The 121,815-nt window shown below is 55.8% G+C and overlaps 10 protein-coding genes, 4 long non-coding RNA genes and 1 other non-coding gene across 33 annotated transcripts; 5 read left to right on the forward strand and 10 right to left on the reverse strand.

Moving 5' to 3' along the window:
* Positions 1 to 352: 352 nt before the first annotated feature.
* FAM50A (family with sequence similarity 50 member A) lies at positions 353 to 6,190 on the reverse strand. The gene is made up of 13 exons (XM_043897260.1): positions 6,001 to 6,190; positions 4,595 to 4,679; positions 4,397 to 4,496; positions 4,012 to 4,157; positions 2,498 to 2,574; positions 2,326 to 2,392; positions 2,122 to 2,183; positions 1,816 to 1,892; positions 1,484 to 1,538; positions 1,231 to 1,279; positions 1,070 to 1,140; positions 871 to 981; positions 353 to 759 (listed from the first exon to the last, which is right to left on the reverse strand). The coding sequence occupies exons 1-13, from the start codon at positions 6,109 to 6,111 to the stop codon at positions 751 to 753; spliced, it is 1,020 nt and encodes a 339-aa protein (XP_043753195.1). The 5' UTR covers positions 6,112 to 6,190; the 3' UTR covers positions 353 to 750.
* A 766-nt stretch (positions 6,191 to 6,956) lies between these two features.
* On the reverse strand, positions 6,957 to 12,991 carry GDI1 (GDP dissociation inhibitor 1). The gene is made up of 11 exons (XM_043895802.1): positions 12,677 to 12,991; positions 11,492 to 11,599; positions 11,234 to 11,333; positions 10,951 to 11,085; positions 10,285 to 10,483; positions 9,887 to 10,018; positions 9,232 to 9,331; positions 8,711 to 8,882; positions 8,263 to 8,407; positions 8,083 to 8,137; positions 6,957 to 7,992 (listed from the first exon to the last, which is right to left on the reverse strand). The coding sequence occupies exons 1-11, from the start codon at positions 12,719 to 12,721 to the stop codon at positions 7,840 to 7,842; spliced, it is 1,344 nt and encodes a 447-aa protein (XP_043751737.1). The 5' UTR covers positions 12,722 to 12,991; the 3' UTR covers positions 6,957 to 7,839.
* Positions 12,992 to 13,451: 460 nt separating this feature from the next.
* On the reverse strand, positions 13,452 to 21,275 carry ATP6AP1 (ATPase H+ transporting accessory protein 1). Of its 2 annotated transcripts, XM_043895800.1 has the most exons (10): positions 21,066 to 21,274; positions 20,720 to 20,846; positions 17,845 to 17,919; positions 17,389 to 17,582; positions 16,828 to 16,868; positions 16,006 to 16,091; positions 15,399 to 15,637; positions 14,878 to 14,925; positions 14,562 to 14,793; positions 13,452 to 14,337 (listed from the first exon to the last, which is right to left on the reverse strand). In XM_043895800.1, the coding sequence occupies exons 1-10, from the start codon at positions 21,215 to 21,217 to the stop codon at positions 14,128 to 14,130; spliced, it is 1,404 nt and encodes a 467-aa protein (XP_043751735.1). In that variant the 5' UTR covers positions 21,218 to 21,274; the 3' UTR covers positions 13,452 to 14,127. The 2 variants fall into 2 exon arrangements, with proteins under 2 accessions (XP_043751735.1, XP_043751736.1); XM_043895801.1 differs by lacking the exon at positions 17,845 to 17,919 and having other exon boundaries at positions 21,066 to 21,275.
* A 158-nt stretch (positions 21,276 to 21,433) lies between these two features.
* Positions 21,434 to 26,768, forward strand: LOC122690668. Its single transcript, XR_006340074.1, has 4 exons — positions 21,434 to 21,510; positions 21,880 to 22,079; positions 22,674 to 22,818; positions 25,716 to 26,768. It is a non-coding gene; the product is annotated as an uncharacterized LOC122690668 (long non-coding RNA).
* A 6,574-nt stretch (positions 26,769 to 33,342) lies between these two features.
* Positions 33,343 to 41,681, reverse strand: TAFAZZIN (tafazzin, phospholipid-lysophospholipid transacylase). 11 transcript variants are annotated; one of them, XM_043896815.1, is made up of 13 exons: positions 41,171 to 41,665; positions 40,885 to 41,013; positions 39,660 to 39,745; positions 39,325 to 39,410; positions 37,113 to 37,177; positions 36,549 to 36,683; positions 35,265 to 35,345; positions 35,116 to 35,157; positions 34,821 to 34,883; positions 34,608 to 34,660; positions 34,188 to 34,265; positions 33,977 to 34,075; positions 33,343 to 33,783 (listed from the first exon to the last, which is right to left on the reverse strand). In XM_043896815.1, the coding sequence occupies exons 1-12, from the start codon at positions 41,277 to 41,279 to the stop codon at positions 33,977 to 33,979; spliced, it is 1,026 nt and encodes a 341-aa protein (XP_043752750.1). In that variant the 5' UTR covers positions 41,280 to 41,665; the 3' UTR covers positions 33,343 to 33,783. The 11 variants fall into 11 exon arrangements, with proteins under 11 accessions (XP_043752750.1, XP_043752749.1, XP_043752747.1 ...); XM_043896814.1 differs by having other exon boundaries at positions 33,343 to 33,804; positions 41,171 to 41,664; XM_043896812.1 differs by lacking the exon at positions 34,608 to 34,660 and having other exon boundaries at positions 33,343 to 34,075; positions 41,171 to 41,245; positions 41,459 to 41,681.
* A 2,347-nt stretch (positions 41,682 to 44,028) lies between these two features.
* On the reverse strand, positions 44,029 to 44,792 carry LOC122689526. The gene is made up of 2 exons (XR_006339837.1): positions 44,302 to 44,792; positions 44,029 to 44,179 (listed from the first exon to the last, which is right to left on the reverse strand). It is a non-coding gene; the product is annotated as an uncharacterized LOC122689526 (long non-coding RNA).
* Positions 44,793 to 48,727: 3,935 nt separating this feature from the next.
* DNASE1L1 (deoxyribonuclease 1 like 1) lies at positions 48,728 to 53,102 on the forward strand (the record flags this gene model as incomplete). Its single annotated transcript, XM_043895826.1, has 7 exons — positions 48,728 to 48,904; positions 49,268 to 49,356; positions 49,441 to 49,527; positions 50,417 to 50,517; positions 50,680 to 50,792; positions 50,873 to 51,121; positions 51,209 to 53,102. Coding segments are annotated over 7 exons (963 nt in total), but the record flags the coding sequence as incomplete, so codon positions are not given.
* Positions 52,949 to 55,388, reverse strand: RPL10 (ribosomal protein L10). Of its 2 annotated transcripts, XM_043896040.1 has the most exons (6): positions 55,245 to 55,388; positions 54,467 to 54,525; positions 54,264 to 54,371; positions 53,930 to 54,068; positions 53,241 to 53,403; positions 52,949 to 53,156 (listed from the first exon to the last, which is right to left on the reverse strand). In XM_043896040.1, the coding sequence occupies exons 1-6, from the start codon at positions 55,265 to 55,267 to the stop codon at positions 53,004 to 53,006; spliced, it is 645 nt and encodes a 214-aa protein (XP_043751975.1). In that variant the 5' UTR covers positions 55,268 to 55,388; the 3' UTR covers positions 52,949 to 53,003. The 2 variants fall into 2 exon arrangements, with proteins under 2 accessions (XP_043751975.1, XP_043751977.1); XM_043896042.1 differs by lacking the exon at positions 52,949 to 53,156 and having other exon boundaries at positions 53,284 to 53,392.
* On the reverse strand, positions 53,449 to 53,583 carry LOC122691081. Its single transcript, XR_006340323.1, has one exon. It is a non-coding gene; the product is annotated as a small nucleolar RNA SNORA70 (small nucleolar RNA).
* On the forward strand, positions 55,337 to 63,610 carry LOC122689527. Of its 3 annotated transcripts, none has more exons than XR_006339838.1 (3): positions 55,337 to 56,293; positions 56,407 to 56,540; positions 60,822 to 60,880. It is a non-coding gene; the product is annotated as an uncharacterized LOC122689527 (long non-coding RNA). The 3 variants fall into 3 exon arrangements; XR_006339839.1 differs by lacking the exon at positions 60,822 to 60,880 and adding an exon at positions 63,367 to 63,610 and having other exon boundaries at positions 55,473 to 56,293; XR_006339840.1 differs by having other exon boundaries at positions 55,473 to 56,293; positions 56,407 to 56,523; positions 60,822 to 60,878.
* Positions 63,611 to 64,706: 1,096 nt separating this feature from the next.
* Positions 64,707 to 65,641, forward strand: LOC122689528 (60S acidic ribosomal protein P1-like). Its single transcript, XM_043896043.1, has one exon. It carries the CDS (start codon positions 65,209 to 65,211, stop codon positions 65,548 to 65,550), a length of 342 nt encoding a protein of 113 aa, XP_043751978.1. The 5' UTR covers positions 64,707 to 65,208; the 3' UTR covers positions 65,551 to 65,641.
* Positions 65,642 to 73,715: 8,074 nt separating this feature from the next.
* Positions 73,716 to 98,916, reverse strand: FLNA (filamin A). 5 transcript variants are annotated; one of them, XM_043895257.1, is made up of 49 exons: positions 98,770 to 98,894; positions 98,142 to 98,259; positions 95,353 to 95,761; positions 92,037 to 92,285; positions 91,851 to 91,948; positions 91,582 to 91,729; positions 91,018 to 91,136; positions 90,846 to 90,923; positions 90,582 to 90,744; positions 90,305 to 90,505; positions 89,652 to 89,789; positions 89,443 to 89,566; positions 89,190 to 89,326; positions 88,895 to 89,088; positions 88,700 to 88,813; positions 88,466 to 88,609; positions 87,475 to 87,598; positions 87,231 to 87,391; positions 87,053 to 87,143; positions 86,789 to 86,958; positions 86,413 to 86,530; positions 86,059 to 86,321; positions 85,238 to 85,835; positions 84,975 to 85,148; positions 84,726 to 84,888; positions 84,488 to 84,648; positions 84,229 to 84,399; positions 83,727 to 83,850; positions 83,479 to 83,635; positions 82,658 to 82,847; positions 82,478 to 82,501; positions 80,020 to 80,267; positions 79,819 to 79,914; positions 79,533 to 79,635; positions 79,304 to 79,444; positions 79,069 to 79,197; positions 78,713 to 78,886; positions 78,458 to 78,619; positions 78,160 to 78,363; positions 77,931 to 78,083; positions 77,692 to 77,814; positions 77,304 to 77,570; positions 77,029 to 77,166; positions 76,756 to 76,871; positions 76,096 to 76,228; positions 75,206 to 75,382; positions 74,818 to 75,036; positions 74,529 to 74,732; positions 73,716 to 74,197 (listed from the first exon to the last, which is right to left on the reverse strand). In XM_043895257.1, exons 3-49 carry the CDS (start codon positions 95,723 to 95,725, stop codon positions 74,010 to 74,012), a joined length of 7,944 nt encoding a protein of 2,647 aa, XP_043751192.1. In that variant the 5' UTR covers positions 95,726 to 95,761; positions 98,142 to 98,259; positions 98,770 to 98,894; the 3' UTR covers positions 73,716 to 74,009. The 5 variants fall into 5 exon arrangements, with proteins under 5 accessions (XP_043751192.1, XP_043751191.1, XP_043751193.1 ...); XM_043895256.1 differs by lacking the exon at positions 98,142 to 98,259 and having other exon boundaries at positions 98,770 to 98,916; XM_043895258.1 differs by lacking the exons at positions 82,478 to 82,501; positions 98,142 to 98,259 and having other exon boundaries at positions 98,770 to 98,916.
* A 4,312-nt stretch (positions 98,917 to 103,228) lies between these two features.
* EMD (emerin) lies at positions 103,229 to 105,589 on the forward strand. Its single transcript, XM_043897243.1, has 6 exons — positions 103,229 to 103,460; positions 103,559 to 103,666; positions 103,833 to 103,910; positions 104,113 to 104,246; positions 104,721 to 104,767; positions 104,850 to 105,589. Exons 1-6 carry the CDS (start codon positions 103,379 to 103,381, stop codon positions 105,184 to 105,186), a joined length of 786 nt encoding a protein of 261 aa, XP_043753178.1. The 5' UTR covers positions 103,229 to 103,378; the 3' UTR covers positions 105,187 to 105,589.
* A 9,839-nt stretch (positions 105,590 to 115,428) lies between these two features.
* Positions 115,429 to 117,395, reverse strand: LOC122689535 (60S acidic ribosomal protein P1-like). The gene has a single exon (XM_043896052.1). The coding sequence runs from the start codon at positions 115,894 to 115,896 to the stop codon at positions 115,555 to 115,557; it is 342 nt and encodes a 113-aa protein (XP_043751987.1). The 5' UTR covers positions 115,897 to 117,395; the 3' UTR covers positions 115,429 to 115,554.
* A 62-nt stretch (positions 117,396 to 117,457) lies between these two features.
* LOC122689611 lies at positions 117,458 to 119,559 on the reverse strand. The gene is made up of 3 exons (XR_006339859.1): positions 119,338 to 119,559; positions 118,575 to 118,657; positions 117,458 to 117,701 (listed from the first exon to the last, which is right to left on the reverse strand). It is a non-coding gene; the product is annotated as an uncharacterized LOC122689611 (long non-coding RNA).
* Between the last annotated feature and the right edge of the window lie 2,256 nt (positions 119,560 to 121,815).

Genomic DNA, 121,815 nt, shown 5'->3' on the forward strand with positions numbered 1-121,815 from the left:
CAGGGCACCCACAGTGGCCTTCCTGTGTCAGCACTGGGGAGAAATGCTGTGATGGGAACACAGGGCAGCTGGGAGCCACAGGACAGCTATGGCCTTTATGGAATGGGCCGCTGGGAGACACAAAGGAGACCGAGGGGCCTGGGTGGGCAGCCCAGGGAGGAATGGCCTTCCTACCCACATAGGGGCTGTGGTGGGGACAGGCTGGCTACAGGGACAGTTGGGCCTGCCTAGGCCCCCAGTGGATCACAAGTGCCCCCTCCTGCCTCCACAGATTCATGTTTCTACCCAATCTCCTTCCACCCTCAAATCCCTGAAAAACACACTCTTTCTTGCAAGACACAGAAAGCAGAGATACTGTATAATTCTGTTTATAGAAACTTCCAGAATAAGCAAATCCAAACAGACAGGAAATAGACTAATGGGTGTGAGGGGCTGGCTGCTAATGGACGTGGAGTCTCTTTCAGGAGTGATTCACAACACCGTGAATGTACGCAATACCCCTGTGTGGTGTACTTTCACATGATCACAACGGTGAATTTCATTGTAAGTGAATTTTAGCTTGATCAAAAAAAGTTTTTAGACAAAACACACATCGGGTGCTCCAAGTGTCATGAAAGAAAGGCAAGAAACAACAGCGCCAGGGCAGGGGCTGAGCAGGTCCGATCCCATCTTAGGAGCGGGGAGCCGGGCACCCGGGGTCCTGGGCCCAGAGGAGGGGACCGCGGGGAGCCGGGCCACACTGCCGCCACATCATCGGATCTGGTGTGGGACGAGGGGACAGAGGAGGAGAGGTGAGCAGAGTGGGGCTGGGTGGGCCTCCAGCCTGCCAGCCCGGCTGGGCTTCCACCCTGCACTCGAGGGCTTCCATACCGTGTACTTGTCCCACTTCTTCTCGGGGTCATAGGGCTCCCAGCGGCTGGCGGGGAAGATGTGCTTGTTTTTCTCGTACCAGCTCCGCAGCACCACCTTGCCTGCATGCGACTGAGGACGGGACGAGGCCCAGATGCTGCTGCTCAGGGCCGCTGGATGCCCGACCCCTCCTCCCCGCCCAGGTGGGCCCCAAGCATACCTCATCCTTCTCCACAGTGGCGTCACTGAGCAGCCGCACATCATCATGAACGTCAAAATTGAAGAGGGGCCCTGCAGGGACAAGGGTCCAGGCCTCCCTCTCAGCTGCCACCCTACAACAGGGGCAAGCTCGGGGAGGAGGGCGCAGCCAGGCGCACTCACCACTTTTCCCTCGAGCCTTGGTGACGATGAAGTCGTAGAAGCTGTGGTGCTACAAGCCGAGCACAGGAAAGTGACAGCAAGTGACTCATTTCGGTGTCTTGCAGCTACCTGCCTGCAAGCCCGGCTCCGACCCTGCTCACCTGAACCAAAGACCCCGAGCAGAAGGGGCCCCCTCGAACTCCCTGGGTGCACCAAAGCCTGAGACCCTCCCTACCACCCCACCTAGGGCTGCAAGGACACAGAAGGGACTAACGTGAGGTATGATTAAGTCCTCCTTGATGTACATGAGCTGCTCCACCCCTGCCGATCTGAGGAAGAAAAGACGAGGAAGCCGCTGGCCAAGGATACCAGACACCAGAGCCGGAGGCCTACGAGGCTAGCAGGCAGCCCAGGCCAGAAGGCGCTTCCTACCCCAGCTCCCCATGGGGAGAGGGATGGAAAACGGGGCCTGAACTCCTTTCTCGGGAGCGCAGTGCCCAGCATTCTGCAAGCAGGAGCTGCCACTTGGGGGTCCCAGGTGCCAGGCTGAGGCTGCAGAATCTGGTGCACACGCTCACATGTACTCACACGCCCACGCAGCCCCACCTGAGTTCGCTGAAGTCTTTGCGCAGGATCTCAAGTGCCTTCTGCAGGAATTGCTGCATTGTGTTGCCCTTCTTCATCTGTGTGAACAGGCATGCGGGAAACCAAGGGGTTGGGAAAGGAGGATGGAAGCCCAGAGAGGGGCCCTCGAGATGGCAGGCACCCCGGAACACTCACTGCCCTCTTCCCTGCTCCCCCCAGGCCACTCATGCCAAGGGGTCTGTGGGCTTTGTCAGGACTAAGTTTCTTCCCACTGGAAGGCTGGGCTCAAGAGCAAGGGAAATGGGGTGCAGGCCTCACATCGCCTACCTTGACTGTGCGCCGGTGCCCAGAGCCATCCCAGTAACTGAAGGTGATCTCAATCTCCTCACCTACAAGACAGACCTGCTGCTTGGCCTCCAGACCCCTGCCAGCTCCCTGGGGCTCAGGGCACTGCCCAGAGCAGCATTCATAGGAAAGCAGGCACGGCCCCTGCCCCAGGCTACACGCGCGTCCCACTCCAGGAGCTCTCACTCTTAATCTTCTCTTGCTTGGCTTCCCACTCTTGCCGTAGCTCCTCCCGGAGCCGATTCTCCTCCTCCTGGAAGAGAAATGGGCAAAGCAGGGAGGCCCAGGGCTGCTCAGGGGGCACACGTGGCCCCTGCTTCCTGACTGAAAGCCTCTGCCAGGGTCACGCCGCCTTTACCTCCCGGTCTCGGTCAGGCAAGAAACTTGTGTCCACATCTGGGTTCTTTCCCATTTTCCTCTTCTTTGTGGTGATCTCTGGAGCAAAAGAAGACACAAGAAGTCAACAGTATGATGGCCCTTGCCTCAGGAGGACAACTGTATCAACTCTATCAATTGTCAGAGGAAGGACGTCATGCCATGTCACATAACCTCTGGAAAAATCCACAGCACCGTCATGAAAGAACAAGAGTACAGAAGGCCAAGAATGTCTTCACAGGATTATGAAGATGGTTTTGACCTTGCGGACCTCTCCAAAGGGTCTCAGAAACCCTAGCATCATTAGATCATTCTTTGAGAACCGCCGACCTAGAAGATGAGCCCATACTCCAGGGCAAGGGTTCCAGAGCCTGGATAACTTACAAAAATTCCACACCGGGGACTTCCCTGGTGGTCCAGTGGCTACGACTCCATGCTCCCAATACAAGGGGCCTAGGTTCAACTCTGGTCAGGGAACTAGATTCCACATGCCACAACTAAGTTTGCATGGCACAGCTAAGAGTTCACAAGCTGCAACTACAGATCCCATAAGAGAGATCCAGTGTAGCCAAATAAATATTTTAAAACATTCTACACTGGCTACCGACGGCCAGGCCCCCAAAACAAAATCTCCAGGGGGAGGGGAAGCACCCACAAAGCCCCAATGACACAGTGAGGTTGAAAGCCTCCTTCTAGACCCGTGCTGTCCCAAAGGTAGCCTCTGCCACACAGATGCAGCTAACACCCAATACAACTGACCTGCCAATGGGAATGTTTTAGACACCAAATACTTAATGTTACTAAATAGTACAAAGACTATCCCGGGGTTTCCCCCAAGAAGCTGGCAGGCTCTTCGTTCTTTTTCCTGACAGCACTGGCTGCTCCCCTCAAAGCTGTCCCTGTGCCAACCCCTGCCTCGGTTCTACCATACGGATCCCAGACCATTAGGCTTTCTAACCACCCACTGGCTCCAGGCCTGCAGCTGCACCCTCCCTAGTCCTAAAATGTGTGCACTCCCGCCAGCTCCACTTCTGGGCACACTCATCTCTCAACTCTACATGCCTCCTGACTCCCCACATCTCTGGGTGCTAATGAAATTCCCCTCACCCTGAAGGCCCAACTCAAATCATCCCCTCTCCCCTGGCCCCAGTGAGCTGCTCTGTCCAATTAGCAGCCACTTAATGTCTGTGGTTGTGTCAATTTACACTGAAATTATTCAAACACAATTAACAGTTTGGTGCCCCAGTCACATGAGCCTGACACCCCGCCCAGGGACTGCACACCCGGTTCCCATTCAGTCTGCCACCAGAAAGCAAGCCCTCCACTGAGCTTTGCCACGGTGAAGACTTGGCTCTCTCTCTCCTGCCCCAACTTCTGAGGTTCAAGGCCCCAGATGTGGTGAGCAGTCAAGGTTGTTGGTGGATGTGCTTCTTCACTCAAGACCCAGTATCAAGGACAGAGCTCTGCCTGCTGAACCCATCCCCAGCCTGCCCTCACCTTCCCTTTCCAGCTCCTCCTCGTCCACAGCCACCTCCTCCTCCTCCTCGCCTGCCTCCTCTTCTTCCTCCAGGGTGAAGGACAAGCTGGAGATCTTCCGCTTGGCCTCCTTCTTGCGCTCCTTTTCTCGCAGCTTCTCCAGCTTCCTGCCAAGGCATGGGGGGCTACCATGCATGTCCCCACCCCTAAGGCCCATTTCCCGACCCAGAGCTACCTGTGTGCTCAGTGCAGGGCAGGTCCCAGGCAGTGCAGACCCAGAGTCCTACTGCCCTGGGTCCCTTCAAGTTCACCAGCAGGGCTCTGACCCCCCCACCCCCGGCTTCCATAAGCAGGAATGGCCTCACCCGCCCTCAAACATAAGCTCCATCTGGAGGGGAGGACCCACAGCTGCAGCTCCTTTGACTGCTCCTTCTTGGCGAGTTGCTTCTCCCGCTCCTTCACCAGCGCCTCCTGCTTAGCCTTCATGTCGTTCAGGGTCACAAGACCTGCGAGTTAAGGAGACAGGGGGGTGAAAGGCGGTCACGCAGAGCGAACCATGCAGCGGGCCTCAGGCCGGGAGTGGGGGCACGAATGCTTTGCGTACCCACAGTGCTGGACTTGAGCTCGGCCTCCACGGCATCGTAGTGCGCAGAGAACTTCTTGTCAATGTTGGACTTCATTATGTTCTCCTGTCCGGGAGGCAGAGCAGGGATGATGGCCACCTGCCACCCCACCGTGGAAGTGGGGACCTGGGTTCTCATCCCAAATGGGTCCTTAGACTATGATGTGGCTTTTTTTTTTTTTTTAAATTTTTTTATTGGTTGGAGGCTAATTACTTCACAACATTTCAGTGGGTTTTGTCATACATTGATATGAATCAGCCATAGATTTACACTTATTCCCCATCCCGATCCCCCCTCCCATCTCCCTCTCCACCCGATTCCTCTGGGTCTTCCCAGTGCACCAGGCCGGAGCACTTGTCTCATGCATCCCACCTGGGCTGGTGATCTGTTTCACCATAGATAGTATACATGCTGTTCTTTTATGATGTGGCTTTGGAAAAGACATGGCCCCTTTGCCTGATGGAGGGTCCCACGGGGCTGTGAGAGGCTCTTCCAAGTGCCCAGGCAGCCAAGTGGGGTGGTTTCCCTGCACTGTTCTGGTCCGTCCACATATCCTGCTCACTCAGTAGCCTGGATGCGTGGGTCCTACCTGCCTTTGGTGTTTTTCACACTCAGCTCTTGAGCTGAAGCTCTGGAGACCCAAGGCAAGGAATGACAAGAAAAAGTGGAGAGCAGCTGGGGGCCTAGACCCTCACTGAGCAGTGTGGCTCCCTCATGAGGCCCCCTCGCTCCAGGCCTGCCCCATTCCACTGCATACCACTGTATGGACCTCCACAGAGAGATGAACCTCTGTCTGGCCACACAGCAACAGCCGGGTTGGGGTTTGAGTGTAAACTGAGGCAGCAGTCGGGCCTCAGCGTGCAGCCACTTCTCGGCTGCCACAGGACCCAAGGCCCCCAAAGACCTAAGTGGGGTGGCCCATCGCCAGCGGCCACTCACAGAAGCCCTTAGTGACCCGCTAGCACCTAGGACCCTCCTGCCTGCCTGTTAGTTGAAACGGGTTCAGTGGCCGGCAGAGTGGTTGGGGCCCCGCCCTTCCTGATAGCCACTGAACCCAGGCAGAGGCCTGACTCTCGGGGCTGAGGGGTCAGAGAGACAGGAGGATGCTGTCTCAATCGCCCCAATTGCCACACATGGAACCATTTAATGTGGCTCCTTCCTGTTGCAGGCCCGTCACAATCTAGCTCGACTCAGCCTTCTGGGCCCATTTTACAGAGGAGCAGACTGTCGCCGGCCCGCTTCCGCCCCTTGTTGGAGATCGGCGAGCAACGTTCCCACCCCAACCCGCCGCCCGCACTCAGTCCCGTCGCCCAGGGTCGCGCGGGGTCCCGGGGAGTCAGGGCGGAGGTTCGAGCGCCTGCTCTGAGGGGCCCGGCCCGGCCCGCACCTCAGCAATCCTCTGCTTCATCTGCTCCATCTGCTCGCGCTGCTTCTCCCGTTTCTTCATGAGGTGCATGGCGCGGCCCGCCTCGCTGGCGGCACCCTTGTACTGAGCCATGGCGGCGGCGGCGGCGGCGGCGATGATGGACTGGCTGGGTCTCCGGAGCTGAAGCGGCTGTGGAGACAGCGGCTCGGTTCGCTGACGCCCGCGCCGTGACGTCAGTCACCAGGGGTCAAGTAGCCGCATCGCCCCGCCCTCCCAGACACGTGATCACCGGTAGCCCCGCCCCATAGTGGCCCAGCCCCGCCGGCCCTTAGAGGCTGGCCGATCCCGCTCTTCCTAGCTTCCTTATCAGTTTCGTAACAATAAGCCCCGGCCTGAGGCTGGGTCCCCAGTCCTACTTCCTTCTGTTGACCCCAAGGCTGCCCCCACCCCGGACCCTTCACTTCTTCAGTGTTTATCTCAGTCTAAGGGTAGATCCCCTCAGTCCCCTTGCTGCCTCCCTGTCTGAAGCCCCTCTGGTTACTTCTGCTTCCTTGATTTTGACTCCTCTCCCAGGACTGGGCCCCAGTCATGTTTCCCCAGGCCACGAGACTGGGTCTGAGTCCCCTCTGCCTCCTCCTCCTTCTTGGCCTGAAGGTAGGGGCCCTGTGCCTCTGCTTCCGCCACTTCAACCCTCACCCCAGGCCGGACCCGTCTCCCATTTCCCTCACGTTGACCCCCAAGGGTTGGAGTCCTGGTGTCAGTACTAGCTCAGTGTGTGGCCTTGGGCAAGGTGATGTCACCTGCTCCCTTCAGTTCAGGAGCTTTGCAATTCCCTGATGATGGAAGTCACCTTTTATAGCCATCAGGAACAAAGCTAAACGTGCAGTCCCAAGCCTGTGTAGGAGAGCAGGGCAGCCCTGGGAGCCCACGCCCTGGCCTGACAACAGCTTTGAGAAGAAAAAACTAAAGATCTAGGCTCAGATTTCAACACAGTTTTATTGGGAGAGTTTGTTTTCTGTGAAATACACTAGAGGATGGGGAAAGGGACACATTCACTTTGCAAGATAAGGATTTCCCACCACTAATGGGAAGGAATAGGGGCGGGCAGGGCACGGGGATTTGGATCCATTTTCCCACCTCCTTCTGCTTTGTTCACAAGTCTTTTCTCTCTCAGCCAGTACCAGTGGACACGAAGACAAGAAACAAAAACAAGATCAACCTCCAACGGGGCCACACCCAAGCCCTCTCCCTTCCCAAGCTGCGCCAGGGTTGCCAGGGTCAGGCGAGCCCGGCCAGGGTAGCTGTTCCACAGCCCTAGGGCACATCGCAAGGCTGCAGGGGACAGGGCTCCCTTCTCACACAGGGTGGGCCAAAGTTAATAAATTAGAATAAATTATGGGGGTGGACTAGGGAAGGGAATGTAACTTTGTGCTGGGAGGGCCCCTTCTTTCCAACACACTAGAGTTGGTGGGGGGAGGCAGGGGGCATCTCCAAAGGCCACTACAGTAGGGGGTAAGAGCAACGGGGGCAGAAGTCAGCTTTCCTCCATATTCTTCCCAAACAGAGCAGAAGAATTAGGGGTGGGGGGAAGATACACACACAAGGAGAGGAACCCCCTTTTCCCAGGATAAGGAAGGGCCAAGAAGGAGGATACTAACCAACCCGCCCCCCCCCGTCTCCCAAACCATCACTAAGGTTAAGGATTTGGTCAGTGAATCAATGAGGTGGGTGACAGGAATGTGGTAGGGGAAGCAGATGCTGGAAACGGGGACGCCCAGCCACACCCGTCTCCCCGGCCTTCAAGGAGAACAGACTCAGGTTGGGGGAGAGGGCACCAGGGGTTGGGCTAGGAGTCAGCCATCACTGGTCAGCTTCCCCAAAGACATCATTCTGTTTGCGCTTCATGTTCTCAAAGTCAAAGGCGGAGCCTGCCATGCGCTTGTAGATGTCTTTGATGTCATTGCAGGTTGTCTCAAAGTGTGTGGTGGCGTCGTAGGAGCAGGAACAGAACACCTGGAAACAGCCAGCACCCAGGGCCCAAGGTGAGCGGGACAGGGGCCCTGGGCCGGCAGCCAGGAGCCAGGGCTGGGACAGGCTGCTTACCTGGCTCTCAGAACCGTCATCGATGGGCTCATACAAGTCACTGATGGCCACAAACCTGAGGAGCAGATGGAGAAACTGAAACAGGTCTCAGGATCAGCTTTGCCCTCCCTGATGTCCACCCTCTGGCTCCCAGGCTCCCTTCCTCCCCCCAGCTCCAGCCCCAGCCCCCCAGCCCCTCACTTCTGGTCAATGGGCTCCAGCAGCTCCAGGGCCGGCTCAACCTCCTTTTCGGGATCTGTGGTCTCCACTGTGGTGCTGGCAATGGCAATGTACTTGCCCTGCGCGGCCACGTTGTGTGCATAGGAGATCATGCACACGTAGATGTCTGCCCACAAGAAGGCCTCCGTTAGCAGGGGCATGTGGGAGGCTCCTGGGGGCCAAGCTCAACTTGGGCCCTCCTGCCCCTGCCCAGCCCTGCAGAGCTGGCCACATCCCAGCAGCCACCCTTGTGGAGAGGAAGCGTCCCTTCCTAGGGCCTCAAGGCACAGGGACCGTGATGTGGATCCCTGCTCTTCCGTGGAAGGATTGGGCAGAGAGCCAGCCCATGGGCTGGTGGGGGAGGGTGGCAAGACAGGGCTACCCCGAAGAAGAGAACACACTGGAGGAAGTCGCATGGGGCTTGGCCTACCTGACTTCCTGTTGACCTGGTTCTGGGGGATGATGATTTGGCAGGAGTTGGCATCGTTGGTATTCTTGATCGGGTGGCTGAGGATGCAGATGATACGGATAACCTGGCCAGCCTTCCTCACGCGGTCGGGAACATAGCTGGGGTCACAGATCAGCTGCTTGCAGCGGGCCACCTGTGAAAGCACCAGAAAGCCTTGGCCCTAGGCAACCCCCCCTCGATGTCTGAGAGCCAGGACACCCAGGGAGGGCTGGCAGCTCTGGCAGGTGGGCCACTCCCCAGAGCTGTCACCATCACCCTGCCCACAGCATACATTCTCCTGCACCTTGGGAAGGTGGGCCCTCAACCACAGCTGTCTGCTGACAGCAGTGACTATCGTCTTCCTCTGGAGCCCCGGTCCCCAGGCTGAGGTGCCCAGCCGAGCTGCAGGAGCTCCAGCAGAGCTAGGGTGACCGGGAAGTGTGTCTCAAAGGACGGGCCAAGCTCCGCCCAGACCAGCGTGCCTGTGCAGCAGGAAGGCTCACCTCGCCCTCGGACTTCACACCCACCACCTTGCCATTCTCCATGATGATGTCGTCCACCGGTTTGTTCAGCATGTACGTCCCCCCGTAGATGGCACTCAATCTACAGTGGGGAGAGGGACCATGAGGGTGCCTCCTGGGAGACATGGGGACCAGCGCTACTGCACGCCCTGACCCCAGCAGTACAGGGCATGGAGAAGGTGGCCTCAGGCAGGCAGAGCTCAGGAGACCCGGGGGCTCTTTCAAGCTCTGTCACTGCCAGGACCTCAAGACTGAACCTGGAGGGGTCCCTCCTCTCTAGACTTAATGCCAGAAATTTCCAGCAAAGGGCTAGTGTGAGGGTGGCTCCTCAGGGAAACATCCCAGGGAACAGAATGAATGGCTTTGGAGAATCTGACCGGAGGTTTCGAGGTTTCAAGGCCACAGGCCCAGTCCTCATGCCATCTGACTCCAGCCAGGAGCCAAGCAAGGCCCATCTGTGGTCCTTCATCTCTGCACTTCAGTGCCCCCACTGGGCTGCTATCACCCGAGGATGGCAAGAAGTAAACTAAGTCCACAGTGGGAAAGTAACAAAACACAGTGGAGATGCCCAAGAGGGCCCTTTCCATTGTTGGCCTCAGCCTTCTCCACTGCCAACTGACAGAAGCCATGCCCTCACCTTGCAAAGCCTTGGGGCAGCTCGCCAAGGCCATAGAGTGGGTACAGATATGGGCTCTTGCCATACCGAGCCAGGGACTCGCTGTACAACTTGATGCGGTTGATGGTCTCAAGACATGGCTCGTCCAGGTAGCTGGGGGAAATAGGGTCAGAAGAGGCTCGAAGAGCAGAAGGCCCAGTGCACCCCCACCCCAGCATCAGGCCAGCCCTCCCACCCTTGCGGGCCTGGGAAAGGCCATGGGTCAAACGCAGGCAAGGGACAGAAAAGGCGACAGGTGAGTGAGCCCAGAGCTGAGTACAGGAGGTAGGCAGAGTGACCCAAGGGAGCAGCAGGCAGGAGTGGGGAGGGCAGGGTGTGGGCCAGCTGAGGGGTTGTCTGCCATGCCAGTTTCCCCTCACTCATCAGTGCGGTAGAGCGCCAGCGCATGGCCAGTGAAGTCAATGACATCCTGGCCCAAGTCGAACTTCCGGTAGACATCACGCATGCTGGTGTTCTGGGGATCGACGCCCTCAAAGGTCTTGGGGTCGTTCTCATCAAAGTTTGCCACGAACACCAGGAACTTGCGGAAGCGCCGTTTCTCAAACATGCCCATCAGGTCTGCGAGGGCCACATGCAAAGTACCACTGAGGTGTGGGCCATGAACCTCTCCACCTGCCAGGCAGGCAGAGCAAGCAGGCGCCCTAATTCCCAGCAGAGTTCTCTTGCCAACCACTGTGTGATTTTCAATTAACCCCTCTGTGCTTCTTGGCCTGTTTCCTCAACTTTACCAAGAGTGAGTCTGGCTGGACAGCCTCTGAGGGCCCTCCGGGCTCTGACACTTGGGGATGTTTCACTGATCAGGTGAAGCCCCTGTCAAAAGCTGAAATCTGTCCAGAACAACATATTCCCTTCGCACTCGGACTCCTCTCCTGGCAACCAGTGGGTGCACACAGGGGGATGACAGAGCAAGGGGCTTTTGGTACTGCACAAGAAACATGACCTGCAGCAAGGGCCACCCCGCTCTTGATAGCTGTCCCCGCTTTCCACCCACCCCTGATTCCCTGGTTCACAGGACCCACACTCACTGGAAGCCAAGGCTTCAGTCTCGGTAGATGGTACTTTGTAAATCTTGCCCCCCTTGTAGACAAAGCTGCCCTCCACCACCTTGAAGTCCAGGTAGCGTGTCACCTCTGTATACAGTAGCATCTTCACGAGCTGCCCTGCAGAGTGGCGTGAGCAAGGCAACAAGGTCAGTGTGGCTCCCTTCACAAGCTTGAGCTGGTCTGTCTGCCCCTGGTCTGCAGTCTGACCCTTTTCTGTTCGTCCCAATCATCCCGCCCCCCACAATACCTCCTTCATCTCCCTCACCATTGGCCATGAGGAATTTAGGGATCAAGTCAACGTTCCAGTCTCGGCCCCGGCCCATTGTTTCAGGGGGCCCCTCCAGCAACTGAAAACGCTTATACAGCTGTGGGCAGGGGAGGGGGAAGAGAGAGAGACTGAGAGATGCATCTCAAGGAACTCCCTCCCGCCCCCGCCCCCCACCCAGAAAACCTGGGGAGCTGCTTCATTCAGCCCCCCATGCAAGAGGTTAATGAGGGACAGGCCCGGGCCGGAGCAGCCTACCTCCTCCAAGGGGGTGATGGAGGAGCTCTCGCCCCCATAGTAGGGGTTCCGGTCCATGTGCAGCACCTTCTTCCCGTTCACAGACATGATACCCGACAGGATACATTCCTGAGCGAGGGGCAATGTTCACTGCACTCCCATCTGCCCACATTCCCACCAGCAGCCCTGACCATGTTCCCCACTCCAACCCTGAGGGGAGAGTCAACCTGAAGGGCCTCTGCCTCAACACACAGCTCCTTGCATCTGTGGCTGGTCGCTTTGCCTAAAATTGGGGCGGGGGGGAGGCGCTTCATTTAACCACGGTTTCGTTTTATAACCTTGCTAGGCAAAAAGGTGAACAAGGAAGAGGGTATCCAGTAGGCACATGGATGGTCTTCAAGCAACCAAGATGCCAAGAAAATCACCTATAGACTTAGAAGCCCACAAAAAGGCAGATAAAACACAGGAATCGCCTAGCTGGACAAGCAAAGGACCCGAAAGGGAAGTAAAGAAAGGCTTAGCATGGTGCCAAAATCCGAGGCCCCACCCTGGGCCGCTTTCCTCAAAGAGAAGCCCCTGACCCAGAGCCATCCCAGCCACAGTAGGGGCTTCCACACCCAACTGTGGGAGAGGCGTCTCTCAGGGAGGCAGTCCAACAGGGTTCGGGGGAGGGTAAACACCCTCACCAGTCACTGTCACCAGCCCAAGGACAAAGGCTGCAAATACGTCTCAGCCCCGAGGTCTCCATGGGAAACCGGGGTGGGGTAGCAGGAATGTGGTCACGGTCCTCACCGCGGCTCCTTCTGGAACATTCCCTGGGTCCTCGGGCCCCCTGAGAACCTGGGGAGGCAGGATGAAAGCCCACCCTGCCGAGCCCCACCCCAGCCCCGACCTGACCTGAGGTCCCTGTACCACGACATCCCCGCCAGAATCAGCGCAAAATGAGAGGGGATGTTAAGCTGGTCCTGGGTAGGGGCCGGGGGTCGGGCCCGGGGAATTGGTCAAGAGAGACATACAGAAAAGGGGCCGCTTCTTGGGAGACCGGCCATGACAGGGATGGAGGCCGCATCACGGGGGTTGGGCACGGGCTGTCTTTTCGGGGACCGAACAGCGCCGCGCCAGCACTGAGGGGAGGATGCGGCCGGGGGCTGCAGCATCCCAGGGATGAGGAGAGGCGGCGCCCTGGACGTTGGAAGCCGCACTTACGGTGAGTCCGGTCCCCAGTACGATCACGTCGTATTCCTCATCCATGGTCAGGCCTCGGTGTCAGCGCCCGTCGGCTCCTCCTCCTCCTCCGCCACAGCCGCCGCCGCCTCGGCCGCCGCCGCCGCCGCCGCAGCCGCCGCAGTGGACCAAAGATGGCGGCGCGCCGGCGCCTCTCGACCCCTCCGCCACGTCAAAGAGTCCCGGCCCCTCCCCTCCGCCGCCGCGCCGACCGGAGGCCCCTGCTGTCCCCGCTTGCCTCCCGGGGAGGGTTGCTTGGGCCCGGGCTCTAGCACTCGTGCCACTCGGCGGGCCGCGCCGCCTCGCCGAGGGCCTCGAAAAGAGGGCGGTGAGGCGGGGCGGGGCGGGGCGGGGCGGCCTGGCAGACGGTGCTGAGGCCCGCCAGGGATCCGTGCGCGAGAGCCGCGCGCGCCCCGCCTCGGGAAGCTTGGCGTGGCCCCGCCGGCTGGGCGCGCGCTGCTGCGGCAGCCTGAGGCGGGCCCCTGGGGACGTGGGGGCGACTATTGTCGTGGCCGTCTCCCCCGCCTCCCTCTCCCAGGTGCTGACGGCCCCCGCCCTCCCCTAGTCGCTGAGGCGGGGACGGGGACGGGGGGACCCAGTTTGCGAACGACCCTCTCGGCCTCCCCTGGGTCCCTGGAAAAGCAGCCCGCGGGACGGCCTCCATCTCTCCATCCTCGGGCCTCCTCTCTCGGCCGTCAGCCAAGCGCATCCTCCCTTCCTTGTGCCCAGCGCAGAAATGAGTGACAAGAGGCCCAAGCATGGCGACCCATCTTTATTTTATTCGGAAGGAAACCACGAGCACCCCGGGGCTCCTGCCGGGTTCTCCAGACAGGAACAGGCCCCAAACCCCGTGATCACACCCAGCCCACCTGCCATGGAGGTCCCTTCCTTCTTAGGCCAAAGGAATAAACCCCAGTGTACGGCTTATTGTTAGCACATCACCAAAAACTAAATCAATAACGCCAGCTAAGCGGGACAGACAAATAGTACTTCCACACTCCCCGCCCCCCCCCAACTCAGGTAATGGAACAGCTCCCGGCTGCTACAAGGAACCCCACAGAGCCTGGGAAGGGAGGGCTGGCTACACAAAAGCACTATCAACAGCAAGAAGCGAAGGTGGAGAAATGAGAATAAATAAGGAGAAGTGGGGGTGGATTTTGTAGAACTAACAGCCCCTACCTTTATAATGATCAAGCCTAGGAAATCTGTCTACTATCTATGCAGAAATATATACACCTTGTGGAGAGAGATGTGGTAGGGAGTGGGCAGTCCAGGGAAGACACTCAGCAGCTTGAACAGGTAGCCTGACAAGCTTAAGGGGAGCCAGGGAGTCGTGCGATGGCGTAGAGGGAGACTTCCTGCCCAGTGGGCCTCTGATGGGGAGGTGACAACCTGGACCCCAGCCACGCCCTCAACCCCCGGCAGGTGTGGAATCACACGATCTGGGTCAAAGCAATAGTGGGGCCCTTGTGGTCATCGAAGCGGTCCATGGTCTTGAGGCTGAGGATCATGTGCAGGCCGTAGGTGAAGATGAACAGCATGAACAGGGAGGTGAGCAACCCCATCCAGATACCCGGGGAGAAGAAGCCTGCACAGTCGCTAGCATAGGAGAACTGCTCGCCTGTCACGTTGAAGGCCTGGATCTGAGGGACAGAAAGCACTGAGCGGCCCCACCCAGAGAGGCCCAGTAAGGGCTGGGGGTTCCCCAGCTGGTGGGAAGAGAGCACCAAGGGGACAGAACTCTAAGCTACATTCCCAGGCCCAAACCTGAAAGAACCCGGAGACCCTTCGCAGGCCTCTGCTGCTCCCCAAACCCTCCTCCAGCCAGGGCTCCCCCACTCTCAGACAGTCCCTCCTCTCTTCCTACCTGGAAGTCCCGAAAAGTCATCTGCCAAAGAGAGGGCTGCGTGTCAGGCACAAGGAGGTTGCCATCCTTGTTTTCACTGCTGACATGCTCGCAGTGGAAGGAATAAATACTGGGCCCCGTGACCTGGGAGGCATTGAAATAGGCGACGGAGCCGTTGCTGTGGATTTCCAGGTTCTCCAAGGTAAACCAGTGCCGGGCAGACACCGGGTAGAAGCGGTTAGCCAGCGTGAACCTGGGGGGTTGTGCCGCAGGGGGGTCAGGCAGCTGGAGAGGCTGGAGCCACAGCAGCCCACCCGCACCTGCCTCTCAGACTCACTTGAATGTCACCATGGTCCCAAAGAGTGAGTCGTAGGTCAGCGCCAGCCTGTGGAGGAAGAGGAGTTTTCAGACTCTGGGATGGCCTTGAAAATACTTCTGAGCAAGGCCCTCAGGTCTCCTACTTGAGCTGCACCGGGTCCTCACACAGAGCCACCTGAAGAACCAGCACCCTCGACTGACATATAGGAGACCTGAGGCCTCATCCCTTTCCAAGTCAGGAACCAAGTAGCACACAGGTGCCCCATCTTGCGGAGGGCTCCTTCCTCTCAGTTCCCTGAACCCCCAGACTCCCTCTTGGGGTTGCTGAAGGTGCTCAGCTGGGCCGTGAGGCTGCCCAAGGGGGTGGCACCGGGATCCAGGGTGATTAGGAACCGTTAATAACCAAGGCCCCAGCTAAGGACGAGAAGGCGTGAGCAGGTAGAGCTCTGAGCAGCAGCCCCACCCCACACCACCACCTGCGTCCTCATGCTGAACACCCCCTAACACAGACCCAGGCAGGGGCACACACTTTGCCCTCACCTGGCAATGGACTCGTTCCAGGAGGAGCCAGTCAGGTTGAGGTCCTGGACCCCAAAGGTGCGGGAGGTCAGGTCCTCCCAATGCTCCCCGTATGCCACCGAGAAGTTTTGAGCCCAGAAGAGGATCCGGGGAGCAGTGTCATTGTAACTCACGGGGGCATTGATCGCAGGTGGTGCCACTGTTCTCTGCAACAGCTGGCGACCCAGCCCCCCAGTCACCATGGCTACATCGCGGGCCACCTGCAAACAAGAGCCCACAAAACGTTCTCTCAACAGCCCTGGGGGTGGGCCCTGAACCAGACAGCCTGCCCTTCCTCTCCCCACTGGGCACCATCTCCAGTCCCACCAGTGATGTTCATAGGCAAAAGCTTCCTCCGAGCAGCTTTCCCCTAAGCCTCTGTGACACTGCTAATCTTTGAAACTTTGGAACACTTGGACTTCATGTCCGAAGACACCAGCCTATAAGGCTGATGGGACGAGATGGCCAGTAGTTGCCTGACTTCGTGGCTCATCCATGCCCCCCACCCCTACACCTGCCCAGAGGAGGAACCAGCCCCCCTCCAGGCTCCCCAACCACACCTCCTGGAGCCCTGGGCATGGGCACGTACCCTAGAAGGGCGGACCGCCGTGAGTCCCGCCGTGTAGGGGATGTCTTCTGACTTGAGTGTGCTCAGCACCTGCCCAATGACCTCATCTGAGGGGCCAGGGGGAGAACAGAGATGCAGGTCAGAGGCAGCCCCTCAGAGCCACTGTACCCAGCAGAAGCCGGGAGGGGCAAGCTGTGCCCTTGTATGCCTCCTCTGGGTGCCTTCTCTGGATGGCACTCTGTGAGATCACCTTGTGGAGGTGGGCACCCCTAGACGTCTCCACTGTGAAGCCCTTCCCACCCTAGCAACCGGCATGTCCCCGGGTGGGACACTGAGCCCCTCCAAGAGCCAGCTCCCATAAACCCCCAGTAGCGTTTTCCATTTCAGCAGCCACTTCTCATCCCACCCATTTATGGCCTCCCCTGGGATACCATGGCCCCAGTCACCGCCTCCCCCAGGTGGACAGAGAAAAGACAGACTGCTACCAAAAACACCAAATCCACCATGGCCAGTTTCTGGTGACCTTTCTGGGAGGAAGAACTGTCCTCTCTAGTGTAAGGGAGACAAGTTCTCGGAACTGGTGTTTTAAACAGTTCTGGAGTGTTAAACCCCCAGACCTTAGGGTGCAGGCTGCCTGGGTGGAAGCTGGCTCCAGGCTGTGCGGAGGAGGCCCCTGGGCATCCAACGCTTGGGCTGAGGCCTGGGGACCTTGCCCAGCTGCCAGGGGCTCGGAGAAGTAGCCAGGGCCCCTGGGAGCACCAAGGGGCTGAGGAACCCAGGCCAGCTCCGTATGGCCAAGGGCTGGATAAAAATGGAAACTGCACCTTCCCCGACCCTGCTCACCATTGCCCGTGAGGACTTCCTTCGGTGCCATCAGACCCGAGCTAGGGAAGAGACAGAAAGTTCGAGCCGCCCAAATCCTGATGGCTCTCTGCCACCCGTTGGGCTGCCTCCTGAAGCCCCTCCAGGCCCTGTCATTCCCTGGTATAGCCCCGCCACCTAGCACACTCGAGCTGGGCCTCCAAGAGCCACACTCACCACCACCAGTCCTCCCTCCCGGGACCTCTGCTCATCTCGCGGCCCTGCCTGGAATCCCCTGCGCCTTCTCCCCCAGCTCCGGAGTCCCAATCACTTCCCTGCCACCTTTCCATGAACAGTCCCCGCTAGGCAGGCTGGTTCCCCACTAGCGAGGCCCACGCCTGGCTCATCTCAGGAGGCACTAGAGGCCTACCTCAATGTTGGGCACTGACTCCCAAGTCCCAACCCGGCTGGAGGGCCTTCCTGCCTCTTCTGTCCAGACAGACGCCCTCTGGGAAGGCCTCAGGGTGCTAAGTGGAGGATGGCTCGCCTGGACAGAGCTGTGCCCCCAGAGCTTGGGCCCTGAGGCTAGAGGCCCAGCCATACCTGGCTGTGTAGGGTAGGCGAATGAGCAGCAAGGCCGGGATGCTGGCGTTGAGCTTCAGTTCCCGGAGAGTGGCCAAGTCCACATGCAGGGGGCTGGCCCCGAGCTTTTCCTGCAGGTAAGTGGTCAGAGTGCTGATCGCGTACCAGTCAACGGCAGGAAGCACCAGAGAGGAGGGGGCCAGGTCCAGGGCATTCTGGGGACAGGTGAGAAATGGGCAGATGAGTTAGCAAGGGGCCACGGGACCAGGGCCAGCCACCCAGACCTTGGTGGCAAGGCACACCTACGCCGGGTCTCACTCCAGGTAAGAAACAAAACACGCCACACCCCTGGACCTGACACTCAACCTTTCCTTGTCGAGCCAAAGTCTCTGGTTCCTGAGGGGACAGTTCCTATTATGCTGGTGGAGGGGGGCACAGAGTGGCCTCCAGGGTCACCGGCTGAGTGTGGACTCTTACCTCCAGGTTAGAAAAGGCGCTGTCTTGCTTGTTTCCAAACACACCACCATATGCTGTGAAGTCCTCAATGCTCAGCTAGTAGAAGGGAGGGAAACAGCCTCAGAAGGTTGGACAGAAGTGGGGCCAGGGCAGGGGGAAGACACTGGCCCTGGGCATTTTTGCAGGGCCAGCAACATCTCATTTAGAGGCAGGTTTGATCTGGGGCATGAGGGTGTGTTTTAGGGGCAGGGGCGTGGAAGGTTCTCTTTCTTTACGCCAGTAACACTCCCAGCAGGGCGAGAAGACAAGGAAGGCGGTCATGGGGTTGAGAGAAAATGTGTGGGCAGCTGGCTCGTGATAACCTCAGGAGTAAGAGTCAGCAGCCTGCCTGGAGATAAGAGGAACTGCGACAAAAGAGGGAAGCTGCGGGGAGGGGGCTGGGGGCAGCCAAGAACACTGACTGCATGCCCCCGGGGCGGAAGGCCCAGAAAAAGAGAACCTACATGCCAGCTGCAACAGCTGGAGCTGCCTCTGTCCAGTCTGCACAGGACCCTTTGCAAAGGAGGGTGAGAAGTCCCCCCTCCCTGCCCCGGTTTTGGTGGAAGGGGACAGAGGTGAAGATCTCAGAACACACTGGACCGACCACTGAAGGCTTCTGAGCACTCTGGACCACAATCACCCTGACCCCCATCCTTCTAATCTCCACAACCTAGGGATGTCCTTCAACTTCCGCTCTCTGCCCCAACTCCCAGCTTCCTCTGGCTTTTCCCAGGGAGGCCCAGAGGTGATCTTAATCAGCTTCCCTGATGTCATCGTGTTTAGTATACACACCTGCCCAGCCTCCTTGCCCTTCTGGGCAGGAATCCTGAGCCTCTCTGGCGCCGAGGCTATCATTCCGAAAGCCTGTGTACACTCCCTGCTCGAAATCACCCAAGGCTTCCTGCCACATTTTAGAACTGCGACCAACCCCTTTCCCCCTCATCTCCAGGCTCCTCAACTGACCATCTCCTACGCCTTTCTCTCACTCACTGTACTCCAGCCACACCAGCTCTTCCACAGGTTCACCAGGAGTACTCCTCGCCCAGCCCTTTGCACCTGCTGTTACCTCTGCCAGGAATGCATACCTTCCTCCCCCAGCCACATGGCTCCATCTCTACCTCCGCTTAGATCTCTGCTTCAATACCACCTCCTCAGTGAGCGCTTGCCTACTCCATCTTTATCTTACACAGCATTGCCAGTCATTCTGTTCTCTGAGTCTGCTTCCTTCTTGTCTAAGGACTACAGTGCTGACCTTATGTCATACCAACTTAGCATTTACGTAAACCTCTCACCCTCGCAAGACTGTTAGCTTCTTTGGAGTAGGGGCTTGGGTGATTCTGCTTATTTCTATGTCCCCAGCACTTAATCAATACCTGGCACAGAGTAGGTAGTCTGTATTTGACAAACGAATGAATACCATCAGATGGGGGTGGGGGGGTACCAGCCAGATGTTTTACATGGACTATCAGAATTGCTCCTCGCCCTCTGATGTCAGTGGTATCTTTTTACAGATGTGGAAACTGGCATTTGCAGAGTATTTCACATGTCCAGTAAGCAGTAGAACTAGAACTGAGTTCCAGTCTGACTATGTTATTCACCACCTCTTGGAAGGACTACAGGCCAGCACAGCTACCACCCCCTGCCCACAGAGCAAGATCACAAAGGGAATGAGCCAAACGGGCCACCAATGAGGAACAGACAAGCAGAAGCTCAATAATCTCGCAAACACTAATCCTACACTGCCCTAGAATCTTCTTGTGGTCTGCATACCTGCTTTAGGGGCAGAAATGCCCAGATGGAAGGGTAAACAGTGTGCTGGGTATAAGCACAAAATCACAGTGGGGGAGGGGTGTCCAACACACTCAAGCTGGAATAACCTGGGGCTTGCAAGCCATGAACTTCAGCTGATCCTACAACCCTTAGCTCCTTAGGCAGTAAAACCAAGATAATGACATCAGTTCAGCTAGTATGAATGAAACACTCAGTAAGCAATCTATCATTCTTCCATTCTCTGTCTTACAATCATTACAGTCAGAATCACAACTCTGCCACCCATTAGCTATGTGACCTTGGGCAAGTCACTTGCCATCCTTGGGCTTCTCATCTGTAAACAGGGTTCATCATCCCTTCCATGTAGTAAGTCAGGCAAGAGTTTGGCACTCAATCAGCATCTGGCCTCTGACCCCTTATTTCCCCCAATCAAGTGGGTGCCATTTCTGGGCCCTCACCATTCCCGTGCTTGGCAGAGTGGCTCAGTGGAAGCGTGTTGTGCCCATAACCCAGAGGTAGATGGATGGAAACCATCCTTTGCTAGCTGTTCAGCTTCCCAGGTGGCGCTAGTGTTTAAAAAAAAAAAAACAACAACCCCGCCAGCCAGTGCAGGAGACATAGAGAGATGTGGGTTCGATCCCTGGGTGGGGAAGATCCTTTGGAGGAGGGCATGACAGCCCACTCCACTGTTCTTGACTAGGGGCATCCCTGGTGGCTCAGACTGTAAAGAATCTGCCTGCCAATGCAGGAGACCCAGGATTGATTCCTGGGTTGGGAAGATCCCCTGGAGGAGGGCATGGCAACCCACTCTCCAGTATTCTTGCCTAGAGAATCCCATGGACAGAGGAGCCTGGTGGGCTATTAGCCCATAGAGTCGCAAAGAGTAGGACACGACTGAAGTGACTTAGCAGGCACGCACCATTCCCTCTGAACGTTCTTCCGCAGGCCTTCCCAAGGAAGGAACCACACTTCCCTGCAGTTTGGACAAGGTCACTGCAGCTTCCCTCAGGGAATGGGCCTCAGTGTCCTGGGGCAGAGGGGGCTGTCTCCTGAATGAGGAAGGGAGAGAGGGTTGGGGGAGGCGCACCTTGTCCTGCAGGAACAGCAGCACATTTCGGGGTCCCAGCTCCAGGGCGGGGTCTAAGTAGGTGGAGAGCTGCATGTCGCTGGTGATATGGCCCTCGTGGGTGTCGGCCGCAGGAGTCCACAGGCCTCTGGCAGGGAATAGAGAGGTGCTTTCAAGCGGGGGCTTGAGATCCGAAGCCCGTGGGCTCCCAGCTTGATGCCTGGGGCCCAGAGCCAGCGCCCTTGCTACAGGCCACCGAACAAGGGACAGCCCCCCTGAGCCTCGCCGCCCCCCGCCAAGGACAGCCCCCGAGTCGAGCGAGGGCACCTCAACCGCCGCGGCGCGCAGCGCAGCCCGCCCCGCTCACCGGTCACTCGACCACAGCACCAGCGGCACCTGCTGCTCCGACGCCGCCGCCGCCGCCGCCATCAGCATCAGCGGCAGCCATGGCATCCGGCAGAGCGCTGGGGCCCGCCGCGTCCCCGCTCGCACCCGAGCCGCCGCTGTCGCCGCCATCATAACCTCTCGGCCTCCACTGCCAGGACCCACCGCGGCCGCCGCGGATCAGGTGACCGTCGCCCCCGCCCGAAGTCCGCCTTGAGCTGCCATTGGTCTGGGCGCAAGACGGCTCTCCAGGCTCTCAGACGATTGAACGATGTGGCTGTCACTCACAGCCGCTCCTTTTCGCTGGTTGGCTGTACGGGTCTCCGGGCGCGCACGCTCCAAATAGTTAAGGGGCGGGGCAGCGCTCCTCTGGTTCCCACAGCCCGCCTGCCAATCTGCGGATGCAGGCGGTTGCGACCCAGCATGAGGTACTGGGCGGGGTGGGACTCTGCCAGTCCCCGCACTCACGGCTTACCGTCTCCCTGTTTTAAAACTTCAGCATCAGGGTCTTTTCCAATGAGTCAGTTATTTGGCCACCTGATGCGAAGAACTGATTCCTTTGGAAAAGACCCTGATGCTGGGAAAGATTGAAGGCGGGAGGAGAAGGGGACGACAGAGGATGAGATGGTTGGATGGCATCACCGACTCGATGGACATGAATTTGAGTAAACTCCGAGAGTTGGTGATGGACAGGGAGGCCTGGCGTGCTGCAGTCCATGGGGTCGCAAAGAGTCGGACCTGACTGAGCGACTGAACTGAATGCTTAGAATAGCAAGAGTGCTTTCTTTTTCCCGCAGTTGGACCCTCCGTTATACAGGTAAGGAGAGAACAGGACGCCCAGGAGAGCGTCCAGAGAAACACCAGCACTTACTAGGGGCAGGGAGGATGATCCAGAAGAAAAATCGGAGAGTAGCATCAAGGAGGAGGGGAAAAACCCTGGGAAGTTTCAAGGACGCCATGAATAACAAAGTCAGTCTCGACTGCTGCCAGGAAGCAGGTAAGATGAGGACAGAAAACTTGCTTGTACTTCGCAACACCAGTTTGGTAAGAGCGATGTCATTGTGAGGAAGTGGAGACACAGCGTCGATTGTTCCTTTCTCAAAGTTTGCCTTCAAGAGAGGAGAGAGAAAGCTAGAGCCAGAAGATGTGAGACATCACCTCAAATGAATTGGGAGACTTTCATCTTTCTCTGTGCCTCTTTTTTTTCTCTTAATATATATATTTTGTGTGTGCTTACAAAAGCAGATACAAAACACTTACAGTGTTTCAGGTGCACAGCTCCCTGATTCTTATACACATATGTTACTTTTATAATAGACACAACTATTATTGTTAGGTTATTTTCCATTATAGATATTTCAGATAATTTTCCATTATTGGTATTCCATTAGAGATATTGACAAACTACTGACTATAGTTACCTATGGTATACAGTAAACCTTTGTTGCTTGTTGCACATCTATTTTTTTAATTAGAATCTAGAAATCAAAAAAAGAAGAAATCTAGCAATCTATTCATACTAAGTCAAAAAAGTGGAATCATAATGTCATGTTTTTTAGCTATATGCCTCTTTTTTTGCCATAACATGCAGCAGGTGGCATATTAGTTCCCCAACCAGGGATCAAACCCAAGTCCCCTGCATTGGAAGCATGGAGTCTTAACCGCTGGACCACTGAGGAAGTCCCTGTCTGTGCCATTTTTCATTTCTCATATTAACGACCATTGGAATCTAGTGGGTGAGTAAATGGGTGCTGTTTGTTGGTTTTTTTTTAACATTGATACATGTACTGGGTTGAAGAGTATCCCCCTAAAATTCATGCCTATCCAGAACTTGTAAATGTCACTTCATTTGGAAATTAGATCTTTGCAGATGTGATCCAAATAAGGTCATGCTGGAGTAGGGCGGGCCCTAAATCCAATGACTAGTATCCTCCTAAGAAGAGAGAAGTTTAGACACAGACACACAGTGAAGGCCAATCGATGGTAGAGACAGAGTTTTGCAGCCACAAACTGAGGAGCTCCTGGAACCACCAGAAACTGAGAGAAACAAGGAGAGATTCTTCCTTAGAGCTTTCAGAGGGAACACAGCCCTGTTGACACCTTTACTTTGGACTTCTAGCCTCCAGAACTGGGAGAGAATAAATTTCTGTTGGTTGAAGCCTGCCCGTTTGTGGTAATCTCTCTTTTTTTTTTTTGGTAATCTCTTATAGCAGCCCTGGGAGACTAAAACACTAGATGTTTGCAATTTTTCACAATAAAAAATATGGGGAGATGAAAGTTTGATCATGCCCATTGCCAACAAGGATGTTGGGAAATAGTCTCAACTACACGGTGGTGAAAATATCAATTAGTCGAACTGTTTTTCTTTTTTTTTTCTCTTTTCTTTTTTGTTTTTCTTTTCTTTTTTTTTTTCTTTTGTTATGTCGAACTGTTTTTAGAGGATAATTTGGTAGCATCTAACAAACTGAAACCTGCATGACCTTTAACTAAGTGATTTCCCTCTTAGGGATCCATTCAATAGAATTGGGCTTCCCTGGTGGCTCAGATGGTGAAGAGTCTGCCCGCAGTGCGGGAGACCTGGGTTCAATCCCTGGGTCGGGAAGATCCCCTGGAGAAGGAAATGGCAACCCACTCCAGTGTGTGTTCTTGCCTGGAAAATCCCATGGACAAAGGAGCCTTGCAGGCTACAGTCCATGGGATCACAAAGAGTCAGACATGACTGAGTGACTTCACTTTCACTTTCAATAGAAATACTCAGCCAACCGCACACAAGGAGAGCTTTTGCAGCACTGTTTGTGGTTACAAAGATGTGGGTACTTGGGGCTGGACATCGGGACACTGTCCAGCCACTGCTGCTGCCATCCCTGCCCCTCAAGTACCATCTCCTTGGCATAATTCAATCTATGTGACTCCCCCCCCCCCAGCCCCACAGAGCTGACAGACCACTGATCACCTCTACTCATCAACTGCTTAGGAGATTGTAATCATGGTTGTCACAAGTGTGGCTTCAACTACGACAGTGGCAGTTGAACTGAAGAAAGGAGGTGGGCTTGCCATTGTTGAGGAAGACAGAGACTGGAGGTGGCTCTTGGATCTGTCTGAGTTGGGGACTGGGAGACAAGGTCAGTTGAGGATAGTTAAGTTTGGGTTGTTTGTGGGGCCCCTTAGTGGTAACGTCTGAGTCAGCTGCAGGGAGAGCTTTGTGCTGGAGCTTGCTGTGTCCCCAGAAGCTGGGGAGAGGTTGGAAAGCTTAGGGCCGTGATCTGAGTTGTGTTTAAAAGGGCTAATCTGGCTATGGGAGCAGAACGGATGAGGTGGGGAGAGTGGCAGCAGAGACCAGCAAGAGGCCGCTGCCCTTGTCGACAGGAGGAAGGTGATGGGGCTGGACCAGTTGATGGAGAGGCAGAGGAAAAATCCAGAGAGACTGCAGAGGCCGCTGCCTCAGCATTAATGTGGGGCTGATGTTCAAGCAGGTGGCATGGTGGCAGGGGCCCTGGGAGCATCTGAAGTGAGAGATTAGAGCCAGGGTAGCCAGCGGATGGGGAAGGGAGAGACCAGAGTCCACGTGCTCGAGTCCTCCCCCCTCCTTGCTCTCGCTGTCTGCCCGGGGGCTCAATTGCATCCCCCTGGTCTGTCAATCCTGCTCAGCCTGGTGCCCCAAGGGAAAAAAAAGCAGGGACGCCCTCCCCCCAACAGGGCATCACAGCATCACTGAAGTCCAAGTTTCAAGGGAAAGATTTTCTCCAAGGTGTGACCTTGCTGGCCAGCAGTCTCCTGCTCCCTGTCATTACAGAGGCCCACAGATGCGTTTCTTCTTTGCTCAGTTCCCACAGGTCCCTGGAGTGGTAATCCTCTGGAAGCAGTGGCTACGGGCCGGGCACTGAGCCAGACTTAGACTCTGCCCTTCAAGTTCCCAATCTGATCTGTAGGAGACGTGACATCAGGGGTCCCAGCCCAGGGTGATGGATGTTCAAAAGGGAGACACACAGGGCTGGGAGGGAGGTGCACAGAGGGGCGCCCACCTGAGTCTGCCTTGACCACAAGGTGACATCTAAGCTGAGTCCTTCAATAAATATTGACAGAACCCATGAGTACCTTCTGTCTGTGGCTTCCTTTTTGGGAGTGAAAGCATTTATTCATGAAAACCCACCTGGGCCCTCACCATCCCTGTGTCTTCTTTTAATACAATATTGGACACATCCCAAAATCAGTGTAATATCTGTGTGCTGTGTAGATTACCTATGTTGCATAGACACACATCACCTTTACGTTACACACATCACATTTTTGCATGTGAAATAGACAATAAAAGGAGCCCCCTTCACCCATCCAAGACTTCACAGAGTGCTGCCAGGTCCTGGGCAAGAATCTTTCTCCCCGAATCCCTTTCTCCTGCCCCTCTCTTCCCCCAGGAAGTAATTGCTAGCCTAAATTTGCTGTTTATCATTCCTCTTTCTCTTAGAGGTTGACCACTTCAGGATGCCCCCCTAAACAGTCTTGTGCTCAGTCTGCTGATACTTGAGCTTGACGAAATGGCATCATCCTGCTCGTAGACCCACACAGGGGACATGGGGAGCATTGGAGCATCCTCATGGAGTAAAACTAACGCCTGCTTTTCCTCTTCCTTTGGCAGATGCTGGTGCTTCTTACTGTCCCTTGGTTTGCCAGGAGGCACTTAATGACCTACAGACGCAAGATGTCTCTGGGGCCATGGTCAACGGCCCTCTTGTTCACAATGATTCCGTCACCTTCCCTTTAGGAGCACCCTTCCTTGCCCATTGCCGGCCAGGAGACACACTGCAAGAGGCAGAGTCCAGGTATCAGGAAACCCACAGGCCCCCTGTGGGAATCTTTCAGCACCCTCACCGCAAGTGACTCAGCAATGGAACGTTGCTTGCAAAACCCTGAGCTCCATGCTGTGCCTGCTGTGAGAGAGGTGAAGGGGGTCACCGCCTCACCCCTGCAGCCCACGTCACCTGGAGTGCTCCCCAAAGTGGAGTCCACACCCTGAGCCCGCTCACCCAGGCATCACACAGCCCTACCAGGCTTGCCTTCCCCACACACTCCTTGTGTGACTGATAAAGAAAAGTTGCGAAATCCAGATGTCCAGCAGAGTGACTTAGCAAAGCAAACTTTGCCTTGGCATCGCCCAAGTCGAGAATTGAAATGTCTACATCCTCATCCCCTTCCCATCATTTCCTTCTCCCTTTCACCTGATTTTTGGGGTCATCTCTTGGCTTTTTATAACTTTACCAATTGTATCAGCCCATTTGGGGTGCTGGGACAAAGTGTCACAGATGGTAGCACTTACAAACAGCAGAAGTTTATTGCTCACCGAGGCTTGCCATCAGAGATCAAGGTACCATCAGCATGGGGGAGGGTCTTCTTCCCAGGCTGCAGACTTCTCATTGTATCCTCACTGGGTAGGAGGACTGAAGAAACTGGATGAGGACACTTTGATGAGGACACTCATCCCATCTTGAGGACTTCACCCTGATGAGCTCATGACCTGAGCACCTCTCCCAGGCCCCACCTCCTAATAAATACCATTAGGGCATTAGGTTTCAATATATGAGTTTGGACAAACATCCTGACCATTGAACCAGATAAGCAGGCATCTCTCAATACAATGGTTTTGTTTTGTCTGCTTTGGAACTTTGTATAAATGCAATTATTCAGTATTATATTTGTGTCTAGATTCTGTGCTCAAAATTGGGAGGTTAATGTGAGTCATTGCATAATAGCCACATGACTGCTGTTCCTCTGGACAGATATTCTGCCAGTCATTGAGCCCTTCTGTTGAGGGATATTTGAGTGTTTTCCCACTTTAGCTAGCACAGCTAGTGGTGCTGCAAACATATAGTTGCCTAGTGGCACACATGTGTGTGTATTTCCATAGGTGTATATGTGTGTGTGTGTGTGTGTGTGTGTGTGTGTATCCCAGGTCATAGAGTATATACACTGGGTTGAATGGGCTTCCCAGGTGGTGCTAGTGGTAAAGAACCCACCTGCCAGTGCAGGAGACGTAAGAGACACAAGTTCAATCCCTGGGTCCGGAAGATCCCCTGGAAAAAGAAATGGCAACCCACTCCAGTTTTCTTGCCTGGAGAATCCCATGAACAGACGAAGCCTGGAGGGCTACAATCCATAGGGTTGCAAAGAGTCTGATGCGACTGAAGCAACTTAGCATATACTGGGTTGAATAGTGTCCCCCCAAATTCATGTCCAGGCTTCCGTGATGGCTCAAACAGTAAAGAATCTGCCTGCAGTGTGGGAGACCCGGGTTCAATCCCTGGGTTGGGAAGATGCCCTGCAGAAGGGAATGGCAACCCACTCCAGTATTCTGGACTAGAAAATTCCATGGACGGAGGAGCCTGGCGGTCTATAGTCCATGGGGTTGCAAAGAGTTGGACATGACTGAGCAACTAACACTTCAGTTTATTGTGCTTTGTTAATGCAATTACAGGAAGTTCTTACAGTATATACATTTGCAGCTCTGCCATTGTGTTTCCTCTTCAATGAGATGCCTGCTCACATCAATCTTCCCATTTTTCTATGGATTGCTTATCTTTATCTTAGTGATTTATCCATGGGATCCTCCATGGATAAATAGTGGATGAAGTGAAGTGAAAGGCACTCAGTCATGTCCGACTCTTGGTGACCACTTGGACTATACAGTCCATGGAATTCTCCAGGCCAGAATACTGGAGTGGGTAAATAGTGATTTATTCGTGAGATTCTCCAGACCAGGATACTAGAGTGGATAACCTTTCCCTTCTCCAGCGGCTCTTCCCAACCCAGGGATCAAACCCAAGTCTCCTGCATTGCAGATGGATTCTTTACCACTGAGCCACCAAGGAAGCCCCTCTTTGCACTTTCTTCATGATGTCTTCTGATGAACAGACTGTCTTAATTTTACTGTAATAAAATGTACCATTTTCTTGATGGTTCATGTTTTTTTTGTGTGTGCTTAGTTACTCAGTCATGTCCGACTCTTTGTGACCCCATGGACTGTAGCCTGTGAGGCTCCTCTGTCCATGGCATATTTCCGGCAAGAATACTGGACTGGGTTGCCGTTTCCTCCTCTAGGGGATCTTCCCAACCCAGGGATCAAACCTGCATCTCCTGCATCTCTTGCATTGCAGGCAGATTCTTTACCACTGAGCCACCAGGGAATCCCTCATGTTTTTAATATCCTGTTTAAGAAGCCTTTCCCTGCCCCTAGATTATGGAAATATTTGCCTACATTATCTTCTAGAAGTTGTCTTTGTTTTCCATGTATTCATGTACGTTGTGGGGCTTCCCAGGTGGTATGAGTGATAAAGAACCCACATGCCAATGCAGGAGACGTAAGAGATGCAGGTTCAATCCTTGGGTTGAGAAGATTCCCTGGAGAAGGGCATGGCAACCCACTCCAGTATTCTCACGTGGAGAATTCCATGGACACAGGAGCCTGGAAGGCTACAGCCCATGGGGTCACAAAGAGTTGGACACGACGGAGTGACTAACCCTTTCACTTCCTTCATGTATGTTGTGAGGCAAGGATCAAGTGTCTTTAAGAGAGCTGCAATTGTCCCAGTATTGTTTGAGATGAATGTCCTTTACCCACTGTCTTGAAATGCCAATTTTGCTCTATATTAAGTGTCCTTACAGCTGTGGGTCAGTTTTTGGCTCCCTGTTCCATTCCACTAATCAATTTGTCTCTCGAGCACCACCCTGTCTTAATTATAACTTCACAATAAACTTTGATACCCAAAAAGGCAAATCCTCCCACCTTGTCCTTTTTCAAGAGGCTGTTCTTGGGCTATTGTGTGTCCATATCGATTTTAGAATCAATTCATTATATTGGCTAGATTATTTAAAGTTGTGGTAAAATGTACATAACAAAGTCTACCATTTTAGCCATTTTTTATTTAAATGTTTTATTGTGGTAAAATAGTCGTGACATAAAACTTTACCATTGTAACCATTTTTAACTGTCCAGATCTGGGGCATGAAGCACATTCACATTGTTCTACACCATTGCCTACATCCATTGCCAGAACATTCTCATCCACGCCAAACTAAAACTGTCTCCACTAAACACTATCTCTCTCTATTCCCTCCTCCCCCAGTCCCTGTCACCCATTCTACTTTTTGTCTCTATGAATTTGAGTACTCTAGGGATCTCATATGAATGGAATCATACTACATGTGGTCTTTTGTGTTTGGCATACTTCGCTTAGTGTAATGTTTTCAAGGTTCATCCACAATGCAGCCACAATGTCAGAATTTCCTTTCTTTTTATGGAGAATAATATTTCCTTGTATGACTCCGGTTTATTTACCCATTCATCTGTTGATGGACGCTTGAGTTTCCTTTTTGCTGTTGTGAGTAATGCTGTTATGAACATGGTTGTGCAACTGTCTGTGTGAACCCTGATTAGCTTGTGATTGGAATCACATTTAATATGTAGATCAATCTTTTTTTTTTTCATCTGTAGATCAATTCTGGAGAACTGGCATATTTACTATATCAAGTATTCCTATTCGTGAGCATGGGATCACTCTCCATTTACTTGGATCTTCTTTATTACCTTTCCATAAAATGTTATGATTTTTCTTATATAGATCTTTCACATCTTTTGTGAGATTCCTAGTTACCTTGTAACTTTTGTAAATGGAGTCTTAAACTACACTTTCTAACTTTTTGTTGCTGGTGTATGTATGTAAATACAACTGATTTTTATACATGTTGATCTTATAACTGGGAAACTTTGTAAAACCTTGTTTCCAAAAATTTGGGTATAAATTCTTTCAGGTATTCTTTCAGTTCCAGAAGCTAGAAGTGGTGCCAAAGCAGTTAGACAAATGAAATCAAAAGTAGAATACTTGTAAAGAAGGAAACAACACTGTCATTATTCTCTGCTATTAGGACTCTCCACATAGAAAAACCAAAAGCTGACTTTTACCTCATTTTGTTCCAAGTTTTCTGAGACTGAACATGAGACTTCCTTGGTGGTATGGTGGATAGGAATCCACCTGCCAATGCAGGCAACACAGGTTTGATGCCTGGTCTGGGAAGATCCCACATACAGAGGAGTAACTAGACCCATGTGACATAACTACTGAGCCACAACTCCTGAGCTCACGTACTGCAACTACTGAAGGCCATACATCGAGAACCTGTGCTCTACAACAAGAGAAAACACCACAGTGAGAAACTTGTGCACCACAACTAGAGAGTAACCACCTGCTCTGGCAGCAATGAAGACCCAGTGCAACCAAAATTTAAATTAATAATTAATTTAAAACACAACTACATGGAAAAATGGAACATTTATTTAGTGTATCAAACTGGAACTCTTCATGAAATAGTTGATGTCTGTCAAAATGAATATAAAACATATACATGAAAAAGAGATGTTACATTTGGACTTATGCAGATGCAAACTGGCTGACAGTCTGTTTTTTCCTACAAGTGAAAGTCGCTCAGTCATGTCTGACTCTTTGCAACCCCATGGACTATACAGTCCATGGGATTCTCCAGGCCAGACTACTGGAATGGGTAGCCTTTCCTTTTGCCAGGCGATCTTCCAGCCCAGGGATTGAACCCAGGTCTCTCAAGTTGCAGGTGGATTCTTTACCAGCTGAGCCACAAGGGTTTATGTTCTTTCTTTTTTTAGGGTTTACAAGGGTTTATGTTTTTTCCCATTGTTGTTGTTCAGTTGCTAAGTCGTGTCCAACTCTTTGCGACCCTATAGAACACAGCATGCCAGGCTTCCCTGTCCTTCACTATCTCCCGGAGTTTCTTAAAATTCGTATCCATTCAGTTGGTGGTACTAACCAACCATCTCATCTTCTGTCGCCCTCTTCTCCTACTGCCCTCAATTTTTCCCAGCATCAGGGTCTTTTCCAGAGTGTCGGTTTTTCGCATCAGGTGGCCAATGTATTGGAGTTTCAGCTTCAGCATCAGTCCTTTCAATGAGTATTCAGGGTTGATCTCCTTTAGGAATGACTGGCTTGATCTCCTCAAAGACCAGGGGACTCTGAAGAGTCTTCCCAGCTCCACAACTTGAAGGCATCAATTCTTCGGCGCTCAGCCTTCTTTATGGTCCAACTTTCACTAATGGCTAACCTCAGATATGCAGATGACACCACCCTTATGACAGAAAGTGAAGAACTACAGAAACTCTTGATGAAAGTGAACAAGGAGAGTGAGAAAGTTGGCTTGAAGCTCAACATTTAGAAAACTAAGATCATGGTATCTGGTCCCATCACTTCATGGCAAATAGATGGGGAAACAGTGGAAACAGTGGCTGACTTTATTTTGGGGGGCTCTAAAATCACTGCAGATGGTGACTGCAGCCATGAAATTAAAAGACGCTTACTCCTTGGAAGGAAAGTTATGACCAACCTAGACAGCATATTAAAAAGCAGAGACATTACTTTGTCCACAAAGGTCTGTCTAGTCAAGGCTATGGTTTCTCCAGTAGTCATGTATGGATGTGAGTGTTGGACTATAAAGAAAGCTGAGCACCACAGAATTGATGTTTTTGAACTGTGGTGTTGGAGAAGACTCTTGAGAGTCCCTTGGACTGCAGGGAGATCCAACCAGTCCATCCTAAAGCAGATCAGTCCTGGGTGTTCACTGGAAGGACTGATGTTGAAGCTGAAACTCCAATACTTTGGCCACCTGATGTGAAGAGCTCATTTGAAAAGACCCTGATGCTGGGAAAGATTGAGGGTAGGAGGAGAAGGGGACGACAGAGGATGAGATGGTTGGATGGCATTACCAACTCAATGGACATGAGTTTGAGCAAGCTCTGGGAGTTGGTGATGGACAGGGAGGACTGGCGTGCTGTAGTTCATGGGGTCACAAAGAGTCAGACACGACTGAGCGCCTGAACTGAACTTCACTAATGGCAGAAAGTGAGAGCAACTAAAGAGCCTATTCATGAAGGTGAATGAAAATGACAAAGCTGGCTTGAAACTCAACATTCAAAAAACTAAGATCATGGCATCTAGTCCCTTCACTTCATGGTAAATAGAAGGGGAAAAAGTGGAAGCAGTGACACTTTATTTTTGGGGGCTCCAAAATCACTGCAGGTGGTGACTGCAGCCATGAAATTAAAAGATCCTGCTCCTTGGAAGGAAAGCTATGACAGCATATTAAAAAGCAGAGACGTCACTTTGCCAACAAAGGTCTGTATAGTCAAATCTGTGGTTTTTCCAGTTGTCATACATAGATGTGAGAGTTGGACCACAAAGAAGGCTGAGCACTGAAGAACTGATGCTTTCGAACTGTGGTGCTGGAGAAGATTCTTGAAAGCCCCTTGGACTGCAAGATCAAGGACTTGATCCTAAAGGAAAAAAGTCAAGGAAAAGTAAAGGAAACAGTCATTCCTAAAGGAAAAGTAGGCAAGGAAAAAAAGGAAAGCCAAGGAAAATTAAAGGAAAAAGTAAAGTAAAGGAAAAAGTAAAGGAAACAGTCAATCCTAAAGAAAACCAACCGTGAATACTCATTGGGTGGACTGATGCTAAAGCTGAAGCTCCAATACTTTGGCCACCTGATGCAAAGAGCCAACTCTTTGGAAAAGACCCTGATGCTGGGGAAGATTGAGGACCAGAGAAGAGGGTGGCAGAGGGTGAGATGGTTGGATAGCATTACTGACTCAATGGACATGAATTTGAGCAAATTCTGGGAGACAGTGAAGGACAGGGAAGCCTGGTGTGCTGCGGTCCATGGGGTCAGAGAGTCAGACACAACTTAGCAACTGAACAACCACCTGTGACAAACTGGAGGCCTAAACAGAGCTGGCTTTTCTCTTGAGAGGATTTCCCTTCTGCCAGGAGTGCCACCACCCTGGATCCTCCTACCTTTTCTCCCACCCAGAGCCCCAAACTCAGTCAAGTTGTCCCACTTCCCACCTCCTATCACAGCACGTGTAGTTCACAGCGGCTCACTGGGAGCTTCGGAGACCACCTCTGCCTTGGGAACCAGCCCGAGGACGGAATTGCTACTTGCTTCTCCCTACCTTGCAAACTTTAGGTTTTGAATCAAGTCCATTAACCTCACGCTGCACCATTTGCAGAATGAGATGAAGCCCTACTCTTATCAGGCTGTGTGGGGATCACAGACAAGGATGGAAGTCTTCAGTGGCTGGTGCCCACTGAGAGCCCATCCGGTCAAGTGCTGTTGACATGCCCAGAGCTCTCAGGGGCCAGCCTTCTGGTCCAGAGGGTCACCTCCCAGCCCCACCCCAACAGAGAGGCCAGAGGTAAAAGAGCACAACACAAATCCTTTATTAATAGTTTATAAAACAACCAGGGGATTCAAGTGATGCCAGGGAGGCGGAAAGAACAGTGGGCCCCAGCGAGGCGCCAGGTCTCAGGCCCCGTTGGACGGGCTCCCCTTATAGAAAAGGGCAGCTCTTCCACCTGCAGCCCAGGGCGGGGCCCTGCCTGAGGCTCCCATGCCTGCAGGGAGCACAGGCAGAAGGAAGACATGGCTGATGGCTATCCCTGAGGAAGCAGTAAGATCAGGGCTCCTCCTTCCAGTCTCCAGCTCTGGGAGCAAACGGCTTATAGGCAAGAGAGCAGGGAGCCCCCTGCCTAAAGGTCTTTCCTCCCTGTGTGGCCAAGTGCCAGGAACAGCTGAGAGACTTCTTTCAGTGGCAGAACCAGAGGCGCTGGGATGCTCACCCACTCAGAGGGGGAATCCTGGAAGGGTTATGCACCAATCTGTCAAAAGGACCATATCTGAGCTCCGAGCATCAGTCCATCCCCCAGCCCAGCACCCAAAGGCAGCACTGAGAGAGCTGGGAGGGGTCCCAGAGCTGTGTCTGGCCCAGGCCTAGCCGCCCCTCCCCCCAGTCCAAAATGCAGCTGGACCCAGGTCTAGGCGGGATGGCACCTATCTGGCTTGCAGGTGGTTGTGGAGCTGCTCTGCCTGGCTCTTCAGGCGCTGGAATTCCTCTTGAATGAAGTCCGTCAGGGCTTTGCGCATCTCCACCTGAGGGCGAAGGACTGAGGCTGCCATGCAGTCCTCAGGGAGCTTCACCCAGGGTGCCTGGGGAAGCCAAGGGCACCAGGACAGGCGAGGACAGCCCCAGGGAGAAACTCACCGCTGACTTGTTCTCTGCCCGCAGCCGTTCGAGCACAGGCCGGGCACTGAAGGGCTTGCCGATCAGCACAGTGATTTTCTGCGGGGAGACCAGCCGCCAGTGGGTTGACAGGAACGGGGTGCCCACAACTCCAGTGCTAAGATGCTGAGTACCCCATTGGGTCCACCCTCCCGTTTTAAAACAGAGCGGTCGGGCTCAGTGACATCCAAGAGCCCTGCCAGTCCTGGAGTCCATGCCCAAATCGTCCCTATCCTGCCCCTGCCCTGGCTGTGGTGCCAGGAAACCACCGCCCCTCGTCTCTGCTTCACTCTGTTCCCTCTGCTTCAAGCCCAGCCCCTCCTGAATCTGGGCTTGGTGGTGCCGTGTGGGAGTCATGGGGCAGAGGGCAGACAGACAGACATGATTGGCGGCCCTACCTACCTGCCCAAAGCGGGGGAAGTAGGGTGGGCTGTTAGGAAGGACGTCGTTCATTCCTGCAGCACAGCAGACAGAGAGCCAGGATGCAGGTGTGGGGGGTGGAGCGGGGCAGTCCAGGAACCCTGCCTCAACCACCCGGAGGAGACCCACCCCACAAGACCACCATGCGAAGCCCCTCTCCCTGGGCTGCAGCAGTGGCCCGAGAGGGAGGCTCACCGACATGCCACAGGGGCAGGATGATTGGATTGAGATGACATTCAGCGATCAGGCGACCTATTCCTGCCCAGGGGGAGAGGCAGAAACATTGGCATGAGCAGCGTTTTGATGCCAGCCTGTGGACAGGGCCACTCCTGCCCTCCCCCCAACCCCGTTCAAAGTGGCTGCCCTGGGCCAGCTCCTCTGCCAGGCAGGCCTTGGTCTGGGCCCCTGTCCCCCTTCTGTGGCAATGATCACTGTCATCCACCCCATGTGCCCAGGTCCCACCCAGCCAGAAAGGACCAGTGGCTCTTACCCCACTTGAAGCGGAGGAACTCGGAGCTCATGTTCACTTTCCCTGTAGAGAGAGAGGATGGAGTTGTGGCTTAGGGGCCACTGGGAGGGGATAGGGGGCAGTCCCATCTAGATCCTCGAGTGGGTTGCGACCCTGCCAGCGCCACTGACCTTCTGGGAAGATGTGCACCCAGTCCCCGTGGTTGAGCTTCTCCAAAATGAAATCCATTCCCTTCTGGTAGACGCCGTCTCCTGCCAATGAGAAAGTCTCCTCCATCAGTCTTGGTTGTCCCAGGACCCCCCTCCTCTGCCTCACCCCCAGGGCCTGGTCCACGCGAACACCTCATATGGTAAAGTGTCTGCCTGCAATGCGAGAGACCTGGATTTGATCCCTGGGTCGGGAAGATCCCGGAGTCGGGAAGATCCCCTGGAGAAGGAAATGGCAACCCACTCCAGTACTCTTGCCTGGAAAATTCCATGGATGGAGGAGCTTGGCAGGCTACAGTCCATGGGATTGCAGAGTCAGCCACAACTGAGTGACTCCCCTTACTTCCTTACAACCCATCTATGACCCCACCTTCTGCCCGTCAGTCCCAGCACAGCTGCGGCCCCTGAGCAACTCCGGCTGTGGTCAGACACCTGCAGTGTGTGCCCTCTCAGACCCCCAAACTGATTACTGTCCTCCCTGCCCCCGCTTCCACAGTTGGGTTCTTGGAGCCTTGGGATGAGCTAGTCTGGGGGCAAGCCTCCCAGCGGCTGCCGCTGGTGCTGCGGGAGCAAAGCAAGGCTATTTGTGATCTCCAGTCTCACCGGGGCCCCAGGTTCTGCACAGCAAGCCTTTCCCCAGGGTCTCTTCCAGGCCAGTTCCCACAGGTACCCCTCAGGGGCCTCTGAGCCCCGCTTGAGTCCTCAGTCTCTGCTGTCCCTCCCTCCTGCTGGCCCCTTCATCGAAGGGTGCCCCTTGAAAACTTGAGTCGCCCTTTATAAAAAGAATCCACCTGCAATGCGGGAGACCTGGCTTCGATCCCTGGGCTGGGAAGATCCCCTGGAGAAGGGAACGGCTTACCCACTCCAGTGTTCTGGCCTGGAGAATTCCACAGACTGTATAGTCCATGGGGTCACAAAGAGTTGGACACGACTGAGTGACTTTGACTCATAGTGTCACTGAGAGTTGGGGAAAAAGTCAAATCCACTACGTGGAAAACGCTGTGGCTGAGCCATCCCCGATGCTGGCAACACTGCCTCGGAGATGCCCCGAGACTGTGACACTGGCCCCAAGTGGCCCAGCGGTCAGCAATAACCCAGACACGACTGCTGGCTCTCGACTTGGGAGTCACATGGGGACAATCTGTGCCCACACGCAGTAAAAATCTTGCTTGTCAAGCTTGTCCGGAGAGTGGACAGAGACCGAGAAAGAGGGAGGCTGAAAAAGTGGGGTAAATATCCTTATCTCACCAAGTGAGGAGTAGAGAGCCACAACACAAAGGGGGAGATTGGGGCTTCCCTGGTGGCCCAGTGGCTGAGACTCCACACCTCCACTGCAGGGGGTGTGGGTGCATTCCTGGTCAGGGAAGTAAGATCTTGCTTGCCCTGTGGAATGAACAAGAAAAATAAAACAAAGAGGGAGACAAGAACAGATGAACGGTAGGACTACCTGGGCCAATGCCCTAAGAAATGGACTTACAACCTGTTCTCTGCAAGGCCAAGTCTTTGGAAGGTGCTAGATAGGGAACCAACGGTCCCAACCCGATCCACATGGAAACAGCCCGGCAGCTACCTCAGGGGCTGGAGTCGGGGAGCAGTCACCCACTGAAGTTTCTCTGGGTGTTGTGAGTGAGAGCTGCAGGTTCCCTACTTGGTACCACATGACACGCTAGGGTTGGGCTTCAGAGGCACAGAGGTTTACAAAAACCCACTGGTGCGAACCAGCCTTCCAGCTCACGATCGAAATTTTAAAATTCTATGCTTGGGGAGCAACCCTTCAGGATGTTTAGCTTTTAAAATGCTATTTCTACTCACTTGCATGACTTGTGCAAGACCACTTTGACACTTCATGTCCTAGCAGGAGGTGGGGAGGAAATTTTCTGGAACACAGAAGCAAAGTATACTGGGTACTTCCTTTGCTTCAATTGTTAGGCCTTTACTGTGACCAATGCATTTGACAGCTTGTCCCTTCCCGCATTCTCTCACCAGAAGGTGCTTAGGATTAAGACTGCACTTGCTGCTTTTATTGTACCCTAAAATGTAGATACAGGTCAAAAAGAAGAATGAGGCTAGAAGTGGACATGGAAGGCCTCTGAGGTCACAGAAAGGAGGGACTGAGACTCAAGACAGAGTACCCGAGCAGCATCAGCATCGCTCGGAGCAGTGAGTGATGGATACCACAGTCAACTGCCATGACACTGGGGCCTTTGCTTGTGTTTTGGGGAGATGAAGTTGCCTCCAAATGCAGCAAAAAGCGAGTGTTCCAGACAGGGCTCTCTGGGGAGTAAGTCTGCAGACCTGAGGGGTGGGCACGGCAACTTTTCAGTGGATGGTGATGGTTTAGTCGCCAAGTCGTATCTGACTCTTGCAACCCCATGGACTGTAGACCGCCAGGCTCCTCTGTCCATGGGATTCTCCGGGGAAGAATACTGGAGTGGGTTGCCATTTCCTTCTCCACAGGCTCTTCCCGACCCAGGGATTAAACCCAGATCTCCTGCATCGCAGGCAGATTCTTTTCCGACCGAGTTAAACCATTATCACCATTTCCACTACTAGCAATAAGGTTTCCCCGTTCGAGGTTCCCCTCAAACGCCCCCCTGGTTACTTCCTCCTGACACCCCAACCTCTGGGAGAAGTGGCCCCCCTTGCTGGGCCCCTCCCCACCACTGCCACAGCTCCGGTGGCTGTCAGTCCAGGGAAGTGGCTTCTCCAGGGTCATGGGACGCTTCCACAATAGCCAGGAGCCCTGTTTTGCTCCCTGCTTGCTGGGGGCTTGTGTCTCCACTGTGGTAAGGGGCTGTTCTGGTCCCTTCTCTCCCCCTCTACGCTCTCATTTCTGTGTGGCCGACTTTGTCTGCACCAGAGTTCCCAGGATCTTTTAGAGTTCCAGAATGGCACATCACATGGTCTCTGGATTGCTCCTTCCTCGGTGACAGGGTCTCTCAACACCCTGCTGTTCGTCCCTGGTCCCATCCTCCCAGCAGCTCCCTGGCACCAGCCGTCACCTAGTGTCATCGTTGAGTTTTCTTCTCCTCGCCGGCCCCCCCACCCCGCCCACGAGCAATCTATCAGCAAGTCCTGGCAACTCCACCTCCAAAACACAGCTCAAAGCACGTGGTCCCTGGCTCTCTGTGGTGACCCCCAGAGGCCCTGTCACCAGAGGAACTGTGACAGCCCCTAACCAGGCTCCTGGCCTCCACTCAACCCTGATTCTGTCCACCAGGTACACTGCAGCCTGGGGGCTCTCTCTCTCTCTCAACCTCACACGAAAGCACGTCAAATTCTTTGCCGAATGTTCTAGAATCTTCACAGGCAGCCCGCAACCTACATTTCTGCCTTGGTCATGTACCCTTCCAGGGTTTGCTATGTGCTTCCTGGGTCTAGGATGCCTTGCCTTTCATACTCTGCCGGGAAAAATCCCACTTCCCCAGAGGGACAAGCAAGCTGTATTTGAATCCAGGCTTGGCCACCTCTCGCCCTGTGACCTTGGCCCCGCAGCTTTATCTCTCCGAGCCCCTTTTATTGGAGAAGGGGGATCCAAATGGCCCTGACCTTCTGAAGCTCTCAAGAGGTGCGGAGTAATCACTCCATGTCACACGGCTCGACACAGAAGCCTGTTTGTTTTCCCAAACTCACAGCCTCCGGCACATGCCACCACCATCGCTGACTGATGACACCACGCGGCCATCAGTGCGTCTCTTAGCAACAGCCTCCCGAGAAGCAACTGTGGATAATGTCTCCTTGACCTCCAATGCCAGAGCCCCAGGGCACCCAGTCCTCCGGCACTCGCAGGGAACTTGGTGCTCTCCAAGAAACCATTGCTCCCTCCTCCCAGATGATGGAGGTGGGCCTCATGCAAGTGAGGCAGCCGCCCCTGGCACCCAGGCAGCCTGTCCCACTGGAGTCCCTCAACTCCTAGTGCAGCTGAACCAGAGACACTGTCACCAGTCTCTCTGCCCCCAGAAGGGCCAGAGAAGCATCCCCAGCACCCAACAGTCCAACAGCCCCTTGCAGAGGAGCGGCTCACCTCGGCACACAGGCACACACTTGCCCAAGCTGAAGAAGTGTGAGTGCAGCTCCTTGGTGAAGCAGATGTCTGCAGCTGTGGGGGTCCTGGAGTGGGGATGGATGTGGTCATCCCAGCTTCCCCTGCATCCTGCATCCCTGCCACCCTCCCCCCACCAGCATGCTGCCTGATGGCATCAGCAATGCAGAATGGAGGCACAGGAGGGCCAGTGGGGTCCCACCCCAGGCCCTGCCTGAACTGCTGGAGGCCACCTCCTGAGCAGGCCAGGAGGAGGGCCAATCTGGGCAGACGGGTAAGGCCTGCTGGGCCCACAGTGGGGGTCCATTTCTCCTCACCAACGCATCAACTTCAGGTTCCAGATATGACGGAGTTTCAGGATCCCTGGAGGAGAGAAGGCTGCATGCCCCAACTGACCTTGTACCTAGGGGGCACCACTTTCTGTCACCATTTCAGGGAATGAGGGAGAAGGACATTTCCCTATGGCCGAAAGAGCTATCTTCCAGACCCTTCGGCTGGACCCCCGAGTTCTCCCTGGCTCCTCTGTCTCCCACCCCCTATATCTTAGTAGTCACCACATCCAGTCTGCCTACCTCCCTGATATATGCTAATGTTGCCCATCCCTCCTGACTCAGCATTAAAGAATCCACTTGCAATACAGGAAATGGGGGTTCGATCCCTGGGTGGGGAAGATCCCCTGGAAGAGGGCATGACAACCCATTCCAGTATTCTTGCCTAGAGAATCCCATGGACAAAGGAGCCTTGTGCGCTGCAGTCCATAGGGTCGCAAAGAGTCAGACAAGACTGAAGCGACTAAGCATGCACACAGCACATCCTTCTAACTATTCCTCCAGTCACTGCCACCACCCTGGTCCAGGTGACTGGATTGCACTAAAACCTTCCTCCTGGTCCCTGGGATCTGCCTCTGGCACCCTATAGGCCATCTTCTGCCCAGCAGCAAGTGTGTGCTCTGAAAGACTGAATTGACCACATGGGTCCCCATGAGCTCCCTGTCCTCATCCAGCAGTGGGAGCTCTGGACACCCCTGTAGCCAGCCACCTGGGTTATTACAGCCAAGCAACTACCTGTGAAGTCAGCACAGCAGAACTTCTAGACTCCCCAGTGAGGCTGGTAAAAGGCTACAAACCCAGCTGGGCAAAGCCGGAACAAGGACACAGGTCTTCCAGCCCCTAGCCCAGAGCTTTCTTGACAGGACACCCTGTGCTCCTCAGATTTATTCCCAAGGCTCTTTGGAATCGTCAACAGTTTAGAGAATGGAGGGTCCCACAGGCCTGATAGCTCAGAGTAAAGAAGCCGTCAGACCTTGCCTTGTGGTCATCTCCTCACTTCCTCCAAATTCCAGGTGCCCTCCCCAAATCGTAGTACTGCCTAGGGGAATGCTGCAGGGGCCACAAATCAAACTTTCATCCCTGGGGCAGGACACCCCAGAAACAGGAGTGTCAGGGCCGGGCAAAGAGCCCTGTGAGGAGTTTGTTCTGCTTGTTTGGCCCTGACCCAGGTTCCCTCCTTGCCTCCCCAAGCCGAGCACGCTGGCCCATGTACCCCAGAGATGAGGATCATCCATGCACGATTGGTGATTGGAGACCGTGATGAGGGGTGTGGCTGGGCCTCGGTTCTCGATGAGATCATACAGCACCTCCTTGTTGTGGACGGTGAGGTGGTTCATGCACTCTGAGGGGAGACGGGCAGGGTCAGGATCTTGGCTTCCTTTCCCCGGGGGCCCAGGGCTCCCCCCTACCAAGCCAGCCCCTGCCAGTGCCCCGAACCCCAACTCTGGCTGGGCGTGGAGCCCCGCGGCCGACCCTGCCTCGGCTGTGGGCCCACTCACTGGTCCAGAAGCAGCTGTAGGTGCCCACCAGGCCCATGACGACGCTGCTGGCCAGGGTCCAGGTGAGCGGCGGCACTGCGGGGAACGGCCATTTCACGTGGAGGGGCATCTCCCCCCGCGACCCAGCTTCCGCCACAGCCCCCAGCGGCCCGGCGCTCCCCTTGCCCTGGGGCAAGCCTATAGGGGCCGCTCTAGGTCTACGTCCTCAACCGCTCGGGAGCCGGGTCACTAACAGGCCCACGGACGGGCGCCGCAGCTCGGCGCGACAGGGCACTCGACCAAGGTCACCTCGCGGGTCGGGCCTGAACCGGGCCTGGCCCCTGCCTCGCTCTCGCGTCACCCACTAGCCGTCCCGGAACCAAGAAACTGGGAGCGCACTCAAGAGCCAGGGAGGATGGCGGCGGTAGCCGCGAGCTCCGCGGACCCGCCGGAAAGCAAGACTGCGGTGGCACCGGGCTCGACCGCCGACTGTCGTAAAACGCGCTCAGGCCGCTTGATGGCAGCGATGACGGGCTCACGGGCGGCTCGGCCCCGCCACGCCGCGCCGCCGCTACCGCCACGCCCCGGCGCAGGAGGGGCTTTAGCCCCGCCCCCTTCAGAGTCCACGTCCCTTTTGTCTACTTTGTTCGTCCTTGGAAAAGTCTCCGTGACTAACGGGCTGCCGGCACGTTTATCTGACGCCACTCAAGGTCGGGGTTGGCAGAGCCCTTTTAGCTTTTTCCCCTTTGTTTTCATTAATTTCACCTAACATGGAATTAACTACTTTATAGCATTTTTATTATATAGATTATTTTATGAATGTACCATATGTAATGTTATTAAACTATGTAATTTTACATAATTACCTACGTACACTGCAAAATTCAGACCTAAATTGAAGAGAGTAGGGAAAAACCACTAGACCAATCAGGTAGGACCTAAATCAAATCCCTTACACTTGTACAGTGGAAGTGACAATAGATTCAAGGGATTAGATCTGATAGAGTGCCTGAAGAACTATGGATGGAGGTTCATAACATTGTACAGGAGGCAGGGATGAAGACATTCCCCGAGAAAAAGAAATGCAAAAGGCAAAATACTTGTCTGAGAAGGCCTTACAAATAGCTGAGAAAAGAAGAGAGGGAAAAGGCAAAGGAGAAAAGGAAAGATATACCCACCTGAATGCAGAGTTCCAAAGAATATCAAGGAGAGATAAGAAAGGCTTCCTAAGTGATCAATGCAAAGGAATAGAGGAAAGCAATAGAATGGGAAGACTAGAGATCTCTTCAAGAAAAGTAAAGATACCAAGGGAACATTTCATGCAAAGATGGGCACAATAAAGGAGAGAAATGGTATGGACCTAACAAGCAGAAGATATTAAGAAGAGGTGGCAAGAATACACAGAAGAACTATACAAAAAATATCTTAATGACCCAGATAACCACGATGGTATGATCACTCACCTAGAGCCAGGTATCCTGGAGTCTGAAGTCACGCAGGCCTTAGGAAGCATCACTAGGAACAAAGCTAATGGAGGTGATGGAATTCCAGGTGAGCTATTTCAAATCCTAAAAGATGATGCTGTGAATGTGCTGCACTCAATATGCCAGCAAATTTGGAAAACTCAGCAGTGGCCACAGGACTGGAAAAGATCAGTTTTCGTTCCAGTCCAAAAGAAAGGCAATGGCAAAGAATGTTCAAACTACCGCACAATTGCACTCATCTCACATGCTAGCAAAGTAATGCTCAAAATTCTCCAAGTGAGGCTTCAACAGTACATGAACTGAGAACTTCCAGATGTTTAGCAGGATTTAGAAAAGGGAGAGGAATCAGAGGTCAAATGTCCATCTGATGGATCATACAAAAAGCAAGAGAGTTCCAGAAAAACATCTGCTTTATTGACTACACCAAAGCCTTTGACTGTGTGGATCACAACAAACTGTGGAAAATTCTTCAAGAGATGGGAATACCAGACCACCTGACCTGCCTCCTGAGAAATGTGTATGCACGTCAAGAAGCAACAATTAGAACTGGACATGGAACAATGAACGGGTTCCAAATTGGGAAAGGAGTATGTCAAGGCTGTATATTGTCACCCTGCTTATTTAACTTATATGCAGAGTACATCATGTGAAATACCAGGCTGGATGAAGCACAACCTGGAATCAAGACTGCCAGGAGAAATATCAGTAACCTCAGATAGGCAGATGACACCACCCTAATGGCAGAAAGTGAAGAAAAAATAAAGAACCTCTTGATAAAGGTGAAAGAAGAGAGTGAGAAAGCTGGCTTAAAACTCACCATTCAAAATACTCAAATCATGGCAGCCGGTCCCATCACTGCATGGCGAATAGATGGGGAAACAATGAAAACAGTGACAGACTTTATTTTCTTAGGCTCCAAAATCCCTGCAGATGGTGATTGCAGCCATGAAATTAAAAGACACTTGCTCCTTGGAAGAAAAGCAATGACCAACCTAGACAGCATATTAAAAAGCAGAGACATTACTTTGCCAATAAAGATCCATCTAGTCAAAGCTGTGGTTTTTCCAGTAATCATGTATGCATGTGAGAGTTGGACTGTAAAGAAAGCTGAGCACCGAAGAATTGATGAAACTACATACAATTTTATTTAATTACCATATTATAGAATTGCACTGTATGAATGTATGTTTGTAATATAATGTCATATGTGATGTTATATGCAATGTATATATAACATACATATATGCAATGTATGCATATAACATACAATAGGAAATATATATAACAGTATCATATATCATTTAGTATTGATACATCCACAATGTTGTCAGCCATTTCCGACTAGTTCCAGACATGTTCATCACCTAAAAAGAAAGGCCTGTACTCCTTAAGCAGTATATTTTTAATTTTTATTTTTTAAAGCACAGCATGACTTCTTGTATTTAAAAAACATTTCCCCACCAATTTCCTGGCGGTCCAGTGGTTAGGACTCCGCGCTCTCACTGCCAAGTGTGCAGGTTCTGTCCTTGGTCCGGTAACTAAGTACCTGCAAGGTGTGGCGAGGCCAAAAAATTTAAAAATGCCCAAACCTTCTGCTCATCACCACCCCCAATCCACAAGTGGGTAGGCGGGGAAGACCGCACTACAAAGCAGCCAGTGAGGACTCACCGCCGGGCCGCAGAACCCGCGCGAGTCGCCCACTTGTCCCAGCAGCGACCCCCACGGGGACTCTTCACGCGGTCTGCCCTGGGCTCCACCTACACCGCGCATTCCTGCGCCCGCTCGCCTGCGGCCACGCAGAGAACCTAGGAGTGCGCGGCCCGAAGACTTGGAGAAAAGGCTCTTGTCTTGGAGGGGGGCGGTGCGGTGGGGAGCGCCCAGGCTCGCCGCGGGGCTCCCCTCGGTGCGCCAGGCGCTCCAGGTCGGGCGTCTTCGCCACCAGATTGCGCCCAGGGCCGGCTCTGAGTCACGGCTCGCCCCGCGCCTCCGAGTCTCCGCCGCCTTGGCCACCGCCGGCGCCGGGTCCCTCGCGGGCGGGGAAGGCGGAGTCTGCTGGGAAGGCGGTCGGCCGGGTCAGCACTTCCCAAGCCTCCGGGCCGCCCTCCCTTCCACCGCCGAGGCGGAGCCAGGGCCACGCCCGCTCGCCGGGAAGGGTGAGGCCGGCGAACTGGCCTCGACGGGGCGGTCAGCGGATCGGCGGCGTCTTCCTCTGCTGTCTCCTTCCGTCTCTGGCCCAGGCCGGCGCTGCGATTCCGTGGGGGCTGTCGCGATCAGCTCACAGAACAGAAAAGTGTGGAGACGACCCGGTCTGCGCAGGTATGGGCGCCCGTTGGCCAGAGGGGGAAGTAGAAAGTGGCCCCCAGCCTGGGAAGGCCAGCCGGGAAGGGGATTCCAGGGCTGGGGCTCAGGGCTGGTGTTGGGAGACCTGACCCGCTTTGAGCTGAGGCCAAAGTGTAAGTGAAGTCGCTCAGTCGTGTCCGACTCTTTGTGACCCCATGGTAGTCCATGGAATTCTCCAGGCCAGAATACTGGAGTGGGTAGCCTTTCCCTTCTCCAGGGGATCTTCCCAGCCCAGGGATCAAACCCAGGACTCCCGCATTGTGGGCGAATTCTTTCCCAGCTGAGCCACAAGGGAAGCCCAAGAATACTGGAGTGGGTAGCCTATCCCTTCTCCAGGGGATCTTCCTGCTCCTGGGATCTGAACCAGGGTCTCCTGCATTGCAGGCGGATTCTTTACCAACTGAGCTATCAGGGAAGCCATGAGGGCAGGAACTCTCTAGTTCTTCTTGCCCTCCCCCCTCCTGGGAGCCCCTGGCCCCAGAGCCTCCAAGCCTGCGCTTGCCTGCCCAGGGCTGCCTAAAGACCCATGGGCATCCCAGAATAGGCACTGGGGCAGGAGCCCAAACTAGCATGAGTGACTCTAGCAGGTGGCTAGAGAGAAACAGGCAGGGGGCCCAGACAGGGAGAAAGTCAGCCCAGGGAGGAAGGTCACAGAAGCAACAGAGAAAAGCCAGCAGAGGGAAGTAGCCAGACTGACATGGCTGTGTAAGGGTGACACCAGCAGGAAGTGGGCTTTGGTCGCAAAGAGTCGGGACACGACTCTGGCTGACTTGAATCCAACAATTATACTGCTGGGAGTTTGTCTTAAAGATCATGTCTGGCAGCTGGGGAGAAAGAAATGCACCAAGATGGTCCTCCTGGTTGCTGATGGTGGTGAAAAGGTAGAATCAACTCTAAGGTTGAACCCCGGTGTGCTGCTGGTGGGAATGGAAGATGAGGCAGCCACTGTGGAAAATAGTATGACATTCCTCAAAAAAAAAAAAAAAAAAGAATTACCATTTTATTGTTGTTGCTCAGTCGTGTTCGACTCTTTGCGATCCTATGGACTGCAGCACACTAGGCTTCCCTGTCCTTCACCATCTCCCAGAGCTTGCTCAAACAAACTCATGTCTGTTTTCATCCTGTTGTCCCCTTCTCCTCCTGCCTTCAAGCTTTCCCAGCATCAGAGACTTTTCCAGTGAGTCAGCTTTTTGCATGTGGTGTCCAAAGTATTGGAGCTTTGGCTTCAGCATCAGTCCTTCCAATGAATATTGAGGACTGATTTCCGTAAGGATTGACTGGTTTGATCTCCTTGCCGTCAAAGGGACTCTCAAGAATCTTCGCCAGCACCACAGTTTGAAAGCATCAATTCTTCAGCACTCAACCTTCTTTATGGTTCAACTCTCACATTGGTACATGACTACTCAAAAAACCATAGCTTTGAGTAGACTGACCTTTGCTGGCAAAGTAATGTCTCTGCTTTTTAATATGCTGTCTAGGTTGGTCATTGCTTTTCTTCCAAGGAGCAAGTGTCTTTGAATTTTAAGGGGCAGTCACCATCTGCAGTGGTTTTGGAGCCCAAGGAAAGAAAGTCTGTCACCATTTCCATTGTTTCCCCATCAGTTTGCCATGAAGTCATGGGACTGGATGTCATGATCTTAATTTTTTGAATGCTGAGTTTTAAGCCATCTTTTCACTCTCCTCTTTCACTTGCATCAAGAGGCTCTTTAGTTCCTCTTCACTTTCTGCCATTAGGGTGGTGTCATCTGCATATCTGAGGATATTGATATTTCTCCTGGCAATCTTGATTCCAGCTTGTGCTTCATCCAGCCCAGCATTTTGTATGATGCACTCTGCATATAAGTTAAATAAGCAGGGTGACAATATACAGCCTTGCTGTACTCCTTTCCCAATCTGGAACCAGTCCATTGTTCCATGCCCGGTTCTAACTGTTGCTTCTTGACCTGCATACAGATTTTTCAGGAGGCAGGTAAGGTGGTCTGGTATTCTCATCTCTTTAAGAATTCTCCAAAATAAGAATTTTCCACAGTTTGTTGTGATCCACACAGTCACAGGCTTTAGCGTAGTCAATGAAGCAGGAGTAGATGTTTTTTTCTGAAATTCTCCTGCTTTTTCTATGACCCAATGGATGTTGACAATTTGATCTCTGGTTCCTCTGCCTTTTCTAAATCCAGCTTGTATATCTGTAAGTTCTCAGTTCATGTACTGTTGAAGCCTAGTTTGGATAATTTTGAGCATGACCTTGCTAGCATGACAAATGAGTGCAATTTTGTGGTAGTTTGCACATTCTTTGGTATTGCCTTTCTTTGGGATTGGAATGAAAACTGAAAACCGAACTCTTCTGGTCCTGTGGCCACTACTGAGTTTTCCAAATTTATTGGCATTTTGAGTGCAGCACTTTCACAGCATCATCTTTTAGGATTTGAAATAGCTCACCAGGAATTCCATAACCTCCACTAGTTTTGTTCGTAGTGATGCTTCCTAAGGCCCACTTGACTTTGGACTCCAGGATGTCTGGCTGTAGGTGAATGATCATACCATTGTGGTTATCTGGGCCTTTAAGATCTTTTTTGTATAGTTTTTCTGTGTATTCTTGCCACCTCTTCTTAATATCTTCTGCTTCTGTTAGGTTCATACTGTTTCTGTCCTTTATTGTGCCCATCTTTGCAGGAAATGTTCCCTTGGTATCTCTAATTTTCTTGAAGAGATCTCTAGTCTTTCCCATTCTGTTGTTTTCCCCTATATCTTTGCAGTGATCACTGAGGAAGGCTTTCTTATCTCTCCTTGCTATTCTTTGGAACTCTGCATTCAGATGGGAATATTTTTCCTTTTCTCCTTTGCCTTTCACTTCTCTTCTTTTCACAGCTATTTGTAAGGCCTCCTCAGACAACCATTTTGCCTTTTTGCATTTCTTTTTCTTGCGGATGGTTTTGATCATCATCTCTTGTACAATGTTACAAACCTCCGTCCATAGTTCTTCAGGCACTCTGTCTATCAGATCTAATCTCTTGAACCTACATGATCCAGCAATTTCACTTCTGGATACTTAATGAAGAGGATTGAAAGTAGGAGCTTGAAGAGATATTTGTAGATTCATGTTCACAGCAGCATTATTGACAGTAGCCAAAAGGTAGAAGCAACCCAGTGTCTATGGATAGGTGAATAGATAAAATGTGGTCCATCCATCCTGTGGAATGTTATTTAGAATTTCAAAAGAGCATTCTGAGACCTGCTACATTGTGGATGTAATGAGGACAGTATGGTCAGTGAAATCAAACAGTCACAGACCGCTACTGTATGACTCCACTTGCATGAGGTGCCTAGAGGAGCCAGATTCCTAGAGACAGAAAGTAAGGATGGTGTGGGCCACAGGCTGGGGGAGGGAAGGGGGGTTATTGTCTAATGGGGACAGAGTTTCAGTTTGGGGAGATGATGAAGTTCTGGGGATGGATGGTGGGGATGGTTGCACAACAAGGTGAAGGTGCTTCACGCCACTGAACTGTTCAGTTAAAAATGGTTCAGATGGTAAACTCAATGCTATGTGTATTTGATCGCAATGAAAAAGAACAAGACTGAAAAAGAGCTTCCGACATACATACTGATGTTGGAAAGTATCCACAAGGAAGAAAGGTAGGACATGTGTGATGGTGGCAGCACAGGGAAACTGGTTCTGGGTAGCAGGATGAGCATCACTTTCTCTGTTGCATATTACCATGTCCTTCTGGAACTAGAACTGTGCGCAACTGGGACCTGAACCTGGGGCAACCTGGATTCCTCTGGAGGGTTCCAGAAGCCCATACACGGCCATGCTCTGCTCCTGCTCCTCCTCTTGGCCAGTGGGGCTGAGACCTTTCGCATCTGTGCCTTCAATGCGCAGCGGCTGACACTTGCCAAGGTGGCCAGGGAACCTGTGCTCGACACCTTAGTGAAGGTCAGTTCATCCCTGAAGGGAAGCCGGGCCCCTGAGGACCATGACCCAAAGCCCCTAGCCCTGTCTGACCAGGGGCATGTCCCAGAGAAGAGGGGGACATCAGGAGACATGGTGTGGCAATGTGGAACAGCACCTTCCTTCCCTGTCATTGGCCTCAGTCTCCTCCTCCGTGAAATGGGTGCAGTGTTGATGGCGATGGCATTCCATCTTCTCCCAGGGCTTTTCTAGCCTCATGGCTCTCTTGGGGCTGCAGCCAGCGTGTTATGACACTCATGGCCACACCACTGCCCGGTCCCCAGAGAGACCACCCTTCTCCCTGGGCAGCTGACCCTGAGTGGGGCTAGCCTTCCTGGTTTCCTGCAGATCCTGGCTCGCTGTGACATCACGGTGCTGCAGGAGGTGGTGGACTCTTCTGACAGTGCCATCCCCCTCTTGCTTCGAGAACTCAATCGGTGAGGAGGGCTCTGTGGGTCTTAAGGGAGGCCCCCCGCCCCAGAGCCTCAGGGTCGCTGACCCCAGGTCCCCTTTCCTGGCAGATTTGGTGACTCTGGGCCCTACGCCTCCCACAGCAGCCTCCTGCTGGGGCGCAGCACATACAAGGAGAAGTACGTGTATATCTACCGGTGAGCACAGACAGAGACTGAGGTGGCCTGGACGCTTGGCGCTGTGTAGTAGCCACAAGGGTGGCCCTCATCTTCACATCGTACTTCTCATCAGAGGTGTTATCCCGGGGTCTTCCCGTTCTCTAGCCCAGACAGGTTTGGTGCCCATGTTTCCCTCCAGCAGTATGTCTTCCTTCCCCAAGCATAGACGTGGGCACCCCATGCCTCCCCCCTGTGGAAGCCACTGGGGCTCAGGGCAAGGGTGGCCCCCTCTTTGGGAGTGACTGGTTGCAGCTCCTGGGAAGAGACTCCCTGGGGACCTGTCTTGAGTCCTGGGCAGACGCAGTTTCTGGAAACAGCCCTCAATCCCTGGGAGGACAGCCTGGGGGGTCAGGATTGAGAGGGCAAGAGTGGCCGTCGGGGATGGAGACCTGCCATTCGGCCTAAGAAGGGAGGAAGTCTCAGCCAGGCTGCAGCCCGGATTAAGCTGGGACAGACGTGCTAAGGGAAAGAACCAGTCACAGAACACTACGTATTATTTGATTCCATTCGCATGATGTGTTCAGCAGAGATGGAAAACAGATCAGTGGCTGAAGGGGAGGGGAAAGGAGACTGCTCATGAGTGATGTTTCTTTGGCGTGCTAAGACTATTCTGAAATTGATTGTGGTGATGGTTGCACAACTTTGTGCGTTGCCACTGAACTGTGCATGTTAGACAAGGTGCTTTTATAGTAAGTGAATTCTAGCTCAATCTAAAAGAAGTTCTAGAAAGAAGGGCTGGAAGGCTGTGCTTCCATGAAATAGAGCTGCTGGTGGTGGGTCCCCCTCCCTGAGTGCCAGTTCTGATGCGGGCACTTGCAGACCAAGAGCAGTGACACAGGGCCACTGCTTCTTGTCCCTGGTCCACCAGGTCACATGAGGCAGAGGTTCGGGACTCCTACGTGTACGAGGATCAGGGTGACCTCTTTACCCGGGAGCCCTTTGTGTGCTGGTTCTCTTTACACAGCAAGGGTAAGAGGAGGGGGTAGAACGGTGGTCCCACTATGGGGGAGCAGGAAGCGGGGTCTGGAGGGTTCTGCTGGGGGGCGGGGGGGGGGGGTCGGTCATCCGGCAGGGACCAGGCTGGGGAGGGCCAGGAGTGGCTGGGAGCCCTGTGTCCCTGGGATCTTGCAGTTCTTCCGAGCCTGGTGCTGGTCCCACTGCACACCACTCCGAAGGCCGTGGAGACAGAGCTGAATGCCCTGTATGACGTGTTTCTGGATGCTTCCAGGCGCTGGCAGACCAAGGTAAGGCTGGGCCGATTCTATGGAGGGAGGAGGGCCAGGGCAGCTGGGTGGTCGGGCCCAATGGCTGCCTGCATCTCCAGGATGTGATCCTGCTTGGGGACTTCAATGCTGACTGCGCGTCGCTGACCAAAAAGCGCCTGGATGACCTAGTCCTTCGGACTCAGGCCGGCTTCCACTGGGCCATCGCTGACGGCGTGGACACTACGGTGCGGGCTAGCACCCACTGCACCTATGACCGCATTGTGCTCCACGGGGAGCACCTCCAGAGCCTGCTGCGTGGCGCAGCCGCCTTCGACTTCCCCCAGAGCTTTGGGCTCACTGAGCAGGAGGTAAAGCAGTGGTGAGGCCACAATGGGCTCCCCGAGAAGCCCCTCGGGCCTGAGACTGATGCTTTGTCCCCCTCTGCCCGCCCCCAGGCCCTCAACATCAGTGATCACTACCCTGTGGAGGTGGACCTGGCGCTGAGCCAGGCAGCGCATGGGGTCCAGCCCCCCGGCCTGGCCACTCTGTGGCTGTCACTGCTGCTGCCCTTCCTGGCCCTCCAGCTGGGCCTGGTGGCCTGAAGCCACTGCGTACCTGCTGCCCCAATGTGAGGACTGTCCTGTCTTCTGGACTCAAAGCCCTGCCCTGCTCCTAGCCTGCCCTGGTGCCACCCCCCTGTGTGCCTTCGCTTTGGGTGTGTCCTCTGGTCGGGCCTGTGCCTGCCTGTCTTCAGAAGGTGGAAAAGGCAGGTGGGGCCCTGGGGCTGGACCCATGCCACTTGTCCCCAGGGTAGTGTCAAGAATGACAGTAGGCTGGGGTAGGGGGTGAGGGGCTCAGGAGAGGTGATCTTGGCTCAAGGGCAGGGCTCAGAGAAGGGAATCGCAACAGATCAAAGGATTTTATCCTGAGAAAACCATCCACTCCAAGAATAGAAAGCCAGATGACACAGACATTACATGTGTGTAGCAGACGTGCCAAAAGGTCATCTTTAACATACACAAGACTCCTAGGAAAAAGTATTAAGACCCCAGGAGATACAAGGATAGAGATCAGCAGTTTATACACACACACACACACACACATAAACTAGAAAACAACAGGAGATACAAGGGTAGAGATCAGCAGTTTACAAACAGACACACACACATAAGAAAACAACAGCAAGTGGTCAAACTCATTGTAATTTAACCAGATGCTGTAACACCTCTGGCCAAATCCATGTTCAGAACCACAATGCAATCTGGCCCCTACCACTCAGGGTGTGGTCAAGCACTGCCTAGAAGAGGCTGGTCACCAAGGCTATAGATGCACACAAAGTATCTATAGAAACCAGTCATCATGTAACAATTATAGTTTGTAAATATGCAGTCCTATGGGGGGTAAAAGGACACACAGCAAGTTAATAGCCCCATTTAGTGTTTTGTCAGCACAGAACTCTTCCCCACCTCCCTTTTCCAGAAAACAGACCTCATTACAAATCTGGACATCAGATCCATCATACTGTGAACTATCTGTGATCTAGAAACATCTACTTGAGGTACAAGGGTGGCTCAGCTAATCAAGAAAACGCCTGCAATGCGGGAGACCTGGGTTCCATCCCTGGGTTGGGAAGATCCCCTGGAGGGCATGGCAACCCCCTCCAGTATTCTTGCCTGGGAGATCCATGGACACAGGAGTCTGGCAGGCTACAGCCTCCAAGGTCACAAGAGTCAGACTCAATTTAGAGACTAAACATTTCCGCCATAGCAACTTGATGTCAGGGGTGGTGGCCCTGAAAATGAAGTCCTATAAGGGGTGGTGGACTAGGCTTAGGATGGGGGAGGGCAACAAGGTTTCTCAACAACTCTAAAGACAGGAAAAGGTGGTTAGGCACAGGACAGATGTTTACTCTAGGGCTAACTGGACGACCCCCACCTCCAGGGCTGTCTGGTGAAGTTCCACAGCAGCCTAAGGCCAACATTAGACCACAAGCCCTTTTCCATCATCCAGGGTGTGCGCTTCAGTGTTCCACATACAGGTCAGGACTTCAGAACTGACTGCCTGGGGTCAAGGCATGTACCTCACTGGCCTTACTGTCAACTGGCCAGCTTGTCAGCCTTCTTCTGAAATGACAGCAACCCTTGGGGCTTCCAGAGGTTCCCCACCCACCATGAATTCAGATGCAAAGACAGATGGACAGGAAATAGCATTTATTGGTGAGCGTGATTAAGGAGGGAACAGAGCTGATGCTCATGAGTGCAGGGCCCGCCATTTGTCCAGGGGACCACGATTAGGGATGTATTTGACCCCACAGCCGTCCGGGATGAGTCGCTTTTCTGCCACCATGTTCTCAAATTCATCCGCATTGAACTTGGTAAATCCCCACTTCTTGGAGATGTGGATCTAGAGAGAGATAGAAACAACTGAATCATGGGCCCTGAGGCCAGGAGCAGAGAAAGGGGAGATCAAGGCTGCAATGTTCCTTACCTTCTGACGGCCAGGGAACTTGAACTTGGCCCGGCGGAGGGCTTCAATCACATGCTCCTTGTTCTGCAGCTTGGTGCGGATGGACATTATGACCTGGCCAATGTGGACCCTGGCCACTGTGCCCTGGGGCTTTCCAAAGGCACCACGCATACCTGTCTGGAGTCTAGATTGAGAAACAGCAGGCCAGTCATGAATGCCCACTAGGAAGAGTTGTCTCCAAGGTCCCTTAGGGCTACCTGTACAGGCAACAGGTTGCATACACTACCAAGGAGGCTGCTGTTTGCAGCCATTGCACACTGGGCCCCCATGGGGAAAAGAGCACAGTCGGCTTAATTGGCTGCAAAGAACAGAGAACTGAAAAACAGACTAGCTAGAGTCCCTGCAAGGTGCCATTGGACTCCTCTGAAAGCCAACCAACCTATGACCACCCCAGCAACCTGCTTGCTTGCAGGTTATGTCATCAGGTGCAAAGAGGAGCTATTCCCACAGAAGCACCTCGCAATGTTGCCCAGAGCCATGATGCCTTTTGAGCTTCTTTCTGGGACTCTGGGTTGTTCAATGTCCACTGAGGCCCACTTGCTAGCACTTTGGCCCGGCTTTGCTGTGGGTCAATCTCTGTGGGGCCACCTCTCTGCCCTGGTTGATGAAAATCATCAAGCCCAAAGTAAAGGTCTCAGGATGCAGCTCACCTATCAGCTCCAGCGCAAGACAACATCTTGTTGATGCGGATGACATGGAAGGGGTGGAGCCGCACTCGGATGTGAAAACCATCTTTGCCACAGCTTTTCACCATGTACTTGTTGGCACAAATACGGGCAGCCTCCAGGGCTACGGGAAGACAAAATGCCACAGAAGCATTTACCATGACTCTCTGTCTTGGTGGGATGAGTTTAGCAAACCGGCTAATGATTGGGCACTTGTGATTAATAAGCTGATCATTTCAGTGCAGTGAGTTCCAGGTTTGGCTGGGGGGAAGGGCACATACAAGGAACCGGGCAACACTAACAAGGAAGCCTGCCTCACCTTCAGAGGAGAGCTGCTCATACTCATCTGACACCATGTGGCCACAGAGTGGGAACTCATCCACTTTGGCCTTCTTACGCCCCAAGTCGAAGATGCGGATCTTAGCATCTGGAAAAAAAAAGACAAGACAACCTTGCTTAGTGTGGGAGTCCCATAAGAAACTAGGTCATCCAAACCTGTTTGGAAGCTTTGTCCCTACTTACCAGGGACACCTCGGCAGAAGCGGGACTTTGGGTACGGCTTGTTCTTACAATACCGGTAACTGCAGGGAAGAGGACCCAGGTTAGAGAGGGTTCATAAACGAGCTCTACAACATGCACGTTGAGAGTTTCACACATGTTAATCTCCAAGCTTGGTCTCCTTTACAGGAAATGGGCATTAAAGCAAGTCACCCATGACAGGAGATTAAAAAATAAAATACCATCCTCGATCCTGTTGTTTTAAACGTCATATAATTCTAACATTCTGAAATACACTTTCTCGGTTTAAATAGAAAATAGCACAGTTCAAGCCATCCACCTAAATGGACTTTGGAGCACGTGGCATTAAGTTCGCCTCCAAGCAATGTGAAGGGCTCCCGGCGCCCCCTGCAGGGCCGAGGCGGCTGAAGCCACTTTTCCGGGACTGCCGTTGGCATCCGAGGCGCCCACATCGCACGTCGCCTGGAAATTAGATGGGAATGGTACACAGAGGCCCCGAGAGGAAACTAAGCCGACGAATTTTCAAGTCCAGAAGGCGGGATGCAAGGTAGACATCGTGTGTACCCCTACAATGGGGCCATCGTATGCAAAATTGGGTCAATCCACCGCTAAAACAAAATGGGGGAAGACCTCAAGTGACCTGGAATGTCTCAGAGAATACGCAGTCCGTCCCCAGGACAGAAAAGCCGCACCAGGGAGACCCCACCCCACTGTTACTTTTAACGGTTAAATGGCTGTCCTCTCGCTTCCCAGCAGTGAAAAAGGATGGAGTAGCACTCACCACCGGGCGGGGCGGCGGCCCATGGCGACACCAGGATCTTCAGTGGCTACAATGAAACAAAGTCGGAAAAGAAGTCGAACACAGGTATTAAACTAGAAGAAGTGGCAAGGGCACAGCCATACGCAGAGGCCGCGACTACTCACCGTGCCGAAGGGAAAGAGGCGCTCCCACCCCTGCGCAGGTCTTATATAGGCAGCCTATCTTCACGCGTAGGAACCATAGAGTCCAGGCGAGGACGCGTAGACGCTCTATCAGACTTCCGGACCATAGATGCAGCGATGCTCTGCGCCTGCGTGCGGTCGGAGCTGAGCACATGCGCAGACCGAGAAGGCGGCTGGGCTCCCGACCGCGGGAGGCCAGCTGGCGAATGGGGCTTTGCCACATCGGCGCGAGAACCCAGCTTCCGGCTGGCCATCTTGGGCGTAGAGCTCTTGCCCGAGGCTTTGCCGTAACTGTGAAAGACGTTATGTTCCTACAGTTGAAAGAAGTACTCTCAAGTGGGGGTTCACGGCGGCCACGTGCGTGTTCCCGGGCATCGCGGAGCCTGGGACAAGCCCTCTCCGCCTTCCCCAGCGCCCCAGAGCTCGGCAGGGACGCGCCCGGCTGGAGGCTCAGCCTGCATTCCTTTGTCGACCGGGAGGCCGAGGGGGAAGCCCGCCCCTGTCCCAGCCCCCCCAAAGAGTCTTGAACCCACTTGTCCGTGAGCAGTACCCATGTTCCCCTTCTCTGAAGACCCAGGGCGGGGCGGGAGAGCAGCGCCAACCCCAGGTGGTCTGCGCCTTCCCGCGAGAAAGGCCAAGGAAAAGACGCCACCGAGGTCCAGGGCTCAGGAGACCCCACCCGAGCACCGTTGGGCCTACCCTGTCCCTTGCAAGAAATGAGACGTTGTTCTCCACAGGGTGCCTTGAAGAAGGGGAAAGTAAGCTGGTGATCCCCCTCAGATGGCAAAGGAACACTGTCAGTCCTGGGCTGCGCCCCAGTCCTGGCCTCTGAGAGCTGCCTTGACCGGTACTCCTGGGAGATTCCACACTCCCAGGGCCCAGAATCTGGTACTCAATGCTCCATGCCCCCCAAAACACACACACACCCGCGATGCGGTTCTTTTTGTTCCCTGCCCACTGAATTCCAGCACCTCCTAAGTGTGCCTTTGAAATGTTTACAGATAAAGCAAGGATCCTTCCCCCACCAACCCAAGGATAGTATCCAGAGAAGTGTGCAGAACTAATGTTCCTACCACCAGGGATCTGAACGTCTGCCAGAGGGGCCCAGCCTTCTAGAGGTGAGGACCGCAGGAAGGTAAGGAAGTTTTGAAGGCATCCCCATGTCACTTGACAGATGTGACGCACCTCTTCTCCAGGACGGCCTGTCACTTTAGTGCATGGGTCCTCTAGGAAGGCGTGGGAAGATTTGCTGTGTGCACTTCCAGCTGTGGCACGGGGTCTTTCTGAGGGAACTTGATCTCTCATTCCATCCAGAGGCCTTACCTCTGGAAATGGGGTGAGATGTGACTATCCGTGGGGGCAACTCAACTCAGGTTTTTGGCTCCAAGAACTAGAACATTTAGGGTTGTATAGTATACATCAGGCAGAGCTGGATCAGCTGTTGATACTGTTCACTCACTCATGTCTGAATCTTTGCAAACCCATGGGATGCAGCTTGCCAGGCTCCTCTGTCCTCCACTGTCTCCCAGAGTTTGCTCAAACTCATGTTCACTGAGTCAGTGATGCTATCCAACCATCTCATTTTTCTGTCACCCACTTCTCCTGCCCTCAGTTTTTCCAACATCAGGGTCTTTTCTAATGAGTTGGCTCTTCGCATCAGGAGAAAGGATTGGAACTTCAGTTTCAGCATCACTCTTTCCAATGAATATTCAGGAGTGATTTCCTTTAGGATTGACTGGTTGGGTCTCCTTGGAGTCCAAGGAACACTCAAGAGTCTTCTCCAGCACCACAGTTCCAAAGCAACAATTCTTCGGCGCTTAGCCTTCTTTATGGTCCACTCTCACATCCATACATGACTACTGGAAAAACCATAGCTTTGACAATATGGACTTTTGTCGCAAAGTGATGTCCCTGCTTTTTAATGTGCTGTCTAGGTTTGTCATAGCTTCCTTTCCAAGCAGCAAAGGTCTTTTAATTTCATGGCTGCAGTCACTGTCTGCAGTGATATAGAGCCCAAGAAAATAAAGTCTGTCATTATTTCCAATGTATCACATCTATTTGCCATGAAGTGATGGTACTGGATACTATTAACTTTTTTTTTTTAACTTTTTTTTAACTGTTTTTTGAATGATGAGTTTTAAGCCAGCTTTTTCACTCTCCTCTTTCACATTCACAAAGAGGCTCTTTAGTTCCTCTTGACTTTCTGACATAAGGGTGGGTGGTGTCATCTGCATATCTGAAATTATTGATATTTCTCACTGCAATCTTAATTCCAGCTTTTGCTTCACCCAGCCGGGCATTTCACATGAAGTACTCTGCATAGAAGTTAAATAAGCAGGGTGACAATATACAGCCTTGACATACTCCTTTCCCAATTTGGAAGCAGTCTGTTTTTCCACGTCTGGTTCTAACTGTTGCTTCTTGACTGGCATACAAATTTCTCAGGAGGCAGGTAAGGTGATCTGGTATTCCCATCTCTTTAACAGTTTTTTACAATTTGTTGTGATCCACATAAAAGCTTTAGCATAGGCAATAAAGCAGAAGTAGATGTTTTTCTGGAATTCACTTGCTTTTTCTATGGTCCAGCGGATGTTCGCAATTTGATCTCTGGTTCCTCTGCCGTTTCTAAATCCAGCTTGAACATCTGGAAGTTTTTGGTTCATGTGCTGTTGAAGCCTAGCTTGGAGAATTTTGAGCATTACTTTGCTAGTGTGTGAGATGAATGAAATTGTGTGGTAGGTTGAAGATTCTTTGGCATTGCCTTTCTTTGGCACTGGAGTGAAAACTGATCTTTAGCAGTGCTGCGGCCACTGCTAAGTTTTCCACATTTGCTGACATACTGAATGCAATACTTTCACAGCATCATCTTTTAGGACTTGAAATAGCTCAGCTGGAATTCCATCACCTCCACTAGCTTTCTTCATAGTGATGCTTCCTAAGGCCCACTTCACTTTACATTCCAGGATGTCTGGCTCTAGGTGAGTGATTGCATTATTGTGCTTATCTGAGTCATTAAGACCTGTTTTGTATAGTTCTTCTGTGTATTCCTGCCACCACTTAACTGCTTCTGTTGGGGCCGTACCACCTCTGTCCTTTATTGTGCCCACCTTTGCATGAAGTGTTTCCTTGGTATCTTTGATTTTATTGAAGAGATCTCTACATTTTCCTATTCTATTGTTTTCTCTGAATTTCTTTGCATTGATCACTGAGGAAGGCTTTCTTATCTCTCCTTGCTGTTCTTTGGAACTCTGCATTCAGATGGGTTTATCTTTCCTTTTCTACTTTGCCTTTTGCTTCTCTTCTTTTCACAACTATTTGTAAGGCCTCCTCAGACAACCATTTTGCCTTTTTGCATTTCTTTTTCTTGGGGATGGTCTTGATCGCCACCTCCTGGACAATGTCCCAAACCTCCATCCATAGTTCTTCAGGCAGTCTGTCTATCAGATCTAATCCCTTGAATCTGTCACTTCCATTGTATAATCATAAGATTTGATTTTCATCATACCTGAACGGTCTAGTGGTTTTCCCTACTTCCTTCAATTTAAGTCTGAAGTTTGCAATAAGGAGTTCGTGATCTGAGCCACAGTCAGCTCCGGGCTTGTTTCTGCTGACTGTATAGAGCTTCTCCATCTTCAGCTGCAAAGAATATAATCAATCTGATTTCCATTTTGACCATCTGATGATATCCATGTGTAGAATCGTCTCTGGTGTTGTTGGAAGAGGGTGTTTGCTATGACTAGTGCATTCTCTTGGAAAAAATATATGCTCAATCTGATTTCAGTATTGACCATCTGGAGCAGGGTGCCCAACTATTTCTTCCCTAGAGGCGCTGTGGTCTTTCAGAGCTTTTCAGGGATACTAATGTTCCTGCTCCAATGGCTGTGTCAGTGCCTCACAGAAAAGAGCTGATTTCTCTCTCCGTAAGCTTTTGGATATGTACAAAATGAAGCAGGGCAAAGGCTAACAGAGTTTTGCAAGAGAACACTGGTCATAGCAAAAACCCTCTTACAACAACACCAGAGACGACTCTACCCATGGATATCAACAGATGTCAATACTGAAATCGGATTTATTATATCCTTTGCAGCCAGAGATAGAGAAGCTCTATACAGTCAGCAGAAACAAGACTGGAGCTGTGACTCAGATTATAAACTCCTTATTGCCAAATTCAGACATAAATTGAAGAAAGTAGGGAAAACCACTAGACCATTCAGGTATAACCTAAATCAAATCCCTTTCGATTGTACAATGCAAGTGACAAATAGATTCAAGGGATTAGATCTGATAGACAGACTGCCTGAAGAACTATGGACAGAGGTTCATGATATTGTGCAGTAAGTGGTGATTGAGATCATCCCCAAGAAAAAGAAATGCACAAAGGCAAAATGTGTGTCTGAGGAGGCCTCACAAATAGCTGTGAAAAGAAGAGAAGCAAAAGGCAAAGGAGAAAAGGAAAGATAAATCCATCTGAATGCAGAGTTCGAAACAATAGCAAGGAGAGGTAAGAAAGCCTTCCTCAGTATCACTGCAAGGAAACAGAGGAAAGCAATAGAATGGAAAAGACTAGAGATCTTTTCAAGAAAATTAGAGATACCAAGGGAACATTTCATGCAAAGACGGGCACAATAAAGGACAGAGGCAATATGGACCTAACAGAAGCAGAAGACATTAAGAAGAACTATACAAAAAAGGTCTTAATGACCCAGATAAGCATGATGATGCAATCACTTACCTAGAGCCAGACATTCTGGAGTGCAAAGTGAAGTGGGCCTTAGGAAGCATCACTATAAACAAAGCTAGTGGAGGTGATGGAATTCCAGCTGAGCTATTTCAAATCCTAAAAGATGATGCTGTGAAAGTGCTCCACTCAATATGTCAGCAAATGTGGAAAACTTAGCCGTGGCCACAGCACTGCCAAAGGTCAGTTTTAATTCCAATCCCTAAGAAAACCAGTGCCAGGGAATGTTCAACCTATTGCACAATTTCATTCATCTCACACACTAGCAAAGTAATGCTCAAAATTCTCCAAACTAGGCTTCAACAGCACATGAACCGAAAACTTCCAGATGTTCAAGCTGGATTTAGAAAAGGCAGAGGAACCAGAGATCAAATTGCTAACATCCACTGGATCATTGAAAAAGCAAGAGAATTCCAGAAAAACATCTACTTCTGCTTTATTGGCTACACTAAAGCCTTTGACTGTGTGGATCACAACAAATTGTGGAAAATTTTCAAAGAGATGGGGATACCAGACCTCATTACCTGCCTCTTGAGAAATCTGTATGCAGTTCAAGAAGCAACAGTTAGAACCAGACATGGAACAATGGACTGGGTTCCAAATTGGGAAAGGAGTATATTGTCAATAGCCAGCATCAAGGCTGTATATTGTCACCCTGATTATTTAATTTCTATGCAGAGTACATCATGCGAAATGCCGGGCTGGATGAAGCAGAAGTTGGAATCAAGATTGCCAGGAGAAATATCAGTAACTTCAGATATGTAGATGACACCACCCTTATGGCAGAAAGCTAAGAGGAACTGAAAAACCTCTTGATGAAAGTGAAAAAGCTGATTAAAATTCAACATTCAAAAAGCAACAATCATGGCATCTGGACCCAAGACTTTATGGCAAATAGATGAGGAAACAATGGAAACAGTGACAGAATTTATTTTGGGGGCTCCAGAATCACTACAGATTGTGACTGCAGCCATGAAATTCAAAGATGATTGCACCTTGGAAGAAAAGCTATAACAAACCTAGACAGCATATTATAAAGCAGAGACGTTACTTTGCCAACAAAGGTCCATCTAGTCAAAGCTATGATTTTTGCAGTAGTCATGTATGGATGTGAGAGTTGGACCATAGAGAAGGCTGAGCACCGAAGAATTGATGATTTTGAACTGTGGTGTTGGAGAAGGCCCTTGAGAGTCCCTTGGACTGCAAGGAGATCCAAGTAGCCCATCCTAAAGGAAATCAGTCCTGAATATTCATTGGAAGGACTGATGCTGAAGATGAAGCTCTAGTGCCTTGGCCACCTGATGCAAAGAACTGACTCATTGGAAAAGACCCTGATGCTCAGAAAGATTGAAGGCGGGAGGAGAAGGGGATGACAGAGGATGAGATTGTTGGATGGCATCACCAACTCGATGGAGATGAGCTTGAGCAAGCTCTTGGTGTTGGTGATGGACAGGGAAGCCTGGCATGCTGCAGTCCATGGGGTCGCAAAGAATCAGACACAACTGAGTGACTGAACTGTACTGAAGCCTTTGTATTCTTTCCTCCACCTCCTGTCAGGGCTTTTCTGGCATCAAAACCTATGAAATGCAGGTCAGCAGTAGGTCCAAGTATCAGTCAGCCACCCATGTGAAGTGTGTGCTAGACTACACAGCAGCTGCATGTCCTAATACTGATGCTTTCAATCAGAACCCTCTAGTAAATAGACCTCTAACAGTTAATCCACTTCATTGATTAGCACAGCTCACCTACTGAATCGAACTTCCTGAGAAGCTCCTACCACAAATGTGCGAATAAAGTTAAGCTGGTAGATAGCAGTGAAGTCTGGAAAATATTTACTGATGTATGAGCTATTTCCTGAAGGGTCAGACTTTGTGTCTGTCACCTCAGTCGTGCAGTAATCGGACCCCACTTACAGGACTCATGGCAACAGGAGGTGGTGGCAGAGGGTCTGGAGGACAGTCAGTGTCCCCTTGCAAGGCATCAGCACCAGGTGAGGTAATGACACAGTCCTCAAAGGACAGAACGCCAGCCTCCCAGACACGGCTGGGCAAGCTACTTCCATCAGCAAGGGAGGCTCTGGGGGACTGGGGGCTTGCTGATTCTCAGCTTCCACCAAGGGCAGCCGGATATCCTGAGTCTCAGTTTCAAGGCCCCACTCGTCCATGCAGTGCCCTGCCTTTCACCTAGGAAATGCAGAGAGGCTGGGAATTCAAGCGACCTGGGGATTCTGCAACTGACACAGTGGAATGCTGTGTTTGATTTCCAGTCCCGTCAACTCTACAGGCACAGGGGAATTTGCAGGATGCCATGGAAGAGCTGTGGCTGTCATCCTGTGACTTGAGCTGAGAGGTAAGGCAGGTGTCCTTGTCAGTTTCCTCCCAGGGACACTGCAGTGACTGCACAGCCCAGGCTTGGTCCCTGGCATTCCGTCCATGACAGTTCAGGGTAGCAGCTGCTCTGGCTCCTCGGGCACTTGCTGCCCTTGGCCCTTCACCCCATTTGAGTGCAGGGAGCAGAATGGTGAGACCCCCGCAGGTCATGGATGCCTTGAGCCCAGGTGGTCACTCAGGGATGGCTCGGAGAGCTGAAGGCAAGCAGCGAGTACAGGAAGCAGCTGTCACCCCAGACCCAGGGCAAGAATGGAAGGGGTTGATGTCATCAGAAGCCCGGAGGCCAGGATGAGGGGCCACGAAGACCGGCCCATCTCTCCTCCATGTCACTGCCTTGTCATCTTCTGAGTCATCTATCTGTGGTTTGATTCATCAGTTGAGATTCTTATTTCAAAGACTGATTTTGTTTCTAATGTCTAAAGTTCTTTTTTCGTTTTCAAATCCACCTAGACTTTTAGAATTTATATTTTGATTCCTTCTTTTGTATCTACTTTTTAAAGTTCTTTTTTAATTGGAGAATAATTGCTTTACAATATTGTGTTGGTTTCTGTCATATGTCAACAAGGATCAGCCATAGGTATACATATTTCCCCTTCCCTCTTGAACCTCCCTCCCACCTCCCACCGTGTGTGTCTCTTTTGGTGTCTTGGAGGCCAGTGAAGATTGGGGGAGTTGCAGTAGTCTTCATTCACAGGAATGCAGACAACTGGTAAATATCCATGAAAACTGCTCTCTGATCTCATGAGAATTCAAAGGTACTGTCTATTTCAAAGTCCCCCCTGATTAGGCACAAGAGTACAGGTGTTTCTCTTTCTCACCTCCTTCCTTTATAGACTGGTCCAAGGCCCGGGGATATTCACTGGGACTCACCTCCGATGCCTTCAGGACAAGCTGATGTGTGATACCATTGCCCAGGAAGCTCCCTGGGAGCCAGATGGAGAGTGTAGTCTGCAAAAGGGCTTCCCTGAGAGTTCGGTTGGTAAAGAATCCACCTGCAATGCAGGAGACCTCGGTTTGATTCCTGGGTTGGGAAGATGCGCAGGAAAAGGGATAGGCTACCCACTCCAGTATTCTTGGGCTTCCCTGGTGGCTCAGCTGATAAAGAATCCCACCTGCAATCCGGGAGAGCCGGGTTCGATCCCTGGGTTGGGAAGATCACTTGGTGAAAGGAAAGGCTACCCACCCAGTATTCTGGCCTGGAGAATTCCATGAACTGTACAGTCCATGGGGTCGCAAAAACTCAGCCACGACTGAGTGACTTTCACTTCACTTTACAGCCTGCAAAAGGAGGTCAGGCTTAGAGGCCAGTGTCCTTAACCACCCCTCCCTCCTGCTAGCTAGAGATTCAGAACAAACTGCTCAAGCCTTCCATGTCCTCATTTGCTCATCTGGAGAAGGGGGTGACATGCTACCGACTTCCTAGGGCCACCACGAGGGTGGGATTGGTGAGTCCAGGCCTGTAGCAGACACTCCCAGCCCTTACTGAAAATTATATCATCTGGCTTCTGACAGTGATGCCCTGGGGATGTAACAGGGCCACTCCTCTCTTTGAGGGACCTGCCAGTGTTTCATGAGGATAGGTGGTGTCTTCAATGTGAGTTTGCAGACCAGTCTTTAGCTGGCCCTCTGGGAGTCCTGAGTGGGAAGCCAGAGGTGAGGCATCCCTTCTGGGAGCATGCGCTCTGCCGGGAGCATGTGCTCTGCCAGGAGCCTGGCAATACGACCACAGTGCGAGGGTCGGGGGGAGCCTCCCTCAGCCAGTGGTTTGCTGAAGCCCCACTGTCTGTGGCAGAGGGATGGAAGCCCCTGCTTGCAGATGATGGGGACCAGTCTTCTGCTCACTCAGACTCATGCTGGGATGGACCCAGTTCTTTTACAGCCTTGTCCTTCCTTCTCACCGTTGGAGGTGACTGTTCAAGAACACTGGTTTTAGGTGGATTCTTGGTTCTTATTTGTGCTTTCCCCATGGATCTCACTTGCTCATCTGCGGGCCACCTGTGCATTTAAATAAATAATAAATAATGCATTAAAAAATACTCTCTTCTCAGTACACATTTCCTCATCTTTTCCCCAACTGAGTTGGCATCCCAGGAGGGCAGGGGCTGGGTGTCTGAGAGGCACTGGCCCCAGTCCTGGCCTACCTAGCCTGGGATCATATGACCCCCCCCACCACACACACAGTAGTGGGGCCTGCAGGACAGCAAGAATCAGCCAGCCTGGGTCCACGAAGCATTGGGTGTGGGAACTCGGAAAGTCTGCCCTGTGTCACATGACTCTCCTCACTTGAGGCAGGACAACTTTGTGCCCAAGATACACAACCCAGAAATCATCAATCCAGAGTTTAATAATTTGGTCGCATAAAACTGTGTAACTACTTGACAGCCAAAACCGGCCAGCCTAGTCTTTTGAGACAAGAGACGGGAATTCCACAGTGGTCCAGTGGTTAAGACCCCATGCTTCCACTCCAGGGGACGGGCTCGGTTCAATTCTTGGTCTGGAAATTAAGATCTGGCATGCCATGCTGTGCAGCCAAAAAAGGAGAGAGATCCCTTTCTTCCACAGCCACTAAGGTGCTCGGTCCTTCTGAGGAAGCCAAGGCCATTTTGGGGTGAGGCCCTCACTTCATCTGGAGACTGGCACTGAGCCAGCAGCCCCACTGAGCACTCGCCCGCACCATGGCCTCTGTCTCAGAGCTTCCTTGCACCTACTCGGCCCTCATTCTGCCCAGTGAGGTGATGGTCACAGAGGATAAGATCAGTGCCCTCGTTAAAGCAGCTGGCGTAAATGTTGACAGTTTCTGGCCAGGCTTGTTTGTAAAGGCTTTGGCCAGTGTCAGCATCAGCAGCTTCACCTGCCATGTGGGGGCTGGTGGACCTGTCCCGACAGCTGGAGCTGCACCACCAGAAGGTCCTGCCCCCTCCACCACTGCTGCCCAATCTGAGGAGAAGAAAGTAGAAACAAAGAAAAAAGAATCTGAAGACCCTGATGATGACATGAGCTTTGCTCTTTTTGACTAAACCTCTGTAGTAACTTCCCTGGTGGCTCAGGTAAAGCATCTGCCTACAATGTGAGAGACCCGGGCTCGATCCATGGGTCGGGAAGATCCCCTAGAGAAGGTAATGGCAACCCTCTCCAGTACTCTTGCCTGGAAAATCCCATGGATGAAGGATTCTGGTAGGCCACAGTCCGTGGGTTCGCAAAGAGTTGGACACAATTGAGCGACTTCACTCACTTTAGTAACACATTCAATAAAAAGCTGAGCTCTTTAGAGAGAGAGAGACTGAGAGAAAATCTCTGCAGTATATGGAACACAGGGCTAACAGCCCTGCTATATGCTGATCAGGGTCTTTTGGGGAGGCAGCTGCTTAGTATCAGTGAACATGTAAATGCCCATAGGTTTTGAACTGGCAGTTCCACTTAATTATCTTAGCAGGAGATTTACACATCTTCAGAGCTGCTAACAAACAAATAATAAGAAAAAGAATGGAAAAGGTAACACTACATGGGGATTTGTTACGTAAACTGTAGCACATGTGCTCCATCCAATATCTTGTGGCCAAAAATGAAATGAGCTATACTTTTGTGTACTGACATGGAAGAATTTTGCAGATACATTATTGCTAGTTAAAATCACACTGAATATACAGGATGTGTGTTTTTTTAACCTGAGTGAGGAACTATGTAGGTGATCCCATAGAAGAATATAGTTAGAGGTGAGAAACAGAATTGTTAACAGTGTTGCCTAAAACAATGTTTTGTAAAAACCTTCAATTATGTGCTTAAAAAATATCTGGGGTGGTAAGGAAAAATGGTCCAGCCACAGTGGAATGCAAATTGGCAGTTTCTTCCTAAGGACACAGCACTTGCACTGCTGGGCATTCATGCCAAAGAAATGGAAAATTCTGACCACAGGAAAGCCTGGATACAAATGTTCAAAGAAGATTTTTTCTAGAAACCTAAAAGTGGAAACGGGCAACATGTCCTTCAGTGGGTGAAGGCTCGAACAACTGTGGCTGACCTACACCAAGGAAGAAGCCTAGCAATACACAGGGAAAACTGACTGCTGAAACCAACTAACTGTTGATTGAGATGGATGGATATCAAGGGCAGTGTGTGATTGAACAAAGGCCCATCCTGGGTTTCAAACTGCGAGCACATGGAGAGGCATGCAGCATCTCAGCTCCCCAACCAAACAGAAATCGAACCCAGGCCACCGGCAGTGGGAGTGTGGTGTCCTAACCACTGGCGCACGCGCGCATACACGCACACACACAGAGAACCCTGAGCAGCTTTCCGATGGTACCAATGCCACCTCCTGGTGTGAGGGCCCACTGGGTACGCAACACGCTGATGCTGGGGCAACAACGGGAGGGGCATTTCCCTGTAACTTCCTGTGAACTTAATTCCTTCATAATACAAGCTCACACCAAAGGCACACAGCAGGGCTTGGCGTGTACACATCGGATCACTCTGTGTGTGACTCTGCACGGACTGTCCGGATTTCCCCGCGGGAAAGTCCAGGGGCCCACAGCACGCCCGCCTAAGGACTGAGGAAAGAGTCCGACGGCCGAGCGGAGGGCGGAGCTCACACGATCTGCTTGCTCTGATTGGGCCAAAAGGTGCCCGTCACAAAGAGGGATGGGCTTGCTCGGCGCTGGAGGGCGGGTGTTCTCAGGAGTCGATCATGGTCATTGGCAGAGCCAGCCGGAAGAGGTGGGCAAGAAGGCGGTGCTCCACGACTTCTGGTGGGCGGGCTGAGGAGGGGAGTGAGAGGCGACAGCCGCAGGGACGCTCAGGGCGGGGTTCGAAGCACGGAGACGGCCCCCCGCTTCGTGTCCCCGCCCTCCATCTCCGCCCGCTCTCTGGGTCAGGGGTGGGGCCAGAGCCCAGCAGTTCGCTGGGTTGTGCGCCCTCTCCTGGGGAGAGGGCGAAGAGACGCCTCCCCGGAGCCCTTGCTGCTAAGTCGCTTTAGTCGTGTCCGACTCTGTGCGACCCCATAGACGGCAGCCCACCAGGCTCCCCCGTCGCTGGGATTCTTCAAGCAAGAACACAGGAGTGGGTTGCCATTTCCTTCTCCAGTGCATGAAAGTGAAGTCGCTGAGTCATGTCCGACTCTCAGAGACCCCATGGACTGCAGCCCACCAGAGCTCCTCCGTCCATGGGATTTTCCAGGCAAGAGTACTGGAGTGGGCTGCCAGGGCCCTGGAGACCTTGGGGATTCCGTCAGGGCCCCACCCCCCGCTCCCAGCAGGACTCCGCCTGCTGTACTGAGGGCGTCTGGCCCTCGAGATGGCCCGGGGACAGTGTATTGGGGGCGCCCAGGGACCGGGTGAGCGGGGACGGTGGGCGGCAACCCCACCAGGATGCTGCCAAAGAGCAAGGTCAGGGGGTCTCCACTCGGCCCCGCCCTCCAGTCCTGGCATCTGAGGGCGGCCTTGGCCCGCGTACCTGTTTCCTTCCACCCTCCCAGCGTCTAGAATCTGGCCTCCTCCAGCCACGCCAACCCCTTGCCCGGCCCACCGTGTTCCACCACCCGTGAGTGTGACTGGGACGATTCTCTGTGAAGCCCGGATCCTTCCCTCTTCCCCCCTGCCCCACATGGAGTAACAAGGGAGAGGTGGGCAGAGCTGAGCCCAGTGCCCAGAAACGTGGAGTCAGGCAGGGGTGCCATGCTTCTCGAGGTGGGGAGGGCCCAAAGTGACACAGTCTTGCCCCTGTCACTCGACAGGTGTGGCCCGCTGGGAGGGAATCTCGCCCAAGCACTCCTGTTCTCCAGGACCACCTATGGTTGCAGCCCTCAGTGCCTGCTGCCTGCCTCTTCCCTGGAAGGTCAAGGTGAGTGAGCCCAGCAGGGAGAGAAAGCCCATGGCTTCACTAGGAGTGGATGAGATCAGAAACCATCCATCCCGATGGCATCTGAGGGCGGCCTTGGCCCGCGTTCCTGATTCCTTCCACCCTCCCAGGGTCTAGAATTTGGCCCCCTCCATCCATCATGCTGGAAGGGGCGTGAGAACACCTGGAAGGCTCACTCAAAGCCGGCTGCAGGGCCCCGCCCTAGAGTCTCTGATCTTGCACATCTGGGGTGGGGTTTGAGCATTTGCGACTCCAACAAGCTGCTGGTCCAGAAACCCCGCAGTGAGAAGCACTGCTCTAGAGGCCCGAGACTCCTAGGTGTGTGCCCCCTGCCCTCCTCCCAGACTGGCTCTCTGCAGGGTCCCCACGGGGCTGGGAAAAGCCAGGAGGCTGGTGGCTCTCGCGAGATCTGGGGCTTCCCGTTCAGCGTTGAGCAGTCGTCACCCTTCCCTGCCTGAAGCCGAAGGAGGGGACTGTCCACAGCCCAGGCAAGATCAGGTGTCAGGTTTGTCGAGTTGCTCAACAGCTCCTCACTTGGGCTGATAACATCTGAACACGTAGGAGGGTGGGGTGAGATCAGATCCAGTGGCTGGGTGTGGGGATGGAGGAACTATCTGATGAGCAGAGGAAAAAGGCATGCATGTCGAGCTCAGGGATGGGAAAGGAACATCAGCCCTGAGACCAAGTGTGGGTCTAGGGGAGCATGGAGACCCGAAGGGCTTCCCAGGTGGTGCTAGTGGTAAAGAACCCACCTGCCAATGCAGGAGACATGAGGAGATGCGGGTTCAATCCTTGAGTCAGGAAGACCCGTGGAGGAGGGCATGGCAACCCACTGCAAGATTCTTGCCTGGAGAATCCCATGGACACAGGAGCCTGGTGGGCTACAGTCCATGGGATTGCAAAGAGTCGAACACGACGAAGTGACTTAGTACACATGCACAGAGACCAGAAAGGAGGTTGTCTGCCCAGGAATTGCCCTGATAGCTGTCTGGTCTGCAGGTGTGGTCAGCCTTCTCTTGCTGGTGGGAAGCCACTGCCTTTCCTGCCACACGTTCCTCACCAAGAGGATCTCCCATCCCCTGGGTGACACTGCCCAGACCTCCTCAACTCCAGCGCCATTACCCACTGCTTTGGCCAGTCTTTGCCGAGGCTGGTCTGTCTGTGGCTCCAGGATGGCCCACCATCCAGTTGGAGCCGCAGATCAAAAGCAATGCCAGTGTCCAGCTGCCCCATGTACACAGAAGCAGCAGCTCTGGGACCCCAGCCCCCGAGCACATTCTGGCTGTGAGATCATTTCGGGTGGTGGTGGGAGGACGCTTTGGTTGGCATTTTCCAAGGCCCTCTCCTGCACTCTTTTCCTTTGGGTAGCTGGTCTTTTCTTATTGACTGGTTCAAGTTATCTATACCTTCATGATATGAGCCCTGAGTCACATCTTGGTACTATTTTTTGGCCCACTTTGTCACTTGTCTCTTGACTTTGTGGTTTGGGGTTTGTGTTTGGCTAGGCAGACGATCTTAGCATTTGTGTCATCAGACTTTCCAGGCTCTTCCTAATGGTTTCTGGGGTTTCTTGTCGATTTGTTTGCTGCCAACTGACTTAGGGTGATCTTCTCCATTTAAAGTCATCGTGTATAAGTTACCCATTGCTGAGTAACAAGGGGATACCCAGGTGATGCTAGTGGTAAAGAACCTGCCTGTCAACACAGGAGAAATAAGAGACATGGGTTGGGAAGATCCCCTGGAGTAGCAAATGGCAACCCACACTAATACTCTTGCCTGGAGAATCCCATGGACAGAGGAGCCTGGCAGGCTACATCCATGGGGTTGCAAAGAGTTGGACACAACTGAAATGATTTAGCATGCAAGCATGCATAGCAAATTACCCTATACAGAGTGTAGTCCCTTAAAACAACTTGCACTCATAATCTCCCAGGTGTCTGAAGGATAGGATTCTAGAAGGCCTGGCTGGGGCTTCTGGCCTGGGGTCCATCACAGGCTGTGGTCAAGGCTTCTCCAGGGCCACAGCCCTCTGGTCTGCCTGGGGTGTTGGGGCGGGAAGGGGACAGGCTCTGCTTCTGGAGGACTCACGGGGCTGCGGCAGGGGACGGTCCCTCCCCATCAGGCTGCTCGGGTCAGGCCTTCCCCAGATCCAGTGATCTCAGAGAGACAGAGCAGCCCTGAGATGGAAGCCAAAGTGTTTGTCTCATAACTCATCTCGAGGTGACACTCCCTCACCTCTGCTGTGTTTTTATGGGTCACACTGGTCACCCCATGGAGAAGAGAATGGTACCTGTGTGGGCCTAAGTTCTTCACGTTCGTGGCATGTGAGAAGGCTCTCAGGAGTGTCTCTGCCCCTGAGCCCAGGTGTGGGACTCCCGGGCTGCCCGGGGCCCCTCAGGAATGTGTCCTTTGTGGAAGAAGGTGTGGCGGGTTCCAGGCCGGAACCAGGCCAGGCCAGGCGTGTGTTGTAAGGGCAGAGAGTGGCTTTTCACCTTGAAATGGTTGCAGACAAAGCCCACGGAAAGCCAGAGAAACAGAGACCATGTAATGATCCCAGCATGGCCTGCAGAGCCCGTGGCGTGTGCCCTCTGCCCTCTGCCCAGGTGTCTGCAGCCTGGAGGGCTGTCCCAGCTGCTGGTGTAGCCCTGGGCACAGGTGCAGAAGGTTTCTCACCCTGGCACACTCAGACCTGGGCCCAGTGCCCTGTGACCTCTGCGGTGTCCTCACCCTGTGGTCAGCCCTGCCCACACCCCCTACTTCCCAGGGGGCCCCCGTTGAGGGGGTGCAGGCTGACAAGCCCCTTTTCTTCAATGACTGTGCCTGGTAGCCCCAGGCTGGGCTGGTGCCAGCCTGAGGTGGCAGCCGAGTGTCCCTTTGGTCCCAGGAAGGCGCTCCTGCTGTGCCCATGGGGGACATGCCCACCCCACCCCCCCGTCCTGGCTGGGACTGAGACGGGACTTCCCGATGACACGCTTGGTGGCTCTGAATGTGTCATGCAGCTTCTGTGGGTGGTGAGAGCTCCTCCTGTTGCCTCTTGCTTCTGGGCAGCACTGGGGCCCTTGGAGACAGCTCCCGGCCCCATCCGTGGCCACCACACTCTTCTCGAGCCTGAAGACCGTGGCCTCGGGAGAGCCAGGCTCTCTTGGACGGGCACAGTCTGGACAGCGGCCCAGCCCCGGCCCCGCCCCACTGTCCGCCTACCTCGGGCCTCACCCTCAGTCCTCATCCTCTGCCCGCTGGGCACGATGGTGCCTGCCCTCCAGAGCTCAGGCATCTGGAGCGGCCCATCCTCTGCCGGTGCTGGGTCCCAGAGCAATCGCCCTCATTCAGCCCCACTCCCCAGGCTGTGGCCTCCCTGGGCTCATGGGGACCTTGCAGACATCCATGGCAAGCATTGGAGCTGGCTGAGGCCAGCCTGACCTCTGAGCAGCACAGCGTGCCCCTGCTGGGTGCATAAGTCCTGCTGGGGGTGCCCGTGGCCTGTGGAAGAGGCTGCTGTAGGTGGCTGGCCTTGTCCTCTGGGGACCTGTCCACAGCTGGGACGTGGAGTTGGATGATACACACAGACACACAGACACACAGACACACACTCGAGTTCCTGGCGGCCAGCATCCATCACTCCTCATGTTCGCTGACCCTGACTTAGCGGCTGCTCCCCCCTTGGCCCACTGTCTCTGTCGGGGTTCCAGCGGGGTCCCCGTCAGTGCCCTGGCCCTGCACCCTGGAGTGGGGTGTGGCCACCCAGACCAGGGCCTGTGCGGGTCCTCCAAGGGTCTCTAGACCGTCGCTATCGTTGAAACGCTGAGACTCCCTCTCTGTGGGTGGGTCGCCGTCCCATCCTGAGGCCCGCTGTGCACCTCGCTTCACCTAGGTCTGGCCCACCCTCCTGGGGGAGCGGGCACCAGGGAGGGTGGGGTGCAGGGGTGCCCTGGGGTGGGGGTGGCTGGCCATGGTATGGGATTGGTCAGCTCCCCCATCCCCCCGACTCAGAGCAGACAGGACCTGCAGGATGTGGGGGCCGCTCCCCACAGGGTGACCAGACACCCTCTCCCAGGCTTAGTAGGGAAGAAGGGCCCTGGCGGGCGTCTGTGGCTGGACCCCTCCTCTGCTCTGGGCACCTGGTGGCAGGCAGGGCTCGGCCCTGGGGCCTGTCAGGGCTGGGCCCCCTCCCCTGCTGGTTCTGGATGGCAGGGAGGACTGTCTGCCCTTGGCAGGCTGGTCCAGGGAGCAGGCAAGAGGCTCGGGGTGAGTCGGGGTGCGGAAGTGGTGCCTGGTGGGCCGGCGGAGGTGAGAAAGGGCTGATTGGGGGGGGGGTCCCTTTCCCCGCCCCCACCCCTTCTCTAGGACTTCTCTAGGCCTGCATCTGCCTCTTCTTGCCCCCTTGTCCAGCTGAGCAGCTTCTAGAAGTGTATCCTGTAAGACCAGTGGCTGTACACGATCTGCCTGCTCCCTCCATGGCAGAAGGGGCTGGGGGTTGGGTGAGCCCTTGATCTGGGCCTGGGGGAGTTGGCCCCCAGCCCGTCTGATCCTGTTCCTCTCCCTTCCTGAGCTCACGCTTTTGTCACTGAGGTGGCCGAGAAGCAACTGTGCTGTGAACCCTGAGCTCAGGCTGGCCCAGAAGGTGCTTCCAGAAAGGGGTATGGCTTCCAGGTGCCCAGTTGAGAGGAAGCCTGAAAGCTGGAGCCCTGGCTGGCTGTAACAGCCTTCCCGACCTGCGGACCTGGGGCAGGCTGTGTGCCTAAGGTGGGAATTCCGAATAGTGATTCAGAGCAGCGCACTGAGGGGCTGAGATCACCCTACCGCGCCGAGAGCACAGCCCACCCAGGCACACGAGGCTGGACAGGCACGGGATCAGAAGGACCTAGTGAGGATGGGCAGACGCTGGCCAGGGGACAGGGTTTTGAAGGTGTCCACCTGCTGCCACCTGTGTGGCCTGGGGATGGCCCCTTACCAGGGACTGGTGGCAGATTTAAGATGCCTGGGTCATGGCCAGGAATCTGCTGGGATTTCGCCTTCTGTTTACCTGGCCCTCCCACCCAGCATGCAACCTCCTGTAGCCTGGCTGAGGCCTGGTCTTCCCCTGGGACAGCATCTGTTCCTGGTATGATCTGGGACAAGGACACCCATGTCAGGCTCAGTTCTCGGGGCACTAGACACCCCCTAGCCTGCACGGATCGGAACCCAGGGAGGCGGAGAGGAGGCGGAGCCCCCAGGTACCCAGGCAGCAGAGGGGGGCTGGAGCGGAAGATCCCACAGCCTGTGGTCCGGGCCCGCACCTCCAGCCACCCTGTCGGCCCTCTTTGCCACAAAGCTCAAGTCACGCTCAGGAGAATGGAAGCAGAACTTTTATTCCTCTTGGCTAGGGGAGAGAACTAGCGGGCAGGTGTGCATGGCCCCCACCCTACACCCCTTCCAGAACCAAAGAAGACAGGCAGGCTGCCTCTGCTAGCCTCTCTCCTTTGCCCACGTGGAGGCAGGTGAGCGCAGCACAGGGCAGGGTCAGGCTGCAGTGACGGGGTGGCCAGGGCTGGCCGGGGCTGGGGCGGGTGCTGCTTGGGTGGCGAGGGGCAGGCGCAGGGGCACTTCTCGTCCTGGGAGCTGCTGGCTGGCAGGCGCACAGCACTCAGGGCACCAGGACTCGGTAGGGGCTGCCCGGGATGTGCTCGTCACCCCACTTGACCACCAGCGTGTACTCCCCCTTGTCCTTGAGCAGGTAGGACACGCTGTAGAGCCTGCTGCCCACGTGTTTCACCAGGATCTCCTCACAGGGCGTCCGGGGCCCGTGCACACCCACCAGCAGCATGTTGTTGCCTGGGGGTGGGGGCCGGGGCCTCACTGCCAGGTCCCAAGCCCCCTCCCATCAGTGGTAACTGCAGCGACCCCCTTTGTTCCTGCCCTGGGTCCTCCCCTTCCCACCTTGCCTGTCTTGGGGTGACAGCCCTTCTTAAAAACAGCCAGCACCCGTCCCCCCAGAACAACCAAAGAACCTGCAGTTCCTCCAGGGCCCTGGAGGGCAGAGGAGCTAGCAGGGGGGCCCAGAAGGCCCTCCACGAGGGTTCCCACTCCCTCTTTCCCAGGCACGGCCTCTCTGCATTTCTCTCCAGCCTCCCATTTCTGTAAGGGCTGGGGCCCGCATGCCCACCTGCTTTGCTGCAGTCCACCGTGAAGCTGCTCTTCTGGCCCATGTAGGCCTTGCTCAGCCCCACGCCTTTGGCCAGCACCTTGCTGGCATCAGTGGGACCTGGACCTGGGGCGCTGTGCTGGGGGACGGTGGCAGTCTTAGTCAGGGAGTCCACAAACACGGACGACGTCTCATGGAGGCTGTGGTTACTGACGAGGCGGTGACCTGCAGGGCAGAGCAGTGGGCAGCCAAGAGGTGGCGGGAGTGCCCGGCAATAGGGTGGGTAACAGCCGTCTGGCACCAGGCTCACCTGTGACTCTGGCCTTGAAGGGGCTGCCCGCAATGTGGTAGGGGCCACCGTACTTGATGGAGATGAGGTAGCTGCCAGGTGCCATGGGGGTGTAGGTGACGCGGTAGCCCTCGGGGCACTCTTGGCAATCCATCTTCACCTTGGAAGGCCCGTCGATGGTGACTGAGAGGGCACCAGCGCCCGCATTGCTGGTGTTCACGATAAACTCAGCTGGGCTCCCTGGGGGCACGGGAAGGTAGGTAGAGCTAGCTTGGCCCGTTGCCCCACCCTCCACCCTCAGTCCCCAGCAGAGTCTTGTCACCTCCACACGCCGCCTGTTGTCACTGAGAGCTCGGAGGAGGGAACCCTAGTCGTATTTACACACCGGAAGCTGCCCACGCTGACCTACCTGTGATGCCGCCTTCCAAGCCAGCTCCATAAGCAGACACCAGGCCTGGGTCCCCTCCATGCCCAGGCTCCCCAACTCGGATCTTGAAGGGGCTCCCTGGGATGTGGGTGCCATTGAACTTGACGTCAATCAGGTAGATGCCATTCTCCCGTGGGATAAAGCGCACAGCATACTTATCTAAGGAACAGAGAAGTAGGTGATGGGCCTGGGGTCCCTCCTCTAAAACTGAGCAACTGGCATGTGCCCACCAGTCTGAGTCCAGCAGGTCTCGGGCCCAGTTAGCTTCTTCTGGGAACTGTGCTGGGCACCTTCACCCCACTGCACAGAAATCCTGAAGCCTGAGGGATGAAGCTTTAGATGCCCAAGCTAGCTTTAGATGCTGCAACATTTGGACTGAAGTCTTTTGTAAGCAAAACACCCGCCTCAGTGCCTCTTTAGAAAGGCTATCCTGAATGCCATATCCACCACATGTAAACGGGGGCCCAGAGACAGGCAAGAACTTGCTCTAGGTCACACAGCCAGCAAGGGGCAGGACTCACCCATGGACTAGTCAAATTGACTGAGCAGCTCCTCCCACCCCCAAGCCTGTCTGTGAGTTTCATACCCTTGCAGGCCCCACTGCTAGACTTGGGGTCTCTCTTGTAAGAGACGGCAGGATCGTGCCTGCAGAAGGCTTTGTCCTTTCTAGCAGCATGGCTGCTGAGCCCAGTCCCCAAGTGCTTGGGTCCCAAGTAGGGGGCGGGAAGCCCAGGCCCTGTCTCGGCTGCTTGAAGACTGTGTGCCTTGCTTTACACTCTCAGCCTGCTTCCAGTGAGCAGGGCCAGCCTGAGGAGGCCCACTGCTCCCAGCAGTGCCCGGGTGGATGGCTGGGTGGCCGGGCAGGGCCTCACCTTGGTCGATCTCGGTGACATAGCACTCCTCCAGGGCTCCTGAGGGGCTGTGCACCTTGGCATCGATTGCCCCCTTGGCCCCATTCAGGCTGACTGCAAAAGAGGCTGGCTGGTTGACCTTTAGCCCTGACTCCTGGAAGCACAGCAGACGTGGTTAGGATAGTGGAGGCTTGGGGTGTGGGGCGAGGGGAGGCTGGGCCCGAGAAGCAGGAGGCCCAGGGGGAGGCACTTACCCATCTGGCGTCCAAGTGGGTTTAAAGAGGGAGAGCCAGCGCTTCTCAAGGGGCAGCAAGCTCCAGGCACACACCCCGAACCCCTAGCCCCACACGCTCCAGGCACACAGCGGGCAGGCGGGAAGCGGGACGGACTCCGGCCCGCGAGCAGCACTCAGCAGCCCTGGCAGGCGGCTGTCCCTCTTTAAACCTCAGCCCTGGTGCTCAAGGGGCACAGGCTTCTGTTCAAAGCCTTTAGACCTGAGACACGAGAAAAACTCCACGCGGCCGTCAGGGGTGCGTCCTGCCGACCCAGGCGTGGGCTGTTCCCGGCCAGAGCAGAAGCAGCCCGGTGCCCTGAGCCGGGCTGGCGGGGTCCCTGGACACAGGGGCTCTGGTCTGGCCGGGCACAGGAGCCCCAGGCGGGCGGTTTCTCTCAGTGCCTCACCTGAAGACTAGAAACAGTAAGGCGGCGGGCGTCACCAGACGGAGAAGCCACAGGCACCACGAAAGGGCTATCAGGGATGTGCTCCTCGTTGAACTTGACCGACACCTCATAGTCACCTGGACAGGAAGTGAGAACAAGACAGCCATGCATACCTCCCCCCAACAGCCCTGGGCCCTCCGGGTGGGGGGGGGGGAGAAGGCGGGGCTGTCTGCATAGACCCAGACCAGCACCCACCCCCAGGGGCAGCCTGCCGGCCCCAGCCAGACTCAGTACCTGGCTCCTGGACCACGTAAGCCACGCCACAGGAGCCATCCTTGCGGTCCTCGAAGGAGATCTCGGCCTTGCTGGGGCCCTCGACAGCAATGGCCAGGCCCCCCGCGCCAGCTTCCCGGGTCCAAATGCTGAACTCGGCTGCAGGAAAGTAGAGTGTGTCCTCATGGAGGGCTGTGCCCTGTGCCCCCCACCCCAGCAGGGGCTGCTGGAGACTTCCTCCCTCCCACTGCACCCCCAGCTGGGAGCAGCCAGAGTCCCGAAGGAAGCAGGCCTACCTGGCACTCCGGCTTCAGCCCTTTCCAGGCCAGGGCCCCCGGCACGGACCTTGTGGGCTCCCCCTTCCCCCAGGGGCCCCACGGTGAACTGGAAAGGGCTCCCGGGCACATGCTGGCCCTTGTACTTGACGCTGACCGTGTGCATGCCCATCTCAGCGGGCACAAAGCGGATGCAGTAGGTATGGTTCTCCCCTTCCACGATTTCAGCCTCGTGGCTCTTGCCTGATGGGCTAGTCACCTGGGCTGTCATGTCCTGGATGCTAATTTCTGCAGGTGGGGGAACAGCCAGGTGAGCGGGAGACCCAGGCCATGCCTCTCTATCTGGGGGCCCCCCCAGGGCTGGTGCTTAGGCCTCCCTGGGACCCGCCTGGGCTGCCACAGCTCCCACCTGGGATCTTGAGGCTGAGGTCACAGTGACTGCCAACATTAGCCACTGACGGGGCCCGTCGCCTGCGTGTGATGCTCTCTTTCACGCGCCCCTCGCCTGTCACCTTCACGGAGAAGGGGCTGCCTGCAGAAAGAAGACACAACCCATACCCCGGACAGGTTACCCTCTGCTGGGGGACCCCGGGGTGTGGCACGGAGGGTCGTCCAGCCGTGGGGGAGGCACACAGGTGCTGTACCCACCGGGCACATGCTGGTCAGCAAACTTGATGTTGATGATATAGTTGCCAGGCTCCGTAGGGCAGTAGGTGACCCTGCATGTGCCATCCTCCAGGTCCTCTGTGTTGATGTCTACTTTGCTGGGACCCTCAATGGACAGGCTGAGCCCCCCATAGCCTGTGGACGAGACACCCCTGAGCCAGGGGGCCAAGTATGGTGGTCTGACCCTAGCTCCCAGGTCCCTACCGCCTACCTGCATCACGTGTATCAATGATAAACTCTGCTGGCTCAAAGGTGTGGCCTTCGTGGAGGCCCTGGCCTGAGACCCGCACGCGGCTGGCATCCCCGATCTCTGATTGGCTGATCACCACCGGAATGGGGCTGCTTGCCACGTGCTGCCCATTCTTCTTCACATGCACCAGGTGTTCCCCTGTCTCCTTGGGCACGAACGAGATCCCTGGACACAGGGTGGGGCTGTCAGCCAGGGAAAGATATGCAAACCCCTTCCAGCTTCCCTCCCTCTTGGAAGGCCCTGCTGCCCAGCCTCTTACCCACGTGGCCATTGCGCAGCCGCTTCAGCAGACAGGGTTCTTCCCGGCCCGAGGGGGGCACCACTGTGGCGGTCAGCAGGCTGAGGTCCGTCTCAGAGATGTTGATGGGGATGTCGGCGGCAGAGCCCACCTTCAGGTGGGACATGCGCATGGAGTCGTCACCTGGCAGGGGTCAGTCACTGTGTGTCCAGGCACCGAGAGGCAGACCGCCCCCTCTGCCAGCTGCCTTTGTCACCACTCCGGGCCGTCCCCTACCTGTGACCCTGGCAGTGAAGGGGCTGCCCGGGATGTGCTGTTCATTGTACTTGACCAGGATGCTGTAGTCACCAGGTAACACGGGCAGGTAGGAGACACTGCACGTCCCGTCCTGGTTGTCAGTGCAGCTGATCTCTGCTTTGGAGGGGCCCTCAATGGCCAGGGACAAGCCCCCTGGAGAGAGTTGTGAGTGAGGGTAGGAACTGTGCCCAGGGGACACTGCACCAACTGGGCAAGCGGAGGCCAGGGGTTGGGTGGGGAGCCCAGCTTGGGGAGCATCTCCCGTGTCCAGCCCCTCCACCAGATGATGGCATCCTGCCCCACAGAGGCAGGTCAAGATGAGAGCTGCCGCTCACCCTCGCCCGCATCCTTGGTGTTGACAGTGAAGACAGCAGGCTTATTCACCACCCCGTGGGTGAGGCCTGGCCCATAGGCTGTGACGTGGCCACAGTTGACATAATCCACGTAGAACTGTAGGGGGCTTCCTGCAGTAGGAAGAGGGACCACATGGACCGGGGCCTCCCATCATCCCCAAGTCTGTCCCACAGCCCGCTCCCCCAGAAGGTGGTCTGGCATGCTGAGCTGACGTACCTGGGATGTGCATGTTGTCGTAGCGGATGTCCATCTCGTGCAGGCCGGCTTCACTGGGGGCGTAGCGCACAGTCACAGTGCCATCCTTGTTGTCGGTGATGGCAGGCTGTGCCACCTTGCCCGAGGGCATCCGCACCTCTCCTGCAGGGCAGGGGGGGCCTGGGTCAGGGCAGCCCACGTGTACCCTCCAGCCTCTGTGGCTCCCTAGCCCCTTCCCAGCCGCACTCACCAGTGACCTCGCCCTTCTTGATGGTGAAGGGGATGACAAGGTCGAAGGGCCTCAGGCTGCTCACATCCAGCCCGTTGACCCCCACCAGGGGCCTTTCTGGGGCCTGCGGGGGGTGGGGACACAGAAGGCCTGAGTGAGGAGCTGGAGGGAAAGGGAGTCCCGAGTGGCAGACTCCGGAGTCCCTCCTCGCAGATGGCGGAACAGGGCCTCATGGGACACCCAGCTGGCCCGTCTGCAAGTGTCCCCGAGGGCAGGGTGAGCTGGGAGGCGGCAGGGCAAGCCATACCCAGGTCTGTTGGCCCCCCTGGGCGTAGGTATATGGTGGCGCCAGCTGCTGAGGCCGTAATGGCGGCTGTGCTGTGGGCTGCTCTCCAGCCAGAGCCTGCAGAGCAAGGCACAGAGCTTGAGGCTGTCCACACCTGTGAGCCCCATGGGGGCGGCGAGCCAGGTCCCCACCCAGACCCCCCCAGCCCTGGTCCCTCCTGACCGTCACTTGGAAGGGACTGTTGGGCACGTGTTCGCCACCGAAGCGCACGCAGATGACGTATTTCCCGGGCTGGGGAGCCGTGTAGAAGATGTCAAAGGTGCCATCCTCATTCTCGACCACGTCCACATCCACCTCGGAGCCGTCAGGGGTGCACACGGTGCAGGTGACCTTGCCTTTGCCCGCTGCCTTGGTGTCCACGGTGATCACGGTCTCTTCCCCGATCTGGATGGTGGGGCCGATGCCAGCACCTGGTGGGGCAGGGTGGGTCCCCAAAGGGGGAGCCGGGGCATGAGCTTGGTGCTCAGGCCATTGCTGTCCATGTGTCAGCCGCCAAGGCCTCTTACTGCCAACCACCAAGCACAGCCAGGCCTCCCGCCCCCCAAGCTGGGATGGTGAGTGATTTCTCAGAAGGCAGGAAAGGTTCCCCTGAACCACCTGAACCCAGGAGTTTTGTCTCAGGGGGTATCCCCGCCACGTGGGAAAAGCCCAGTGGGTGGTACCCAGGAGTCTGAGAAGGGCCTGGAAAGCCCCAAGGCCACTGCCGGGGCCTAAGCATTTGCTGCCATCTCCCCCGCCAACTTGGCCTCAGCCGGTGGTGCCCTGGACCATGCTGACTGACAGCCGAGCTCTGGGCTGCCTTCACCCCTGTGGCCAGGCCCTGGTCCCCAGTGCCGTGTGCAGACGCGGTGAGGCGGAGTCCTGCTGCAGCGTGGGGCATGTGACACTTGTCCCCCGCCCCTGGGGCCTGAAGGTGCAACTGGAGTTTCCTGACAACTGAGAAGGCTCGCTCGACCGGAGGCTTGCAGAGAAGGGGCGGCCGGACACGGCCCGGTGCAGGCAGGGAGCCGGGAGCAGGGAAGCAGGGAGGCAGCGGGGTTAGCACCCAGGCAGCGCAGCGCAGCGGGGGGAGGGGTGGCCAGCACCCAGGGGGCAGGGGGGCAGGGGGGCCAAGCCAGAGCCACAGCTGCGAGGCGGTGAGAGCAGAGGGAAGGGACAGTGACGTTATGATCTGGGCTCAGCCATGGAGGCTCAGGGGGCTGGGGACCATGAGGCCTGGCAGCGAGTGCTTTCTGGAGCCCGGTCCCTGCCAGGGAAGCAACTGGCAACACCGAACCCACCCCAGGACCGAGTTCAAGGGGGTCCCCAGCCGGCCAGTTGGCCGGCCCCTGAGCCATCCTATCCACTAAGGGTGCCCACTTTGCGGGACTCCAGAATGCTACGCCTGGACCCCCACTGCCCAGCTCACCCTGGGAGGCCTCACCTCACACAGCCACACCAGCTGTCCCTGGCTCAGAACCTGGACCCACCATCTAGCGAGTAGCCTGGGCTCAAACCTCAGTTGGCCCCAACTGCCCGCGCTCCCTGCCCAGCACCCAGCTCTTCAGCAGGTTTGCACTGCTCCACCCTTGAAGCCCCCCACCCCCACAATTTAGTTCTCCCCTCAAGCCCCACCCACCCACCAACAGCCTAGCCCAAGCCAGCCCTGCAACTGATACTGAAGTGACTTCAGTTCCCCAACTGGGCTCTTTGCCTCGGTTGGCACATGGCGGCCAAGGTAAACCGAGACCGCTCTCTCAGCCCCAGTCTCGACCCTGCCTCTGGTCCCCAAGGTCCTACCCCCTGGTCCAAGCACACAGTGTCATCTCAGACCCTGAGGCCCCCTGGACAGAGTCATCAAACCCCTGCTGCCCTCTAGCTTTCTCCAGGGTCGCCTCGGCCAAGGTCCAGGCCTCCAGCCTCCAGAGGCTCCCATGTGCTTGTGGCCTCTTACTGGCATCCCTGGCTGGGGCAGGCCTCCCCTCCCAGGTCTGGTTGGGGACCATCTGAATAACGTCACTGCTGGGAGCGGCGGGGAGGGAGGGAGGCGGGAAGAGGGTGGGCCACCGAGTGCAGTTTGGCACTCTGAGGCTGGGCCGGGCCCCGCCATGCTGGCCACCCAAGCAGTCGATGCTGGTGCTACGGCACTACCAGCCAGCCCCACCCACTCATGCACCGGCACCTCCCCCGGCCCGGGACGCGGAGGCCCCTGGGAGGTGGGGACAGGGGTCTGTGGATCTGGCTGGGGCCGGGGACTCCCGCTGCTTGGGGGAGACCCTGGACTCAGAAGGAAGAAGTGAAAAGAGACCAGGCCTGCTGCCCGCCCCTGGGACTGCCCCAGGGCGCCAAGATCCCCAGACCCCAGAGCCCCCAGGGGGGTGCCTCTTGGGATGCACCTCGCCCCAAAGCTCACAGCTGCAACCCGACTTCTCAGGTGGAAAAATGGAGGCCCAGAGAGGGGGAGGGCCAGAGCACTCATGCCCAGCTCCGGAGGCCTCCCTGGGCCCTAACCCTCCAGTTCCTCCCCTCTGTCCCTGCCAAGAGCTGCAGCTGGAACTGTCCTGGGAATCAGCCGGAAGAGGAAAGGAAGCTGCCCTCTGGGCAGAAGGGGCATTGGGAGTGGCCCCAGCAAGCAGCTTACCTAGCCCGTGACCTCCGATTGACACTGAGGTGAGAGGGCAGAGAGCAAGGAGAAAGGTCAGGTGAGTCACTCAAGGGGGCGGCCCCCACTCCCACACGCCGCCCCAAGCAGCGAGCCCTTGCACACAGGCACACCCAAGCCCCGTGCTGAGCGCCGTGGCCGCTGGCACGCTGGGCTCACCTGTGACGGTGCACTTGCTGGCATCCCCTGTGGGCACAGCGCGGACACGGTATGGGGAGAAGGGGATCTCATCACCACCATACTTGATGAGGATAGTGTAGCGGCCTGTCACGTCTGGCACGTAGGCCACCGTGTAAGTACCGTCATGGTTGTCTTGGATGTGTGTCTTCTTGGGCTTGCCCTCCGGGTCCTGTGTAGCAGAGTACAGGGAAGAACAGTTGGTCCAAGCTCACCTTGGCCCGGGATTCCCTCAGGCCCTCTCAGAGGATCAAGCGTCAAACACTGCTGCTGCAGGGTCAGCCACCATGGCCCAAAACAGCTGCCTGCATCCAGCACTGTCCTTTACTTCCCCATGGGCAAGGTCCACAAGGGAAGCCCCCAAATGCCCAGTCCCCCCCGCCTCTCTCATGTTGACAGGCACAGCCAGGAAACTTGGCACCCATCCTGCTTTATCCCCACGAACACCTCTCAGCCCCAGTCCTCTACCCCAGGGCCAGCCCCAGCAGTAGGACGAGCTCCTCTGAAAGATCCCAGAGTCCCAGCCTTATACCTGGCCCCGGAGAATGTTACAGGCAGAAAAGCTGAGGCACTAAGGGCTTTGGTGACATCAGAAGTGAGCAAGTATATGTGTGGGGGAAGCCTGGGTCTGTGACCACCATCCTAGAGGTGGGGGCCCGGCTCCCAGTGGAGACCAGAGACCCCAAACTGGCTCATCTGCCCCAGGCTGTGGACCTCAGGCCCGGGTCCCTCCCCTCCCCACCTGCCATGGACCCAGAGTTGCAAAACAGCAGGGCCAGGTGGCCCCCACGTGGCCCACTCACCGTGATCTGGACAGCTAGCAGGCCCTCCCCAGCGTCCTTGGCATCAATGGTGAACTCCACAGGCAGGCTGGCAGGCACACCCGTGGTGTTGAGCCCTGGGCCGCTGGCCTTGACCTTGCTGGCATCGTGTGTAGGCAGCACCTTAACCTTGAAGGGACTGTCAGGCCAGGATGTTGTGGATGGTTAGGATGGCTCTTGGTGCCCAGGCCATGGCCCCCTCCCCTAAGACAGGGGGCCCTGCCCCTTACCTGCGGGGCACCTCTTCATCTCCATACAGCACTGAGATGCTGTAGGGCCCCTCACGGCTGGGCACATAGTTCACAGTCTGGGTGCCATCGGCATTGTCCACCACGTCCACCGGCTCCACCAGGCCTGACCCCAGTCCCAGAGACAGAGCCTCAGTTGGTGCTCTGGGTTCCTAGGCCCACTATACTAGAAAGTCGGATCTGAGCCATGTATAGTCAGCCCACACCCCAGGCCTAGCCCTGCCCATCCCCAGGAACAGCCCTGAGCCTCTCTGACGTGAGACACTAATCTGGGTACCACCTGGGCCCTTGTCTTCTCTCCTTCCCACCTCTGCTCAGTGGTCTATGTCCTTTTGGTCCCCTTCACCAGGTCACTGGCTCTGGTGTCACCTGAGGCTCCTCCATCAACTGCCTGCTCACCTGTGTCCCACCCCAAAGTGTGCGAGACCCCATCCCTCAGGGGACTAGGCTCTCCTGACCTGACCCCCACACCCCAGGCACTCACCTTTGGGCCCCTGCACTTTGACCTGTAGTGGGGCCACGCCAGCCTTGCTCGTGTCCACCTGGAAGGACTGAGGGAGGTTGGCACGGACCATGCCCGGGCTCAGGCCAGGCCCAGAGCATTTGACCTTGGACGCGTCTGTCACATCGTGCACAGGGACCTTGAAAGGACTGCCTGTGGGGGCCGAGAGGTGGCATTTCTGAGACAAGCTGGAGGGCAGGCAGGTGGCCCCAGCTGGGCCCCAGCCGACCGGCTTCCTCACCTGGTACTTGGTGGCCGCCATAAGTGACGTTAAGGCTGTAGGTGCCGGCCTCATAGGGGACGTACTCAACCGAGCAGCTGCCATCCTTGTTGTCCATGCAGGACATCTTGGCTTCAGAGGGGCCTTCGACAGCCAAGCCCAGGCCCCCCGTGCCAGCTCCCCTAGTCCAAACAGACAGCTCGTTATCCCCTGACTTCTAACACCCACCGTGGCCCCTGCTTCTGTGGCTCTCGCCCACCTGGTCTCCACAGTGAACTTGTTGGGCTTGTTGGTGGTGCCGCTTTGGATGCCTGGCCCGTGGACGCGCACTCGGGAGGGGTCGCAGCCTTCAGTCACTGGCACCTGGAAGGGGCTGCTGGGCACAGGACTGCCGTCATAGGTCACATCCACAGAGTGGAGTCCTGCAGGAGGGCAAGCTGGCTTAGGAGGGCCCCAGACTGCCCTGCCCCCTCACCCCCCACAGTCCCTCCGGCGCCCCGACACACACCCTCCTCATAAGGTGTGTATTCCACTTTGTACGTGCCGTCGCCACAGTCCTGCACGTAGGTCTCAGTCAGGTTGCCTGAGGGGTTGGCCACGCGAGCCTTGACGTGGGGCCCTCCAGTCTGCGTTAGAGCCCGGGCGTCCACGCTGAACTCGGTGGTGGCTTCTCGGAAGACACCTGCGGAGGGAGGGGAATGTGAAAAGGAAGACGGGGGCTCCAGGGGCCCCGGTTCCCCCACCCCCATGTCCAACGGCAGAGCCTCGCACCTTGACCCTCAATCCCGGGCCCATAGCACTGGATGCCTGAGGTGTCCACTGCGGGCTCCACCTGCAGCTTGCTGGGGAAGTTGGGCACGGGCTGGCCACCATACTTGATGGTGACGGTGTAGGCCCCAGGGCACAGGGGGATGTAGGTGATGGTGTGCGTGCCATCGCCGTGGTCCTGGATGTGCACCTCAGCTGGCAGGCCCGCCTCAGAGCGGATCTCGATGGTCAGCTCCGCGCTGCCCGCGCTTGAGCAGTCCACATGGAACTGGCCGGCCTCCCCGGCAGTGGCCCGCTCTAGCCCAGGGCCTGAGCACTTGACCTTGGACGGGTCGAAGCAGGGAACCACGTGGGCCTTGAATGGGGAGCCGGGGATGTGGGTGTCGGCAAAGAGGATGTTGATGTTGTAGTCCCCAGGCTCGGTGGGCACGTAGGACACAGAGCATGTACCATCCCCGTTGTCCAGGCACTCGAGCTGAGCTTCACAGGGGCCTTCGACCGTCAGGCCCAGGCCGCCCGTGCCGGCGCCCTTTGTGTCGATGGTGAAGCGGGCAGGAGACCCCGCACTGCCCCCCTGCAGCCCTGGCCCAAAGGCTTTCACCTGGGGGAGGAGGGGCCGGTCAGGAGCCCAAGCTGCACCTGGTCTCTGACCCTTGACCCTCAGACCCCAGCCTGACTCCATCTGTCTCTCTTCTCGTTCCGGCTTCCCTCCCCTACCAGGTGGGCACAGGCCCGAGCAGGGCCCTGCTCAGAAGGACCAAGAGGAGAAGGGGTAAGGGTGAGTCCAAAGCAGACATGGGCTGTGGCCCTGGCACCCCCCTTACCTTGCTAGGCTTGGTGGGGGGCACGGCTTCCAGGGAAAAGGGGCTGCCGGGCACAGGCACGCCATCGTAGGTCACCTCGACCTCATAGGACCCCTCCTCACGGGGCACAAAGCGCACCACGCTGTTGTCAGCCCCGAGGCCTGGCTCCACCTTGCAGGGCACCGCTGCCCCCGAGGGGCCCACAATCTTCGACAGCACTTTGCCCTGGCCTCCGGCGCCCTTGGACTTGACTGTGAACTCCTGGTCTTTGCCAACATCCACCTCTGTTGAAGCGATGGGGGGAAGACAGGACTGTGAGGCCGCTCAGGCAGCCCGGGCATCGCCAGTGGCCATGCTAGGGCCCCAGCAACTTACTTTCTCCCAGGCCGGACACCTTGATCTTGCTGAGATCCAGGCTTGGAGACACCCCCACTGAGAAGGGGCTTTTGGGAATAGCATCACCTCCGTAAGTGACATTGATGCCCACTGGGCCCTGGGAGGGGTACAGAAGACAGGGTCAGGGGTCATGGCTGAGCTCCCCTGGCCCATGCCTTCCCAACTTGGGCATTGGGGTTGAGTGGTCAGAGACACTGTACCCCCCAACTGCTTGCCCACTCTGTCCCAGGTGAGAAACCAGAGTGGGCACAAAGTCTCTTGGAGCCAGCCACCCAGCCCACCACGTGAAGGGGGCCCGCAGGATCAGCAGGTGTATGGACGGGTGTGGCCACAGGGGGTCAAGGGAGCTGGCTACCTGCTGCACAGGCGTGTACTTGACAGTATAGGTGTTGTCATGGTGGTCAATGATGTCCACATCACGCACCGCATCCCCCTTGGCCAGCCCCGAGAACTGGACATCCAGCTTGCCTTTGCCAGCGGCCTTGGCGTTGACCGTGAAATGGGTGGGTTTCCCAAGCTCGACCCCTGAGGAGATACAGCAACCCTCTAGGGGCTCCTGCACGCACACACACATACCCTGTTCAGTGCCTCGACCTCCCCACGGGGTCCTCATCCTCACCGGTGCGACTGAGGCCGGGACCCTCTGCCTTAACCTTGCTGGCATCATGGGAGGGCTCCACCTTGACCCGGATGGGGCTGGTGGGTGTAGCCTGCAAGAGGTGAGAGGAGAAGGGCTGAGAGGCGAGCAGCACTCCAACACCCAGCCATCTTTGGGGGCCAGGAGTGGCAGCACCCACCTGGTCAGCAAAGAGCACCATGATGGTATAGCTGCCAGCCCCACGGGGGGTGTACTTGACCGTGAAGGTGTCGTTGTCATTGCGGATGATGTCGAAGTCAATGTCGGCCTCGGCAGGGCCCACCACGCCCGGGGCACACTTGATGCCGATGCTGACGTCACCTGCAGTGGAGGAGGGCATGGGGCTGGTGATGTCACAGGGATGCCACATCCACTGGCCACCCAGTCCCGAGGCAGGGCCTTACCCTGGCCAGCCTCCGTGCAGTCCACAGTGAAGTAGGTGGGCTCGTGAGCCTTGAGTCCTGTCTTGGCCACTCCTGGGCCGTACACCTTGACCTTGTTCGGGTGGCTGCCAGCGCCCACATTCACCTGCAGGGCATAGGGGCAAGCGCAGGGTTACAACTAGCCTGGAGGACAGGCAGGGGCTTTCTGACCAACCGCTGGCGGGCACGCAGAGTGGTGCCACCACCGTCAGAAATCATTTGGTGGCCCCTCAAACACAAGCAGACTTCCCTGGTGGCTCAGACAGTAAAGTGTCTGCCTACAATGCTGGAGACCCAGGATCGATTCCTGGGTCGGGAAGATCTCCTGGAGAAGGAAATGGCAACCCATTCCAGTATTATTGCCTGGAAAATCCCATGGACAGAGGAGCCTGGTGGGCTACAGTCCATGGGGTTGCAAAGAGTTGGACATGACTGAGCGACTTTCCTTTCCTTTTCCAAACACAAGCAACCATATGATGCTGCAATTCCATTTTTGGTATTTATCCACCCAGAGACATGAGATCACTCGTCCCCTCTAACACCCATACTGGAACATTCATAGCACAGCTCCTGACAGCCAAAAGGCGAAAAAACTCCCAAATGTCCATCAACAAATGACTGGAAACAGAAAACGTGGTCTATCCACACAATGGTGTATCATCCAGCCGTCGAGAGGCAAGAAGCAATTACTCACGGTATATAGTCCACAGGGGAAACAAGTCCATCCCCACCCAGCCAGAAAGCAGAGAGCAGAGAGGCTGCTTAGGCCAGAGCAGGGGCCTTTGGAGGGTTGCTGACTTTCTTTAGGGGGTGGTGAAAACAGCCTCATCTTCTATCATGGTGATGGCTGCACAACTCGGAACTCACCCAAAACCACCAATTTGGATACTGGAAAGGGGTCAGCTGTATGGCACGCGAGTTTCATCAAACAGAGTTGTATCAAAGGAAGCAGGGAAGCAGGCTAAAGGCTCACCCGGAAGGGGCTGTTGGGGATGCTGACGCCTCCCCAGGACACCATGGCCGTGTGCTTCACCGGCTTCCGGGGCACGTAGGAACAGCTATAAGTGCCGTTGCCGTTGTCCTTGACCGTTGCCTCCACGGGGCAGCCCTCATTGTCCTGCAAAATGGGCAGGAGCAAGTGGCCTTCTGGTCAGTGCCCAGGTCTGGGCACCTGCCCAGCCTGCTCCCGACGCGGGGAGCACCTCACCTGGACTTGGACCTTGAGAGGAGCCTTCCCGCCGTGCTTGGCATCCACTGTGAACTCTGCCGGCTTGTTCACGGCCACACCAGTCTTCTCCAATCCAGGCCCACGTGCCTTCACCTAATGGGAGGCCACCCAGTTCTCAGGGCACAGAGTGCCGGCCCCCTCAGACCCTCCCACCCAGCGGCACACGCTCTTTACCCTGTCTGGATGGAAATCCTGGGGTGCGTCGCGGATGTCAGCCATGAAGGGGCTGAGACGGATGTCCTCACTATTGCACAGCACGTGCACTGCGTACTCGCCAGCCTCCTGTGGCCAGTAGCGCACATCGCAGGAACCATCACCCTTGTCATCACATTCGATCTTGGCTTGCGATGGGCCCTCCACCGAAAAGCCTGACAATAGCCGCCAGCTCCGTGAGGGCCCTGGAGCCCTGGGAGGGTGGCCCTCGCCAGCCTCTGCCCCTGGGGAACCCCCATCACAAGCGCATACTCACCCAGGGTGCCCACATCGTCGCCGATGGCCTCCACGACAAAGTCTGCAGACTTGCCGACGACACCGCCCTCCAGCCCGGGGCCCCAAGCCCGCACCTTCTGATTGCCACACTCGCTGCCCACTTTCACCTCGAAGGGACTGCAAGGAGAGAGCCACCCAGGAGAGTGCCGAAGTGCCCATCCTGGAGGCGGGCTGGCCAGAGCCCTGCAGGGGAGGAGGTGTGCCACCTCTAAAGCGCTCATCCAGGGCCTTACCTGCGCCCGATATTCTGGCCACCCCATGTGATTGTGACGGTGTATGTGCCGGGAACCATGGGGTAATACTCGAAGCCATAGACACCATCGCCCAGGTCCTTCTGCTTCACACGCTCTTCTCCCTCTGTCAGAGACAAAGGGAGGCCTCAGGCCTGCTGAGCAGTGGCCAGAGGCTGGCATCGCCCCACCCCAGCCACAGGCCAACTTACTGGGGCCCTTCACGGTGACCTTCAGCTCTCCACTGCCTGCCCCCTTTGTGTACACTTTGAAGTCGGCCGTCTCCTTCACTCGCACACCCTTGGGCTGGAGACCCCGGCCGACGGCGCGGCAGGCACCTGGGTTACAAGCTGTGAGCAGAGGACTGGTTGAGCTGCTGGGAGCTGGTGCGGGGCCACTCCCTCCCTTGTCTCCCACCGGACTGGGCCAGTGGGCCGCCCAGGATGGTGAGGGCCGTGTAAGAAAGAACCGGAAGGGACCATGACCCAAGGACCTGGGGCCCAGGCCTGGACGTGGCAGGCCTCCTCCCCTGTGCTCCATCCACACCAGCTCCCCCAACAGTCCCCCCACCCATCCCATCCACCCCCAACCCCCGAGGAAGACAGATCCAAGTACCGTTGACCCTGTGGGCAGAGCAGAGAGCAGCAGGTTTCTAGACAGCTGGAGCGAGTTCTTCCGAAGGTGAAAGCGTGGAGAGAGAGAGAGAGGGAGAAGGCGAGAGGAGGAGGAGGAGGAGGCCCAAACAGTGGAAGCACAGACGCCCCAGGAGCCAGGGCGGGGCTGCAGCAGCACCTGCCCGGCTGCCATCCCTCCAAGACCGCCCAGCTGGAGCTGTGCCCTGCAGAAGGCAGCTGGGGTGGCCTACCTTGGCCTACAGTGACTGTGTAGGGGCTGCGAGGGATGGGCACCCCGGCAAAAGTGACGTGCACCGTGTGGACGCCCTCCACGCTGGGCTGGTAGCTGCAGCGATATGTGCTGTCGCCCCGGGCCTCCAGCTGAGGCTCCACGGTACCCTTCTGGCCTGCCGGGTCCTGGATCACCACCTCCACCTCGCCTGTGCCTGCACCTGCCGGGAAGCAGCGGCTCAGCTTCCAGCCTCTCCTCCTCCCACGGGCCTGCCAGCCTCAGCACCCTCTGCTCACCCGCCGTGAAGATCTCAAAGTAGGTGGTCTTGTTGGCGATGTTGCCGCTGGGCTCCAGGCCAGGGCCCTGGGCAGTCACTTTGCTGGCGTCTCCCTGGGACTTGTCCACGTACACCTCAAAGGGGCTCTTGGCAATGTGCTGGCCGGCAAAGAGCACGGTGACCTGTTCCCAGGAGGGGCAGGAGGGGCAGGCCGTGAGGCCAGGGTTAGGATTCCCCCGGCCACAGCTTTTGCTCCCAGTCTCCCCTCAGGCTGAGGGCTCACCTTGTGAGTCCCCGTCACCTCGGGGACATACCAGACAGAGAAGGTACGGTTCTTGTCGTTATTGGCGGTCACCTTGGCCTAGGGTGGGAAGGAGCCTGTGAGTCTTTGTTCGGAGCAGTCCCCGGCACATGGAGGCCTGGAAATGCCAGGCCCTACCTTCGGGCTGCCTTACCTCCTCCTGGTGCCCGGCCGGGTCCTCCACGTACACCAGCACTTCTCCCTGCCCGGCGCTTCTGGTCTCCACAGTGAACTCTGCCCTCTTCTTTACCATGTTGCCCGTGGGCTCAATGCCTGCCCAGGAAGGGTGAGGAAGCCACGGGTTGGCCGTCAGGGCCACCCTCTCACCTGCACGGGCTCAGCACCCCTCCCTATTCCCTTCTGAACTGGTGCTCTTGTGGGACAGGCCTGGGCCTGTTTTCTAGAATGCTTGCTCGAGCGTGCCGGGGCTCAGGCTCCCATCGGATACCCTGGCTGGGTCTCAAGTTCACTTACAGCAAAGCAGATGGGTCCTTACTCCCTAAACACACTCTGCCTTGGGTGGGTGTGATGTGTGGGAACATCCAGCCAGTGGCTGTTTTTGATCAGCCCTGACCCACTCCTGTCTGACTTGTGGAGGGCAGTCGATAACCCGGTGGCCACGTGATGGAAGACTCCCAAGGAGCTGACATTTCCCAGAGGACGTGGCCCCACGGGGAGAAGGTGACTTTGCAGGAGCACTCCTGCCCGGCTCCCTCACCTGGCCCGTAGGCTCGGGCTTTCTTTGGGTTGAGTTTGGGCCGCAGGGGAGCCCCCGGTTTCAGCTTGGCCTTGGGGAACTGGGACAGGTAGGTCATGACGGAGTGCTCATCCACGTTGGGGTCCACAATCTCCTCAGGGGTGATCACCTTCATGGACAGAGGGAGGAGCCAGTGGGCCTCCAAGCCTGGGGCTCCTGGGACACGCCACCTCTCCCCACGGGCACCTCAGCCCCCACACAGACCCCACTTGCCAGGGAGAGGGGCGTACCTGAGGGATGCCCAGCCAGTCATCGGCTTGTTGCATGGCTTCCCGTGCATTGTTCACGGGCTTGCTGGCATCCCAGGAATCCCAGTCGGGGCACAGGCCTGCAGATGGAGGAAATTCGTCAGTCTAAGGACCACGGGACCTCATCACAGGCCATCCCCTTCACCCCCAACACCCGACATCACTCACCCGGGGCACAGCTGTCGACCAGGGCGCCCAGGGCTCTGCCGCTCTGCCAGTCGCGGCTGAAGTTGGTGATTGGCAGCTGCGGCAGCTTGTTCTGGATCCAGCCCAGCAGCCTCTGCTTGGGGGTCTGCTTCTTGGCCTCCTCGTCCTCCTCCTCATCCCACATGGGCATGGAGATGGAGTAGTGCAGGATCAGGGTCCAGATGAGGCCCAGGATCAACTTGAGGTTCCCGTCCACGATGGCCTTGCTGTCTGCAAGGGCAACAGTGGCAGCGCTGGGTGAGCACAGCCAACCCAGGGGGCCCCTGGGCATAGGCACAGATGCACGTGCACACACGGCTTGGGGGAGGGGGGCGGAAGCACACACTCGGGACAGCAGGCCACTCCTAAGCACTGGCAAGTGTGGCAGACAGCGGGCCCCAGGGAGGAGGAGGAGGAGGCCTCCATGGGGCAGGGTGGGCTGCGGGTGCCTGTGGGAGCATCAAGGTGGTTCAGGGGTAAAACCCCCCAGACATGCAGTGCCAATACAGCACAGTCAGGGAGGCTGCCAGAAGCCCCGGGGCCATGAGGGCCCAGAGGATGGATAGGCAACAGACCCAGGCTGCAAATGGGGCCCTGATCCCCAAAGATGGTTCCAGAGAGAGTGTGGGTGAGTGCTTTGCAGCTGCCCAGGCCCCTCTCCAGAGGTCTCCAGGGAAGGGGCAGGGGGAACAGCTGGACCCCGGGGCCTTGATGCCAGGGCCCTTGGGCGGGCGCTGGGGAAAAGGAAGTCAAGCGGGGGTTGGGTTGGGAAATACGACTGCTGGCCCAGGGTGGGGGCGTGAATGGCTGAGGCTGGGGAAGTTGGGCAAGGACCCTTTGGGTGGAGGGTGTGAACCCCCGCCTGCCCCCACTTCCTTCGTGCTCACCCCTCCCCCGACAGAGCCAGGCTGGGGGTTGGGCCGTTGGCCTGGTGCAGGGGAGGGCTTGGGTGCCCCAAGGAACCAGCGGCCTGACCCTGACTCACTGGGGCCCAGCAGGGATGGCCTGCCAGCCGGGATGCCGAGCAGCACACATTCCAGGGGCCCCCTCACCCAGCCTGGGGGGGGATGGTGGGGGCAGGGCCCGCCAGCCTGGGTTAGGCACCCAGGGCCCCCCGCTTGGCGGGGGGGTTGTGGGTGGGGTCCCAGAGTCCCGCTGTCTCAGCAGCAGGCTCAGCCACTGCCCGCCCTCTGCACCACTTAACTTAACGGGCCGCTGGGCTGCAGGCGGGTGGCCACCAAGCTCACCACAGGGGAAGTGGTTAGGGCGGGCACCCTGCACCCCATCACCATGGCAACCCCTCGGTTCCCCACCCAAGGCCCTTCTGGGTGTCAGTCTCAAGCGCTTGGGGAATGGGGCTTAGGGCTGGGCCTGAGAACGCAGGAGGGCCGCTTATCTTTGGAATCCCTGCTGACGGGTTCCACTCACCCCCTCCCCAGTAATCAGGAGAAAATGCTTGTCCAGTGAATCAACTGGGGGGCTGGGGACCAGGCAGCCTCTAAACCCAGCAGGCTGCACCTCAAAGACCAGCTCAACACCACTCAGAGCAGAGTGGCCTCCCAGTTCTCAACGGGGGGCTTGTCCCAGTCCTACACCACTGCCTTGCACTATCGCCAAGTGGCAGGAGATGGGGTCTCAGGCTAGGGATGACTGGAAGGCTCGGAGAAGACAAAGTACACGGGAGCACTTGCACTTTCCCACCAGCTTCCCATCCCCAGAACCCTGAGCCTGGCACCAGAGCCCTCGGGAGGCCTGAGGTCCACCCAGACCCATGAGGGGACATACAAGGCCAAGCTCATCGGTCCTCCCGGGGCTGGGCCCTCCCCCTGGTCCATAGGAGGCTGGCCCAGGCTGTCCCCATCCAACTCACAAAAGAGGGCGGGAAGGACCAGGCTAAGAGTTGAGAGACTGACTGGTTGGATGGCCCCGCCCCATCCCACCCCCTTTCCTCAGCCCCAGGGCCAGCCTGCCCCCTCCTTCCCCTAATCACTGCTGCTTTCCAACATTTTTTTGCCTTATATGGCAAAGCTCTGGGAACTAGGCCTGCTCCAGCCAGCTCACAAGAGGAGGAGAAGAAGGGCGGGGGAGGAGGAGGAGACCCCCCCCCAGACAACTGGGGTGTGGCTCACCTCCCCACATCCGGTTGCCCCCCCACCCAAGGCTCAAAGATGACTCAGCTTGGCTAGACTAAGTATGGGACTGGGGGGTGGGCCTCGGCCTGGACTTGCATTCCAGAAAAAGAGGTGGGGCCCTCGAGACCTGCCCAGAGTGGTTGGGGGCACCTGAGTCTTGGTCCCTCACTTTCTCAGGCTCAGTGTGGACTGGGCTAGGGCTGCAGGGGCCACTGGAAGGCCTCTTTGAATGCTGAAGAAAATAAAGCTGGTGGCCCTTCGCTCCCTGTCTCACAGCCACCCCCACCCCCCCGCAAAGTCACCAGTTCTGGTGCCGGTCCCTGTGTGATTCCCATCTCGAGAGGTGCCTGGGAATGATGCGGTAGGCCTGGTCAGTGCCAGCCTCACCAGCCCAGTGACACGGACACTGGGCTGGCAGTGAGCCCAGCACATGTTGGAGTACCTCCCAGTGAACTCCTGTATTCTAGATGCAGAAAAGCAAGTCCTACATGTAGCAAGACTTTGGTCTGCGATCAACAGTAACCCTGTGTCTAAGCGACTACAAGCCAGCTCCCTCCACTGGCCAGCACCCAAACCTATCTCAGGTACTGTTTGGCTAGCTATGGTCCTCTCTGGGCCCGGATTTCCCAAAAGGAGATCTAAACTTGGAGCAATCTTCAGTTGAGGGGTCCTAGACAATGGGACCCACAAGCTCCAAGCCTCTGTTTAGGAACCACAACGGTGTCCGAAAGCCAAAGAGCCGTCTCCCAACTGCTGTAGTGGGTGGAGAGTCCTGGCCTCCCCCTCGTTAGAGATGGGGCGCTGGGCTCACGGCCAGAGTTTGGCCAGTGCCCGCCGCACCGCCTTCTCACCTCCCCCACCCCGCCCCGGCCCTCTCCCACCGCGGGCGCAGCGGCAGGGGCGCGGCCTGTGGAGGATGTGAGCTCAGCCTGGGCGTGGGCCAGCCGGGGACCGGCGGGAGGGGGCGCGTAGCGGTCCGCACGCACCGCTGGGTTGCGAGCCTTTGTTCTCGAGGCCCGCACGCAGCTGGGCGGCCCCGAGGCCCCCCGGGGCAGCGCCGCAGCTTAACGGGATGTCTGCGAGGAGTCGGCTCAGGGAAGAGGGGAGGACGCGCGGAAACCCCCGCCCTCGCCCCGCCAGCGCCACCGGGCGGCCCGCGCCCTCACCGATGGACACGAGCTTGATGCTCTCGCGGTCCAGGAACTCGAGCGCCACCGACACGTTCTCGAGCTGCATCTGGCGGAAGGTGGGCCTCTGGTTGTGCTTGCGGTGCATCTTCTTTTGGCTGAGCACCTCGAGCAGCGCGATAAGCCGCAGCCCGTCGCTCAGGTCCGTCTGCAGGTTGGCGATGCGCTTGCTCACGCACTTGAGGTGCTCGTTGCACCAGCGCGTGAACGTGTTCTGCTGGATCTTCTTCCACGGCGCATCCTCCGCCAGGTCCTTCTCGGTGGCCGGCATCTCAGCGTCTCGCGTGTCGGCACCGATGCCCAGAGCCGCGCCCGCAGCGCTCTGGCCCGCCCGGGAGTGGGAGCTACTCATTTTGAGGCGCGAGGAGCTGATGGGCGGTGCTGCAGCCTAGACGAGGGGACGGCCCTTTAATTAAAGTCGCAGGCACCTCAGCGAGCGCAGGGCGAGGCAGACAGCTGAGGTTGCTCTGCGGAAAGAGCGAGCCCTTTAAATGCTGACAGAGGCGGGGCCAGGGGGCGGGGCCTCGGCGGGGCGGGGCTGCGGGTGGGGCTTCGGGGCCGCACCCGCCCCGCCCCGCCCCACCCGTTGGAATGCCCCCCTGAGTCCCCCCGCCCCAGAGCGTTGACCCGACCCCCAGGCACCAGGAAGGGTCGGTGGGACCCGGAGCGGGCGAAGCTGCGAGGAAATGCAGAGGTCTCCCTCCCGCGCTGTAGGAAACGCTGCAGCGATGAAAGGCTAAGCAACGTCTAGAGCGGGGACCGCTTGGTCTGCAGCGGGCACACCATACAAGGGACTTTCCTTCCCCAAGGCCCCTGCGGGGGGTGGCTCGCCCTCCCTGAGTCACGTGGACTCCGCTCTGTCCCCGCCGCCCCCTCTCCCCCGACCTCCAGCGCTCGGGGGTCCCTGTCCGCGCCCCAGCCGGCCACCTCGCCGGCAGCCAAGAGAAAGGGCCCGATCCGAAGGGGCGAGACCTTGGAGAGCGTGGGTCCAGACTAGGCGCTGCTGGGCGCGCGCGCGCCACGCCTGGGAAGCCCGTAGCCTCCCGACCCTAAGCCGCCCCCAGACCCCCTGCCCCAGCACGCCTTCCCTCTCTGCGGGACCCTGGTCTGAACCCGCAGGTCCCCACTGCTTCCCTCCCTCCCCGCTGCACCCCGGAGGAAATGGGGCACTGGGCCAGGAGGCCACTGGCGCTCCAGGAGCCAGCAGCCTTGGAAGGGGCCCGGGCATGCCAATGGGCACTGGCACGGGGCGCCCAGTGATGCGATGCATGCAGAGATGGCGGGTGCCTGCCTCACCCACCGGCAGTCCACTCGAGGCGCGAGGGGCTTCCCCTCCGTGACTGGGACGGCCCCTGAGCCCAGCGTGACCCAGGAGGCTGCCAGAGGGACCTGCCCGGGGCTTCCGATAATGTGCTCTGAGCACCTGGGTCTTAGTGGGCTTCAGGGTCATGGGAGCGCAGAGGGGCCTCCCGGACAGGGGGCCAGGGGACTGAAGCAGGCAAACCATGGAAGGCAGCCGGGGCCTGCTGTGGAGCCAGGATTGTCTTCAGGGCACTGGGGACCTATTCACTCAAAATACATTTTCTTGTAGATAACTGGAGACTATGGGGGGTGTTCACTGTGGGGATACTAAGACCAGCAAAGGCACAGAGGCAAGAGGCCTGTCGGGGACAGTCACTGCCACCCTCTTCAGTCCAGAGAAGCCAGCCTACCTGTGGCTTCGTCCCCAGAGTGGACTCACTTCCCTCGGTCCTGTGTACTTCTCTGCAGAATGTTCCCTTCTTCACATCTTTTTTTTTTTTTCTTCCAGAAAGGCATGTCTCTATCCCTCCTGCTTGGTTCATAGATTGAGCTGCCAACTAGCAGTACCTAAGTTCTCTGCTAAAGACCAGTGGGAAAGGAGCCCCTAGGTCAGCATGCCCAAATAAGGCCGACTCTCACAGCCCTGGGGACTGTGTCACCCACAGTAGGGCTGCAGTCAGCGCCTGGCCTCCAGCATGCTCGCTTTGGGGCTGCCTGGCACCCCACACTGGTTTTTGCTCACCAGTGACATTTTTCAGTCTAAAGGCCTGACCACTTTAGACACACCTGTGCAAAACTCCACACCATGGTGTCTGGGGACTGGGATGGAGGTGGGAGGGACAGCAGTAGAGGGGGACCCGCAGTAGAGGGGGACCCGTGCAGACTCCTCCCTAGCAGGCCCCATCCAAGCAGAGATGAGAGCCATCCTTCTGATCCCCCTGCCCCCCTGAAGAGCCAGTCCCCCAAGGAGAGAATCACACTGAGAATTCATTGTCACTCGACAAGTGCCATCCAGTTGGGTTATCTGTGTTCATTTCTTAATCTTCAGAGAGCAGGGAAACTGAGTCAGCGTCAGTAACCAGCAGCCAACTCCAGCAGAAAGGGGGACAGAAGCCCTGGCTTCCAGCCTTAGGCTTCTTCCCTATTTGGGGGGTGATAAGAGATGGGGCTGTAACGAGTTCTTGTCCCCAGGGGACATAGTATCACCACCAGGTGGCGCCCCATCCCAAAGCCCCCAGATCGGGCAGTCCCTGGAAGCCGAAATCCAGCTCTTTCATATTTTCCCTTATTTGGAGTCGATTTCTTGGATATTGTTAGACACACCCCGCCTCCCACCCCCACTCCTGCCCTCAGACCCCAAGCCAGGCCCTCCCACCGCTGGTGAAAGAGGCACAGGGTGGCTGGAGAGGCTGCCCAAGCCCAGGTGTGGCAGGCAGGCTGACAGTGCTCCAGTGCTGAGTTCTCACCTTGAATGCGCTGCTAGGAGCCCGTGCAGGTGGGTCTCCCAGCGGCCAGTAGGTGAGTCACCTACTCCTCTTGGCTCAGGAATCTGGGGGAGTGTGGGGGCTGGCCTTCACATCCTGCCTGGCAGTGAACATCCAGCTCAAAGCCAACCTGGGACAGGGCCCAGCCTCGACTCTGGCCTGGCCAACCCCGTGTGCCCTCCTCCCAGTGGAGCGCAGCGGCCCGGAAGCCAGCCCCACACCCCTAACCAACGTAGCCACTGCCCAGAGCACTGATGTCAGGGAGGAACCCATGGTCTACCTCCCTCCTGGGGGCATATTGGTTGCAAAGTGTCTTTCCAGGTGGCCTCTCGCCCTGACCCCACACAACGTCCTACTCTCAGAGCCCTGCCTTCCCGGACAGTGATGCAGTGACCTGCCCCCCGCCTCCCCTGTTCACCCTCCCAGGGCGACCCCCGTGGCTGTTGGGCTCTCACACTGCGGGACCAGACCCGGATTCCCCAGGAAACCAGGGAAGGCGGCTGCACCACCACACTTGGGCTTGCAGCTGGCTCTGGGCACCCCCCCCCCCCACCAACTCCGCGAGCTGCCTGCCGACCGCTCCGCTCGGTGCCCGCCGCGGACGCCTCACCTGCTCTCCCTGAGGGCGGCCGGCGGCCGCGGGGTGGCGCCTGGCCGGTCTTCGAGCCCGCGCCGGGCGCCTCGGGGCTCCGTTGTCGTCTGCTGCGCGCCGGGCGCCTCCACGCAAATGGGCCGCTGCCGCCCGCCTTCTTGTTGGCCGCACCCCCGCCCCGCGCCTGGCCCGACCCGGCCCGGCGAGAAAGCCTTAATTGGTAAAATCACCCAGGAGCGGGGGGGGGGGTTCGGGGGGGGCCCCGCGGGGGCGCGCCGTGAGCTCAGGCGCCCGGGGAGCCGGCGACGCCCCCCCACCCCCATGAGATGAGCTCACCCTCTGCTGACGGGGAGGGGTGGCCTGGAGGGTCTGCAGAGCCCACGTCTCAGCCCAGCAGCGAAGGCCACCTCCTCCAGGGAGCCGTCCAGTCTTGCCCCCCCCTTTACCCCAAGCCTGGGGCTGGTCGGGCAAGTTGGATTCTACCTTAGAGGGGGATGTCCAACAGGCCCTGGCAGGTATGCACTGAGCGCCTCCCACCTGAAAATCTGCACAGGGGCAGGGACCCCAACCCCAAGACGAGCCAACCAACGTCCCAGGCTGGCACGGGTTTGGCCCCTGCCCAGTGCCAAGCCTGGCCTGGAAGCAAGCAACAGAAATGGACTGAATTCTCAGCAGCACGGTTAGCTGCAGTCCTGAGGCCTGGGCATGGACGGTGGGGTGCAGCCGAGGAGCCAAGTGTCCGGGAACTGGGTGGGCACAGCCACACCCTGGCACTGCCAAGCTCCCTCTTCCTCTTCTGCATGCCCATTTCCTGGTATTAACAGCTTCGTATTCAGCTCAAATGTCACTTCCTCGGGGAAAGCCACACAAAGCAGTGTCTTCTCACTGTGCCCACAACCCTCACGAAGAACTGCATCTTACATCCTGAGCCAATACCCACAGGCACACATGCAGATCGACACAAATGGCTGAAATAAATGTTCCACCAAGTGAGACTGTCCCTTACCATCTGAAAAGCACTCTGATCTTTCTTTTATTCTACTGCGTTAAAGGAGAAAATGCAAAGAAGGGAGGGAGGGAGGCAAAAAGGGAGAAGCAGGTAGGAACAGGGGGAGGAAGGGAGAAGTGTGCTCTCACTGCTAACATGGTTTGTATCTACCGCTGCACACTCACAGGAAGGCACTGATTGCCCTCAGGCCTCTCTGCAGCCACTGCTGCCTTTGTTGGCAATGATCTCTCCACCTAGATCCCAGGTGAGATCACCTAGCAGTGGCCTCGGTCTCTGTTTCTCCCCGCCCCATCTAATGGGATCCACCCCTCCGCCGCTCATGGCAGTGGGTTATCCTCTCTTGATAGATGAGCAGCCTGAGTTTAGGTCCACGAGGTAGCTCATGACCAAGGCTATCTTTCAAGGAGGGACACTCACCTGCCAGAGGCATTGCAATGGGAATCAGTGGGGCAATAGCTGGGGTAGCAAAAAGGAAGTAATGGCTTCATGGCTGGATCTCAGGACCCCCCACCTCCATTTTAATCCTCTCTTTACTCTCTCTCTCCCCTCCCTCCACACCCCTGAGACATGCAACTCAGGGTCTCTACTTTTCCAGGTCTGGGAGGAATGAGGGTTTATACAGCACCAGTTCTTCCCCAGTAAAAGATTTTAACAAAGGCTTTTGCTCCTTGTGTTGATAGAGAAGGAAATGGCAATCCACTCCACTATTCTTGCCTGGAAAATCCCATGGACAGAGGAGCCTGGCGGGCTACAGTCCATGGGGTAGCAAGAGTCAGACACAACTTAGCGACTCAACCACCACTTTGTGTTGAAGGTTCCACAAAAGCACTAGAAGTGGCTCCATTCCTGCTGCCATGCTGACTGTCCCAAGGCAGACTGATGTGTCCTAGGACCGGAACACAAGGTGTCATCTGAGAGGCTTTGGTCGGCTAACCATTCCCTGCCATATATTGATTGTGACAACCTTCCACATGGTCATTTTCACGCTAGTCACCATCTTACAACTTTTGTTACCATCTGAGCCATGTTTTAAAGCATTCGACTGCCAGGCCAAACCCAGAGGATCTTTAACATCCTTGAAGAGAAAAAGTAAGCTTTGTATTGTACCAAATGATTCAGGTTCTGATCTTAAAACATTAATCTCTCAGTGAATAATCGTCTCCTTGGACCTGTTGAGAAATGTATTCATGTTGATATTACTTTTTCTTACAATTTTTGATGTTGCTAGGATCACAAGTTACATAATCTATTGCTTAGAATCCCAGTCCTTAAAGGAGAAACTGTCTTCTTGTTACTGACTTGGAATCAGTGGCTTCCAAGCCCTTTTTGCCCCAGCTACAGTTCCAGAGAAATGCCTCCTTTTAACTCTGCCCACTCTTCCCAGGAAGACTCCCCTCAAGGGCCCAGATTTCCACTAACAGCTCCTCTGCTGACTCAGAACCCTCAATGGGCCACACTGTCCAGGTTATGACCCCGAGGGCTAGGTACTGGCTAGGGGAACATCCATGAATGAACTGCTGTACTGGGTGCCCCTGCACAAGTCTCTTCCTTCTCTGGGCCCCTAATTCCTCCTCGATGTGACGGCATTGGTGCCAAGGGCCTCTCAGCTCTGATGTTCAAGGGCTTGCCTGGTTTCTGGTGGTTTGAGACAGGTCTGCCTGCAGTGGGACTGGCTTGGGGCTCCAGGTGGTCTCGTGCGCAGGAGACCATCACAGGGCAGCCGTGTGGTGCCATCTGTGGTGGGACCTCATAGTGGGGCAACTGGGGGAGAGGGAAATAAAAGGCAGAGGGCCAAGGCAGGTGCCGGGGAGGGGTTGCTCCCAGAGGAGAAGGCAAACTTAGAATTCCTTGACCTCATAAGGAAACGGCTCGGGTCTGTATGGGGGGGGGGGTTGGCAAGGGGAGGCTGGCCTCCGGGACGGGGGCCAGCACTGCAAAAGAAGGCTTAGAGAGGTGCTGGGGAATCTGATCTGGCCCAAACTCCAAATTCCGCGAGGCCGGCTCTGAGGAGCCCAGATCCCAAATGCCATCTCCCTCTCTGCTTGGAGATAAGCAGCAAGACCCTTGCCCTGCCCGGGGCGCTGCCCCTCATCCGACCATGCATACGTGGGGCCCTCATATTTTGGGAGGTGGAGAAATCCTCATCTATAAAACCTGGCCAACAGCAACCTAGCAGAGGGGCTTCGTACGTGGTTAAACCAGGGCCCTATCTTCTCTCCACCACATGAACGAACCTTTGCTGAGACCAAGGCTGTGACCCTCATCAGCTGGGCCAGTCTGCCAGCCTTCATCCCAGTTCAGGGAGGGGCACTTCAGTTTCCCCTCATTCTATTGGCTGGCTTTGTTAGAACGTGACTGTCATCTCCTTCCTAATTTTCATGGGACAGCTCTTTCCTGACCAAGGCTCTCACCAACTCCCTGTGACAGGTCCCGGCTGCCTTCCATGGTTTGCCTGCTTCAGTCCCCTGGCCCCTTGTCCAGGAGGCCCCCTCTGCGCTCCCATGACCCTGAAGCCCACTGAGACCCAGGTGCTCAGAGCACATTATCGGAAGCCCCGGGCAGGTCCCTCTGGCAGTCTCCTGGGTCACACTGGACTCAGGGGCCATCCCAGTCACGGAGGGGAAGCCCCTCGCGCCTCGAGTGGACTGCCCGGTGGGTGAGGCAGGCACCCGCCATCTCTGCATGCATCGCATCACTGGGCGCCCCGTGCCAGTGCCCATTGGCATGCCCGGGCCCCTTCCAAGGCTGCTGGCTCCTGGAGCGCCAGTGGCCTCCTGGCCCAGTGCCCCATTTCCTCCGGGGTGCAGCGGGGAGGGGAAGAGGCGGTGGGGACCTGCGGGCTCAGGCCAGGGTCCCACAGAGCGGGAAGGCGTGCTGGGGCAGGGGGTCTGGGGGTCTGGGGGGTGGCTTAGGGTCGGGTGGTTATGGGCTTCCCTGGCGTGGCGCGCGAGCGCCCAGCGCGGGCAGCAGCGCCTAGTCCAGACCCACGCTCTCCAAGGTCTCGCCCCTTCGGATCGGGCCCTTTCTCTTGGCTGCCGGCGAGGCGGCCGGCTGGGGCGCGGCCAGGGACCCCCGAGCGCCGGAGCTCGGTGCAGAGGGGTCAGTTGGGACCTAGCGGAGTCCACGTGACTCAGGGAGGGCGAGCCCCGCCCAGCTCCCACATCCTGGCCAGTTTCTGCTGGTTGCACGGCCACAGGCCACGCCCCTCCACCCTTCTGACCCGAATAGCCGAGCGGGTGACGTCGCGGCTCGCGGGCCCCGCCCCGCTCCCAAGTCGGGGCGGGTCTAAGCTAGTTCCCGTCGCGCCCAGGCCCCGCCCCTCGCTGGCGTCCGGCCCTAAATGCGCCAGCGTGTGACGTCTCTGGGCTCGCCAGCTCCGCCCCGCCCCGCCCGTTCCCAAGGCCCCACCAATCTGTGCTGGCGGCTCTCCGCGAGGCCCAGCCCCTCTCCGCGCAGCGCGCGCTGCCTGCCGAGACCGCGGCTGTGACGCGGGCGTGACGCTCGCGTAGCCGCTCCCGAAGCGCTCCTGTTGCCCCCGCCGCGATCCGAGGCCGTCGTCTCTCGGCCGGTGTCGCTAGGCCCAGGCCTCCCCCAGGCCTCCGCCGTCCGCTGCCCGCCATGGACGACTACGCAGTCCTGTCGGACTCCGAGCTGGCCGCCGTGCTGCGCCAGTACAACATCCCACACGGGCCCGTCGTTGGTACGCGGTGGACGGAGGGCGGGCCCCCTCCCCGCGCTTAGCCCCGCGGCCCGCTCCCGGCCCGCTCCCTGACCGCCCTGTGCCCCGCGTCTGATCAGGTTCCACTCGCAAGCTCTACGAAAAGAAAATCTTCGAGTATGAGACCCAGAGGCGGAGGCTCTCGCCCCCGAGCTCGTCCGCATCCTCTTTCTCCTATCGGTTCTCGGGTGAGGCTTCCGTCCCAGGGCCCCGCCTGGCCGCCCTTGGGGACACGGTTTGGGTGACTCTGAGAAAGGGGTCGCGGGGGTGTGGCCGGAGCACTGGCCGGAAGGGGCGCGGGGGAAACGGGAGGGGACCCCTGTGGGCCATGGTCCTAGCCCCTCCCCCATTCAGACTTAGATTCGGCGTCCGTGGACTCGGATATGTATGATCTGCCCAAGAAAGAGGACGCCTTACTTTACCAGAGCAAGGGTAAGGCAGGGGTGGGGTGGGCACCCTGACACCTTCCTTCCATTGTCAGCCAGAACCTGAGACCTCAACCCCAAGCGTCCTGCAGTAGCCCTGGAGGGGAGAAACCGTGTCACAGGCCCCCCCAATGGGATTCAGATTAGGGCCATCGGGCCAGGTAGGGACACCGTTGCCTCTTCTGCTACCGCTGCCCCCCCTTCCCAAGGCTATAATGATGACTACTATGAGGAGAGTTACTTGACCACCAGGACTTACGGGGAACCTGAGTCTATGGGCACATCCAAGGGCTTCCGCCAGCCCTCAGCTTCACTCTCAGATGCTGACCCTTTTCACCGCCAGGTGAGCTGACTTGTCGGGCACCCTGTACTTGGGTACAACCTGAGGGGGTCCTCATGGGGTTTGGATGAGTCAAGGGGACCACTGGGCGCAAATGGTGCCTCAGAAACCTCCAGGGAGAGGCGGGGCCTGTAGACACCTGCCCGGTGAGGGCCTTTCTTTGGGGAGGGGAAGGGGCTGTCAGAACTGTTTTGACTAGTGTGCCCAGGACATGCCCTGGCTCTGGTCTGGGATCTAGGTTTGAGCTCTTTTTGAGAATCCTGGGGCACAAAGTAGGATGCAGGCAGCCGGGACAAGTGGCACGGCCCTGCAGACATAAGGCTGGGGACCAAGAAGGGGGTCTGGAGGGTAGCAGGGCCCAGGCCTTTAAGCAGTGTTCAGAACAGGCTGGGAAGGGTAGTGTGGACTGAGGGTATGACCTGTCATACCTACATCGACCCCGCCAATAGGTATCCTCACTCTGATTCACTTCTGTAGGTCCGTGATGACAATCTTTTCTCTTTGGAAGAGGAAGGCAAGGATCGGTGAGTATTAAGGCAAGCCAGGGGCTGGGGCTGATTCAGGGCTCAGGCCCTCCTGGTCTACCTGCTGCCCTCTTTGCCTCAGGGAACACCTCCTGTATGGCCGGGACAGTGCCTACCAGAACATCGCACACTACCGCCCTATTTCCAACATCTCCAGAAGCTCCCTGGGCCTGTCCTATTATCCCACATCCTCCTCCACCTCGAGTGTGTCCTCATCTTCATCTTCGGCCCCTTCGTGGCTCACCCGTCGAGCCATCCGGCCTGAAAAGCAGGCCCCTGGGGCTGCCGGCCTGGGCCAGGATCGCCAGGTCCCGCTCTGGGGCCAGGTGCTGCTGTTCCTGGTCTTTGCTGCCTTCCTGCTCTTTGTTTACTACTCCATGCAGGCCGAGGATGGCAATCCCTTCTGGGCAGAGCCCTAAGGGTCTGGCCTCTTACCTTGGAGGCCAGCTCCTCTGGGAAGCCCTGGCTGACTGCCTTATCAGTGTTTGCTGGGGGAGGGGGGTTGGGGCTTTTCTGTGTGTTCTAGCTTGGGGTTACCAGGACAGGGGCAATGTTTGCTGACCCCTTCCCTGTCCTGCCAGGGAGGCAGCAGGCCTGGGCCCTCTGCAGCATGGTGGGCCTGGGTGGGCTTGCCTCTGGATCCTCCTGGCCCTGCTTGCCTGTCACCCTTTGGGCCTAGGAAGGCAAGACCCTTCTCCTGGAGAGGAGAACACGGTTTTGGTCATCGCATGCCTCCTATTTGTCGTCACCTCATGGGGGGATTAACCAAAGGCCACCCTGAGTTTGTTTTCGTGGACACAATAAAAGACCATTTATTTTTAACATGTGGGTTCTTCTCTTTAACGTGGGGAGGGGTTGGGCTGCCCCCCTACTAAAGGTTTCCAGGCCTTGGGTCTCCAGAATTGCCATCCGACTTCATCAGTTCATCCTTTCGTCCTTTGAGCCTGAGATAGGGATCATAGGCTACCCATAGACTCATTTGTGTTCTGCTTCTGGTGCCCACTCCCTGACATGTTACCAGAAGCTCTTGTAAGTACTTATAAAAAATAATGTCACACAGAGAGCCCACTGGGAAACGCAAGTGAGGCTGCTTGCACCGTGTCAGTTCTGGCTGTTTCAACTGGGACCAGCAGACACCAACCGTGGTGTCCAAGAGCAGAGTGATGGGAAGGAAATGAGGCATCTGCTTGATGGGCTGTTTCTGCTGGAAAGCTGGTTGTCTAATGACAGGGAAAGGCTCTCGGTCCTCTGGAATGTTTCATCCCCTTTCAGTAAATCAGTTCCTCACCTGGGTATTACTGCAAGGTTTTCTGCTTTGGGCATTTCACAGTTTTCACAGTTTACATGTGATTTTAACATCGAGTTGGAGAAAGAAATGGCAACCCACTCCAGTATTCTTGTCTGGAGAATCCCATGGACAGAGGAGCCTGGCGGGCTACTGTCCAAGGGGTCGCTAAGAGTCTGACACGACTGAGTGACTCACTTCACATCAAGTGCTAAGGAAACCTGGGGTAAAATGCCACACTGTGCGTCTGGGCTCTGCACTGCCTGTAGAGGGCAGTAAAGCCTGGAGAGGCAGGCACTCAAAAGGGAAGCAGAGGCACCCCCTGGGCCACCATTGGGTGGGACCCTGGCACCTCAGCTCTGACGGGCTCCTTCCTACAGGTGGCAGGACTTGGCAGGGCCTGCCCTCTCACCTGCACATGCACCGTGGTCTCCTGAGCCTTTGGGGCTGTCCGCTGTCTATGGCTGCTGGGTAAGCTCTGCTCAGGGCCAGGACTGGAACCTTTTTAGCAAAGCTCCCGGACATTTCTTCTTGCTGCATCCTAGTCTCTGCACTTGGGTGGGGGGGGGGGGGCTGGGGTGAGCTGGGGTGGGGTGGGTGTTTTCTTAAAACCAACAGGCTTTTTTTGTGCATTTCAAATACACCAGAAAGAAATGGCTTCTCATATTCTCACCCTTCCCAGAGCCCCAGCCTCCCTCGTTTGCTGCTAGGCACTCCCCCGACTCCCATGGCACCCAGTCCGCTGTGGCCGGGACACCCCTGGGCCCCCGGCATCTGTCCTGTGCCATCTTAGACCAAGAGCTGAGACACGGATGCTCCGTGATCGGCAGTGGGCATGGGCAGGAGGTGTGGCCTACTCATCTGTGACCATAGGGGCAGGTGGTCAAATCAGTGAACTGGACGGGGGAGAACAAGGAGTCCCATCGTCAGGGCGTCAGAACTCCGCAGAGGCATGGCACAACATCTCATTTCGGCAAGTGATCTCAAGGCTCCTCCTGGGGGTGGCTGTGCAGCGGGAGCCCCATGGGGTCCTGGTGGAGAGGAGGGATTGCAGGGAGGAAAGGGAGAGAGATGGCATGGCCTCTGGACGGAATGGTCCCCTCCGGGCTTCAGATCCTCCATCTGCAGGACCAAGGGGGAGGCTAGATGTGCTTGGCAACCACTGTTGTGTCTGAAGGAAGATGGAGTCGCCTCCCAGGTGACATAGTCTCCCCCTTTTATTTCCCATGGGTGACCATATCCATTGATCACCATGCATCAGACGGGGGGTTTCTGAGGGCCTTGCTTCAAAAGCGCTGCCCCAGGGCTCTGAGATACCCGCCTCCCAGAGAGCTCTCTTGAGGATTCTGGACCTCCCTCCAGACTCCCACCAGGCTTAGCCTCGCTTCCAAGGCCCTGGAGCCCCATAAGGGCCCCTGAATGCCTCCGAGTGCTCTGGGCACCCCAGGCAAAGCTTTTGAGGGCTCCGTGAGCCCCCAAGAGACCTCAGGCTTCCAAGTCCCCACCTAGGGCTTTCCAGGGCTCTGAGACCAACATCCAGGCTCCTGCCTGGACCATGGGCTGCAGTGGTACTGGGAGCACATCAGGGGGCATCAACTTCCCAGCGTGCAGGGCATCTCCTGCCATCTTAGGTACCACTAGAGCAGAGTCGGGGGATGGTGGTGGTGGTTGGAAGACATGGAGGAGCCTGGAAAGCCCTGGATGAGGCAACCGAGCTAGTAGCTTGGGACCCTGCCAGACAGCCTGAGCAGCATCCCTGGTGGAGCACAGAGAGAAGTGCCTGGGAGGTATAGCAAGCGGGGGGAGCTCCTGATGCCACCCTTGACATCAGCCGTGCCCTCCCCCCGCCCCCAGGTCTAGGGGATGCAGCAGACAGCATTCTGCAATCTTGGACCACCCCCACCTTGACCACTCTACTGGGCTAGTCCCAGCACTGAAGAAGCAGCCATCCAAGAGTGGGTACAAGCCTGTGGGTACAAGCCCACGAGGATGAACCTCCCCAAGGGACTAAAGGAAAGGAGGGTGCCACTGTTACTGCCCATGGGGCTGGCCTTTGGCCTTAGGCTCAGCATAACCATGCCCTGGAGACTAGCTCCAGCCCCTCCCCAGGGCAGTCAGGAACTCAGTGAAAAAAATCAAGTCCCACCCAGAGAAGTCCCCTACCACTGGGGAGAGCCGGGTAGCGAGGTCCTCCCAGAAAGCCCCTTCTCACCTCTGCCAGCCCACCAGGCACCACTCCCCTACCTGGACTCACCCAGATTCTCCTGCCTGCTGCCTGAACCAGTCTGCCAAGAGGAGACAGTCCTCGCTGCTATCAGTCCTCCCTGCCATCCCGTTCCAAAGCCTGCCTGGTGGGGGCCCCTGGAGGGAGAACGGCCACAGAGGAATGCTGAACATAACCAGGAGTCCTGACCCCTCCCCGGATGTCACATCGCACCTGGGCGGTCATGAGGCCTGCGGGGCGGCAAGGGGAGAAGCTGGAAACTGCAGAGGGAACGACCCTGAGGACAGCCCTGAGGACGGAGGTCACGGGCCAGGGCAGGCCAGAGCCTCGGCCAGGCAGGGGCAGGAGGGAGCAAGACAGGGAGCCACCTCTGGAGGGCTTCTGGAAAGGGGGACATGCAGATGGCACCAGGAGCCCATCTGCTGGGGGCAAGAGACCTGAGACCTGGCCCCAAGGAGCAGACCCCCCAGAGCACACCCCAGCTGCCAGGACACAGTCAGGGGCAAGCTGGGCCTTCCCTGGGCTCTGCACAGGGGATCCAGCCTGGGCTGCCCGCCCGGAGCCAGCAGGGGAGGGGGCCCAGCCCTGACAGGCCCCAGGGCCGAGACCTGCCTGCCACCAGGTGCCCAGAGCAGAGGAGGGGTCCAGCCACAGACGCCCGCCAGGGCCCTTCTTCCCTACTAAGCCTGGGAGGGGGTGTCTGGTCACCCTGTGGGGAGTGGCCCCTGCATCCTGTAGGTCCTGTCTGCTCTGAGTCGGGGGTATGGGGGAGCTGACCACTCCCACACCACGACCAGCCCCCACCCCGCCCCAGGGCACCCCTGCACCCCACCCTCCCTGGTGCCCGCTTCCCCAGGAGGGTGGGCCAGACCTAGGTGAAGCAAGGTGCACAGCACCCCCCAGGATGGGACAGCGAACCACCCACAGAGAGGGAGCCTCAGCGTTTCAACGATAGCGACGGTCTAGAGACCCTTGGAGGACCCGCACAGGCCCCGGTCTGGGCGGCCACACCCGACTCCAGGGCACAGGGCCAGGGCACTGACGGGGACCCCACTGGAACCCCAGCAGAGGCAGTGGGCCAAGGGGGGAACAGCCGCTAAGTCAGGGTCAGCGAACGTGAGGAGTGATGGATCTGGCCGCCAGGACTCGAGTGTGTGTGTCTGTGTCTGTGTCTGTGTCTGTGTGTATCATCCAGCTCCACGTCCCAGCTGTGGACAGGTCCCCAGAGGACAAGGCCAGCCACCTACAGCAGCCTCTTCCACAGGCCACGGGCACCCCCAGCAGGACTTATACACCCGGCAGGGGCACGCTGTGCTGCTCAGAGGTCAGGCTGGCCTCAGCCAGCTCCAATGCTTGCCATGGATGTCTGCAAAGTCCCCGTGAGCCCAGGGAGGCCACAGCCCGGGGAGTGGGGCTGAATGAGGGCTGGGACTGGGGGATGGTTCTGGGACACAGCACCGGTGGAGAATGGGCCGTTCCAGACCCCTGAGCTCTGGAGGGCAGGCACAATCATGTCCAGCAGGCGGAGGATGAGGACTGAGGGTGAGGCCTGAGACAAGTGGACAGCAGGGTGGGGCTGGGGCCAGGACAGGCCCCGCAAGCTCAGCCTCAGCCTCTGCTTCTGCCCTGGGACGGAGATAGAGAGCCCGGCTCTCCCGAGGCCACGGTCGTCAGGCTTGAGAAGAGCGTGGTGGCCACGGATGGGGCCAGGAGCTGTCTCCAAGGGCCCCAGTGCTGCCCAGAAGCAAGAGGCAGCAGGAGGAGCCCTCACCACCCACAGAAGCTGCGTGACACATTCAGAGCCACCAAGCGTGTCATCGGGAAGTCCCATCTCAGTCCCAGCCAGGACGGGGGGTGGGCATGTCCCCCATGGGCACAGCAGGAGTGCCTTCCTGGGACCAAAGGGACACTCGGCTGCCACCTCAGGCTGGCACCAGCCCAGCCCGGGGCTATCGGGCACGGTCATTGAAGAAAAGGGGCTTGTCAGCTTGCACTCCCAGGGCTGCACCACTCACTGGGATGGCCCTCCAGGCTGCAGACACCTGGGCAGAGGGCACACGCCACGGTCTCTGCAGGCCATGCTGGGATCATTACATGGTCTCTGTTTCTCTGGCTTTCTGTGTGTTTGTTCTGCAACCATTTCAAGGCGAAAAGCCACTCTCTGCCCTTACAACACATGCCTGGCCTGGCCTGGATCCGGGCTGCAACCCGCCACCCCTGCTTCCACAAAGGACACATTCCTGAGGGCTCCGGGTAGTCCGGGAGTCCCACACCCGGGCTCAGGGGCAGAGACACTCCTCGGAGACTTCTCATGTGCCATGAATGTGAAGAACCTAGGCCCATGCAGGTACTGTTTTCTTCTCCACGGGGTGACCGGTGTGACCCATAAAAACACAGCAGAGGCAAGGGAGTGTCACCTCGAGATGAGTTATGAGACAAACACTTTGGCTTCCATCTCAGGGCTGCTCTGTCTCTCTGAGATCACTGGATCTGGGGAAGGCCTGACCCAAGCAGCCCAGTGGAGAGGCCTGGTGGGGAGGGACCGTCCCCTGCCACAGCCCCGTGAGCCCTCCAGAAGCAGAGCCTGCCCCCCTCCCGCCCCAACACCCCAGGCAGACCAGAGGGCTGTGGCCCGGAGAAGCCTTGACCACAACCTGTGATGGACCCCAGGCCAGAAGCCCCAGCCAGGCCTTCTAGAATCCTATCCTTCAGACACCTGGGAGATTATGAGTGCAGGTTGTTTTAAGGGACTACACTCCGTTTAGGGTAATTCGCTACGCAAGCTTGCATGCTAAATCACTTCAGTCGTGTCCGACTCTTTGCAACCCCATGGATGTAGCCTGCCAGGCTCTTCTGTCCATGGGATTCTCCAGGCAAGAGTACTAGTGTGGGTTGCCATTTGCTTCTCCAGGGGATCTTCCCAACCCATGTCTCTTATGTCTCCTGTGTTGACAGGCAGGTTCTTTACCACTAGCATCACCTGGGTATCCCCTTGTTACTCAGCAATGGGTAACTTATACACGATGACTTTAAATGGAGAAGATCACCCTAAGTCAGTTGGCAGCAACAAACTGACAAGAAACCCCAGAAACCATTAGGAAGAGCCTGGAAAAGTCTGATGACACAAATGCTAAGATCGTCTGCCTAGTCAAACACAAACCCCAAACCACAAAGTCAAGAGACAAGTGACAAAGTGGGCCAAAAAATAGTACCAAGATGTGACTCAGGGCTCATATCATTAATGTATAGAGAACTTGAACCAGTCAATAAGAAAAGATCAGCGACCCAAAGGAAAAGGGTGCAGGAGGTGGCCTTGGAAAATGCCAACCAAAGCGCCCCCCCGTACCCCCCGAAATGATCTCACAGCCAGAATGTGCTCGGGGGCTGGGGTCCCAGAGCTGCTGCTTCTGGGCACATGGGGCAGCTGGACACTGGCATTGCTTTTGATCTGCGGCTCCAACTGGATGTGGAGCCACAGACAGACCAGCCTCGGCAAAGACTGGCCAAAGCAGTGGGTGGTGCCCAGCTCAAATTTGGGCATTGAGCAGGTCTGGGCAGCATCACCCAAGAGCTGGGAGACCCTCTTGGTGAGGAACGTGTGGCAGGAAAGGCATTGGCTTCCCACCAGCAAGAGAAGGCTGACCACACCTGCAGACCAGACAGCTGTCAGGGCAGTTCCTGGGCAGACAACCTCCTTTCTGGTCTCCGTGCATGTGTACTAAGTCACTTCGTCGTGTTCGACTCTTCGCAATCCCATGGACTATAGCCCACCAGGCTCCTGCGTCCATGGGATTCTCCAGGCAAGAATCTTGCAGTGGGTTGCCATGCCCTCCTCCACGGGTCTTCCTGACTCAAGGATTGAACCCGCATCTCCTCATGTCTCCTGCATTGGCAGGTGAGTTCTTTACCACTAGCACCACCTGGGAAGCCCTTCGGGTCTCCATGCTCCCCTAGACCCACACTTGGTCTCAGGGCTGATGTTCCTTTCCCATCCCTGAGCTCGACATGCATGCCTTTTTCCTCTGCTCATCAGATAGTTCCTCCATCCCCACACCCAGCCACTGGATCTGATCTCACCCCACCCTCCTACGTGTCCAGATGTTATCAGCCCAAGTGAGGAGCTGTTGAGCAACTCGACAAACCTGACACCTGATCTTGCCTGGGCTGTGGACAGTCCCCTCCTTCGGCTTCAGGCAGGGAAGGGTGACGACTGCTCAACGCTGAACGGGAAGCCCCAGATCTCGCGAGAGCCACCAGCCTCCTGGCTTTTCCCAGCCCCGTGGGGACCCTGCAGAGAGCCAGTCTGGGAGGAGGGCAGGGGGCACACACCTAGGAGTCTCGGGCCTCTAGAGCAGTGCTTCTCACTGTGGGGTTTCTGGACCAGCAGCTTGTTGGAGTCGCAAATGCTCAAACCCCACCCCAGATGTGCAAGATCAGAGACTCTAGGGCGGGGCCCTGCGGCCGGCTTTGAGTGAGCCTTCCAGGTGTTCTCACGCCCCTTCCAGCATGATGGATGGAGGGGGCCAAATTCTAGACCCTGGGAGGGTGGAAGGAATCAGGAACGCGGGCCAAGGCCGCCCTCAGATGCCATCGGGATGGATGGTTTCTGATCTCATCCACTCCTAGTGAAGCCATGGGCTTTCTCTCCCTGCTGGGCTCACTCACCTTGACCTTCCAGGGAAGAGGCAGGCAGCAGGCACTGAGGGCTGCAACCATAGGTGGTCCTGGAGAACAGGAGTGCTTGGGCGAGATTCCCTCCCAGCGGGCCACACCTGTCGAGTGACAGGGGCAAGACTGTGTCACTTTGGGCCCTCCCCACCTCGAGAAGCATGGCACCCCTGCCTGACTCCACGTTTCTGGGCACTGGGCTCAGCTCTGCCCACCTCTCCCTTGTTATTCCGTGTGGGGCAGGGGGGAAGGGGGAAGGATCCGGGCTTCACAGAGAATCGTCCCAGTCACACTCACGAGTGGTGGAACAGCGTGGGCCGGGCAAGGGGTGGGGGCGGCTGGAGGAGGCCAGATTCTAGACCCTGGGATGGTGGAAGGAATCAGGAACGCGGGCCAAGGCCGCCCTCAGATGCCAGGACTGGAGGGCGGGGCCGAGTGGAGACCCCCTGACCTTGCTCTTTGGCAGCATCCTGGTGGGGTTGCCGCCCACCGTCCCTGGGCTCCCCCAATACACTGTGGCGGGTCATCTCGAGGGCCAGACGCCCTCAGTACAGCAGGCGGAGTCCTGCCAGGAGCGGGGGGGTGGGGCCCCGACGGAATCCCCAAGGTCTCCAGGGCCCTGGGCTCGGGGGAAGCGTCTTTTCGCCTTCCCCCAAGAGGGGGCGCACAACCCAGCGAACTGCGGGGCTCTGACCCCGCCCAGGACCCAGAGGGAGTGCGGTCGAGTACCGAGATGGAGGGCGGGGACACGGAGCAAGGGGGCCGTCTCCGCGCTTCGAGCCCCGCCCTGACCGCCCCAGCGGCCGTCATCTCTCGCTTCCCGCTTCAGTCCGCCCACCGGAAGCCATGGAGCACTGCCCTCCTGTCCACCTCTTCCGTCTGACTGTACCAATGACCATGCTCGACTCCTCAGAAGACCCGCCCTCCCGTGCCAAACCAGCCAGTCCCTCTTTGTGACGGGCACCTCTGTGGCCCAGTCAAAGCAGGCCGATCTCGTGAGCTCCGCCCTCCGCTCGGCCTTCGGGCTCTCTTTCCTCAGTCCCTAGGCGGGCGTGTCGTGGGCCCTTGGACTTCCCCGCGGAGAGATCCAGACTTTCCATGCAGAGTCATGCGAGTGTACACGCCAAGCCTTGCTATGTGCTTTGGTGTGAGCTTGTATTCTGAAGGAGTTAAGTTCACGGGAAGTTACAGGGAAATACCCCTCCCGTTGTTGCCCCAGCATCAGCATGTTGCATATCCAGACGGACCTCACACTAGGAAATGGCATTGGTACCATCGGAAAGCTGCTCAGCGTTCTGTGTGTGCGTGTGTGCGCGCACGCGCCAGTGGTTAGGACACCACACTCCCACTGCCAATGGCCTGGGTTCGATTCCTGGATGATGCTGCATACCTTGCCACACACACACACACACACACACACACACACGTCAGTACGTTAATGAAACCATGCAGTTTGATAACGGGGTGTCCTTTTTTTAATCACACACTGCCCTTGAGATCCATCCATTTCAATCAATAGTTAGTTGGTATCAGCAGTCAGTTCTCCCTTTGTATTGCTAGGCTTCTTCCTTGGTGTGGATCAGCCAAAGTTGTTCAAGCCTTCACTCACTGAAGGACATGTTGCCCGTTTCCACTTTTAGATTTCTAGAAAAAAACTGCTTTGAACATTTGTATCCAGGCTTTCCTGTGGTCAGAATTCTCCGTTTCTTTGGCATGAATGTTTAGCAGTGCAAGTGCTGTGTCCTAAGGAAGTGGACGATTAGCCTTAGAAGAAACTGCCAATTTGCATTCCACTGTGGCTGGACCATTTTTCCTTAGCACCCCAGATATTTTTAAAGCACATAACTGAAGATTTTTACAAAACATTGTTTTAGGCAATACTGTTAACAATTCTGTTTCTCACCTCTAACTATATTCTTCTGTGGGATCACCTACATAGTTCTTCACTCAGGTTAAAAAAAACACACACCCTGTACATTCAGTGTGATTTTAACTAGCAATAATATATTTGCAAAAGTCTTCCTTGTCAGTGCACAAAAGTCTAGCTCATGTCATCTCTGGTCACAAGGTATTGAACAGAACACATGTGCTATAGTTTACATAACAAATCCCCAACTGATGTAGTGTTACCTTTTCTGTTCTTCTTCTTTGTTTGTTAGCATCTCTGAAAATGTGTAAATCTCCCTCAGGATATTACCTTTAAGTGGAACTACCAGGTCAAAACCTATGGGCATTTACCATGTTCATTGATACTAAGCATTTGGCTCCCCCAAAAGACCCTGATAGGCATATAGCAGGGCTTAGTTAGCCCTGTGTTCCACATGTTGCAGAGATTTTCTCTCAGTCTCTCTCTGTCTAAAGAGCTCAGCTTTTTATTGAATGTGTTACTAAAGTGAGTGAAGTTGCTCAGTCATGTCTCATTTTTTGCGACTCCATGGACTGTGGCCTACCAGGATCCTTCATCCATGGGATTTTCCAGGCAAGAGTACTGGAGAGGGTTGCCATTTCCTTCTCAAGGGGATCTTCCCAACCCATGGATCGAGCCCAGGTCTCTCACACTGTAGGCAGATGCTTTACCATCTGAGCCACCAGGGAAGTTACTACAGAGGTTTAGTCAAAAAGAGCAAAGCTCATGTCATCATCAGGGTCTTCAGATTCTTTTTTCTTTGTTTCTACTTTCTTCTCCTCAGATTGGGCAGCAGTGGTGGAGGGGGCAGGACCTTCTGGTGGTGCAGCTCCAGCTGTCGGGACAGGTCCACCAGCCCCCACATGGCAGGTGAAGCTGCTGATGCTGACACTGGCCAAGGCCTTTACAAACAAGCCTGGCCAGAAACTGTCAACATTTACACCAGCTGCTTTAACGAGGGCACTGATCTTATCCTCTGTGACCATCACCTCACTGGGCAGAATGAGGGCCGAGTAGGTGCAAGGAAGCTCCGAGACAGAGGCCATGGTGCGGGCGAGTGCTCAGTGGGGCTGCTGGCTCGGTGCCAGTCTCCAGATGAAGTGAGGGCCTCACCCCAAAATGGCCTTGGATTCTCAGAAGGACTGAGCACCTTAGTGGCTGTGGAAGAAAGGGATCTCTCTCCTTTTTTGGCTGCACAGCATGGCATGCCAGATCTTAATTTCCAGACCAAGAATTGAACTGAACCCACCCCCTGGAGTGGAAGCATGGAGTCTTAACCACTGGACCACTGTGGAATTCCCGTCTCTTGTCTCAAAAGACTAGGCTGGCCGGTTTTGGCTGTCAAGTAGTTACACAGTTTTATGCGACCAAATTATTAAACTCTGGATTGATGATTTCTGGGTTGTGTATCTTGGGCACAAAGTTGTCCTGCCTCAAGTGAGGAGAGTCATGTGACACAGGGCAGACTTTCCGAGTTCCCACACCCAATGCTTCGTGGACCCAGGCTGGCTGATTCTTGCTGTCCTGCAGGCCCCACTACTGTGTGTGTGGTGGGGGGGTCATATAATCCCAGGCTAGGTAGGCCGGGACTGGGGCCAGTGCCTCTCAGACACCCAGCCCCTGCCCTCCTGGGATGCCAGCTCAGTTGTGGAAAAGATGAGGAAACGTGTACTGAGAAGAGAGTATTATATTATTTAAATGCATAGGTGGCCCGCAGGTGAGCAAGCGAGATCCATGGGGAAAGCACAAATAAGAACCAAGAATCCACCTAAAACCAGTGTTCTTGAACAGTCACCTCCAACGGTGAGAAGGAAGGACAAGGCTGTAAAAGAACTGGGTCCATCCCAGCATGGGTCTGAGTGAGCAGAAGACTGGTCCACATCATCTGTAAGCAGGGGCTTCCATCCCTCTGCCACAGACAGTGGGGCTTCAGCAAACCACTGGCTGAGGGAGGCTCCCCCCCTAACCCTGGCACTGTGGTTGTACTGCCAGGCTCCTGGCAGAGCGCATGCTCCCAGAAGGGATGCCTCACCTCTGGCTTCCGACTCAAGACTCCCAGAGGGCCAGCTAAAGACTGGTCTGCAAACTCATATTGAAGACACCACCTATCCTCATGAAACACTGGCAGGTCCCTCAAAGAGAGGAGTGGCCCTGTTACATGCCCAGGGCATCACTGTCAGAAGCCAGATGATATAATTTTCAGTAAGGGCTGGGAGTGTCTGCTACAGGCCTGGACTCACCAATCCCAGCCTCGCGGTGGCCGTAGGAAGTCAGTAGCATGTTAATCCCTTCTCCAGATGAGCAAATGAGGACATGGAAGGCTTGAGCAGTTTGTTCTGAATCTCTAGCTAGCAGGAGGGAGGGGTGGTTAAGGACACTGGCCTCTAAGCCTGACCTCCTTTTGCAGGCTGTGAAGTGACGTGAAGTCTCTCAGTTGTGTCCGACTCTTTGCGACCCCATGGACTGTACAGTTCATGGAATTCTCCAGGCCAGAATACTGGAGTGGGTAGCTCTTCCCTTCTCTCGGGGATCTTCCCAACCCAGGGATCGAACCCAGGTCTCCCACATTGCAGGCGGATTCTTTACCAGCTGAGCCACCAGGGAAGCCCAAGAATACTGGAGTCGGTAGCCTATCCCTTTTCCAGCAGATCTTCCTGACCCAGGAATCAAACCGAGGTCTCCTGCATTGCAGGCAGATTCTTTACCAACTGAGCTCTCAGGGAAGCCCTTTTCCATGCTATGCTCTCCATTTGGCTCCCAAGGAGGTTCCTGGGGCATCGTATCGCACATCAGCTTGTCCTGAAGGCATCGGAGGTGAGTCCCAGTGAATATCCCTGGGCCTTGGACCAGTCTATAAAGGAAGGAGGTGAGAAAGAGAAACACCTGTACTCTTGTGCCTAATCAGGGGGGACTTTGAAATAGACAGTACCTTTGAATTCTCATGAGATCAGAGAGCAGTTCTCATGGATATTTACCAGTTGTCTGCATTCCTGTGAATGAAGCCTAGTGCAACTCCCGAAATCTTCACTAGGTTCCGAGACACCAAAAGAGACATACATGGTGGGAGGGAGGTTCAAGAGGGAGGAGGACATATGTATACCTATGGCTGATCCATGTTGATGTATGACAGAAACCAATGCAGTATTGTAAAGCAATTATCCTCCAATTAAAAATAAACTTAAAAAAGTAGATACACAAGAAGGAATCAAAAAGGTAAGACGAATTTTAAAAGTCTAGGCAGATTTTAAAATGAAAAAAGAACTTTAGATGTTAGACACAAAATCAGTCTTTGAAATAAAAATCTGAGCTGATGAATCAAACCACAGATAGATGACTCAGAAGATGACAAGGCAGTGACATGGAGGAGAGATGGGCCGGTCTTCGTGGCCCCTCATCCTGGCCTCCGGGCTTCTGATGACATCAACCCCTTCCCTTCTTGCCCTGGGTCTGGGGTGACAGCTGCTTCCTGTACTCGCTGCGTGCCTTCAGCCCTCCGAGCCATCCCTGAGTGACCACCTGGGCTTGAGGCATCCATGACCTGCGGGGGTCTCACCATTCTGCTCCCTGCACTCGAATGGGGTGAAGGGCCAAGGGCAGCAAGTGCCCGAGGAGCCAGAGCAGCTGCTACCCTGAACTGTCATGGACGGAATGCCAGGGACCAAGCCTGGGCTGTGCAGTCACTGCAGTGTCCCTGGGAGGAAACTGACAAGGACACCTGCCTTACCTCTCAGCTCAAGTCACAGGATGACAGCCACAGCTCTTCCATGGCATCCTGCAAATTCCCCTGTGCCTGTAGAGTTGACGGGGCTGGAAATCAAACACAGCATTCCACTGTGTCAGTTGCAGAATCCCCAGGTCGCTTGAATTCCCAGCCTCTCTGCATTTCCTAAAAGGCAGGGCACTGTGTGGACGAGTAGGGCCTTGAAACCGAGACTCGGGATATCTGGTTGCCCTCAGTGGAAGCTGACAATCGGCAAGCCCCCAGTCCCCCAGAGCCTCCCTTGCGGATGGAAGTAGTTTGCCCAGCTGTGTCTGGAAGGCTGGCGTTCTGTCCTTTGAGGACTGTGTCATTACCTCACCTGGTGCTGATGCCTTGCAAGGGGACACTGACTGTCCTCCAGACCCTCTGCCACCACCTCCTGTTGCCACTGGATCTTCCCAGCCCAGGGATGGAACCCAGGTCTCCCGCATTGCAGGTGGATTCTTTACCAGCTGAGCCACAAGGAAAGCCCTTTAGACCCCTAAGTGGGGTCCAATTACTGCATGATCCAGCGCACAGGGATACAGTGTGGGTGGGGGCATCTTTCATCTCTGCCCCTCTCCCCTACACTCCTCCCTTCCTGCCTGAGTGGACTGCAAGTTTTCTGTTTGTTCTTCTCAGTAAGCAGGGAACCCTGTAGAGATCATTTCAGGATTACTGAGTGTCAGGCACCCCGTTTCTCATCCATGGCCCAGCAAGGTATTGCACCAGAGTAGGTAGAATGTACCTGTCTTCCTCTCTGGTGGCTGGTAAAGCTGTCCTTGGGGAGGCATATCTGTAGGTGGGCATGCTCCGACTGGAGGACTCCACTCCCAGACCCCAGCTCTCCACGTGGCATCACTTTCTCTGTCCTTTTATGTCCCGGAGGGCTTGTGCTGCACACCTTTGCCACCAGCATTTTGTGCACCTTCACGCATATCCGCCACCACACCCCCGGCCCGTCCGTCCACCCCTACCTCAACCACCTCAGCTTTCTCTTCTCTTGGGCCATATTTCTTGCTCTCTGCTGGCCGTCAGCCCTAGGTTGGGAGCACAGCCCTTATTCGGCTTGTGTCTGGGGATCCAGGCCGCCGCGGGCCTCTCTCTGCTTCGGGGGCTGAGGCTGCAGCCTCACACCGTCAGTCTCCCCTTTCAGGGCGGCCCCACCCCCTGGGGCGGTGCAGGTGACGCTGATTGGCTAAGGCTCAGTGAGTGACCGGACAAAACCCAATGACGTGGCCCGGGCCGCGCGGATTGGCCGGCCCCGGGCAGGCGGGCACAAGGTGTGCGGAGAGCCGGCGGGGCGGGTGGGGTGCAGGCCTTCGTCAGGCAGTGGCCAAATGGTGGGTAGGTACAGGCGGGTCGGAGGGGGGGGTTCGAGCTGCCAAGGCTGTGGAGGAGAGGGTTGGCCAGAGAGGGAGAAGGCGGGGCCGATTCCCTGTCGAGCCCTGGGCGATCCCAGTGAGGCTGGAAAGTGGCTGTGGTGTGCGTGCGTACGGAGTCCGGAGGCCACTTTTGGGGAGTACGAACGCGCCACAAGCTAGGGTAGCCCTCAGTAGGGACATTTATATGGCATTTCTAAAATCCTGGCCACAGCCCTATGGGAGAAGCTGTCCTCAGCACTGTCATCCCCTTTGACAAAAGAAACAGGCCAAAACGGGTGCCTTAGTTCACCTTTACATACACGAGTAGGCAACCTGCAGATTAGAATCATGCGGCAGGGTCACCAGAGTCTGTGACTCCAGAACAATCAAGGGACATTCAGACACTTAAGTGCCTAGACCAGTTGACAGCACTCCTGTACCCTATCACCTCGGCTACTCTGCACCCTGGAGGTATAGCTGGGCCACTCTCATCCCTACATGATCATCTCCTCCCAGCCCCTATTCCTAAGATCAGCTCTTCTGTTCTTGCCCAACACCTGCGGGGGCCTGAAAGTCTTTTGGAATGGAGTTTTTTATCATGGATTGTATTTGGAACTCCATTTAGGCTTCAACAGTGCACTGCTGCACAGTATTTGTTGTGGATATCCCCAAATCAGGCATTATACATCTAAATACAAGCTAGTGTGGTGCATGGTCACACATCCTGGCTTATCTGTGTTCACAATGGCTTTACCTTAGAGTGCTTTATAGATGTCACGGTACCATTATGGTCATTGTTTCATTCACCCCTCATCAATCTGCTTTAACCACACACACACACTCAAAAGAGTAAACAGAACTATCACATGACCTGGCAACTCCTAGCTTTATATACACCCAATGTAAGTAAAACTATAATCCACAAACTTGAAAATGAACGTAGCATTGTCCACAATAGACAAAAAGTCTATTTGTTTGTAAAAAATCCAGATTTCTACAAACTGATGGACAAAACAGTCTATACATAAGATGGACTATTATGTGGCCATAAAAAAGAATGAAATTCTGTAACATACTCTAATGTAGATGAACCTGGAATACATTATGCTAAGAAGATAGGAGACAAAAAGGTCACATACTGTATGATGCCATTCATACAAAATGTCCAGAATATGTTAAATCCCTAGAAACAGAAACACATGAGTGGTTACCAGGGGCTGGGACAGTGAATGGGGATGGACTACTCAGGGGTGCAGTTCTCTCTGGAGTGATACAAATGTCCTAAAATGAACCACAGTGATGGTTACGGAACTCTCTGAGTATGCCAAGTACCACTAAATTGTATTCTTTCAATGGGTGAACTGCATGGAATGTGAGATATCCAGTTAAGTGAGGTAAAATTTTGATTATTTGCATTTTATCAATTTTCTATATGACCCTGTAATCAACTGTTATTTTTATAGAAAAATGTCAACTACTTAATATTTACTTAGCTGCACCAAGACTTACTTGCAGCATTGCAGCATGTGGGCTCTAGCTCCCCAACCAGGGATTTAACTGAGGCCCTCTGCATTCGGAGTGCAGTCTTAGCCACTGGACCATCAGGGAAGTCCCTGGTATTTTTAGTATTTTTGTATTTTGATAAATTTGATATATTTTTCTATCAATTATATCAACTATTTTTAAAATTTTTGAAGTCTTATGAAATAAACATACTAATTATGCTAATTTTACAGGCCAGGGAACCAGTTTAGTGATTTAAAAAGCCAGGAACAGAAGGACTAAGCCCTGAAGACGACTCAGTGGCAGACTGGTTCTTCCATCTCTAGCACACATTCTAGAACAAAAACCCCCCCTTGATG

Source organism: Cervus elaphus, chromosome X, assembly GCF_910594005.1.
Source record: "Cervus elaphus chromosome X, mCerEla1.1, whole genome shotgun sequence".
In the NCBI taxonomy this organism is placed as follows: Eukaryota; Metazoa; Chordata; class Mammalia; order Artiodactyla; family Cervidae; genus Cervus; species Cervus elaphus.

What these genes read in the sequence shown, in the direction of transcription:
- FAM50A (XM_043897260.1), bottom strand. Translation starts at nt 6,111, where the DNA reads ATGGCTCAGTACAAGGGTGCCGCCAGCGAGGCGGGCCGCGCCATGCAC. An exon ending in GGAGGAGCTGGAAAGGGAAG is followed by an intron (nt 2,575 to 4,011) that starts GTGAGGGCAGGC and finishes CTTTTGCTCCAG; the next exon opens with AGATCACCACAAAGAAGAGG. An exon ending in CAAGGCTCGAGGGAAAAGTG is followed by an intron (nt 1,141 to 1,230) that starts GTGAGTGCGCCT and finishes TTGTCCCTGCAG; the next exon opens with GGCCCCTCTTCAATTTTGAC.
- GDI1 (XM_043895802.1), bottom strand. Translation starts at nt 12,721, where the DNA reads ATGGATGAGGAATACGACGTGATCGTACTGGGGACCGGACTCACC. An exon ending in GACTGAAGCCTTGGCTTCCA is followed by an intron (nt 10,484 to 10,950) that starts GTGAGTGTGGGT and finishes TGGCCCTCGCAG; the next exon opens with ACCTGATGGGCATGTTTGAG. An exon ending in CTGGAGCCCATTGACCAGAA is followed by an intron (nt 8,138 to 8,262) that starts GTGAGGGGCTGG and finishes TCTGCTCCTCAG; the next exon opens with GTTTGTGGCCATCAGTGACT.
- FLNA (XM_043895256.1), bottom strand. Translation starts at nt 95,725, where the DNA reads ATGAGTAGCTCCCACTCCCGGGCGGGCCAGAGCGCTGCGGGCGCGGCT. An exon ending in CGACAACATGCACATCCCAG is followed by an intron (nt 79,198 to 79,303) that starts GTACGTCAGCTC and finishes TTCCTACTGCAG; the next exon opens with GAAGCCCCCTACAGTTCTAC. An exon ending in CACCAAGGATGCGGGCGAGG is followed by an intron (nt 78,887 to 79,068) that starts GTGAGCGGCAGC and finishes AACTCTCTCCAG; the next exon opens with GGGGCTTGTCCCTGGCCATT.
- ATP6AP1 (XM_043895800.1), bottom strand. Translation starts at nt 21,217, where the DNA reads ATGATGGCGGCGACAGCGGCGGCTCGGGTGCGAGCGGGGACGCGGCGG. An exon ending in CGGCGGTCCGCCCTTCTAGG is followed by an intron (nt 15,638 to 16,005) that starts GTACGTGCCCAT and finishes TCTTGTTTGCAG; the next exon opens with GTGGCCCGCGATGTAGCCAT. An exon ending in TGGAACGAGTCCATTGCCAG is followed by an intron (nt 14,926 to 15,398) that starts GTGAGGGCAAAG and finishes CTTCCTCCACAG; the next exon opens with GCTGGCGCTGACCTACGACT.
- LOC122689528 (XM_043896043.1), top strand. Translation starts at nt 65,209, where the DNA reads ATGGCCTCTGTCTCAGAGCTTCCTTGCACCTACTCGGCCCTCATTCTG.
- TAFAZZIN (XM_043896811.1), bottom strand. Translation starts at nt 41,279, where the DNA reads ATGCCCCTCCACGTGAAATGGCCGTTCCCCGCAGTGCCGCCGCTCACC. An exon ending in GTGTGTGCCTGTGTGCCGAG is followed by an intron (nt 37,178 to 39,324) that starts GTGAGCCGCTCC and finishes TCTGTGTTCCAG; the next exon opens with AAAATTTCCTCCCCACCTCC. An exon ending in GGCTCTCTACTCCTCACTTG is followed by an intron (nt 35,346 to 36,548) that starts GTGAGATAAGGA and finishes TCTCATTGGCAG; the next exon opens with GAGACGGCGTCTACCAGAAG.
- RPL10 (XM_043896040.1), bottom strand. Translation starts at nt 55,267, where the DNA reads ATGGGCCGCCGCCCCGCCCGGTG. An exon ending in GGCCGCCGCCCCGCCCGGTG is followed by an intron (nt 54,526 to 55,244) that starts GTGAGTGCTACT and finishes TCTTCCCTGCAG; the next exon opens with TTACCGGTATTGTAAGAACA. An exon ending in CTTCTGCCGAGGTGTCCCTG is followed by an intron (nt 54,372 to 54,466) that starts GTAAGTAGGGAC and finishes TTTTTTTTCCAG; the next exon opens with ATGCTAAGATCCGCATCTTC.
- EMD (XM_043897243.1), top strand. Translation starts at nt 103,379, where the DNA reads ATGGACGACTACGCAGTCCTGTCGGACTCCGAGCTGGCCGCCGTGCTG. An exon ending in CTTACTTTACCAGAGCAAGG is followed by an intron (nt 103,911 to 104,112) that starts GTAAGGCAGGGG and finishes CCCCTTCCCAAG; the next exon opens with GCTATAATGATGACTACTAT. An exon ending in CTGACCCTTTTCACCGCCAG is followed by an intron (nt 104,247 to 104,720) that starts GTGAGCTGACTT and finishes TCACTTCTGTAG; the next exon opens with GTCCGTGATGACAATCTTTT.
- LOC122689535 (XM_043896052.1), bottom strand. Translation starts at nt 115,896, where the DNA reads ATGGCCTCTGTCTCGGAGCTTCCTTGCACCTACTCGGCCCTCATTCTG.